The sequence below is a fragment of the Pelodiscus sinensis genome, chromosome 19 (genome assembly GCF_049634645.1).
Source record: "Pelodiscus sinensis isolate JC-2024 chromosome 19, ASM4963464v1, whole genome shotgun sequence".
NCBI classification, from domain to species: Eukaryota; Metazoa; Chordata; order Testudines; family Trionychidae; genus Pelodiscus; species Pelodiscus sinensis.
The window spans coordinates 12510275-12644177 of record NC_134729.1 but is presented as its reverse complement, the minus strand read 5'-3'; the positions used below and the strand labels follow the sequence as shown (position 1 = coordinate 12644177).

Here is a 133903-nt window from a genome sequence, read left to right as displayed (position 1 = left end):
TGCAGCATTAAAGAATGATATGGAATTACAATACAGTATAGGCTAATCACAGGGGAAACTTTGTAGGGGGTGGGGGGACCTATCGGTTTCTATTTACAGTACGTAAATATGGTGTCCCTACTTCGCGGATTTTCAGCTATCGCGGTCGGGTTTGGAACCTATCTACCGCGATAAACGAGGGTTCACTGTACACATTGCTGGAGCCTCTGTTATGATGTTTTTTCAAAGTCTCCCTGCAGCTTGCAGGCATTTCGCTCTTGCGGCTGCTCCTTTTATGGCTGCTTAAGAAGTCTCCCCATTTTTGTGGCGTTCCCCTTTTTGAAATGAAATGCTGCTCTGCTCATCTGTGATGTTTTCTTCCCTGCAAGAATGCTCAGCCCGGTTAGCGCTGGTAAGTGACTGTGGGAAACACCAGAGAGGGTCCAGAGAACAAGCACAAAAATCACAGAATTGTAGGATTGAAAGGGACCTCGAGACGGTCATCAAATCCAGTTCCCCAGGACTAAGTATTAACTAGCCAGTGTTTCTGAACCGGCGGTATGAGTACCCTTAGGGTCACCACAACTGAAAATTGGAGAAAACTGAATTTTTGTTTTAAGTTGTACTGCTTGTTATTATTTTTGTACTTTTTACACCCAAAAATTGAATCACCCTCCCAGCTACGATTAAGTCGTTTAAACAAATGCGTTGCAATGGTAGGAAAAAAATGGTGTGTCTGAAAACTGTAGGTACTGGGGTACTTATACTTTTTTTTTAAGGGGTACTATAGAAAATAAGGCTGAGAAATACTGAACTAGGCCATCCCTGACCGGTGGCAATAACCTTTTTGGACTTGAAAACTGTTTTCATGCTCCCCCCCTCCCCCCCCCCACTTAGTCCTTTCTTCTCCAGACTAGACAAACCCAATTTTGGAACCTTTCCTCGGAGGTCACATTTTCTAGACCTTCAATCAGCCAAGGCACAAATGAGCCAAGGGTTGGGGAAAAATGCCTGACAATGCAGGTTTGAACGTTTTGCTGGTGTAGATCGGTGTGTGTAACGTCTGTAGCTGATAGAGCCTCAGGTTGTCGGGTAGATGACAACTCCCTGGCTGCAAAAACTTGCTGGGAACTTGCATGAGTGATACTAACAAAAACTCTTCTGCCAGTAGGCACTGGGCCTCCGTCAGTTTGCTGGTCCATGAGAACAGATTCCTTTGGCAGATGCCGTGAGTCAGGTTGGGCTGAGTGCCGGATGAATTTGTGGGTCTGCAGGAGGCCAGACATGAGGTTCGGGTGGTCCCAAAACGGACCACTCTCAGATCATTGCCAGTGGGGCGTGGAGGAGATTGGGAGCTAAGGAGCCTGCTCAGACCTGGTGGATCTTGTGCAAACAGACCTGCTGGGGATCCAGAGATGTGCTGGCAAATCAAAGCTCCTTCAGCATCTCTATCAGCTTGCTAGGTCAAATGACAAAGGATGATTCTAAGCAAACAACACACGTATGCAGGGACAAGATTAGAAAGGCAAAGGCACAAAACAAGCTCGATCCAGCTGGAGACATAAACGGCAATAAGACGACATTCTACAAATATATTAGAAGCAAGTGGAAGACCAAGGACAGGGTAGGCCCATTGCACAGTGAAGAGGGAGAAACAATAACAGGGAACTTGGAGATGGCAAAGGCGCTTAACGACTTCTTTGTTTCGGTTTTCATCAAGAAGATGGATGGTGACAGGATGCCTAGCATAGTGAATGCTAGTGGGAATGGGGGAGGTTTCGAAGTTAAAATAAAAAAAGAACAAATTAAAAATCACTTCGAGAAGTTAGATGTCTGCAAGTCACCAGGGCCTGATGAAATCCATCCTAGAATACGCCTTTGGCGATCATCTTTGAAAAGTCGTGGAAGTCGGGAGAGATTCCAGAAGACTGGAAAAGGGCAAATCTAGTGCCCATCTATAAAAAGGGAAATAAGAACAACCCAGGAAACTACAGACCAGTCAGTCCCTGTGACAGGGAAGATAATGGAGCAAGGAATTAAGGAATCCATCTGCAAATATCTCTAAGATAATAAGGAGATAGGTAACAGCCAGAATGGATTTGTAAAGAAGAAATGATGTCAAACCAATCTGATAGATTTCTTTGAAAGGGTAACAAGTCTTGTGGATAAGGGAGAAGTGGTGGACGTGGGACGCCTAGGGTATGTCTCCACTAGCCCCCTAGTTCGAACTAGGGTGGCTAATGTAGGCATTCGAAGTTGCAAATGATGCCCGGGATTTAAATATCCCGGGCTTCATTTGCATCTTCCCGGACGCCGCCATTTTTAAATGTCCCTTAGTCCGAACTCGGTGCCTGCGGCTACACACGGCACGGAGTAGGTAGTTTGAATTGGGATCTCTAATTCAAACTATCGTTACTTCTCGTGGAGACATACCCCTAGACTTTAGTAAGGCATTTGACATGGTCTCACACACCTTCTTCTCAATAATCTAAAAAAATACAACCTAGATGGGGCTACTGGAAAGTGGGAGCAAAACTGGCTGGATAACCATTCACAGAGAGTAGTTATTAATGGTTCACAGTCATACTGGAAGGGCATAACAAGTGGGGTTCTGCAGGGGTCTGTTTTGGGACCAGTTCTGTTCAATATCTCCATCAACAATTTCAAGATTGGCATAGAGAGCACATTATTAAGTATGCAGATGATCCCAAGCTGGGAGGGGCTTCAATTGCTTTGGCGGATAAAGTCAAAATTCAAATGATCTGGATAAACTGGAGAAATGGTCTGAGGATGAACTTTAATAAGGACAAATGCAAAGTGCTCCACTTAGGAAGGAACAATCCGTGTCACACATACAGGATGGGAAGCGACTGTCTAGGAAGGAGCACAGCAGAAAGGGATCTAGGGGTCATAGCGGACTACAAGCTAAACAGGAGTCAACAGTGTGACGCTGTTGCAAAACAAGCAAACATGATTCTGGGCTGCATGAGCAGGAGTGTTGTGAGCAAGACACGAGAAGTCATTCTTCCGCTCTGCTCTGTGCTGATTAGGCCTCAATTGGAGTATTGTGTCCAGTTCTGGGCACCGCATTTCAAGAAAGATGTGGAGAAATTGGAGAGGGTCCAGAGAAGAGCAACAAAAATGATGAAAGGTCTAGAACACATGAGCTATGAGGCAAGGCTGAAGGAATTGGGCTTGTTTCATTTGGAAAAGAGAAGACTGAGAGGGGACATGAGAGCAGCTTTCAAGTACCTAACAAGGTGTTACAAGGAGGACAGAGAAGAATTGTTCTCCTTGGCCTCTGAGGATAGGACAAGAAGCAATGGGCTTAAACTGCAGCAAGGGAGGCTTAGGTTGGACATTAGGAAAAACTTCCTGTCAGGTGGTTAAACACTGGGATAAGTTGCCTAGGGAGGGTGTGGAATCTCCATCCCGGGAGATATTTAAGAGCAGGTTAGACAGACACCTGTGAGGGGTGATCTAGACTCTAGACTGTGCTTGGTCCTGCCATGAGGGCAGGGGACCGGACTCGATGACGCCTCGAGGTCCCTTCCAGTCCTAGGATTCTATCAGTGCCAGTCTGGCGGTGATGGGGCACTGTCTGTCTGTTTTCCTGCCCCCAGCTGGGCCAACAGAGTGAATCCAATGGTGCTACTGGGACACCTGTTTCCAGGCCCAGCGCCTGGGTATGAGAAGGCAAGGCAGAAGAGCCTAGTGGTTAAGACACTGGGCTGGGATGCGGAAGCTTTGGGTTTGAGTCATGGCTTTGCTGCAGATCCTTTCTGGCCTCCTGGGATCAGGTTACCCAACGCCCTGCACCCGAGGGGGAGTTGGAGCACTGAGGTCTGCCCCAAACTCTCTGACCCCCGCAGAGGAGTTAACCCTTCCCCGGACGAGTGACAGTGCGAGCAACTGGGGGCAGGGTCCGTGTCTCATTGTGTGTTTGGGCAGAGCCTGGCACGACGGGGTTCTGATCTCGGCCGGGGTCTGGGCAGCGCCTGGCACGACGGGGCCCTGATCTTGGCTGGGGACTGGGCAGTGCCCGGCACAACGGGGCCCTGATCTCGGCCGGGGTCTGGGCAGCGCCTGGCACAATGGGGCCCTGATCTCGGCTGGGGTCTGGGCAGCGCCTGGCACAATGGGGCCCTGATCTCGGCTGGGGTATGGGCAGCGCCTGGCACGACGGGGCCCTGATCTTGGCTGGGGACTGGGCAGTGCCCGGCACAACGGGGCCCTGATCTCGGCCGGGGTCTGGGCAGCGCCTGGCACAATGGGGCCCTGATCTCGGCTGGGGTATGGGCAGCGCCTGGCACAAGGGGGCCCTGATCTTGGCTGGGGACTGGGCAGCGCCTGGCACAATGGGGCCCTGATCTCGGCCGGGGTATGGGCAGCACCTGGCATAACGGGGCCCTGATCCCAGCCGGGGTATGGGCAGCACCTGGCATAACGGGGCCCTGTTTTGTGTTGGGGCCGTGAGGTGCTCCCATGTCCCCGAGCGCCATTACGCCCTTTAATCCTGCCCGCCAGGTGCTGTGCACAGCTGGGGAAGGGGGTTGATCCCAATGGACAATTCTAGGCCTCTGGATAAACCCAGGAGTCCTGTCTCCATGTCACTGTGGCCCCCTAGCTGCTCCTGCCCCCCCGCCTCCGGATCTCCAGGAACTGATCACAGTGCCCTGACCCCCAGCCACATCCCTGGCGCGCTACCGGCCTAGCCCCACAGCCCTGGCTTTCCCTGGCGGCTCGCCCCTCGGCACGGCCTGCACTGGGGGAGGGGGCGGATGTGGGAGAATAGCCGCGCTCCGTGGCTGGCAGCCCGGTGCCTCCTGTCGCCTGGGCACTCAATGCCCCATTGTCCGCAGGGCCTGGGGCCAGCATTGTGTGCGCCGGGCTCGTCTCTGCGTGGGGGGAAGGGGAGGGGGCGTTTAGCTCCTTTCTCGCCTCCTTGCCTGGCGCACAATGGAGGATTATCACGCCACGGATGGCTTGCTTTGCTGTGGAGACGGGCGAGGGAGGACAGGCCTGGGGTCAGGGTTCCTGGGTTCTGTCCCCAGCTCTGGGAGGGGAGTGGGGTCTAGTGGTTGGGGCGGGGGGCAGGATTGGAAGCCACAAATCCAGGGGTCTGTCCCTGGCTCTGGGAGGGGAGTGGGGTCTAGTAGTTAGAGTTAGGACTTGATTTATATATGACCTGTGAAGGGGAAAGGTCCAGAAATTGTAACGCCTGTGCCAGGGTCCCAGTGCAATTTCTCCAGCTGGAAAATGGGGATCGCAGTTTGTCAACACACACTTGGAAATCACATTCAGGAATCATCAGGGTGGGTTGTTTTTTTTTAGCAATTTGGGGTTTTTTCCTTTTGGCTTTGGGCCCACTTTCCTCTGCACCCACGAGGCCTTTCGGGTTGATGTGAGACCTGGGGTTCCCTCTTCAACCCCAGCTTGGCAACACCAGCCTTTAAAGGGGTCTCCAGCAAGCAAGTCAGGGTTCCTCTGTGCCCAGCCTGGGAATGGAAGGGCCTCATAGAGAAGGGCAATTGTGGAGTCCTTGGTTCTATGCCCAGCTCGGGAGGGGAGTGTGAGCTAGTGGTTAGAGCAGGGCTTTTATGCCCTTCCACTTCTGCCCCTGAATTGCTATGTGATACTTGCTCTGGTGCCTCAGTTTCCCCGCCGCTATCACGAGGATGCCAACACCCCTCCCTTTTCTGGCCTGTGTCTTCAGCCTCTGAGCCCTTTGGGCCAGGCATGGCACTCCCCCCACAGCCGGGGGCCCTGACCGGGGCTGGGGCTCTGTGCAGCACCTGGAGCAATGGGGTCCGAGCTGCGGCAGGAGCGCCGGCGCAGTCGTGTTCCGTCTGGCGTGAGATGTGCTGCCGGCAGCGGGTGTGTGGTGGCACGACCGGGAAATTTGTCCCTGGCATTGGAGCCAGTGGAAAAAATCTCTGACTAAACAGTTTTTTCCCGCGGGGATTTGCCGAGTGGAAAGCGAAATGCTCTGTGGGGACGGCTCGCTCGCCCCAAACGTCCCGCGGAAACGAGGCAGGAATCAGCTGGAGCCCGCTAGCCCCCCAGCTCCGCAGCTGGCTGGGCAGGTACCCCGAGCCAGGGCTGGCAGAGCTAGGGCTCCAGGGTGTTCCACAACCCCTGAGCCGGGGCTCCATGCCCTCCCGTGTTCTCGCCGGGTGAAGGGCTGCTTTAGGCTTTCCTCACTCGAAAACATGCCCATGGGATGCCACCCTCCTGGAAAGGGCCCGGTGACCCTGCCGGGGGCTCCCGTGCAAGCTGGAGGCTTTGGTCGAAAAGCATTTTCTATAGGCACTTTAGGATGTCATCAGTGGTTCTCTCCTAGACACCTATAGGTGTAGACACCTATAGACCAGACTAGAGGTTCCTAGAGACCCCCTATAGCCCAGACTAGAGGTGTCTACAGACCCCCTATAGAACAGACTAGAGATATCTAGAGACCCCCTATAGACCGGACTAGAGGTGTCTAGAGACCCCCTATAGACCGGACTTCCATCTATAGGTATCTACTGACTTCCTATGGAATTGGTTCTGCTCTTCCCAGGAATATCAGGGGAGCCCCTATAGAGCCGAGTCGAGAATTTGATCCCCTCTGTGTCTCAGGGCGCCTATAGAACGGGACAGGATTCCCTCCCCCCATAAACACCCCAGGTGCTGAGGTGCTGCAGATGGAGGGGCTGATCCTTCTATAGGGGATTGTGGGGAGCCTGTGGCAGGGGAGAGGGGGTGAGGTTTGAGGATACCCTGCATACCCCCCCAGGTTGGGGGAGGGGAGTTATGGGGGTAACGCCCCCCCGCTCGGGCCAGACTGGATCAGGGGAGAGTGTCTCGGTTGCCAAGTGGTCGCTGGGAGGCCGGTTGCTGCGGCAACCGGGGCCCGCGGGCTGGGCCAGATGGCTGTCATGTGGGAACAGGGAGGGGGGCCAGGCCCTGGGGGTGCGTCTCAGTCCAGCCCCCCCCCCCCGGACATATGTTTGCTGGGGAGGGCGGGGGCCTAAGCTCGTTGTGTGGCGTTAAGACGGATGGAGCTGGGGATCATCCTAATTAGGGGCTTAGCCCGGCTAAGCTGGGCCGCAGCCTGCAAGTGACACCGCCCAGACACAGCTGCCCATGCCGGGCGGGGCTGGGCAGCAGGCCCCGGTCCTGGGGGGGGGTAGCTTCCCTGCATGGCAGCCCCATGAGCCCCAGTGCAAGGGAGCCACAGATGGGCTTCCCGGGGCCTGGGGGGACTCACAGGAGTCCCAGAGTGATCCCCTAATTTCCAGCACCAAGGCAGGGGCACACTGGCCCAGAGCGGCCGAGGGCTGGGGCAGCGGGGGCTGGGGTGGGAGCGATGGGCGCAGGCTGGGAGCGGGCTGGCAATTTCCCGCCGATGGATTCGACGCCTGGCCCAGGGCCGGGGATCATGGCGAGATCAATGGACGGATCAATAGCCTGACAGTCGCCACCAGAGCAGCTGCAGGGGCTGCTCAGCAGAGCGGGGGAAGGGGGACACTGGCGGGGAGGGTGTTCGCAGCATGGGGGATGCTCTAGGGGCTTCAGCCTCTGCCATTGGTCAGCTAATTCCAGCTGGGAGCAGATGTAACCCATTGGGGAATCCTTCCCTGGCAGGCAGTGCTGGGCACTAGGGGGCACTGGGCTGCAGGGGGCAGGGTGGGCACTAGGGGGCGCTGTGCAGCAGGGGCATGGTGGGCACTAGGGGGCGCTGTGGTGCAGGGGGCATGGTGGGCACTTGGGGGTGCTGTGGTGCAGGGGGCATGGTGGGCACTAGGGGGCGCTGTGGTGCAGGGAGCAGGGTGGGCACTAGGGGGCGCTGTGGTGCAGGGGGCATGGTGGGCACTGGGGGCGCTGTGGTGCAGGGGGCAGGGTGGGCACTAGGGGGCGCTGTGGTGCAGGGGGCAGGGTGGGCACTAGGGGGCGCTGTGGTGCAGGGGGCATGGTGGGCACTGGGGGCGCTGTGGTGCAGGGGGCAGGGTGGGCACTAGGGGGCGCTGTGGTGCAGGGGGCAGGGTGGGCACTAGGGGGCGCTGTGGTGCAGGGGGCAGAGCAGGGGCTCAGCAGGGGGGTCCTGACCCCAGTGTTCGAAAGCCCTGGGCACTGCAGGCCGGTCACATGTCAGGGTGCTTTTTGGGGTGGGTGGCAGGGTGGGGGAGGTGAACCGGCCACATTCCCCTGCTCCTGACGGTTTCCTTCGGGCCCTAAGCTGGGGGTCTGGGGGCTGCACACACAGAATTCGCCCGGGGGTCACTGTGCAGCAGGGGGAGCGCTGGGCTGGCCACGGGGTCGGTGGGGCGTGTGGAAAAGCTCCTCCCCGAGCGGCCCAGCCGAGCCGGCAAAGCGGAGCTGGTGCCACCAGCTGACCTGTGCTTTGCCAGGCGAGTGCGTTTCGGTCAGAGGCGTGGGCGGGAGCGAGGCCAATCCCTGCTCGGGCACTTTGCCTGGCCCTCCGTGCAGGCAAGGCCGCTCCCGCGCACCCAGCCTCGTCTACACGGGGAAGTGAATTCAGATTGGGGGGGGGACACAACAGCTGCTTGTGGGCACCTTGTGCTGCATAACTGGCTTGCGTTAAGCTCTGGGAGTTTTGGCCAGGGTCTCTCTGCCCAAGGCTACGCTGCAAAGCTTGGCTGGCAGAGCTCTGCCGATCGGGGGGCTAGGGTGACCCTTGCCCGGCGTGGCAGTGCCAGCAAATGCTCCTAGCATAGATCCAGCCTTAACGCTTGATACTTTCACCCACAGACATGGCCCTTTCTGCAGCCAGCTCCCCTTTGGCTGCAATGTTCCCCTAATTTTTTCCCACCCAGGTGCAGAATAAATTTTGTTGTGTGCACCAAGGCATGTGTGGATGTGCACCATCAAGGCAGGCTGCCGGCTGTGGGCACTCTGCTAATCCGCTGGGTGGCACCTGACTCTGCTCTTGGGGGCTGCCCACGCGCTCAGCTTTCAGGGCACACGGGTGCCAGGGTTCTCGGTGCGCTAGGCCGCTCTGGAAAAAGACACAAAAAACGTTAGGGACAGCGGCGTCCCAACGGCGCCTGCACCCGCCTCTGGGGCACCCCCTGGCGGGAGATGTGTGCCCTCCGCGCAGGGAATTGTGGGAGTTTGGAGGTCACATTCCCACCGGTCCCTCTGCTTCATCCTATGAGGTGTTCTTTGCCGGGCCGGTTTCCAACCCCTCTGTCTCGCCGTCAGACGTGCTGCTGTGGCACAGGTCAGCACGGCTGCTCGGGGAGCAGGGACGGGACGACGGAGCCGTTGGCTGGTCCCCAATGTGGGATTCGGTGGAGAACGGAGAGAACCGAGGAGCCGAGGCGGGATGAAACGGCCTGGCCGCTGCAGACCTGCTGCTCCGAGACGGGCGGCACAGCAGTGCAGCGGCCGGGTCGGGCTGGGGTGCCGCGCCCGCTACTGAATTTTGGGGCGGTCCCATATCCATGTGCTGAGCTCGTCCTCGCTGTCGGTCGATTGGCTGCTGTCCAGCGGGGGTGCAGCGCCGGGCGGGAAGCGAGAGACGGATCGGACAACGGGCTCCTTGAAGCACATCCCCGGGTCCCGCTGCCCCCCGCCCTGCCGCTGAGGAAGGGGGATGCATCCCGGGCTCCGCCAGGGGCTTGCACCGACATTAACATCAGGCGGTTGGAAGGGCCACGACCCTTCACGTCTTTGGGGACTTTCGGACAAGCGGCGGGCAGGCCCATTCCTCACCCCCCACCTGGCCCGGCCTCATCGGGCGAGCGGCAGAGCCTGGCAGCAGCTGACCTTGCAGCAGGCCCTTGGCAGATTAAAAGTCCGTTGGCGATGGAGGCTGGCTCTGGGCCCGGGGCAGGGACTTTCCGCTCTGGCCGACAGGCTGAACGAGGCCGCTGAAGGTAGATCGATCCGACCCTGGAAGGGGATTATGCAACGAAACTGCTTCCCTGGGGAGGGCTCATCGCTTGGGGGCTTCGGAGAATCTACAACCTGTCCTGGAAAACGCTCCCTCACTCTCAGGCCGTGGGAGACAGGCCGGTGCTCATCCAGAGACAGCCCCCCAACCTGACGCAGCCTCCCCACGCCACACCTCAAACACACTTCCCCAGGAACCCCCCCGCAACAAACCTCTGTCCGCACAGCTGCACCCCCGACACCACCGCCACCCCTAACACCCCCAGCTACCACCTCACGGCACAGCCTGCAATGGGATATACGCCAACAAGTGCCAGCCATGGCCCTCTGCCGCGTACATTGGCCAAACCGGACAGGCGCCGCGCAAAGGAGAAATGGACACAAACCAGACATCACACAAACCTGTAAGGGACCATTTTCACCTGCCTGGACACACAGTCATGGATTTACAAGTTACCATCCTGCTACAAAGGAATTTCACTCCCCAATTAGGCAGAGAGTCTGCAGAACTGGAAAGTCTACAAACTTGACACTGTTACCCTGGGCATGAACAAAGCCATTAACTGGTCAGCGCATTACAGAGTCAATTTCTCCTGCCTTTAATACCCGCATTTCCACATCTAAAGCTCTGAATGGGATACATCCAGCCCACTTAATTAGCCTCAGTAACCACTGACAGGTACTTTTTCTGCTGTTCTATATGTCTCTTGGATTCTGTTATTTCCACTCCAACTCATCCGAGGAAGTGGGTCTAACCCACAAAAGCTCATGACTCTGTATATTTCTGTTAGTCGCTAGGGGTATGTCTAGACTACAGCGCTATTTCGGGATAATCCCGAAATAGCATTTTCCGCGGCTTTACCGCACGCCCGTGATTTCGAAATGCAATTGAAATAATGGCTGTGCTATTCCGACGTCTCGGTAAACCTTGTGCCACGGGGATTAAAGGATTTGTCAGAATAGTGCTCTATTTCGAAATCTGGCCCTTGTGTAGACAGCGCCAAATTTTGAAACAGACGATCTCGAAATAAGCTCGAAATAAGCTACGCAATTTGCTCCTCGTTGTTTTTAAAGTGACAGACTAGCACGGCGGCCCCTCTGAGACTTTCTAAGAGAGGGGCTTTAATCCAGCGTCCGGGAGGGATTTTACAGCCGGGGGGGGGGGGGCAGGGTTGGTAGTGGGGCTCAGCTCTGGCCTTGGAATCTGCCAGCTCCATTGCTCATTCCCTCCCATCATGGGCAGAAGAGGAATCTCTCTCACCCTCCTCTCAGCTCCGCTTTAAGACAATGGCTAGAATCCAATCTCATGCTTCCGGGCTGCAGGGATCAGGAAGGAACGTCCCTTCCCTACGGCGCAGCTGAGCCGATGGGTCCGGGCTTTCTCCCCTTCCTTCCTGTGAAGCATCAGAGCTCGGCCACATCTGCTGCTGGGATCCAGGGCAGGTGGGCTGGTGCTCTGGGGGGATGGGGGAGACTGACCCACGGATTAGGGGAGGGAAGGAATTTCCCCCTGGGTCAGATGGGCAGGGATCCTCGGAGGGGGGGGGGTCACCTTCCTCGGCAGCGTGGGGATGGTCTCAGCAAATCAATTCCCTGCCATCGTGTCTCGAGTCGCCCTGCTGTAGCCTTGGCTTGTGGCTGGTTTAGCCAAGATCCAAAGGCTCAGCACAGGGGTGTCTGGGGATGGGGGGAGGAACAGCCCAGAAGTCTGCTCACAGCTGGGTGTTGGGGCCAGGCGCCCGTGGGGGGAAACCAGGGAGCCCGTGGGCCAAGGGGGCCAGACCGAGGCTGGGCATGCAGAGGTGTCTGGCTGCCGGGCACGGTGGATCTGGCGCCCGCAGAGGAGCAGGGCGGGCGGATGCTGGAAGCCGGAGTTGGCTCAGAGTGTCAGCAGGAGGGGCTGATGGGGCAGCCTGGGCCTGGAGGCTCCTGCCATCCTCCGAGGGGGACGTGGCCAGCCTGGGGCAGGCGTGCGGCTGAGGCAGGACTGGGTGGGGCAGGGAAGGGGGCCGCTGATTCTGGGTTCGCTGGTGTCTGTCCTCTCCCCAGCCCGTCCGTCTGTCTCCTCAGCTTGTCGGTCTGTCCCTCCCTGGCCAGGTTGTCTGTCCCCACTCCCTGGTCTGTCTGTCTCTTCCTCACAGCCTATTTGTCCTCCCAGCCTGGCCATCCGTCCCCCTCAGCCTGTCTGTCTGTCCACCTCGGCCCAGCCGTCTGTCCTCCAGCCGTCAGTCCCTCCTGCCCCAGGTTTCATGGGCTGCCGACGTGGCTGCCTGGATGAGTTTTGCCAACAGAGCTTCTCTGGCTTTTCCCTGAGTGTGGGTGGGAGGGCGTCTGTCTGTCTGTCTGTCTGTCTGCTCATGGTGCCCTGCAACATCTCCGCCCCTCTCCCCTGGGCTGAACCGACCACGGTGCCAGGACACACAGCTACCCTCCGGGGTGGCAGCGAACGCCAGGGCATCCTGCCAGATCCCCGCTTGGAAAATCCCCTCCCCACGCAGCACTCGGCCCCCACACCATGCCCCCTGCCAGCGGAGTGCCCCTCCCCCACACAGTGCCCCCGCCTGAGGTGTGCCCCTCCCCCACACAGTGCCCCCGCCTGAGGTGTGCCCCTCCTCCACATAGTGCCCCCTCCCCCCACACCATACCCGCTGTCTGCGGGGTTCCCCTCCCCCACACCATGCCCCCTACCTGTGCCATGCCCCTACCCCCCACAGCACCTTTTCCCCCACACCGTGCCCCCTGCCTGCAGAGTGGTCACCCCCTTCCCCTCTTACCTCCAGCAGATAATCAGCACCATGGAGACCCAGGTGTCCAACGGCCCCACCAGTAACAGCGGCCTCCCCAACGGGCCGCCCCTGAGCGCCAACGGGGCGGCCGACGACAGCAAAACCAACCTCATCGTCAACTACCTGCCGCAGAACATGACGCAGGAGGAGTTCAAGAGCCTCTTCGGCAGCATCGGCGAGATCGAGTCCTGCAAGCTGGTCCGGGACAAGATCACAGGTACCACAGGCTGCAGGGCGGGAGGGAGGGGCCCTGGCAGGGCTGGGGGGTCAGGGCTGGGCTGGCAGGGGCTGTGGGGTGGGAGTGAAGGACACCGGCAGGGCTGGGGAGCGGGCCCTGGGCTGGTGGGGGCTGCGGGGTGGGAGTGAAGGACACCGGCAGGGCTGGGGAGGAGGCCCTGGGCTGGTGGGGGCTGCGGGGCAGGAGCAGGGGGCACCACCAGGGCTGGGGGGATAAGGGCAGGGGGCTCAGGGAAGGGACATGGGGTTCGGGGCCCTTTTAATTCAGCTGAGAGAGGCCACAAACTCAGCCCTCCCCCCCACTCTCATGCTCCCCAAGACCCACCCTCCCCAAAGGATTCCCCCCCCCACGCGCTCACATCTCTCCCCCCTCCCAGGGCAGAGTTTAGGCTACGGCTTCGTTAATTACGTGGATCCCAACGACGCTGACAAAGCCATCAACACCCTGAATGGGCTCAAACTGCAGACGAAAACCATCAAGGTGAGTGGGGGGCCGGGGGTAGAGCGGGGGGGGGGGAAGGGCTGGGAGGTTGGAGGTGGCTGGTTTCAAGGACCAGGAGGGTTGGGGGCTAGCAGAGTAACAGCCCCCCCCAGCAATGGACGGACCCATGGAGTTGGGGGAGCAAGCACCCCACATCCTGCCTCCCCCCAGCGACTTCCAGAGTGAATCCTGCCTCCTGTCCGCAGCATGGAGCTCTGGGCAGGGCCTAGTGGCTAGAGCGGGGGGCTGGGAACCAGGACTCATGGGAGGGGCAGGATGAAGCGTGATGAAGTGGCAGGGGATTGGTTGGTCCCGGAGCCTCTATCTGACCCCTCCCCCTCCCCGGCCCCCCAGGTCTCCTACGCCCGGCCCAGCTCGGCCTCCATCCGCGACGCCAACCTGTACGTGAGCGGCCTGCCCAAGAGCATGAGCCAGAAGGAGATGGAGCAGCTCTTCTCCCAGTACGGGCGCATCATCACCTCCCGCATCCTCGTCGACCAGGTCACAGGTAGGGGCTGGAGCCCGCCCCGGCTCTGGGCGGGGAGTGGGGCCTAGTGGTTAGTGGGGACTCCTGGGTTCTCGCCACGAGCCGAGGGGCCGGATCAATGGAGCGCGGCAGCTTCCGCAGCATCCAGGCCCCTCCTGCACCCCCTTGCTCGGAGCCAGGGGCCGGCGCAAGGCCTGGAGATGCCGAGCCAGGGTCAGTGTGGGATGGGGCCCTGGCTCTGATTTGGGGTGGGGGGATGATCCCCAGGCCTAGGATGCTGGGACAAATCTGGGACACTAAGGAGTGCTCAGAGCCTCCTGCCCTGCTGCATGACTCCCTGCCCCACAGCGCCCCCTACTGACCCCCACGTCCCTGCAGCAAAGGGACCCCACTAGACCCCTGTTCTGCCTCCTGCCCCACAGCGCCCCCTACTGATCCCCACGTCCCTGCAGCAAAGGGACCCCACTAGACCCCTGTTCTGCCTCCTGCCCCACAGCGCCCCCTACTGATCCCCACGTCCCTGCAGCAAAGGGACCCCACTGGGCCCCTGCCCGGCCTCCTGCCCCACAGCGCCCCCTACTGACTCCCACACCCCTGCAGCAAAGGGACCCCACTAGACCCCTGTTCTGCCTCCTGCCCCACAGCGCCCCCTACTGACTCCCACGTCCCTGCAGCAAAGGGACCCCACTGGGCACCTGCTCTGCCTCCTGCCCCACAGCGCCCCCTACTGACCCCCACGCCCCTGCAGCAAAGGGACCCCACTGGGCCCCTGCCCGGCCTCCTGCCCCACAGCGCCCCCTACTGACCCCAACACCCCTGCAGCAAAGGGACCCCACTAGGCCCTGCCTGGCCTCCTGCCCCACAGCGCCCCCTACTGACCCCCACACCCCTGCAGCAAAGGGATCCCACTGGGCCCCTGCCCAGCCTCCTGCCCCACAGCGCCCCCTACTGACTCCCACACCCCTGCAGCAAAGGGACCCCACTAGACCCCTGTTCTGCCTCCTGCCCCACAGCGCCCCCTACTGACTCCCACGCCCTTGCAGCAAAGGGACCCCACTGGGCACCTGCTCTGCCTCCTGCCCCACAGCGCCCCCTACTGACCCCACAGTGCCTCTTTGTGCCACGCCGAGGCCACCCCTGACCTGGCTGTGCTCCCTCGCAGGCGTCTCCCGAGGGGTGGGCTTCATCCGCTTTGACAAGAGGATAGAGGCGGAGGAGGCCATCAAGGGGCTGAACGGGCAGAAGCCGCTGGGCGCCAGCGAGCCCATCACCGTCAAGTTCGCCAACAACCCCAGCCAGAAGACGGGCCAGGCGCTGCTCACCCACCTGTACCAGACCACGGCGCGGCGCTACACGGGCCCGCTGCACCACCAGACCCAGCGCTTCAGGTGAGACGCCGCCGGCCCCTGGGCCCACCAGAGCGAGCCCCTTGCTTGGCCACGCCCTCTTCCGGGGAGCCCCGCCCCTTTCTGGCCATGGCCCCACCCTTCTACTGCTAGCTCCTCCTCCTTGGCCCTGGCCCTGCCCCCTTTTCCTATTAGCTCTTTGCAACCCTTTTTGCCCCACCCCTTCCTCCTTTACTATTAGCACCTTTCCCAGCCCCTCCCATTTCTCTAGTAGTCCCGCCTCCTGTGCACCTGACCCCGCCCCTTGGTCTATTCACTGTCCCTTTTTGCCATTGGCCCCGCCCAGCTGCACACACACTACTCCTGGGGGCCCAAGGAAGAGCTCCAGGTCTTGTGCTCTCCCCCGCCCGGGGCTGGGACTGGTCGGGGGACCCAGCCGGGGCGCTAAGCAGGGTCGGGCTGTGGCTAGGCTGTGGATGGGAGACCTCCCCCCCCTCCAGATGCTGGATTAGGGGCTGGGGGGCAGCCCCTCCTAGAGGAGCAATAAAACGCAGTTCTTAGTAATGTGGGTCGGGGCATCCTGTCCTGGGCTCCGCCCCAGTCTGGGCTCCTCCCTCATTGCCTGCCTCAGGCTGGACAGCCTGCCCCTCCCCAGAGGTGGCTGCATCTCAGTGCTGGGCACATCCTGGTGGGGGGGGGGGGGCGGGTGTCCTGGGATACTGGCAATTCAGAGACCTGAACCACAAGACGAGGGAGTGTAGGTCGGGGGGGGGGGGGGGGTACTGGCTGCATGGGGGGGAAGTGGCTGGGTTCCTCCCCCACCGCCGCTTGGATATGCACACGCATCAGGGTTTTGTTACTGCGGTCCCTGAAGGAGAGTCTCTGGGTCTTAGCCCCCCTTGCCCCCCACACCTTGGGACATGACCCCCTCCGGATCCGGCCTCCTCCCCAAACAGCCATCCCTGGGGGGCGGCAGCATCCCTGCCCCTTAGCACCCCAGTTTCTCCCGCTAGCTCAGGTCTGCCACGAAGCCCGCGCACCCCGTATATGTAACCCGCTTTCCAGCTTTAAAATACCCCCCAGCGGTAACCCCCACCCCCACCCCCACCCCGGACTGCAGCATGGATACAGCCCAGAGGCAGGCCCACCGCACATGTGTGACCCAGGTCACCTCTGCTGGGCAAGCCGCTTGGAGACGCCTGTTTCCACGGGGGTTGCTGGCCGGAGCATGCTCTGTGGGAAAAATGCCACGCCACACACGTGTGCATCCGGCAGAAGGTCCCTGGGCATCGTGCCTGTCCCACACGTGCAGTGTGACAGGTGTGCTGAGCTATTCCATACACGGCGACGTCACACGGCGCACACACCTGACATGCGTGCTGAGGTGCCACGTGCTCTGCTGTGTGATTCGGTGCCTCCCACGCAACCACAACACGGGCCTCCTAGATGGCTCGCCAGGCCCCTGCGTGCCAACGTCGTGGACGGCCACGGGTGGCCGCACCACGTGTGAAACACACAAACCATCGTGGCCGCAGCGTGTGCGCCACGGAACATTCCGGCCACGTGCTGCCACGTGCAACGAACCCGCCGTGTGTGAGTGTGCATTTCCACATGCCACACGCGGGTGCCTTTCCCCGTGCCTCACAGCCTGGCGCACGCGTGCGCCCTGGCACGAGGGATGCGGCCGCCGTGCAAACCCGTGCAGCACAGCCATCACACACACGTGTGCAAGGGAGCCTGTGTTGCATCCCCTGCCACAGCTACACATGCCCCCGACCTTTCCTGACCCATAACCATGTAGGGCCCCCCGCCCGATTTCCAGGGTCAGCTACTAACCAAGGCCTCTCCTCTCCTCTCCCTCTTCCTCCCACAGGCTGGACAATTTGCTAAACATGGCCTACGGCGTTAAGAGGTAAATGCGCCCCCCCCAGCCTGCCCCACCCCCCCAGTCCCAGGCCTAGGAATTAACTAGCCCCCCCATGCCCTCCCCAAGCCCAGCCTTAGAGCAGACCCTCCAACTCCCCCATCCGCCAGCATGGGAGCAGCTGGCCAGTGCTGAATGCCCCCCAAGGGAGCTCCCACGCCAGGGCCTGGGAGGGGGGTCGTGTAGGGGCGGCATCGCTCGATTATTGCCCTCCCTGGAGTCGGGGTCGGATGTTCTTCCGAGCCCCGCTGGCGTGGGGTGTCGGGGGTGGGGCTGGGTCCTAGGCCAGGCAGGGGTCCCGGTGGAGGGGGAACGCCTGGGCCCGGGGGGACGCGGAGCCTGGGGACTCGCAGCGGGAACGCGAGGGCTTTGCGGGGCCGCCAGAGCCGGGGCTGCTTCGGTTCGTCCCCAAGGGGCACAGGGGCCTTCGTGTCGGGGCCCAGCAGGGCCCGGCCACCCCAGCTGGGCCCACCTTGCTGGGCCACGGAGCCCAGAGCCAGGCCCCGGCCGTGCCAGGCACTGCCCAGGCCAGGGACGATGCAACAGACACAGGCTGGCTCCTGAGCGGCCAGGCCACTTGGGGAGCCTGGGGCGGGGGAAAGGCCAGGCAGGCCGGAGCTGCCCAGGCGGGGGCGGGGCGGTTGCCCTCCAGTGGATTTGCTGTGGGGGAGGCCAGAGCGCACTCAGATCCAGGCACCAGGCTCCCTCGAACCCCAGCCCCCCGGAGCTGAGTTTGGTGGGGGCCTGGCTAAAATGTAGGGCCCCTCTGCCCAGGCACCGGGGGGGGGGGGGGGGGCTGGCTAAGGTGGAACCCTGCTCCCTGTGCCCCGGTGGGTGGGTCCTTGTGCCCCATGTCGCACGGGTGGGTCCCTGCTCCCCATGCCTTGGCCATGTGCCCCATGTCCCACGGGTGGGTCCCTGCTCTCCATGCCTCGGCCATGTGCCCCATGTCCCACGGGTGGGTCCCTGTGCCCCATGCCCCGCAGTTGGGTCCCTGCTCCCTGTGCCCTGGTGGGTGGGTTCCCGTGCCCCGATGGGGGGGTCTCCATGCCCCGGCAGGATGTCCCTGTACCCCGGTGGGGGGTCCCCATGCCCCGGTAGGTAGGTCCCTGAGACCCAGCAGGTACATCCCCGAGACTCAGCAGGTAGATCCCCGTGCCCTGGCAGGGGGTCCCCGTGCCCCAGCAGGTTGTCCTCGTGCCCCGGCGGGGGGTCCCCGTGCCCCGGCAAGTTGTCCCCGTGCCCCGGCGGGGGGTCCACGTGCCCCAGCAGGTTGTCCCCGTGCCCCGGCGGGGGGTCCCTGTGCCCCAGCAGGTTGTCCTCGTGCCCCGGCGGGGGGTCCCCGTGCCCCGGCAAGTTGTCCTCGTGCCCCGGCGGGGGGTCCCCGTGCCCCGGCAAGTTGTCCCCGTGCCCCGGCAGGTTGTCCTCGTGCCCCGGCGGGGGGTCCCCGTGCCCCGGCAAGTTGTCCCCGTGCCCCGGTGGGGGGTCCCCGTGCCCCGGCAAGTTGTCCCCATGCCCCGGCGGGGGGTCCCCGTGCCCCGGCAAGTTGTCCCCATGCCCCGGCGGGGGGTCCCCGTGCCCCGGCAAGTTGTCCCCATGCCCCGGCGGGGGGTCCACGTGCCCCGGCAAGTTGTCCCCGTGCCCCGGCGGGGGGTCCCCGTGCCCCGGCAAGTTGTCCCCGTGCCCCGGTGGGGGGTCCCCGTGCCCCGGCAAGTTGTCCCCATGCCCCGGCGGGGGGTCCCCGTGCCCCGGCAAGTTGTCCCCATGCCCCGGCGGGGGGTCCCCGTGCCCTGGCAAGTTGTCCCCGTGCCCCGGCGGGGGGTCCCCGTGCCCCAGCAAGTTGTCCCCGTGCCCCGGCGGGGGGGTGCTGCGCTCCCGTCCAGCCCACGCCCGCCCGCCGCCCGGACGCCCGCGTTACACCCAGTGTAGTCCCCTCTCCTTGATCTCCAGGTTCTCGCCCATCACCATCGACAGCATGGCCAGCCTGGCCAGCGTCAACCTGACGGGCGCCTCCAGCGGCGGCTGGTGCATCTTCGTCTACAACCTGTCGCCCGAGGCGGACGAGAGCGTCCTGTGGCAGCTCTTCGGGCCCTTCGGCGCCGTCACCAACGTCAAGGTGATCCGCGACTTCGCCACCAACAAGTGCAAGGGCTTCGGCTTCGTCACCATGACCAACTACGAGGAGGCCGCCATGGCCATCGCCAGCCTCAACGGCTACCGGCTGGGCGACCGCATCCTGCAGGTCTCCTTCAAGACCAGCAAGCAGCACAAGGCCTGAGCACGGGGCCACGAGGGAGGAGAGAGGAGCCGCGGCAGAGGCCGGGCAGTCCCCCCCCGACACTGCCCCCCATGGAAAGAGAGACAACCCCCCCCCCCGGCCGCCAGCCCCGCGGCGGGCACCGTCTTCCCCCCGAAGCCCCCGGCCCGTGGCCGGCACCGTCCCTCCGGCCCCGTGCCAAGCGCGCCCTCGACGGCGGAAGGAAGGGAACGTCTCGCCGCCTCGGCCCAGGGCGGACAGCGAGCAGGTCCCCGCCTGCCCCCCCGCGAGGCAAACGTAAGCCTGAGCTCCGCCCCCCCGGGACTGTGCCCCACGGTGTCGCGAGAACCCCCTGGGCAGAGGAGGAATTGGGAGGGGGGAGGGGGCCCCCCCATTCGACGAATTCCAACCCCTCTCTCTGTCTGGGGGGGCCTTCCCCCCGCAGCCTGGCCCCCTGCTAGCCATTGTGGGGTTCCCCCACCTGCCCTGAGCGCCCTCCCCCCAATACTGTTCCCCCTTCTCTCCTCCGGGGACTCCTGGCAGAGCGCTCAGCTGTGATCGGCAGGCGCCCGCTGGGCTGCAGGGCAGCTGGGTGAGGGGTTATGGGGGGGAGGGGCACCAGAGGGCGGGGGTGCGGGGATGGGTTGAGTTGCTGAAAAGGGGGCCAGGCTGGGAGGAAAATGTTGCCCTGAGCCCTCCCTCCTCCCCCCGAGGCTCCTAGCCTCCTGGCGGTGGGGCTGCCTGAGAGACGATGGGGGAGTTGGGCTCTGAAACAAACCAGGACCCATCCCGGAGCAAGGGGGGAGAAGATGGGTTTGCCACTGGCTGCTGGCCAGCTGCTTCTAGCCAGGGGCACCCCGAGATCTGCTCCCCCCTTTGCCCTCAGCACAGAAGAGCCCTCGGGAGGGGCCGTGGAGCGTGTTTGCAAAGCAGACTCCTGCTTGCACCCGTGCGGGGGGCTCAGGGCAGCCGTGGGTAGAGCCCCGACCCCGGCAAGGCCTGTGGGGGTGGGGGGGAGGGGGCATTTGGGTGATTATCTTTAAGCTCCAGGCCTGTGTCTCTTCCAGTCCCGACTCAACGGCTCTGCCGCAAGGGCTGGAGAGTCCCAAGGGCCTGGCACCTGGGGCCAGTGGGGTCTTGGTGCCAAAAGCAGAGCATGAGCGTAAACCCTGTCAAATCAGCGTGAAGGCCGTGCCCACGATTTGAAGGCCACGCCCACTTGGCTGGAAGGCCACACCCCCTCAGCAGGCCGGCCACGCCCACACGGTGTTGCACTCTGTCCCCCTCTAGCGGTGGCTGGATCACGCACAGAGGTGGAAGAGGCCGTGCGGACTTGTCTGACAGCGCTGGGGGCGGGGAGTTAGCGGCCCATGTTAAGGACGCAAGGGACCAGGTGCCGGGCCCACAGCTGGCACCCCCTCCACCGGCCCGGTGTCAGCCTACCCCTGGCCTGGCTCTGAGAGCGTCCCCATGCCCTCCTTTTGCGCTCAGCGCTGTTCCCCGCATCCCCGGGGGCTGGTGTGGCTGTCGCACGCGCAGTCGCACGGGCAGTTCACACGTGTGTGTCGGCTGCTGGAAATTCGTGCCGTCCAGGAGGAGTGCCTGGGCTTTTGCCTCAACGGCTGGGCTGCCCTATTAGCATGGGCTCCGGGGCCCGAGGCCTAGGGGCTGCGTTTTGAAAGGCATTTGTGGTGCCTGGCAGGGTTTTGAGATGCTGCGTCGGTCAATGGCAGTGGGAGAGGGGTACGTAGCCTCAGTGCCTTTGAGGATCTGGGGTCAGGTGCCTTCCTGTAGGTGCCTAACCCCCTTGGACGCCCTTGGAGGCTCTGAGCCACAGCAGTCTGTGTCTCATTGCAATGGGGGCTGCTGAATTGATTTTGCAAATGGATCCCTCCTCGTTCCCTGCGCCCCTAAAGAGCCCTGATCCCCATGCAGCATAACCCCTTTCCCCACTGCACCCCACCCCTCCATGCAGTCCTCAGACTGCCTGTTGCTTTCTTTCCAAAATTGCCATGAGCAAAACGGGGGAAGGGAGGGGGAGGTGCAAAGGGATGGTTAAATAAACGGATTGAACTCATTTGAAAAGCAAGAGAAAGTCCCCCCCCGCCCCTCTCCAGCCCCTCTGTTAATTTATTTCCTATAGAACGGTTGTTTTTTTTGTTGCCAAAAAGGGGTGGGGCGAGGGGGAAAGGGGCAGGGCTTCCTCTCTCAGCTCGTGAACGAACAAATGAAATAAAATAATAATAATAAATAATAATAATAAAAAGGCTGAAAACAGAAATAATAATAAAAAACCAACAAAAAAATGGGAAAAAAATCTATTTTTATAAAAAAGGGAAAAAAACCAACCTCGCTGGGAATTTTTACTGGGATTCTTGAACTTGACACACACAAAAAGCAAATAAAAAGAAGAGAAAAATCTTTTTTGTTTTTAACAAAGAGGTTCCGTGATTGCCCGCCTCCGGGCCAAGAAGGGACTGGAAATGGTTGTTTTCTTTCATTGGGTTTCTTTTCAGAAGGAGGGGGGGGCCATGCGTACTCATGATCGTTACCGAGGATATTTTTTTATTTGACATGTGACAACTGAAAAACTCCCCCAAAAAACCAAAACAACAACAAAAATAAAACCTAGCTGAAAAAAGCAAGGACAAATTCTAGACGAGGATTTTAAAAACGCCCCAAACTAACCAGAAATTCACTTGATTTCATCCAAGGAGCACGTGCTTCCTAAGTTTACACCCAATTTCATATTTTTTAAAAAGCCCCACGATTTCTTCCTTCCCCTTGTTTGTCGGGGTGAAAACCTTTGGCGGCTTGTGAACGTTTCTTATTGATTTCTTGTGTGTATCATAGTCGTGCCTCGGGGCGCTCAGCCTGGATCAATCTCCGTGTGTGAGGCTCAGCACAAATAATAAACCAATCAATGGAAATGGCACAAAAGCATTTCTGATGAGCCAAGGTGAGGGCGCATAAAACAAAGCCCAACGCTGCACCGAAGTACACTGCAGTGACTCACTTATTGATTGGCTCAGAAATGCATTTGACTGGGTCGAGAGGAGGCTCAGTTTCAGGGGATGGGGCATCTCATGTGCTCATCCGTTCACAGGCCTTTGTAGATTCGTGAAGTGTCAGGGACCATTGGATTATCAACTCTGACCAGGCCAGAGAACCCCACCTCCGCTGTAGCCCATACCTTGTAGTTGAGCTAGAGGCGCACATTAGAAAGACAGCTCGCCGTTATGTCGTTAAAATCTCCAAGTTGCTGCAGAGCCTGTCTCCCCCCGACAGGAGACCATGCCAGGAGCTCACCCCCCTCGTTGGGCAAACGTGACGCCCCACTTTCCACTCTGCAGTTGTCTGGCTTGGAAACTGGATCTCACTTTGCCATTGGCTGACAGGTTCCAGAGCCCTGCGGCATCAGCTCTTGCTTCCCCAGGATCAGGGACCAACAGCGGCTGCCGCAGCTTCTCTTCCATCAGCAAAACGGATGTGAGCCCTCCTGTGTCCAACATTGCTCGCAGGTCCTTCCTCTGAACCTGCCCCCATCTCTTCAACAGAGGAATGCCAAAGCCTTCCTGGTGGCTGCTTGGTCTCCCACCATGCCCCTCGCTCTAGCTCCAAGGACCTCTCCCAGCTTCTCCCTCTAGAGCCACGAGGACACCATGGCTCGTTGCAAGGCCAACCATGCGGCCCGGGGTGTGAGCTCCTATGGAAACACCATACCTGGGGCCACCTCCATCATAGCTTCTGTCTCCTCCTCTTGACACGCTGGCCCCAACAAGGCCTCATCAAGAGAAGCTGAGCCCTGTGTAACCCCACCACAATGTCCATACTAGGTTACGAAACTGATCCACCCAGAGACTCAGGTCTTTGCACCAGCTCACCCTGATTGGGAGGTGATACTACATTTCAAGCCATAGGATAATCATGGGGGAGGGGAGTGTTAAGAATTTGCTGTGGCCCTGTAGCCACTCTGGTTAATTACCCCAATTCCCAGTCTTATGGGGTAGGACCAGCATCAGCTCTCCCCCGTGCTCAGAATGGTCTCTGGAACTCTACCGAATGCTGCACGAAACATTTTGGGCACAAGAATTCCCGGGGCAATCAGATTTTTGAAAAAAAAAAAATGCAAATTTCATAGAAATGTCTCCTCTTCTCCACCCATGTTCAGCTCTTGCATAGGCAAACTGAAAATTTGGGGACAAAAACTGAAGCATTTTAGGTTTTTCAGCTAAAAATAATGGGGTTTGTTTGCCAGTATTTGGCTAACAAATTTCTTGTTGCTGGTTGAATTTTGTTGTTGTTTCAGTTTTCTGCTGGAAATTTTCTAGATTTTGATCCAGATTTTTTTTTTCAGTTTTTGGTCAAAAATTTACCATGGTTAGAGAAATTTGGGCTACAGTATTTTGGATTTGGGTCATTTTTTCCTATTTGATCAGCTATTAATCAATTTTTTTCCTAAAGTTCTCAGCAATTTTCAGTCAAAGTTTTTTTTCCAGTTTTTGGCCTTTTTTAAAACATCAAATTAGGTAAAAAATTTACCATTTGTTAATCCCCTCTATCCCAATTATTTTTTTTTTACCTTTTTTCCCCCATGTTTTCATTAGCCTTTGACCATATTCCCCCCTCCCCCATTTTCAGCTATTTTAGGCCATTTTTCCTCTATTTTGGATTAGTTTTTGGCCAAAAAATGTACCAGTTTTTGATCATTTTATTTTCAGTTGTCAAGAAATATCGGCTAAAATGAATTTCCATTTTTGGTAATTTTCAGCCACCATTTTTCAGGTTTCTGCTGCCAAATAGTCACATTTTTTAGTTTTCCAACTAAAAATCTACATTTTCTAACAGGGGGAAAAGAAAAGCCTTTTCTCCCATCAGCCCTAATTTAATCACTGCCTCTGATAAGAGTCAGTTGACCTTGAAGCCGATCACTTGTGACAGAATTCTACCCTCGGTTAGTTTCTTTTATGGAGGTTTCATTTCAAGGAGTTGAAAGGGGCAGTTTCCTGGATTTCTGTTGAAAAACCACGTTCAACTCCTTGAAGTCCAGCTATTTCTGAGAAAATATCTTCCATTGCCTCATGTCTAAGCCAAAAATTATAGAGCGTAAACCTTTCAGAAGTCCTGACGGACTTTTTAAACAATCATTCTTTTGGCTCCGTAGGCGTCTTTCATTTGTAGCAGCATGGAACGGTACCACGAATGGCATGGAACTATCGTTAGGGTTGTGTTCCGTCAACTCACGTGTCTCAACTTCTTTTCTATTCCGCTTCCAAGAGCGAGCAGAAATTAAGGTTTTTTTAAATTAAATCCCAAACCTTCAAAAGGGGGAAACCCAATTGCTACTGCTTTAGCCATGGCAGAATTTGGCGAGTCACGTTACGACTCACATCTAAAACAACACATCCGCTATTTTTCGTTTCTTTTCTTTTCTTTTTTAAATTTGGTTTTCAAGTTTTGGTTTGACAAAAACGAGACCAATTCTTTCACTTTTGAAAACAAACGGGGAAAAAAACAACATAAAAAAGCAAACGTAACGATAATTAAACCTTTTAGCATTAGTTGAGTTTTAATTGTTTAAATGATTTAGAAGTTAGTTTAGGATTTCTTGATTTTTGAAGATAAATGTGTTCTGTGTTCGTAAGAATCCGTGAGAGCTTCTGTTTGCGAAAAAACATATAAAAAGGACAAAAAAAAAAAAATAACTGGCACCATTAACTTGTATCTTTTTGCAGATTTTAGCTTCTTGTAGTTTTAACTTATTGTTAACTTAAATATTTATTATTACTGCCTTGTATGAGTACATTTGTGTATATTTATGTTATCTCATCAGATTTGCAAGTTAAAAAGGAACTATTTTTTAATTTGCTGAGATGTGGTTTTACCTAATTTATTTATTAAAAAAGGGAACAGAAAAATCAAATAATAATAAATAATAATTAAGAGGAAAATGTTTAAGGGCAGAGTCTCCGACAGAGGCGAAGTGCACTGACTTTAATTATGGGGGATGATGAAAACAACAAAACAAAAAGGCGTACAGATCAATTATCTATAAAAGTGTGTCTGTGGGGGTCAATGTTACATCGATTACTTTTGTCTTGTAGGGGAAAATCGCAAGCCTGTTTCTGCTCTTCATTTTACTAGCAGGTCAAGGGAATCAAATTTCTACTTTGTCGTTTTATCTATTTATTCTTCTTCTTGTGTGTATTTCTGAGCCCTTTTGCCCCTACGCAACACAGCACTCAATCACCCCCCCAACTTTAAAAAAAAAAAAAAAAGATCGATTTGGTTTTGGTGATGGATTTCCTTTTATTTCAGTTTTTTTTCTTTTAAACGGAGCCTCCTGTAAAGCTGACGTTGTGTATGTAAAGGGCAAATGGCAGTTCTCTCTGGACCTGATTCAGCAACGGATTCAAGATGACAGAACTAAGATCAGGAGGGTCTAATTGTGTTAGGTGATGCACAGACCCCAACCGAGATCAGGGCCCTGTTGCGCCAGGCGCTGCACAGACCCCAACCGAGATCAGGGCCCCGTTGTGCCAGGCGCTGCACAGACCCCAACCAAGATCAGGGCCCCGTTGTGCCAGGTGCTGCCCAGACTCAGACGGAGATCAGGGCCCCGTTGTGCCAGGCGCTGCACAGACTCAGACTGAGATCAGGGCCCCGTTGTGCCAGGTGCTGCCCAGACTCAGACTGAGATCAGGGCCCCGTTGTGCCAGGTGCTGCCCAGACTCAGACGGAGATCAGGGCCCCGTTGTGCCAGGCGCTGCCCAGACCCCAACCAAGATCAGGGCCCCGTTGTGCCAGGTGCTGCCCAGACTCAGACTGAGATCAGGGCCCCGTTGTGCCAGGCGCTGCACAGACCCCAACCGAGATCAGGGCCCCGTTGTGCCAGGCGCTGCCCAGACTCAGACGGAGATCAGGGCCCCATTGTGCCGGGCGCTGCACAAACCCTGCTCAAGATCAGGGTTCCCATTGTGTGCCCAAACACAGGATGAGACAGTCCTTGCCCTGGCAAGCTAAATACACAAAAGCTGGGAGGGGAAACTGGGGCCCAGCGCTGGGACGTGACTTGCCCCCGATCCCACAGCAGAGGTGACTCCAGCCCTTCCCGGCCCCTGGCCACTCCGCAGCCGCATCACGTAAAGAACGTTGCTGAATCAGGGCCCGGGAAGAGCTGACTTTGTACCTCTCGGAGCTGCAGGTGAGAATGCCGGCTGGTTTGGGCTGGATCACCGAGACCGGGTTTCTTTCAAGCCTCCTCCCTCCCTCCCTCGCACGTCCCAGCTGTCCTTGGCATCGGATGCGCTGCCGGCAGCTGCGGCCGAGCTCTTAGCAGTGGAAAGGAAAATGATCTATCCATAGCTGATCAGGCCAAGCCGTCTCTCCCGATATTTCTTCTAGTAGCAATAAGCACTGTCGGGTTAGTGAAGCGAACTGGAGATCAAAGCAGGCCGGAGCTCCCGCCACGGAGACGACTCCAAATTCCTTTTCTAGTTGCTAGGACAGTTTGCTTCCAAGAAATGGGGTGGAGGAGTGTGTGTGTGGGGGGGGGGGGGGATGGTTTTTCCTACCTTCTCTCTTCCCCCCTCCACTGACCTTGTAGTGGATTTAGTGGCGGGGCGGGGGGGGGCACGAAGTGGGACTGAGGACGGTTGCTAGAGACCGTGTTATTTCCCCGCCCCTCCCTGCTCTGTAGTTTCATCTGGTTCATTTATTTGGAAGGGTTTTTAAGACAAGACAGAATCACACCAACCAGAGCGAGGGGCCGAGGGGGGGGACGACTAGAAAAAGGAAAAAGAACAAAAAACTGTGGTAAAAAAAATACAAAGCAAAAGCTGATCTCAATGCCACTTTGCATTTAAGTTTATTTATTACTGGGATTTCCGGCACAGCGACTGTAAGGAACTTTTACATGGACTTGTTGAATTATTTGTACTTTTCATGCCAGAAAATTAAAAAGTTCAGAATCTTACGTGTCTCTCTCTGTGCCGTGTGGGGGGTGGGTAACGGCCAGGCATGGGAGGGGCACAGGTACAGGTATGTGCGTTCAGGGGGGCAGGTATGGGGTGGGGGGCACTTGAACGTGGGTGCTTGGTGTTAGAGGAGCAGCTGTTCAATGCTTTCCACGCTACCGTGTTCCCAACCCCACAGGCTCAAAGTCCTGAGATTGGCCCAACAACAAACATAAGGTCCATCTGGCCCAGTGTCCTGTCTGCCGAGAGTGGCCAATGCCAGATGCCCCAGAGGGAGTCAACAGAACAGGGAATCCTCCCGTAATCTCTCCCCATTCCTAGCCTCTGACAAACAGGCTAGGGCCACCATCCCTGTCCATCCTGGCTAACAGCCACTGATGGACCTACCCCTCATGCATTTAGCTAGGTTTTTTTTTAACCCTGTTAAAGTCCTGGTCCTCGCAACATCCTCTGGCAAGGAGTTCCACAAGTTGATGGTGCGCCGCGTGAAGAAAAACGTTGTTTTAAACCTGCTGCCTATTAGTGTCATTTGATGACCCCTAGTTCTTATGTCATGGGAACTAGTAAATAACTTTTCCCACACCAGTCATGATTCTATAGACCTCTATCCTGTCCACCCTTAGGCTCCTCTTTTCTAAACAGAAAAGTCCCAGTCTTTCTAATCTCTCATCTCACGGGACCTGTTCCAAACCCCAGTCATTTTTTATGCCCTTTTCTGAGCCTTTTCCAATGCCAATCTATCTTTCTTGAGATGAGGCGACCACCTCTGTACACAGTATTCCACATGGGGGTGTGCCATGGATTTCTGTAAGGGCAATGAGACACTCTCTGTCGTGTTCTCTAGCCCTTTTTAAATGAGTCCTAACATCCTGGTTGCTTTTTTGACTGCCGCTGCACACTGAGTGGGTGTTTCCAGAGAACTCTCCACCCTGACTCCAAGAGCTCTCTCTTGAGTAGTTGTAGCTAAATTAGTCCCCATCATATTGTACGTATCGCTGGGATTATTTTTTCCAATGAGCATCCCTTTACACTGATCAACATTCAATTTCATTTGCTATTTCGTTGCCCAGTCATTTAGGACACCCTTCCCAGCCTGCTTTGGTCTTAACCATCTTGAGCAGTTTGATATCAGCTGCAAATGTGGCCGCCTCACTGATCCCCGCTTTCTCCAGCTCATTTATGACTGGGTGGAATGGGATGGGTCCCAGGAAGGGTCTGAGAACTGACCATTTATTCCTACCCGTGTGTTAAGAATGGGATTTTTAACAAGCAGGTGGAGGGACTTGGCTATTTGGGGGTCACGCTCTCCAGCTGTCCTTTCCACGGCAGGGACCAGAGGCTGGCCCGAGCCGCTGGCGGGAAGCGCAGCTAGCAGAGGCGTACTCTGCCGGAGAGCTGGCTGTCGGTGGAGCTCACAGCACTGTACATACATGCTTGGGAGAGTGAGCCTGATTTCACAGCGGGGAAACTGAGGCAGGGGAAGGTCCGTGACTTGCACCAGGTTGGACAAAGGTGGGGCTGAGCCAGGGCTCCCCAAATCCACCCCCTTGCCTCTGCCTGTTAATCCGCCGCCCACCTGTCCCTTAACCCGTCAACCTATTGGGGAAGGGGCTCTCCCTCTAAAAGGCGCGCTCTCGTGCCGCGGGTGGCCGAGCTGCTGGGGAACGGCAGGGGCAGGAGCTTGCGGAGCGACACCCCAGGGCACTAGAGCCAGGAGGGCAGTGAATGCAGGCCCCAGCCCTGGCTCGGCAGTAGGACTGCGGGCAGCAAAACAGGCATGATGGCGTTTCTGCTGGCGGGTCCCAGCTCAGCAAAGGCCCCTGTTAGTGCTGGGCAGACAGGCTGGGCCCTGTTCTTGGCACCGCAGGTGCTGTGTAGCCTCCGAGGGCCCCAGCACCGCTGCCCTCAAGGCGAAGCAGGACGGCCCCCATTACACAGTTGGGGAAACTGAGGCACGAGCAAGCGGAGGGGCAGATCCTGGACAACACATATGTACCTGACTCCTTCGGTTTCAGGGCAAGCCCCCCGGGCTAGGGGCTGCAGCTCTGGCCAGGGTTTTGCGTTAAGGCAGTGCTGAGCATCCGGGCTCTGGCCAGGCCACAGCTGGGAAAAGCCCCCTGCAAGCGCCCTGCTGGCCCCTCGCGGGCTGCACCGCGGCCTGGGGGGGTGCAAGGCTTTGGGCCAAAGGCAGGGAGCTGGGGACTGGTCAGCCCCACCCCGGCAGCACCAAGCCAAGGCCCAGAGGGTGGCTCTGCCCCCTTGCCAGGCACCGGGGAGGGGATGCAGTCGGGGCAGCTCGGCTGGGTACTGCCGGGGGCCTGCTCCCCACCCCAATCCAGGGCCTGGCCTGGCCCCTCCCCCCCACCTCAAAAGGAGGGGCAGAGCAGTTGAGGCACAACAGGCCAGCGTGGCCTCCCCTCCCCCCGCACGGCGCCAGGGCCAAGGGGGCAAAACACGCAGGAGCCACCCACTTACACCGCAGGCGGGGGGAGAGGAGGGACCCTGCCCCCAGCCGGAGGGGGGGCCCTGGGGGCTCAGCTGGGAGCAGGGGCAGGGAAGCTGCTTTGTAATGGAAATGGGCAGGAGGGAGCAGGGGACAGGCAGCAAAGGCCCCCCCAGTAGCCCCCTGCCGGCCGAGAGCTGGTGAGGGGGAGGGTCGCTCCCTTCCCAGCTCTGCGGCTGCCCCCACTCCCGCCCCACAGCCCCTGCCCGCCTGGCCCTGGGCCCCCCCACTCTGGGGGAGCCCCTCACTCCCCACCTGCAGGCCCCTGCCAGTGCCAGGCTCAGGACAGACGTGGGGCTGGAAATGGAGAGAAACGTTCCTTTATTGAGATGGAAATGGAGGCGCCCTCTCCCCACTCGCTCCCTCGGCGCCGGCCGGGGCTGGACCCGAGCGCCTCCTCCCCCGCCCCCCGGCCTGGCTCAGTCGACAGCAGGGGTGGAGGGGAGCTCCTGGGCTGGAGGGGGCCCCTTCCGGCATACAAGTTCTTGGCCGCCAGCCCCTCTGCTGGTGACAGGAGCCCCCCAGTCGCTGGGCACATGGGTGGCCCCATCTGTGTGCGGCTCTGGGAGGAGGGCGCCGGGGGGCCCTACCAGGCCCCAGGGGAATCCAGTGGAGGTGGCCTGTCGCAGCAGGGCCCAGGGCTCGGCTCACGTTCTGGCGTAGAAAAGGCAGCTGGGGTCTGGGAGATCCAAACTCTGCTGGTGGGCGCCCGTCCGGGCAGGAGGGCGCTGGGAGGTCCCGGTGCGGCAGTGGGGGGCGGGCACAGCCGTGGGCAGTGGTGAGGTCCGGCTCGGGTGGGGCAGGAGGGTCACTGGATTGGCGTCCTCGGCCGCCCCCTGGAATGGCCTGGCTGGGAAGTGGGGCCGCAGGAGAGATCCCTGAGAGAGAGCGAGCGAGCGGGTGCCGGTGAGGGGGCGCCAGGCAGGGCCCCCGAAGCACGGGAGGAGCTGGGGGGTGGGCTAGGGGCACATACCGGCTCTCCCGGCCCTCACAGCTCGTCGTGGTCGGCGGCGCTGGGGTCGCGGGGCTCCTGGCAGGCGGCCGGCGTCACCAGCTCCATGAGGTACTCGCAGCGGCTCGGCTCCGTGGTGGACGTGACCACGGTCTCTTTGCCGCACGTCAGCTTCACCTGGGGGCACGGGAAGGGCCCGTCAGCTTGGGGCACGGGAAGAGGTCCCCAGCCGCCCTGGGCCTGGCCCGACACCTCCGGAGGACAACGCGCTGGTCTGAGACCCGACCCGCAGCCCCCCCAGTGCCCTGGGCCTGCCTTCAGCCCACCGCAGCCAGCGTCAGCCAGGGATGGCTGGGGGCGGGGGGACAATACACCGGGGCCCAGGCTGAGGGCTCAAATGGGCCCTGCAGGCCTCAACACTGAAGTGGGATGCGGTGCCGGGGCAGGCCATGGGGCACAACTAAGGGAAACACAGAGCTGGGGCCAGGGGATAGAGCTAAGGAGGCCTGCATGGAGCTGGGGGGGGGGGGGGGGGCAGGGGGGCAGAACTAAGGGGACGTGGCACCAAGGGGCAGAGGCCTGCTGGGGCAAAGCTAAGAAGGCCTGCGCAGTGCCAGGGCAGGAGAACAGAGTTAAGAGGGACTTAGCACCAGGGCAGAGTTAAGGGGATGTGGCACCAGGGATAGAGCTAAGGAGACCTGCATGAGGCGGGGAGGGGGGGGGCAGAGTTAAGGGGATGTGGTGCTGGGAGGCAGAGCCAAGGAGGCCTGCACAGCGCCAGGACAGTGAAGCAGAGCTAAGGGAGATGAAGCACGAGGGCAGAGTTAAGGGGATGTGGTGCTGGGAGGCAGAGCCAAGGAGGCCTGCACAGCGCCAGGACAGGGAAGCAGAGCTAAGGGAGATGAAGCACGAGGGCAGAGTTAAGGGGATGTGGTGCTGGGAGGCAGAGCCAAGGAGGCCTGCACAGCGCCAGGACAGTGAAGCAGAGCTAAGGGAGATGAAGCACTAGGGCAGTTAAGGGGATGTGGTGCTGGGAGGCAGAGCCAAGGAGGCCTGCACAGCACCAGGACAGGGAAGCAGAGCTAAGGGAGTTGAAACACTAGGGCAGAGTTAAGGGGATGTGGTGCTGGGAGGCAGAGCCAAGGAGGCCTGCACAGCGCCAGGACAGGGAAGCAGAGCTAAGGGAGTTGAAACACTAGGGCAGAGTTAAGGGGATGTGGTGCTGGGAGGCAGAGCCAAGGAGGCCTGCACAGCGCCAGGACAGGGAAGCAGAGCTAAGGGAGTTGAAACACTAGGGCAGAGTTAAGGGGATGTGGTGCTGGGAGGCAGAGCCAAGGAGGCCTGCACAGCGCCAGGACAGGGAAGCAGAGCTAAGGGAGTTGAAACACTAGGGCAGAGTTAAGGGGATGTGGTGCTGGGAGGCAGAGCCAAGGAGGCCTGCACAGCGCCAGGACAGGGAAGCAGAGCTAAGGGAGTTGAAACACTAGGGCAGAGTTAAGGGGATGTGGTGCTGGGAGGCAGAGCCAAGGAGGCCTGCACAGCACCAGGACAGGGAAGCAGAGCTAAGGGAGATGAAGCACTAGGGCAGAGTTAAGGGGATGTGGTGCTGGGAGGCAGAGCCAAGGAGGCCTGCACAGCATCAGGACAGGGAAGCAGAGCTAAGGGAGATGAAGCACTAGGGCAGAGTTAAGGGGATGTGGTGCTAAGGAGACCTGCACAGAACAAGACTGGCAGCCAAGATGCTCAGCGCACAATGAGCCCCACGCAGGTGTCCCTGGCCAGACACCTGGATCTCAGGTGTCCTCCCAAGATGAGCTGCCCAGCTCGGACTGAGAGGCACCCTACAAGGCAGGGTCTGCCCCTGCCACCAGCGGCTGCTTCAGGGCTCCTGCCCTCGCCGGGCAAATGTGGCATCGTGATCCCCGGCCTGACACTGGCCCGCTGGGGAGCTGACTCCTGCCCCCCCTTGGCCAGGGGCGAGAGAACCTGCATCATGTGCTCCTGCATCCGCACCCCTCCCCCGTCCCCGCCCCCGCCCCCCAGCAGTGAGGTGCTCCTGTGACACCAGCCCAGGCGGGCCGGGGAGGGGCAGTGCTGGGCGTGTGCCGGGGGGCCGGCGGGATCACTCACTGTAGTGGAGCGGTTGGGGCCCTGCCAGCAGCCCGTCCCGTGCTCGTACTTCATGACGCTGAACTTGTTCTCCTCCGAGCCGGCCCACGAGCCCCACGAGCTGGAAACGAGAGAGGTCAAAGGTCAGCAGCCCACAGAAACCCCTGCCGCTCCCCTCCCTCTGCAGGGGCAATGCCAGCTGGGGGGCGGGAAGAGACACATGTCCATGGCTCATGGGGCCTCTCCTCTCCAGGTGGCTCCAATCCAGCCCCAGGACTCGCTGGACAGGGAAGGGGGCCTGGGGCGGGGGCAGCTGGCCAGGGGGCAGGGAAGGGGGCCTGGGGCGGGGGCAGCTGGCCAGGGGGCAGGGAAGGGGGCCTGGGGCGGGGGCAGCTGGCCAGGGGGCACCGCGAGCGCTGTCTTACCCCAGGTTGGTCTCGGCTCCACCGTGCTTGGGTTTCTGGGACACTCGGTTGAAGGGGCAAAGGCGGTAGATGTACCTGCCGGGGGAAGGGGGACCACAATGAGAGACTGCCCTGGGGGCACTGGCCCAGCCCCCGTCTGGGGCATGAGCCCCATGGAGCCACCGGCCCAGCTGCAGCTCCAGCAGTGGCCAGAAGCAAGAGGCCAAGCCCCACAAAGCCCTCCTGGTCCCCCCCAGCCTTCCCGCCCCACACGCTGTCCCGCTGCACCCCCTTTCCCAGCTGATTCCCCCCCACCCCCGCAGAGATGCTGTGTTGCCGTGGCAGCGTCACCTGGGCCCCGTAGCTTAGCAACCCCTCGCGTCGCGCCTGGGGGTGCTGGGATTTGTAACGATTTTGGGGGATGGGGGGGAACCGGCCTTAAAGAGACAGGGCGGCTTTGGGGAGCTGCTCTGGGCCTTTGGGGAAATCAGCTGCCAGGAACACACCTCGTTAGCAAGCGCATCCATCTGGCAGGCAAGGAAATACGGGTGGGGGTGGGGGACACAAAGCAGAGCTGCCCCCCGCCCCTCCCCATCCCACCAGTTAGGAGCAGCTGATGCGGGGCAGGGATAGTGCCAAGGGAGTGAAAGGGGAAACTGAGGCACAGAGCCAGCAGCTTTCCTTGGGACAGAGCACAGAAACCAGCCCTGATCAGCCCTCCTCCAAGAGGGACGTGGGGTCTAGGGGTTAGAGCAAGGGCGCCAGGACTCCTAGACTCTCTCCCCAGCTCAGCCATTCCCACACCATGGGACCATGGGCAGATGAGGCCTCCTTCGTGCCTCAGTTTCCCCATCTGCACAATGGAGATAACAGCCCTGCGCTGCCTCCCAAGAGCGATGCGGAGGGGGCGACAGGAATATTCCCAGTTCCTGGCCCCAGGGGCTGCTGAACAGCTGGGGGGGGGGGGGGCGCTGAGCCCCAGGAAAAGGCCTGGCTCAGCAGCTCATCTCAGCCCCCCCCCCCCCCCCCCCCCGCTTTCTGTAAAGGAGGACTGGGCTGGTGACTCCCACATGCCCCCCCTCCTCCCGGAGCAGAGCCAGGCCTCGAGCATCACCCTGCCCCCATGCACCAAGTCAGACCCATTTTGAAAGGGGGGGGGGCAGATTTTTCTGCTCCTCTCTGGGAGGTGCTGTGCCGAATGCGCCTCACCTTCCACGTCATCACCGGCCGGCTGCTGGGGAGCCCGGCCAGAGGCCCAGAGCCAGAGCGACAGGCCTGCCTGGGCCGGTTGAGGGAAAGGGGGGGATGCCAGCCTGGCTCGTGAACACAGGACCCAGTGCCAACGCCACAGGAAGGAAACTGCCGACCTACCGCTGGCTTGGGCACAGCCCTGCTGCCCCCCAGCCCAAGCCGGGCAACCCCCTGGGGGCGCCCCGCGGAGGTAGGCAGGAACCCAACGGCAGCCCAGTGCCGCCGGTAACGCAGAGGCGAAGGCGCAGTCTGGAGAGGTGCCAGGCTGAGTCGGGACTCAGAGGGCGTGGGGGCTAGTGGTTAGAACAGCGGCGTGCTGGGGCAGGAGTCCTGGCTTCCATGTCCAGCTCCGCCACTGTCACACCGGGATTCCAAGGTCACTCCCCTTGCGCATGTCTCAACGGCCAGGTCTATGCACAAGGGACCACCCGGACCCCCACCCAAAAGGGGAAACTGAGGCACCCAGCAGGGATGCGACAGGCCCCACGGGATCTGGCAGCTCGCTCCGGGCCCTTAGCTTAGCACTGTGACGCTGGGGGCCAGGGGACCCCGGCGCAGGGGCTGGGTGCGGACTGCGAGCCAAAGCTGGAATCCGGCAGCAGGCTGGCTCGGACACAGGGCGCCCTGCTCCGGAGGGGAGCTCTCCCGCGGCCGGCACCTACTCGTTGGTGGAGAGCTCGTAGCACTGGCTGTAGAGATACGCGAACTCCCCCTGGGGGCCAAAATCGAAGGAGATCTCCTTCTCCAGGTTCCTGGAAAGACAGAGGGGGGAGGTCAGGCCCTGCCTCTCAGGCACACCCCACTCCCCGAGTGAGGTTCATCCCTGGCCCCGTCTCTCTCCCTACCCCATGTGGAGGGCAGCACCTGTCGCCCAGCCTGGCACTTTTCATTCTCGCTGCCCCAGCAGATGTGGCAGCTCCCCTCTCGGGCAGGGGAAAGGCCCCTGCTCCAGTTCAGAGTGGGGAAACTGAGGCAGAGCAGCGGCAGTGCATGGGGGGGGAGGGGATATGTCGAGCCAGAGGTAGGGACAGAATCCAGCCCTCACACTCAACCCCTTGGCCCCCTCCCCTCCCCCAGAATAAAACCCAGGAGCCCTAAATCCCAGCTCCCCCTTGCTCTCACCACTAGCTCCCACTCCCCTCCCAGAGCGGAGGAGAGAACCCAGGAGTCCTGGCTCCCGGGGTTCACCTAGAGCCAACCAGGGACTCTCAGACCTCATCTCATCTGCTCCTTGCATGGGGGTGGCCCTGCCATCAGCCCCCTGGCTCCTGGCTCACGGGAGGGGGGATTTGGGGGCACAGTGGCCTGATGCCAGGCAGCCCCTGGGAGGGGCAAAGACAGGGATGAGGGGGGCACTGACCCCAGGCCTGCTTGGCTCCTGCCACACGCGCCAGCTGCCAGGGGCAGGACCCCAGGGGACTCGGGCACCTGGCGTCAGTGAGGGCGGCTGTCTGGGTTACCTCCCCGGTAGCCAAGGCTACTGCCAATTACTGGCCTCTCCAGGGCAGGCTGCTGCAGTCAGCCGGAGAAGAGGGGAGGGGCCAGATGCCTTGGCCAAACTGCTGAGCTCTTAGCTTAATTGAGTGTGAGCAGCTGAGGCCCCAGATCTGGGAGGGGAGTGGGGGCTAGTGGTTAGTGCGGGGAGGGGCTGGGAGCAAGTTCTAGCCCCACTTCTGGGATGGGGAGGGCGGTGTGTAGGGGTTAGAGCAGGGGGCTTGGCGCCTAGACTCCTGGGTTCTATACCCAGCTGTGCTCCTAAAAGAAGCCACAGCGCTCTCCTGTGCCTCAGTTTCCCCTTCTGTGGATGGCAGAGGAAAGAGCCCTGCCTGGCTCTTTGCCAGAGCTGGGGTATGAGCGGCAGGGGCCCGGGCCCAATCCCTGCCTTCCACATTCTCCCCCACAGCCCCCCTTCTGAGCAGTGCCTCTCCATTCCCAGCTCATCCTGGCCGCTGCGTTCCACTCCAGCAGTGGGGGCAGCCGCAGTGTTCTTCATCCCTGCCATGGGAGGGAGGCTCTGGGTTTGTAACCCCCCCTCGCTGCCCTTCAGAGGGGCCGGAGAACTGCCCCCAGGAGCCCCGGGGTAGGGTGGGGGAGATGTTCCCCCCCTTCCAATCTGGATTTCCAACCGGCCGCCACCAGCCTGGGCCAATGGTACCCGCGGTTCCTTTCGCTCCCCATTAACAATTCATGCTTTAGCTCCAGCCCGACGTCTGGCTCCAGCTCCCAGCCGCAGGATCACGCTGGGCCTGTCTCCGGCTCCCCTCCGGCCCTGCCCTTGCACCTGAGTGCTCTCCGGCACTCTCAGCCGCTCCCCGGGGACTGGAGCTGTTTACTCCACTAACCCATCCCTCTGGGCTTGCTAATGGCTCAGCCAAAGGCATCACGTGCAGCAGAGAAGCGGGGGGGTGGGTAATGCCCGTGGACTGGGAAGAGGGGCTCCTGCTGCTATTTTAGGGGGTCACCGTGCTCGCCTGTATCCGCAAAACCAAGGAGTCCCGCGGCACGTTCAAGGCAAACAGATGGATTTGGGCCGACGCTTTCGTGGGCACAGACCCGTCTGAGAGACATCTGACGGGGCGCGGGGGGGGGGGGGGGGGGGGGCGTTTGCCCAGGAAAGTGAATCTGCTAAATATTTGAAAGCGCTCGTCTGTCTGAAGAACTCCTCCTAAATGCCACGAGCCAGGATCGATGCGTTCGCTGTACAGCTTCCTCTGGGGCTAGCCGGGCGCAACGCACGGGGTTGGCTGTGCCAGGAACGCGGGCCGGGCCTGGGACAGGTTTGTTCCTCAGAAAAGCAAACCGACTCGCGACCGACTCTCCAAAGTCCAGCCCCCCCGGGGACAGAGCTGAGCAGATGTTGAAAGACGGAACCAGGTGTGACGTAGTGGGGGTATTGGGCTTTCTATGCCGGCTCTGGGGTAACCCCACTGGCTGCTGCCGGTACCGCAGACCAGAAGGACAGGGAGTGAGACATTATGCAAAGAGGCGCCCTCACCCTGTCTGACCAGCTACCCCCCATGGAGAGGAACAAAGGAAGGTGGAATGCCCCCCGGGCTGGGGGGCAGGGCTGGAGGAGAGTTAGTTAGTTTCTGTCTGGGAGCTGGAGGAAGCAGCCTCAGCAACAGGCTGGGGGGTTTAGAAGCCAGACCCCCACCCCATATCAAGGGGGGCTGAGGCATCCTAGGCCTGCCCTGTAACCTGGTGACACCTGCGCTGTATCCTGGAGAGGCAATAAACTCCCTCTGTTCTACCGGCTGGTGGAGTCTGTTCGTGCCATTTCGGGGTGCAGGAGGCAGGGGACCCCAACGCACCGTCACACCGGGATGAGCCAGAAGCAGAGGAGGAACCGGGGCTAGGATCGCATCTCAATGCGCCTTACAGAACGGAGCCACAACGCGGACACGAGAATAAAAGGCTACAGGAAAGCTCGGCGGCTACAGCCTGGTTCTGTGCCGACCTCGCGACTGGGCAGCGAAGACACAAAGGACACGCGATGGAATTCCCGACTGGGAGCCAAGCCGTGCCGGGGGGATCGGCTCGTGATCAAACCCGTCGCTGAGTCTTTAAGATGCCCCCGGACTCCTCGTAGTTTTAGGGGGGGTAACCGACGCTGGCTCCTTTCGACGGAGCAGAACTCAAACTCCAAGGGTGCTGAGTAACTAACTCAGAGGCCTGGTACAATAGGGGAAAGGTCTTTACAGCCCTCGCACCTCATGCAGCATCTGCCCTCGCTGTTCTAAGGGTGCTGCCAGGCCTGGTCGGGGGGGGGGCACTGTGGTTCACCATGCACACGATCGATAGAAGACAGCTTGGGAGGAGGGGGGGAGTTTGGTTTTTTTAACATCAGCGCCCACCTCGCTGTGGTCTCCTGGGATGGGTCAGGGCTGAGGGGAGAGAAGGAAAAGCCGATTTCCTGCTCCAGATAAACAGCTCTGCGGGGACACTGAGTCCCCAGGGGGTGGGCCGGTGTCTCCATCAAACACCCCACCCTCCCCAAGCCATCAAGCCTGTAGTCATAACAGCCAGCCTGGGATGCGAGACAGCAGAGATCAAGGAACACTGTCAAGACGGGATTTTCAAAAATCCCCAATCCTCATTAACAGCTTAATTGGGGAAAGCTAATTGGCTTTTGGCCCTAGCTGCGGTTCATCTCCAATCCCAGCAGCCATCCAAGGCCTGGCAGTTTTGCTTGACTCCCTTGTTTAGCCCACACCTGCGCTACCCACTAGGTCACACTCCTCCCCCAGGGCTGGGAAGAGAACCCAGGAGTCCTGCCTCTCCAGCTCACGCGTCAACCACAAAGTCCCCCCTCAACTTGGTCACATTTCGAGGCATCTTAGTCTGGATCCGGGCAGGTGGCCCCAGTCCTGGCACACTCCTCCACACTTGTCGGCCCCCCAGTCGCCCCCTTACCGGATGGAATCCTCCATTTCCTTCAGAGACTTTTCGGCTTCTTCAAACTGCTCCCGGGCTTTCTGGGCGGCTGGAAGAGAGGGCAGGGAGGTGACGCTGGGGGCCGGGGAAGGCCGGGCCGGTTTGTCTGAGCCCGGAGCGCCCCCTGCAGCCGCAGCAGGAAAGGGGACAGACGCCAAGGGCCATCCATCCTTGGCTGCCATGTCAGGTTTGTGGGGCTTGGTTGGCACCGGCGTGGGCTGCTTCCCGACACGGGCTAGACTGAACTCCGCCAGAGCGCCCGGCCCCTGCAACACACCGGGCCTCCCTCCCTAGAGTGGGGCACGCAATTCCCGAGTCCTGACTCTCAGCCCGCCTGCTCTAACCACTGTGCCCCACTGCTTCCCGGCCCATGAGCAGGGCGCAGGCCCTGGCCGTAAGGGGGTGCGGAGTCACACGACAGCTCCTGCCCTGCCCATGCGGAGAGGCTGCCTGCGCGGGGTCGGGGGCTGCAGCAGCTGCTGAGGCACAAGCGTGTCCCGCAGAGAACCCCCTTGTGCTGCGAATTCACCCCCCCGCCTGGCTTATTCCGGGTTAATTCCCTGGGCTGGGCCGGGCCGGCACCCGCCCGCAGGCCTGAGTTATCCGGAGCAAGTCGAGCACGGCCGTTCGAGGAGGGCCCGGGGCTTGGTCCCCGTGCAGCCCTTCCCCGTCACCTCGGTGATCTGGGAGGGTTACGTCTCTCCCATGGGTTCCCCAGCAGCAGATTTTACCTCAACCCCCCCTCGCCCCAGGGAGACAGCTGAGCTGCCACAGCCTTCCCTGCAGCGCTGCCCAGCGCTACGTGGACGGGCAGCACCCAGCACGAGGGGGCCGGGGCTCTCGGTCCTCCCACAGGCCTGCTAAGGGCCTGTCCCGACCGCTCGCCACGGGAGGCCAAGCCCTCGGAGGGCAGGAAGTGCCAGGGTGAGGCCGCTGGCTCCACAGAGAAGGGCGCCAGAGCTGGGGGGAGTCTCCATCGCTGGCGGATTCAGCTCAGGGAGGATGGAAGGTCCTTCGGCCACACACGAGTCTCCGGGCGCAGTGCAGGACTAATGGAGCCATTTGGCAGCCTCGGGTAGCGGTCGATGGGCTTCCCGGAGGCCACGGGCCCAGGGGAGGCAGCTGCACTTAGCCCGGGCTGCATTCCCGGGGAGATGCTGGGACACAGAACCCAGGCGCCTCTGAGGCTGCTCCGGCGGCCGGGCGCAGCTCGCTGGACTCTGCCCTGACGCGCTGCCGGCTCGGGCTGGCAGCGGGCACGGCCGCCGCGGCTCATGCCGACAGCACGTCCTCCTGCTGGGAGCCGCCCCCACCCAACCTGGGACTGTGGAGATCTGAGTTCGACTCCCAGCCCGGGCAGGTGCTCATGTACTTCTGTCATCTTAACCTCGCAAAACCAGGGCTTGCATCTCTGCACTGAATGGGGCTGAGGAGAGAGGGAACCCGGGTGCAGACAGGACGCCGGGGTAGATGGGCTGGACGAGGGAACCGAGAGGCAGCTCCGGGTAATCCCTGGCGCTGTACCTGCCTGGCGCCCACAGGCCCCCGGTATGAGCAGATGCAGCCCGGCAGAGAAAAGGCCGGAGCAGCTGCCCTGGACTTTGAGCCCTGGCTGTGAGCATGCCTGCCCCAAGGGACGGCACTTGCCCGAGCTCCGTGTGCGCACAGGCCTAGCAGTGGGGGGGTCCTGACCTGCATTCCCTGTAAACCAGGTGCTTGTGCAGCTGTCCAGGAGAGTGTCCAGTGCCGCCCAGCTGATTAGTAGTGCGCTCACCGCTAGGTTCGGGTGTCTACTGGTGGTGCACATCCACACATGCCTCAGTGCACAAAATTATTCCACACATGGATGGAAAAAATTAGAGGGAACATTGGTCCTGATCCCTGCCTAAGTGCTACCGTAAAACAAACACACAGTGCCTGGCACAGCTGGGGCCTGGTCCCTGTCTGGGGCTCCTGGACACTACCTAATCAGATTGCCGCGGCCCTGCCAGCGCTGTCCCATGACGCCAGCAGCCTCCCCCCACGCCGCTTCGCACAGACTTCACTGCAAGGAGGGGATGAGTCACCTTTTCTCCATCCCTCCCTCGCTGCAGGAAGCAGAACCAGCTGCTGGAACAGACAGGGAATAGGGCCTGGTAGGGGCCCTGCCCCGGCACGGCGGCTCTAGCCGCCCTCGAAACGGCAGCGGATTACTCCCTTGGCAGGTCGTGGCGGCGGCAATAAGGCAGGGAGCTCTCAGACTGGCGCAGGCTGCTTTGCAGGGCTAACCCCCCCTCTGAACCCCACGAGGCGAGAGCGCTGGAGGTGCTGAGCTCCGGCTGCTCCCCACAGCAGCCCCACATCAGGGTTCTTCCCCCAGAGCTCGTGAGCAGGAGGGCGAGGACCCAGAGACCCCAAGATGCGAGGCTGTCTAGGCTGGCTCCTAGTCACAGACTGGAAAACTCCATGTGGGCCTCAGCGTCGGGCCTAGTTTGTGTCCCGCAGACTGGAACCCCTGGTGGTACAGCTGTATGGAGGCCAGCAAGGGTCTGGCTGGGCTTTCTCGGCCTTTGGCTGCGAAGCCACGCACTGAAGAGATTTCTACATGGCACAGTGGGTAGATCACTAGTCTGGGGTCCAGACTCAGCTCTGACACACACCACCCCCCAGTCAGTTGCTGTGCCTCAGTTTCCCCACCTCGGTGTAGGGATAACAGCACTGCCATGGCCAGGGATAACTCCATTAAAGATTGTGTGGTGCCTGGCTGGAAGGGTGAGGGGGCCAAAGAAACAGGGTACTGCTGGGAAGCCCCGGCCCCCTGCCACAGCTTTAGCCGTCCGACTTCGACAAGGGGAGTTGGGCGCCTCCGTAGCTTTAAAAATTCGGGCCGGTCTTCGAAAGAGCAGCCTGCGACAGAGCCCTCGAGCCCGGAGGAATCGGCGAGTTCCTGGCTACGCGCTGACTCATTCCAAGACACAAACGGGATCGGCTCTCGCCTCCCACGCACGAGCAGCCTAGAGATGCTGCGCCCTGCAGCACGCGCCTGATCCCTCGCCGCGCAAATGGCTTTTGTTTACAGATCAGGTGGCAGGTTCCGCCTGCGTTAAGCCCGTAAGCCTCTCGGGGGCGAGATTTTAAAAGACCCGCGGGGGGACAAACGGAGCTCGGCGGAGCAGTGCACCAGAGGCGAGGAAGGGCCGGAGCGACCCGACGTGAAGCCCAGAGGCTACGGTGAGGGACGCCGGTAAACGCACTTTGATGTCGGCAGGTCACGAGCGACCCCCGAGCCAAGAGGCTGTGGATGGTCGCTGGGGCTCACCCGGCGGCTGCCAGGCGGGAGATGGGGAGGGGGGAAGCAGAGTCAGGCAGCCAAGAGGGGCGACCCTGGTTCAAGTGCTGGGCCTGGCTAAGGGATCGGAGGCCCCCCCGCTACCCGCTGCACACGCGGCGCCCCCAGGAGGGGCTGGGATGTCTCTGCAGTGGCAGGGGTGACTCGACGTCGAGCTATTCACCAGCACACAGGCACAGGAACCATCCCGCAGGGGGAGAATCCCCTCCCCCCACTGGGCGGTTTCTGCCCTTGGTTTACAGCCCTACCGTCAATGAGGGCCTGCGTCGCTTCATCGTAAGGGGGCAGCTTCTCCACATCCTCCTCCACCTTGTCGGACGGCTGCTTGGGCGGGGGGACCTGCAGGGCAACAGGGGCCACGGGATTGGGAAGCTGGCATGCAAGGGCGGTGCCAGGGGCGGAGAGGGGTGCAGGGAGCCATGCCGGGAACACGGGACCCTCTAGTTCGAGGCAATGGGCCAGCGGAACTCACCGCCACATGAGGGCACGGCGCGCAGCAGGGCGATATGGGGGCTGGGTGTTCAGCTGGAGGATGAGACTCTCCAGAAAAAGAATGACCAAGGGCTCGGGAAGATGAAGGGCAGGGGCTGATCTCCGACGGGTGGGAGGAGACTGTCTCTGGGGCCTAGTCACCTCCCCACTCCTTCCACGGCCGGCCCAGGCTCCCTGGAGACGGGATACCGGGCTAGATGGGCCTGCCCCAATCCAGCGAGCCCAGTGCTCTTGTGGGGTTACTTGGCTCTAGGGGCTCACTTGCCCCTGCCCTGTGGGACAGGCCCGGGGCAGACACTGCCTCCTCGTACCCCTGCTGGGAGTTCCTGCAGGCAAGGGAGGAGGAGAAAGCAGCAGCTGGGATTACCCTGAGTGACGGGGCAGGAGGGCTGGTTCGCGATGGGATCAGGGGCTGCAAGGACCTGGGTGTCCTGCCTCAGCCAGCTGGGGCCGGGCACAGCCCCACCCGATACCTTTGGCTCCTCTTCATTGCTCTCGTCGTCGTCGGCCTCGTCCTCTTCCTCCTCGTCGTAGTCGTCCTCCGGGGCCGGCTGCTCTGGGGGCAGGTCTGGCTGGGGCTCCGGGGCCTCTTCTGCTGGGGCCTCAGGCAGGGGAGCGGCGTCGGGCAGGCCCTGGAAGCACCAAGCAACCCAGGGCGGTGTCAGCGCAGCATCCGGCTGCCACGCGAGCCAAGCAGGGCCCCAGAGGGGAAGGGCCGGCCAGGGCAGGCAGTAGTGGGCCTGGGCTCTTTCTGTCCCCAGCTTGGGGTCAGTCCATAGGGCCACCACCCCTTCGTGCCTCAGTTTCCCCATTTACGACAGGCGCGGCTGACAAAGGTACGAGCCACGAGTGCAGAGTGCCGCTTTCAGTGCCGTCTCACAGCAGAGCCCCTCCAGCCTCCGACCCTGCAGCACTGAACAACAGACCAGCTACAGATGGTTCTGTTAGCCATTTGTGTAGGCCCTACGCAAACAGAGGTGCACACGTGCAGCCCAGTGGCGCTCGAAGAGGGCAGCGCCGGGTCTGGGTCAGCTCCACAGTGCTGGAGCTTCTGATTGCAGGGGGCTTCTGATTGCAGTAGGGAATGCTACCACCACTCAGCCCTTCTCCAAGCAGGGGAGCGCGGCCTAGTGGCTAAAGCACTGGGGCACAGGCGGCTTGGATTCCAGGCTGTGCTGCTGAGCATCCCTTGGAAGAGCCACTTCCCACCTCCGTGCCTCAGTTTCCCCACCCACACAATGGGCACAAGGATCCTCAGTTACTTTACGAAGCACTTTGAGCACCACTGATGAAAAGCATGAGTCACGAGCTAGGGAAACTGAGGCACCAATGGGGGATGCGACTCCCCACCAGAGGGCGCACTCACCTATCACCCCACCACGCTGCCGACTGCCAGAGGGCCTCGCATCCAGTCACTGGGGACACCGGCCACACCACATGCCCGCAAACGGCACAGCAGCGCCGTTAAAAGCTAGGGAAACTGAGGCACGGAGCCCACCCAGCTGGCCAGCAGCAGAGCCAGGAGCAAAACCCGGATCTCAGTCCATGCTCTATCCCCTGGGCCACGCTGCCAGGAGCTGGCCCTGTCATTCCAAAGAGAGATGGAGGCAGAGGCCCCCTCGGCAGAGGGCCGGCCCAGAGCACTGACCTCGGGCTTGTAGTTCTCCTTGATTGCAGTCCACACAGAATCCTGGAAGCTGGAGGCATCGGCCTGCAGGGCGTTTCCCAGAAGGGTCTGGAAGAGAAGCATTGCGGCTTGAGAGCAGCAGGGCCTGTGGGACTCTCTGCCACTGGATGTGGGGGAGCCCAAGAGGAAGGTTGAGAGACTATGCAGGGCCCGGTTCCCACCCAGGAGCCAGTCTCCAGCTGGCAGGACAGGCAGCGCCTCCCCCGCCTGCCAGAGAGGGCTAGTCCGGCCTCCTCTCCTGCAGGCATTCTCCTAGCTTCCTCTGCAGCAGCTGGGCAGAGATGGGCTAGCAAAGAGCCAGGCTGGGCTAGTGATCAAAGCCCCCCGCAGGGACTGTCTGGGATTGGCTCTGGCACTGCCTCCCTGGCCAGCTTCGGGCAAGTCGCCGGATCTCTGAGTCAGCAGGACGCCCTTGTAGCCAAGGCTAACGGCATATTGGGGCGTGTTAGGAGGAGCACTGCCAGCAGATCTAGGGAAGGGATTATTCCCCTTTATTCGGCGCTGGGGGGGCACATCTGGAGTTTTGTGTCCAGTTCCGGGCCCCCCACTACAGGACGTGGACGCATTGGAGAGGGTCCAGCGGCAGGCGACCAAAACGGCGAGGGGGCTGGAGCACATGGCCGATGAGAGGCGGAGGGAGCTGGGTCTGTTTAGTCTGCAGAAGAGCGAGGGGGGATTTGAGAGCAGCCCTCAGCTCCCAGAAGGGGGTTCCGAAGAGGCTGGAGCCCGGCTGTGCTGTGGCGGGAGGGGGCAGAACGAGGAGCAATGGGCTGAAAACTGTTTCCCGAGGAGGGTGGGGAAGCGCTGGGACGGGCTCATCCCTGGAGGTTTTTAAGGCTTGACAAAGCCCTGCCTGGGCTGACTTAGTTGAGGTGGGTCCTTCTAGGAGCAGGGGGACCCTTGAGGGCTCTTCTGACCCTCATCTTGTGCGATTCTTCTGCGCCTTGGTTTCTGCATCTCTCGAGTGGGGACAGCCAGCCGGCCTTTTCCCTGCCCCTCCCTGGGCCCCACTCACTGGGGCTCCCCACATCCGGGCTGCAGCCGGCTCAATGAAGGTCTCCCCGGGACTTGGTCTTGCAGCCCCCAGATCTCGGAGCACCCCATCAATTGCTCCCTGACCCAGCGGTTCCTACCCTCCTGCTCGAGAGCAGCCGCCCAAAGCTCCTCTTGCCACCTTGTCTGGGGAGAGCAGACTTCGAGGGTCAAGACCCCCCTGGGGAGTCGTGTGTGCGCCTGGACGGATGCATCCCGGCAAGGGGCCACACGGGCCTGGTGGCCATGGAGAGAGAGGACTTTCCGTGCCAGGCTGGGCCCCGCCCTCCCAGTAACAAGCCCCTCCAACCGGCGACCCACAGCACCTGGGGGGAGAGGGGCTGAAAAGGGGAACTCCCCGTCCCCTGCCCACACCCTCCGGGTAGAGCAGCCTCCCTGTGAGCCGTTACTGCCACCTGCTGGAGAACAGGTGGAAGGGACGCTCGTGGCCGGTTCTGGGTCCTCGGGGCTGCTGCGGACCAGGGCTTTGGCGGGCTGGGAGCCAGGAGGGTTTCACTGTGGCCACAGAAGCGGCCACGCACGGGAGCTGGGCAGAGCTCTACCTTTGTAACGGGATCTGACACCTTTTTGGGAGGCGGGGTGTCCATGGGGCTTTGGGGGGAAGGGCTTCACGCCTGGGCAAGCTACTGCATGACGGGGGTGGGAGATGTTAAGCAGTGGCTGCTTCCCACCCCAGAGGTGGCTGCATTTAAGTATGAGAGAAAGCGACTGTTTGGATCTGAAATGATCCGAGCATGGGACAGAATCCGGGCTCCTGGGCTCTAGCCCCTGCTTTGGGAGGGGAGCAGAGTCTAGTGGTTAGAGCAGACAACGGGAGTCAGGACTCCTGGGCTCTAGCCCCAGCTCTGGGAGTGTGCAATGTCACGCCACCGACGCGGCAAACTTGGACGAGGCCCTTCCCTGCCGGCGACCGGAGGACGACCCAGCTGGAGGGCTGATGCGAGACGTGCTAGGGACTGTCTGACGTGACACGGCGCAGTGCACATCGCTGGGCGCGCCTTCCCTGCCCTACCTGGGCTTCCGTTTCCGAGAGGGTCCCGTCTCCGTCCACGTCCAGCTCCACGTGGGTTTGGAGCTCGGCTACTGACACCCTGCAGCCAGGAGATTGGGAGAGGTGGGGGGGAGACCAGGCAGGACGCGTGAGCCGAGGCCGCAGTGCAGAGGCCGGTGCGGGACAGACGAGGGGCCTATCCCCCGGCCCCTCTGCCAGTCCCGTTTGTTTGTGGGGAGTCCTGTTCCCCCCTCCCCGGTAGCAGGCACCTCACTGACCGGCACAGAGGGGTCACCTCTGACCTGGGCCCTGGCCCGGCTGGCTCCCCCAAGCATTCCAAGCACTTGAAGCCGTAATTCAGCACTGGCCCGTGGCTCCATCTGCAACCAGCCGCTGGCTGACCTGAGCCTCCCTGGGCATCGTCCGAGCTTTCTCGGGGCAGGAGGGATCCTTCCCCGGGGCTGGTTACGCCAGTACCACAGGGTCCCTGTGCTGGCCCAGAGGGAGATTAGCAGGAGAGTGCTGGGGAGACTCGGGGTGGCAGCAGGAATCAATAGCAAAGGTAACAGGCATCTGCAGAGGTGCCCCCAGGGCTCAGCCTCCCCCACCCGTGTGGGGCGAAGGTGGGGACCAGGCCGGTCCCCACTGAGGACACTGCTGGGCCCCACGACCTCCCTGGAGTTTGGGGCAGAAATCAAGGGGCTCCGGGCTACGCAGCGGGGAGCACACGGTGCTGGGGGCCAGTCCTGGCTGGCCAGGGGTCACATGGGGGTTCAGCACACACAGGCAGGGGGTGCTGCTGTGACTCCCCTTTGGCTTCTGGGTAGTGCTCCCCGTTTGATGCCCGCGTGCAGAAGGAATTCTGTTATGTGCACCCATAGGGGCTGGATGTGCGACATGTCACCTTCGTGTTGGTGCACTGCATTCAGTCTGCACACGGACGGTTGGGGAGGATGAGGGGTTTGGAGTGTGGGAGGGGACTCGGGGGGGGCGGCTCTGGGGTGGGGATGAGGGGTTTAGGGAGCGGGAGGTGGCTCCAGACTGGGGCCAAAGAGGTTGGAGTACAGGAGCGGGTCAGGGCAGGTGGCTGGCGGGGGGGTCTGGGCATGGGTCTGCCGGTTTTACAGTCAGGCGCAGGAGGGGGCTCAGGGTGTAGGGCACCTACCTGAGGCAGCTCCCTTTGGGGGGTGGGGTGGGGGGAAGAGAGAACCGGTGGATCTGTGCGGCCAATACTGTCCGCGTACAGCCAATGGGCGCAATTCCCGGCCAATGAGAGTGGTGGGGGCGGAGCCTCCAGGCACTCTCAGTAACGCTGCTCCAGCCAGGCGCGGGGGCAAGAAACGGCAGCGCACGGAGCCGCCGCCCACCAGGAAGCGCCGGCCCAAACCCAGTGGCTCTAGGGGCTGCAGCCCAGAGCCCTGCATTACAGGCCCCCTCACTGGCCCTGGCTGCAGCCCCTAATGCCCCTCAATCTGGCCCTGCCACTGGGCCAGAGGAGCAAACCTCTCCTCTGGCTATAGCCGCCAGGCGCAGCTTCGAGGGAACCCCCCCCCACGACTCACAGGCCGTCCCCGTCGTCATCCAGCTCCTGGAAGGCTTCTCTGGCTCGGGCCTGCTCCCGCGCCGCCTGCTCGGCCGCCCTCTGTTCTGTGTGGGGCCAGGCACAGACTCCGGTTAGAGCACCGCCCCCAGGTCCCCCTCCCTCCCCAGGCAGGGCAGCGTGCTGCCAGGCACTGCACGGGGCACCGGGGAGCCTGTGATTTGGATCTGCCCCCCGAAGCCCCAGCCAGGGGGATCCCGGGGCCAGTTTTACAGTCAGTGCCTGACGCAGGAGGCAGGAGTCCCCGCGGGAGGGAGGGAACGAAGTGACGGCCCTGGACATGCGGGGGCCTGCACGTACTGACCCTGCTCCCGCCAGAGAACCCCGGTTCCCTGAGCTAACTGGTCTGCTGCGCTCCCCCGGCAAGGGGAGCCCAACTCCCACTGCTGCTCTGCCCACTGGGCAACGCTGCCCTTTTCACACGCCTCTAGTCCCTCCGAGCCAGCCAGGCGCCCTCCCCCTCCCCAGTGTCCTGCAGAGCAGCACCCCCTCCCCTTCCCCAGCACTGCCCCTCACCCTCCCAGTTCTTCTGGTGAATCTCTTTGGCTTCCTTCTCCGGCTTCTCTGCTGCCTCCTTTGTGGATCTCAGCGTCTCCACCTGCTGCTCCAGAGACTTCTTCCCCTCCTGCAGCTCTGCCAGCGTCCTCTGCGCAAGGGCCAGGAGTAAGGGAGCAGGCCGGACCCAGCGGGGGGGGGGGGAGTTAGGAAGCAGGCTGGACCCAGCATGGTTGCGGGGGGGGGGTCAGGCCAGACACGGCATGGGCGGGGGGGGGGGGGGGGGGGCCAGACATAGCCCCTAAGGAGTCTCTGAGCAGCAGCACCTGCCCAGTTGGCTGCAGCTTCCCCCTCCCCCCGGATTTACTCTCTCTGGGGACTGAGGTGGGGGGAGGGAGAGGAGTCGATACAGCGACTGGCACAAGGTCACCCAGGAGCTCTGTGGCAGAGCCAGGAACTGAACCCGGGGCCCTGATCCCCACCCCCTCCCCAGACCACAGCCTAGACCACGCTCTCCTTGGGGGGCTGGGAGCGAACCCAGGGGGACGTCCAGACCACATGGCTCCGTCGTCGGAGCCACGTAAAATAGTTTACTCGGCACAGGCAAAGCAGAGGGGATTTAAATAATCCCCGCTTCACTGAAATAAAGATGGCCGCCGCGCTGTGCTGATGATCGGCTGGTCCGGCGCAGCACGGGGGCCTAGACGCGGCGCGGTCGACAAGGGAAGCCTTCGTCGACCGCTCCGGTATGAACAAAAGGATTCCCTTGTCGACCGCGCCGCGTCTAGGCCCCCGCGCTGCGCCGGACCAGCCGATCGTCAGCACGGCGCGGCGGCCATCTTTATTTCAATGAAGCGGGGATTTAAATAATCCTTTGCCGATGCCGAGTAAGCTATTTTCCATGGCTCCGCCGATGGAGCCACGTAGCCTAGACGTATCCCAGTAGTCCACGGAGCCCAGATGCGCCCGCCGGAGCCGGCTCCCTCCTTGGCAGCGGGGCCCCGGGTGCTCTGCACACCCACAACCCAGATGGGAGCCTCCCAGCTCCCCGGTCTCCCCACCTGCTTGTCTTCCCTGCCCTTGCTCGCTTCTTCAATCAGGCGTTGTTTGAGCTGGAAGCCTTCCCTGGCCACCTCTGCCATCTGCGCCAGCGCCTCCCGCTCCTTCCGGCCCATCTCCCTGCACGGGGTGGGGGAGGGAGAGGCGCCCGGATCAGCCTCGGCAGCGGCAGCCTGGCTCTAAGGGTCCTAGAGGGAGGGCCCCCCCCCAGCTCTGGCAGACTCAAACTGAAAGGGGCGCAGCCCCCGGAGAGGGGCAGAGAGCGGCCCCATGTGATCACGGGCGGAGCTGGCAGGTGGGACGCTCCAGGCTGGTGCAGGGAAGGGTCCTGTCAGGGGCCAGGGTTTTAAGCCTCCCTCAGGAGCGGACGGGGTGAAGAGCCAAGTTCTCACCTCAGAGCTGGGCCTGCTCCCTCACCCTGGGCCATGAAGCAGGAGCCACCCCCAGAGCCACCCAGCAGGGCCCCACTGCCCCAGGGCTGCTTTGCTGAGATGTGGGGTGCCAGCAGGGGAGGGGACATTTCTGCTGCATGCTGGGTAACGGACTGAGCCCTCCCAGGACAAGGCACTAAACAGAGGGGGCAATGCAACTGGAGACAGAGCCCCAGAGAGGAAAGGCCCCATCGCCCCCCTCCCCTCCAAGGGCAGATCAGAGCCGGGCCTCATGTTCCACTCCCTGCCCCCCCGAGCCAGTCCCATCCCCATAGCCGGGGCCGCCCTTACTTGCAGGTGTTCTCGCATACGAAGCCGCTGTTGTACTCGTCCGTGGCGTCGCAGCAATCTGAAAGGGAGAGAAGAGGGGCCGTCACGGCCCAGCCCTGCGCGCTCAGGCGCTCTCAAGCAGAGCGCCCCCGGCCCCGCGCGGGGAGGCCCGGCTTACCGCAGACGCCGTCGTTGACGCGGGAAGAGGGGATGTACTGCGGGCGGTAGCCGGCATTGGTGCAGTGGAAGCGGCCGTTGGGGCAAGCCGAGGTCCCTGAGACACGCAACAGAAAACAGATCTGCCGTGGGCAACTGCCCGGGTGCACGGCAAGAGAGCTCCACGGGCTCTGCAAGGCCGGGCTTCGCTGCCAGCGCAGCCCGCATCCCGACTACGCGCACACACCACCCGCCGCTGCCCCTGCCAGCCCAACCGCTCTGCGGCCCCGCTGCAGGGGGTGAAGGCCTCCCACGACTGCCTCCCCGAGCCAAAGGGCAGATTCTCCCCCGGTTCTCTGGGAAAGATCCCGCCCCAAGCAGCCCAACCACGGGGAGCGCCTAGCACAACCTCCGAGTGCAAAGGTAGCGAGGACACAGCAAGGTCGATGCAAGAGCACTGACGGCCAGAAGGAATCAGCTGGCTTGTTGTTCTGACCAGCACGGGCCGGAGACCAGCCCCAGGATTTCAGCCAGAGCCAGGCATTTTGGGCTCTGTGAGCCACCGGCAAGGGACCAAGGTGCCACCAGCGGGGCGATGGCAAGGCATGGACTAGATGAGAACTGCAGCTTGACAGGGGCGAATGACACCCCCTCCCTCCCTGCTTCATGCCTCTCATCAGGATCCCGCCCCACAGCTGCCTCACACCCTCTCCCGCCCTGCTCCCTGCCATTTCAAGTAGGACCTGCCTCGACAGATATGGCCCCATGCCAACGCAGCAGCTCGCGGGGGCCGGCTGCTTCCATCCCAGCAGGGGGCGCTCTGGCCCATCACCCACCTGGCTCGTCGGAGCCATCCTGACAGTCGCAGTAATCGTCATTCACCCAGTCGAAGGCGATGGTCGAGGACCCGTCCAGGCAGGTGAACGGCTTCGATTCCTCATAGAAGTGATGGTCTGGGAAGGGCAGAACCAGAGATGTTACAGGGCAGGGAGGGGGAGTCCATGGGGATTTCTGGGCTCCCTCCAGACTAGGTTGGGGAACCCAGGGGCCCGGCCTGAGCAGCGCCCCGCAGCATGGTGTGGCAGGGCTGGGCTGGGCAGCCCCTCACCCACGTTATACCTACTGCTCCACCCCGGCCGGGCCTGCTGCACCCGTGGAATCCCAGTTAACTGTTTAGCCGGTTGGGTTTTTACATCCCTACTCCAGACACCCACCCAATGAGCCTGGAGGAAGAACCACCACTAGGCCAGTGTCTCAGGTCACTACGAACCAGGGTTGCTTCCTGGTTCCAGGCCCATGGCTCTAAGTACCAGGCCAATCTACCACCCATCAGCCCTGCCATCTCCACCCAAGCCTCAATTTTAACGACCAGCTTTCACTTCTCTCTGGAAACACAGGGAAGGCAACTGGCCTGCTGTCATCCCCCAGGCCCTAAAATGACTCTCAAACAGAACTGTGCAGCTGGGACTCCTGGATCTAGTCCCAGTTCTGGGAGGGGTGTGGGGCCTAGAGATTAAAGGTGGTGGTGGTAATTCAGGACTCCTGGACTCTAGTGCTGGCTGTGACCCTGATTTCCCAGCGTAATGGGGGTACGTCCCACTCCCACTCCGTACCTCCGTTTCCCCATCTGGTTAAAAATCTCTTCCTGCCTTGCAGGGGGATTAGGGAGCCTGGAAAGTCCTCAAAGGTCGAGAGCCTCCAGGCGATGGTGGAGGTGCATGGAGCTATTGCAATGCAGAACTAGGAGACACTCAGCTCCCAGTGAGCTGACCTAGGGGATTTCCCTTTAAGGAGCTACGCCCCCAAGCATGTTTCAAAGGGCCAGCCACCCAATTCAGTATCAGACTCTGTGGCGGATCCTGGTAACGTACTGGTCAAAGAGACGCCCCGGGGTCGCTTGACCTCCACGGCGGAGGCCAGGGCGCTCAGTACCGGCAGCAGCAGCAGCAGCATGACCCACAGGCAAGCACAGCAGATCCTAGGGGCAGGGAAGAAAAGGGTGCCAGCGTGACTAGATGTTTCCTCTGCATGGGAGTGGAGGGAAAAGGGGGCTCCGATCCTACATAAGCCCCTCTAGGAGCATCCTTCTGGCCAGCCCCATACCTGCAGCGCCTGTGCCGCCCTCTCCAGCGCCTTCCCCGCTAAGGGGCACAGTCTGCAAAGGGGTTGCTATGGAAGCCCCACCTCTGCTGAGGTCCCTATAGAGCCAGCCCCTCCCTCCCCGCACTGAGACCCCAACAGACCCAGCCCCTCCCTCTCACCCATGGAGGCACCTCGAGAACTCCACCCCCACCAGGGCCCTGTAAATGCAGCCCCTACACAACCCCTCCCCCACCGAGGCCCCTATAGGTGCGGCCCCTCCCCCACCGAGGCCCCTATAGGTGCAGTCCAGCCCCTCCCCCACCGAGGCCCCTATAGGTGCGGTCCCTCCCCCACCGAGGCCCCTATAGGTGCAGTCCAGCCCCTCCCCCACCGAGGCCCCTATAGGTGCAGCCCCTCCCCCCGGAGCCCCTATAGACCTCATCCCTCCCCGCTGAGGCCCCCTATACAGCCAGCCCCCCTTTCTCACCCACGAGGCCCCTATAGAAACGAGCGCTCCCCCCCCCGGCCCCTATAGACCCAGCCCCGGTACCCAAGGAAGGGGCGGAATCCCCGTGGAGCAGGGTCCAGGGTCCACGCCAGAGCAACCGGAAGTCAGCGGCGACTCACATCCGCTTGGGCGCCCACAAAGGAGGAAGGCGGGAGGAAGACAAAGGAAACGTCGATTCCAGGCGGCCATTTCGGGGGTGGCGTGGCTCGTTCCGGCTCAATGGGGCCGGCGGCCATCTTGGAGGTGGCGGAAGTAGCTGACCCCGCTCGCTAACTATGACGAGGCCCCAATGCGCCGCGCTTCCGGTGTCCACCTTGAGTGTGGCGGAAGTTGCCCTGCCAGTGATAGAAAAGGGGCCCAGGCCCCCCCAACAGTGTGGCACTGGGAAGCGGGACCAGAGGGCGTCTCCGCATCGTCGTCATTGGATGGGAGGGAGCTGGCGCAGCCCCGGGACCGAGCTCCCAATCGGAAAGACAGGGGCGACCTTCCTCCCATCATGCCCCGCCAGACGCTCCCCCAGGCGGCCAATGGGGAGCTTTGTATCAGAGCTGGTTGCCATGGAGAGCGGGGCGGGGCGGGGCGGGGCCGGGGGCGAGGCGGCTGCGGGCCAGGTGCGGGGCGGGGAAGCGTCCACGGGGTGCGGCTGGGCTGTTACCCCGCGTCCCCCCGGCCCCCCCGCGCTAGGGACCCCTCCCCCCGGACCCCCCTCTAGGGACCCCCCCGCGCTAGGGACCCCTCCCCCCGACCCCCCCCGCTCTAGGGCCCCCCTTCCGGCCCCCCCTCTAGGGACCCCCCGCCCTAGGGACCCTCCCCCCAGCCCCCCCCTCTCTAGGGCCCCCCTTCCGGGCCCCCCCCTCTACGGACCCCCCCGCGCTAGGGACCCCTCCCTCCCGGCCCCCCCCTCTCCGCCCCCCCCCGCGCTAGGGACCCCTCCCTCTCCGCCCCCCCCGCGCTAGGGACCCCTCCCCCCGGACCCCCCCGCTCTAGGCCCCCCCCTTCCGGGCCCCCCCTCTAGGGACCCCCCCGCGCTAGGGACCCCTCCCTCCCGGCCCCCCCTCTCCTCCCCCCCCCGTGCTAGGGACCCCTCCCCCCGCCCCCCCCCAGGGACCCCCCACGCTAGGGACCCCCCCACGCTCTAGGGACCCCCCCGCGCTAGGGACCCTCCCCCCGGCCCCCCCCTGCTCAAGGAGCCCTCCTGCTCTAGGTGCACCCCCCAGGGTGCCCCCCCCCACTCTAGGATTCCCACTCCCCCATCTGCTCCTGGGTGATCCTCTTTCTGATGCAGGGTGCCCCCTCCGCTCCAACGTGCACCCCCCCCTCCGGAGTGCCCCCCTCCCTGCCCAGAGTGCCCCCATTTGCTCCAGGGTGCCCCCATCCACTCTAAGGTGTCCCCCTCCCTGCCCAGGTTGCTCCTCTGACAGCCCGAGCTTGCCTCTGTGCCTTGCCTCTCTGCTCTCCGGTTCCTCCCTAGAGCCAGGGGGCTGCTGTCGCCATGCCTGCAACCCTGGGCCCTGCTGGGGTGAAGCCCCCAGTCCACGAGCAGATCTCAGAGATGCAGAATAAGATACAGCTCCTAGGTATGTAGCTGTTCCTCAGCAACGTGGGAGGTGGAGGGGGCCTTTGTCTTGGGCGCAGGCCAGAAAAGGCTGCGGGGTGTCAGCATTCAGAAAGGGGGGAGGGCCCCACATGTGGATCTCCATCTGCACTGGTGCTTCCGTCTCAGCTCAAGCTGCCTGCAGTGCGCTGTTAAGCCAGGTCATAGCGTGGGGTGCAGAGAGTTAAATTCTTCCCTCTGGCAACAGCTTTTGACACAGCAAAATCCAATCCCAGGGGATGTTGAGAAATAATAGTCCCTAGGTCACGTAGTGCTTCTCATCCTTCAAGCACAAATCCATTTAAAGGTGGTCAGTACCATTTTACAGAAGGGGAAACTGAGGCACAGCAGGGCCGAGGCTTCCGTGGGGTTGCCCAGCTGCAGAGTGAGGAAGAGAACCCTGGTCTCTGAGGTCCCAGTCCAGTGCTCCATCCTCTAGGAGTAGATAGAGGTGACAAATTGAGCAGAGGTGCTTTGCTCACGGCATCTATAGACACTGGAACTCCCTGCCGCTGGATGGCAAACAGCAGGATTAGAAGAGGGACTGGTTGTGGATAAGAAGATTCAGAGCTAGAACAGTTCGTGCTAACAAAGAGCATCGGAAGGGATAGAGCCCAGCTGGACTCAAGCTCTTAGAGACCAGAGAAGATCATAGAATCCCAGGGCTGGAAGAGACCTCAGGAGTCATCGAGTCCAGCCCCCTGCCCAAAGCAGGACCAATCCCAGCTAAATCATCACAGATCTCGGGGTGGGCTGGGGGATGTTATTCCTCATCTGCTGTTGAGGAGGGTTTCCTGAACTTTCCTCTGAAGCTGTTTGCTCTCAGAGCCTGTGTGATGAGCTGTGTGGACCTTGTATTTCCCATGCGTGTCCCCCAGGCCTCAGAGCTCATGGCCCAAAGGAGGAATTCAGAGGAGCCCTCCTATGGGCTGGCTTTTCTCCAGCTCAGCTGCCGGTCATCTGGCTGCTAAGCGCCCCCTAGGGGCTGTGGCTTTTGCTGGCCCAGAGGGGAGAGCATGTCCCCCGGGGCGTCCCATCTGAGTCCTGGCCATGCCAGCGAGAGCCAAGGAGCTGGCCAGCAGTGTCCCCGCTGCCTGTCTTAGCACCTCCCCGCTGCGGGGCTGTTTTGCACCCTTGGCAGAGGGCGACCGGAAGGCTTTCTACGAGAGCTCCCAGTGGACCATCAAGAAGAACAAGGAGTCCATCTTGTGGCTGCGGCAGGAGAACAAGAAGCTGCACAAGAAGCTGGCAGCCTTCGTGGCGGTGAGCAGCCCCTGGGAGGGGGACAGCAGGGAGCACCACACCACCCTGCGTGGCCTCGCTCCCTTCAGGGGGCATGTCAGATGCTCCTGAGCCGGAGAGCAGCAGCTGCAGCCTCCCCGCTCCCCCGAGATGGTTCAGCTCTTGATCGGGCCCAGTGTTGAGGGGTTTATGTGGCGGGGCGGGCGGGAGTCTTACTAGCATGTGGCAGGGTGTATTGGGGTGCGCAGGTGCGGGAGACACCAGGTGGTGTGGGGGGGAGGTGTATGTGGGTGTGAGGATGAGTGAGGGGTATAGGAGGATGCAGGGAAGTGTGTGGGGTGTGCAGGTGAGGGTGTACCAGGCACTGTAAGTTAGTAGGTGTATTACAGCTGGGCCTAGGAGCCCCAGCCATGGCCCAGCGACCCAAAGTGCCAGGTGCTGTACATTATTTCTTAGGTGTATTACGGTAGCACCCAGGTGCCCCAGCCATGCACAACCACAGAACAAAGAGACCATCAACCAGGAGCTGATGGGGATCTGGGGGGTGGGGGGAACAGGCAGGCAGCTGGGGAGGCACAAGAGAAACAGGAGACCACATTGGTCAGCGGGATGGAGCATGTGTCTGAGCGGCCGGGGCAGGCGTATCCAGGAGCCGGGACGTCTGCTGCACAGATCGACGTGAAGTGTCACCTGGTCGGGGTGGCGCTGCCTGAGGTGACAGCAGCCCTCTCGTGTTCTGCAGGGCGATGAGCAGATCATACAGGAGGTGTTCCGGGACCGGGCTGCCGAGAAGGCTTCCCTGAAAAATAAAAGTGGAGAGGTACGCCGGGGGGGCTTTGTGCTGTGCATGTGCCAGCCAAGCCGTTTGTGGCTACGGACGTGCAGTCTCCAGGCCCGCCTTTCTAGAGGGGGGGGGGGGAAACATCAGGGCATAAACAGTGGGGCGCAAGGGCTGCAGATTGGGACTGAGGGGCACAGGGAGAGCTGCATGTGGGGAGCCCAGAGCTGGGGTGCCAGGGGCTGTGGGTTGGGAATGAGGGGAGCCCAGGGCTGAGATGACCGTGGTCTGTAGGTTGGGCTAGAGGGCAGGTGACTAGGCAGTAGTGTCTGAAAAAGCCATGGGGTTCGGGGGAGGGGGATGAGCCCAGCTCTTCTGGTCCCCAGGGAAGGGCAGATTCAAGCTGTGGGCGCAGTGTGGGTGGGAGATTTCAGTGGGGTCCCAGCCCGAGCCATCGAGCCGAGCGGCTGCCCAGGAAAACCCCTGGCCTGTACGATTGGCCCTGTCCCTCCTCTCCCCTCCCGAGGGCGCCATCGAGTTCATCAACCACCGGCTCTGCGAGAAGATCAACCGGCTGAACGACCTGAAGCACCAGGTGGAGGTGAGGAAGCGGCGGCTGGAGGAGCTGCAGCTCCAGTACGACTCCAAGCTGCAGGAGGCCCGGGGTTTCCAGGAGGTAGAAGAAGGTGACACAGAGGCAGCCAAGGTGAGAGGGGCGTTTGGGGAGCAGGTGGGGAGGCTCAGGCTGACCCCTGCACACCGGGCAGCGCTCACACTCCACACCCAGCGCTTTAGCCAATGGGGCAGGTTCATGTCTGTGCTGCATGCTGGTCGTGGTTTATTAGGTGTATTACGGTAGTGCCCTGGAGCTCAGCTGTGGCTCAGGAGCCCATTGTGCCAGGCACTGTGCACTAATAGTAGGTGTATTACGGTATCTCTGGCCCAGCTAATGCTCAAGAGGAGCAAGGTGGGCAGGGAGTTTGGGACGCCAGCTGTAGCCCCATCGGGAGGGGCGGGTCGCTAACCGTTGGCAGTTTTGTTGGCTGAGCAGCTGGTGCCCTCGGGCTCTGCCCATCCTGCTGCTTGCTGACCTCTCCTGGTCCTTGCCTCGCCCCCCCCCCCATGTCTCTAGTGTGATGCTGGGGAGGCCACGAAGGCTGCTGGAGTCTGATCGCTGAGCCTGGCCGCCATGGCAGACTCACCCCCCTGCTGACACGGGCCTGTCCCAGTTCCTCCTGTGCTTCCCAAGCAGGGTCAGAATCATGGGGAAACCGAGGCACGGAGCAGGGACGTAGCTGAGCCCAGGCTAGAACCCTGGTCTCCGGAATGCCAAGCCAGAGCCTCCTTCCCATGAGCCTCTGGGAGAGGTAATGGAAGCCAACCCCTCTCCTCTCCCCAAGGCAAACAGACAGGCGTCATCTGCCGCTGAGCAGCCCTGGGCCCAGGCAGCAGGCAGGGCACTTCTGAAGGGGTGTTCCTACCCCTCTGGCCCTGCCCCACATTGCCAGGTGTCTGGGGAGCAGCTCTGGCCCCTCCCAAAGGCACAGCTTCTGCCAAGCACACGGGATGCCTGTTCCCAAAGCAGGGGGAATTCTGGGATCAAACAGACCCTGGCGAGGGGCGTGAGGGCGCGACAGGAGGGTGCTGGGCTCCGGGATGGCACAAGGCTAGGCCGGAACCCCTTCAGCGCTGGCTCCTGCCTGTCGGCCGGGCAGGTGCTGTTTGCAGCACAGTCGGTCCCGGATAGCCCGATCGGGGGCTCAGTTCAGCTCACAGCGGGCTCCTGGGAACAGCCACCTGAGGGGACTCCCCACATCCTGATGAGCGGGTGGGTGATTCGGTGCCGTCCCTCTCCCGCCCAGGCCCTGCGCAGGCTGGAGAACCAGCTGGAGAAGGCCCGGCTGAAGGTGGAGGAGGCAGAGCACATCACCAGCCTGTACCGCCAGCTCAAAGCTCACATGCAGGTGGGGGCGCCATGGGGGGGGGGGGCTGTACAGAGAAATCCCCCTTCCTCCTACTCCCCAGAGCTTCTGGGGGTCGGGCCCCTCCTCCCCGTCACCTCCCCGGAGGGAGGGGCTGCTGGCCGAGGTCTCCCCGGGAACCTGCCAGGCTGGGAGGCGGGTGCTCTGATCTGGGCACATCCCTGCCCTCAGGGGCTGATGCTGCTGCCCCCCAGGAGCAGAGCTGGACGGCCCAGCCCCAGCTGGATGCGATGGAAGCTGAGACCCTGCGGCTGCGCCATGAGCTCCGTGGTCTGCACGCGATGAACGCGGAGGCACAGGCCACGCGGGACGCCGCCAAGGTATGGGCGGGGGCGGGGCACCAGGGTACGGGCGGGTGGCAGGAGGGTGCAGGCGAGATGCTGCCAGGGCATGGGGAGGCTGCCGGTGCAGGGGTGGGGGAAATGCAGGCTCAGTTCAGCACCCAGTGGGACAGGGGCCTGCAGGGCAGACTCCTGGGGCATCAGCGTGGATATCCCTCCCCCCACATCAGTGCGGGCCAATGGGTCGTTCTAGCCCCCACCTCCCGGCTCAGCCTCGGGGGGGGCCCTCATGCCTGCTTAGCCCTGGGGGGGCCCGCTCCGTCCCGGCTCAGCCCCAGGGGGCTCATAGTCTTGTACCCCTCGACCTTTCTTGCCTCAGTGCCCGGAGGCCCGTGCCAGCTGCAGAGCTGCCCTGTGCTGGTGAGCAGCAGCATTGGCTGCTCTGTTCCCCCCGGCTCGTCCCTTGGGGGCTAAGCCAGCGCTGATGCCCCCCAGGAACAGCTGCAGCTGCGAGAGGACAGTCTCTACCGGGAGCGGTACACACGGGATGTGAAGCTGATGGAGCTGAAGAAGCAGGCGGAGGAGAGGAGGGCGCAGAACGAGCGGGTGGAGAGACGGGTAAGGCCGGAGGGGCAGGGGCTTGGCCCCCACCCTGGGCAGCCCCTCTCCCCTCCCCGCGTTGGGGGAGAGTCCAGGCTCCCAGCTCCCCCGCTAAGGCTGATGCGGTGCCTCTGGCAGTCCCCACCCTTGGGGCGCGTCTGTCCCTTCCCCCACCCCCGTCTGCCCAGCTGTGGGTGGTGGCGGATGGGGGGGAAAACTCTGCCTTGGGCCAGGGCCACCCAGAGCGGTTTCCGTGGGACCCATTCCAGCCTGTCCTGCTAATGCCACAATCTGGGCTTGGCCGGTGGGGGCGGCAGGGGCTGGTCAGCGCGCCCTGTCCCTGAGTGGCTGCCCCTCCTGGTCGGCGTGCATTGCCCCCTCGTGGCCGGTGAGGGATTGGGGGCGTGGGATTGGGGGCGTGGTCGGTGTGCATTGCCCCTTCGTGGCTGGTGAGGGATTGAGGGCGTGGGATTGGGGGCGTGGTCGGTGTGCATTGCCCTCTCGTGGCCGGTGAGGGATTGGGGGCGTGGGATTGGGGGCGTGGTCGGTGTGCATTGCCCCCTCGTGGCCGGTGAGGGATTGGGGGCGTGGGATTGGGGGCGTGGTCGGTGTGCATTGCCCCCTCGTGGCCGGTGAGGGATTGGGGATGTGGGATTGGGGGCGTGGTCGGCACGCCCTGTCCCCGCGTGGCCAGTGGAGGATTGGGGGCTCCCTGCGTGGCCAGTGGGGGAGCAGTTGGTGTGCCCTGTCCCCTCATGGTCAGTGGGGGGTGGGGGAGCGGTCGGTACGCCCTGTCCCTGCATGGCCGGTGGGGGGTGCGTGGTCGGCACGCCCTGTCCCCCCGTGGCCGGTGGGGGGTAGGGGAGTGGTCGGTGTGCCCTGTCCCCTCATGGTCAGTGGGGGGTGGGGGAGCGGTCGGTACGCCCTGTCCCTGCATGGCTGGTGGGGGGTGCGTGGTCGGCACGCCCTGTCCCCCCGTGGCTGGTGGGGGGTAGGGGAGTGGTCGGTGTGCCCTGGCCCCCCGTGGGGGGTAGGGGAGCGGTCGGCGTGCCCTGGCCCCCTGTGGCCGGTGGGGGGTAGGGGAGCGGTCGGCGTGCCCTGGCCCCCCGTGGCCGGTGGGGGGTAGGGGAGCGGTCGGCGTGCCCTGGCCCCCCGTGGCCGGTGGGGGGTAGGGGAGCGGTCGGCGTGCCCTGGCCCCCCGTGGCCGGTGGGGGTAGGGGACGCACTGCCCCCCCAGCTCATTTCCCAGGGTCCGGCCCAGCTGCTCTGATCCCTGGCGCTGGCGGAGGGGCCGCGGGGGGGTCTGAGTGCCGCGTGTGCCCCCAGGCCCTGCGGGACCGCCTGCCGCTGCAGACGGAGGAGCTGCTGAGCGCAGGCCAGCGCAGCAAGGGCTCCAGCCTCCGCGCCAGGCAGCTGCTGGGCTCCGTGGCGGTGGAGGAGACTTTTGACAGGATCAAAGTGGCCACTGGGGTCACCAGCTCCAGGGTGAGAGGCTGAACAGAGCTCTGCCCCCAGCGCCACCCCAGGGTCCCTGCCCAGTGACATACCCCTGGGCTCTAACCACTAGGTACGCTCCCCTCCTGGGGAGTCCTGGCTCCCAGCGCATCTCCCCCACCAACCTCCCCTGGCAGCTGGCACAGGCCTCGGTCCCAGGCCCTGTCTCGGGCCCTCGACCCCATGGCTCGCTCGTGGCCCCGGGCCCTTGTCACTGCCACGTGGCAGCCAGACGACCTGCCCATCCCCGACCGCTGCCAGCCACACGCTAGCGCCCCCTAGCAGTGGGCAGGGGCGCCCTCCTCGGGTTTGACCGTGGGCCTGGTGCCAGCATGGCCCCTCCCCCAAGCTGCCCCTCCTTGGGGAGGAGGGGAGTGGCACCTGCCGAGGCCCTCGGGGAGCAGGTCGGTGCCAGCGGGGCGCTCTCCTTCACGCCCGCCCCATGCCGCTCACCCGGAGCCGCTGCCATGGTGACAGGCTGGCTCACGGCCAGCGACCTCCGTTATCGGCTTCCCTGGGAACCAGAGCGGGAACAGCCGCAGGCGCCGGCCCCGCCCGGGACAGCGAGCCATGGGGCGGCCGGGGGGGCCCTGCCAACGGGGCACCTGAGCTGCCCTTGTCCTGCCCCACACACTGATCTCTGCAGGGGTGTGGGACACTGGTAGGACAGCCAGGCTGTGCCCTCCCCACCCTGCTGGAGGAAAGAACCCAGAAGTCCTGGCTCCCACTTCCCCCACCTGCAATAACCACTAGCCCCCACTCCCCGCCCAGAGATGGGGGTAGGAGTCCTGCCTCCCCCGCTCCCCAGAGGGGCCGTTTTGGCAGAGGGGGGCAGAAGGGGCCTGGTACGGCCCCGGGGGCTCCAACACCCCCTCCCCGGCAGGACGTGGTGAGCCGGTTCCTGTCTCAAGGAGAGACCAGCCGACAGCTGGAGCAGCTGACCAGGCAGAACGAGGAGGCGCTGGTGCAGCTGCGGGCGGAGGAGGAGGCGCTGCAGGCTGAGCTGCAGGGCCTCCTCTACTCGGGGGACGCCCAGGTGACAGGGTGAGTGCCAGCCCCCCTCCCACTGGTGTGTAAAGGCAGGAGCCCCCCCACCCCACCCCTCAGTACATGGGGGGCTCAGGTTAGAATCGGGGGTGCTGGGAGCCAGGAGTGCTGGGTTCAGTTCTCAGGTCTGAGGAGAGTTAGAGCAGGCGGGTTCTGTCCCTGGCTCTGGGCAGGGAGTGGGGGTTAGTGATTAGAGCAGGCAGGTTCTGTCCCTGGCTCTGTGGGGCATGGGGGCTAGTGGTTAGAGCAGGCGGGTTCTGTCCCTGGCTCTGGGCAGGGAGTGGGGGTTAGTGATTAGAGCAGGCAGGTTCTGTCCCTGGCTCTGTGGGGCATGGGGGCTAGTGGTTAGAGCAGGCGGGTTCTGTCCCTGGCTCTGCGCAGGGAGTGGGGGCTAGTGGTTAGAGCAGGCGGGTTCTGTCCCTGGCTCTGTGGGGCATAGGGGCTAGTGGTTAAAGCAGGCAGGTTCTGTCCCTGGCTCTGCGCAGGGAGTGGGGGCTAGTGGTTAGAGCAGGCGGGTTCTGTCCCTGGCTCCGCGCAGGGAGTGGGGGCTAGTGGTTAGAGCAGGCGGGTTCTGTCCCTGGCTCTGTGGGGTGTGGGGGCTAGTGGTTAGAGCAGGTGGGTTCTGTCCCTGGCTCTGCGCAGGGAGTGGGGGCTAGTGGTTAGAGCAGGCGGGTTCTGTCCCTGGCTCTGCGCAGGGAGTGAGGGCTAGGGGTTAGAGCAGGCGGGTTCTGTCCCTGGCTCTGTGCAGGGAGTGGGGGCTAGGGGTTAGAGCAGGCGGGTTCTGTCCCTGGCTCTGCGCAGGGAGTGGGGGCTAGTGGTTAGAGCAGGCGGGTTCTGTCCCTGGCTCTGTGTGGGGCGTGGGGGCTAGTGGTTAGAGCAGGCGGGTTCTGTCCCTGGCTCTGTGTGGGGCGTGGGGGCTAGTGGTTAGAGCAGGCGGGTTCTGTCCCTGCCTCTGTGTGGGGCGTGGGGGCTAGGGGTGAGAGTGGGGGACTGGGGGCAAAAACTTCCCCTGCACTGGCAGGATCTGAGGGTAGGAGCTCTCTGGCCCTGCCCCAGGGCTGGCAGGGCCCACAGCCCCGGTGCCCACGCTGCCCACTCCCCAGGGCCCAGCGCCTGCTGGAGGAGCTGCGCGCTCACCTGCGCCAGGAGGAGACGCGGCGCGACGCGGCCAAGGGGCAGCTGGACAAGGTGACGCGGGTGCTGCTGGGGGCGAAGGCGGCCGTGGAGCACCTGGCCCAGAAGGTGCAGCACATCTGGCTGGTGAGTGATCAGGCAGGCAGCCCCTTGGCCGGCACAGCGCCCCCTGTAGGCTGCCAGGGGGAGCAGTTTGTGCCCTGCACTGCCCTGTGCTGCCAGCCGGGGGGCCCTTGGCCACGCCCTGGGCTGAACACGGGAAGGGGCCGCGCCTGGGTCCTGTCTGGTCTCGGGCTAGCCCCTGCCTGTGCTCGTGCCTCAGTTTCCCTGCACCTATCTCCCCCAGGACAGCGGGCGCTTTGCCGGGGCGCCGCCGGACGAGGCCGCCAGCGACTACGTGCTGGAGCTGCTGGCGCAGACGGAGGAGAAGCTGCTGAAGGTGCTGGCTGGGCTGGCCGACCACGACCACCAGGAGCTGCTGCAGAGAATGGCCGAGGAGGAGGTGGGCTTGGGCCGGGGCTCCCCTTCTCCCGCCACGCCGGCCCCCAGGCGCTAACCCTGCCCTCTCTTCCAGTTCCATGCCAACCTGGAGGGGCGCTTGCCCAGCGCCAACGTCCGGGTGAGGCTGCCCGTGGCCCAGAAGCAGGACATGTACTATGGTGAGGGGGGAGCCCGCTGGGCACTGGGTTCCTGTGGCCTGGGGAGGCAGGGAGGGTGGGGGAAGCAAGGGGTGTACCAGTGGGTGCTGGGGAGGGGGGAGGGAAGCAAGGGGTGCGCGTGGGGGGCTGGGAGGAGTGGGGGTGTCCCGGGGGAGGCGGGGGCAGGTGTGGGCGGAGGGTGAGGCCTGCTGGCCCCGTGCCCACCCCCAGCCGTGCCCCATCTGTCCCCAGACGAGGACGCCAGCGGGGACGACGATGGCGACGTGGTGACGCGAGCCGCCCTCAAGCGCCAGTCCCAGCAGATCATCGAGGCCAAGACCAAGCGCCGCAACCGCCCCAGGAAGAAGGAGGGGAAGCTGTAGCCAGCCCGGCAGGGGGAGCCCCCAGCCTCGGGGCTCAGCCCCCCTGGTGGGGTGGGGTCACTGCTAGGGAATTAAAGGCACAGCTGGCTCCCGCCCAGGGCCCTTGACTGTGAGCCCCCTGCATGTTGTGCCCCCTAGGGCTGGCGGCTGGCCACCCCAGTTCCTGCCAACCCGCCCCAGCCCCACCGTGGGTCAGGGTCCCTGGGGCAGCAGCGCCAGCCCCATGGAGCGCCTGCCCCCAGGATGAAGGTCAGGGCTGCTCGCAGCCTTGCCAGGGCCCCTGAGCTAGCTGGGGAGGGTGGGGCCTGCCCCATGGTGCACCCTTCAGGCTGGGGCCTCCCTGCAGCTGGGCCCCTCCCCTCCGCCGCCCTAGGGAGAAAAGCAGCCCCCTGCCCCCTCTGGTCCACATGTTCTGACCCCCTCTCCTCGTGCCCCCTCCCACAGGCAGTGGGTGAACTGTGCCCAGCCCTGGCCGGGCCTTCGCATGCTCCCGGCTGCCTCTGAGTGCCTGCTCCGGCCCCTCCCTGGGACCCCCAAGCATCTCCCCTCCCTGCCCTGAGGGGCGCCCCCCATCGCCCCCATGTGCTTGTGTGATTCAATAAAGCCGCTCTGGCTGTGCAGCCCTGGCTCCGTGCAGTGCGCCGGGCATCCCCTCCCCCTCCGCAACGGGACCAGCAAGTGCCCCCTGGGGCCAGCTCCGCCAGGGAGCGAGGGGATCTCTCACCCCCCCCCCCCCCCCGCAGCCTAGCACTGCCTGGGAGAGCGACGGGGATCTCTCCCCTCCCCCCCCACAGCATAGCGCCCCCCTAGCACTGCCTGGGAGAGTGACGGGGATCTCTCCCCTCCCCCCCCCCCGCAGCCTAGCACCCCCTAGCACTGCCTGGGAGAGTGACGGGGATCTCTCCCCTCCCCCCCCCACAGCATAGCGCCCCCCCTAGCACTGCCTGGGAGAGTGACGGGGATCTCTCACCCCCCCCCCCCGCAGCCTAGCACCCCCTAGCACTGCCTGGGAGAGTGACGGGGATCTCTCCCCCCCCCAGCATAGCGCCCCCTAGCACTGCCTGGGAGAGTGACGGGGATCTCTCCCCCCCCCCCCCCCCCAGCATAGCGCCCCCTAGCACTGCCTGGGAGAGCGACGGGGATCTCTCCCCTCCCCCCCCACAGCATAGCGCCCCCTAGCACTGCCTGGGAGAGCGACGGGGATCTCTCCCCTCCCCCCCCACAGCATAGCCCCCCTAGCACTGCCTGGGAGAGTGATGGGGATCTCTCCCAGCCCCCCCCACAGCATAGCCCCCCTAGCACTGCCTGGGAGAGTGACGGGGATCTCTCCCCCCCCCCCCCGGCAGCATAGCGCCCCCTAGCACTGCCTGGGAGAGCGCCCCCTGCTGGGCCTGCTAGCCAGCATGGCACCCCCTGGTGCTGCTGGCTGTGGAAACCGTACTCCGAGGGCCGCTCGCCGTTGGGGGGGCCCAGTGGCCGATTTCTTCCCCTGGAGGCTCTGCTCCACCCCTGACCCTCTAACCCTCCCCCTCCATCCCACCCGCAGTGCTGTGGGGGCCGAGCGTCCAACCCCTCCCAAGCCTCTTTGCCCCCGCACACCTCAGTCTCCCCCATCAGAAAGGGGGCTTGGACCTGTCCCTCTCTGAGCAGCGGCGGCTCTGTGGAGCTGGACGAGTGCCCCTGGCAAGACACTACCCCCAGTGCCCCACTGCCGGGGCAGAAAGGGGCCCCAGCAAGGTGTGCCCCCTCCCAGGAAGAGGAAGCCAGGTTTCCCCAAGGGGTGTTGGAATGGGACATCCCCCTCCAGCCCGCTGTGCCCCCATGTTGCCCCAGGGACCCCCAACGGTGGCAGTGGAGCATGGGGGTGGTCCTCCAGGGCATTGCCCCTGCTCGACCCCAGCCTGTGTTCCCCGGCAACTCTTCTGCCCCTGCCCGGCTGGCCCAAGCTGTGACCCCCAGGCGGCATCTTCTCCCGGGGCACCGAGCACCAGAAACTCCATCCAGCCTCTGCCGCGCTGCGGCCCCCCAGCGTCAGCTGCATCCGCGCAACCCTGGATCCCTCCCACCCCTCAGCCCTGCCCCTCAGCGCCCCTGGTACCCCTCAGCCCTGCCCCACGGCTCCTGCCCCACAGCGTCCCTGGTGCCCCTCAGCCCTGCCCCACGGCTCCTGCCCCTGGTGCCCCTCAGCCCTGCCCCACGGCTCCTGCCCCACAGCGCCCCTGGTGCCCCTCAGCCCTGCCCCACAGCTCCTGCCCACAGCCCCGCTGGTGCCCCTCAGCCCTGCCCCACGGCTCCTGCCCCACAGCGCCCCTGGTGCCCCTCAGCCCTGCCCCACGGCTCCTGCCCCACAGCGCCCCTGGTGCCCCTCAGCCCTGCCCCACGGCTCCTGCCCCACAGCGCCCCTGGTGCCCCACAGTCTCTCCGCTAGGCTGCCCGGCTCCTGCTCAGAGCCCCCAACCACACCCCGTCCTGATTCCCGCTGGGTCTCGGGGCCGGGACTCCTGCGTTGCAACCCCCCCTTCCTCCCCGCCAGTGGCCCGGCCCTTCCCCGCCCGGGGCTGCAGCCGCCGAGACCTTCCCGGCGCCGCCGAGTCAAGGGCGGACGCGGCGATCCAGCGCCGGCGCCGGAGCGTCCATGGTACCGGGGGGGGGGGGGGTGAACCCAGGGACATCGGACCGGGGGCCGATCCCGCGACTGGGCTGCGGGCGGGGGCGCTGAGTGCGGGGGGGGGGGGGATGGGTGCCAGAGGGAGGGGCGCTGAGTGTCGGGGGGAGCTGGTTGGCCGGGGGCAGGGAGGCTGGGTGGCCGGGGGGGGGATGGGTGCCAGAGGGAGGGGCGCTGAGTGTCGGGGGGAGCTGGTTGGCCGGGGGGAGGGAGGCTGGGTGGCCGGGGGGGGGGGGATGGGTGCCAGAGGGAGGGGCGCTGAGTGTCGGGGGGAGCTGGTTGGCCGGGGGCAGGGAGGCTGGGTGGCCGGGGGGGGGGATGGGTGCCAGAGGGAGGGGCGCTGAGTGTCGGGGGGAGCTGGTTGGCCGGGGGCAGGGAGGCTGGGTGGCCGGGGGGGGGGGATGGGTGCCAGAGGGAGGGGCGCTGAGTGTCGGGGGGAGCTGGTTGGCCGGGGGCAGGGAGGCTGGGTGGCCGGGGGGGGGGGATGGGTGCCAGAGGGAGGGGCGCTGAGTGTCGGGGGGACCTGGTTGGCCGGGGGGAGGGAGGCTGGGTGGCCGGGGGGGGGGGATGGGTGCCAGAGGGAGGGGCGCTGAGTGTCGGGGGGAGCTGGTTGGCCGGGGGGAGGGAGGCTGGGTGGCCGGGGGGGGGGATGGGTGCCAGAGGGAGGGGCGCTGAGTGTCGGGGGGCGGCTGAGTGACGGGGGAGGGGCGCTGGGGTGCGAAGCGAGGGGGGGGACACTTCTCCCACTCCCAGGTGGGAACCCGCCGCCCTATGGGGATCGGGGCGCCGGGCGCCAGCCCCACATCCTTGAGCGCGGGGGGGGGGCGACTTGCGACCCCTGGGGAGGGCAGCGCCCCTCCTCCCGCCTCCGACTGTGGTGGGGGGCAGGGCGGGGGAAAGCGTAGAGAGCAGAACCGCCCGCAGCGCTGCGGGGGAGGGGGGGGGCGCTGACCTGGCTGGACCGGTTGGGCGGCTCTGGCTCCCTGAGCCGCGGGTAGAAAGGGGAGTGGGGGGCGTCCAGGGCAGCCAAGTCCCCCCCCATCCCGCCCCCGTGCGTTGTGCAATGGGGACCCCTGGTTCTAGTCTATTCCAAATCCATTCCGTGCCTCAGTTTCCCCATCTGTCCTGTAGATTCACACCCCGAACCTCTTCCCCCGCTTCTGGGCGCAGGTGGAGTGAGGCGCCGCCCGCAGGCAGGGGCGGTACTGCACCACCATCCACCCCAACTGCCGGAGCCCTAGACGCAGGATGGCTGCACACAGGGTGGGGTGAGGGGCCCCCACTAACCCTCATCACTCTGGGGACACCTACAGAAGTTGCATTTGCACCTCCCAAGTGTCAGGGCCCTGGCTCCTGTGAGAGGTGGTATTATACATGGGGGGAAACTGAGGCACCAAAAGGCAAAGAGATTCACCCAGGGTCACATATTGCATCTGTGGCAGAGCCAGAGAGAGGACCTGAGTCCTGACTCCCAGCCCCCCATGCTGCTCTAACCCCTAGACCTCACTGTCCTCCTAGCTCTAGGGACAGAAACAGTGTTCCCTCTAAGACGCCCAGCCCCAAGGATCTGGAGAGTGGAAGGGCTGGGGGGGCAGGGAGCAAGATGGGGTGTGCAGGGCTGCAGCTGGGGAGCTGTTCTCCCCCAGCCCAGGTGCTGCTGTGGGGAGGAGAGAATCCCCTCTCCCAGCCACAGGCTCACGGCAGCCTGCACCCCAAACCTCACATCACTTGTCCCACCCCAGAGCCTGCACCCTTGGTGGGAGCCCTCACCCCCTCCTGCACCAGACCATAAACCCCTCATGTGTGGCCAACCCCAGAGCCTGCACCCCTAGCCTGAGCCCTCACCCCCTTTCAGCCCAGCCCTCTAGCCGAGCCCTGAGCCACCTCCCACAGCCCGAACCCCTCGGCCCCGCCCGTACCACCCAGCACCCCCATGTTGGTGCACATAACAATGTTCATTCTACAAATGGCTGTAAAAAATGAGAAGGAACACTGATGAAAATCGAGGAGTCCTGGTTCCCAGTTCCCTCTGCTCTAACCATTAGACTCCACTGCCGCTCCCCAGCTGCACCCCCTCTGTGTGTGGTGAGTGCTGGCTAGGTCAGGTCTGTTCTCCCCTTAGGAGTCCCTCCAGGAGTGGGGTGAAGAGGTGGAAGATGGGGCCGTCTACAGTGTCACTCTGCAACGGGTGAGGGCGGAGCCAGCAGCCAACGGCGGACCCTGCCTGCTGGTACGGGGGGGGGGGGCAGCACCAGCTACAGGGGGGTGGCAGGGAGCCCAGCAGGGGGTGCTGGGTCATTCGTTTTCACTGGGAGCTGCAATTCTTCACAGCCGGACTTAAGCTGCTGCGCAGTGTTGTTACAAACAGCCGCTGTGCTCCACCCCAGAGGTGGCTGCATTTCTGTTCCAGGCCAGGGGTTCCTGTAGCATCAGCCTCCATGCTCCACCCCAGAGGAGCATGTAATGATTCCTTCTAGGCTTCTGTCTCGTTCTCTCTGTACCCGGCGCCCCGGCTATCTGTCTGTCCTTCCTTCCCTCCCTCACACCCTCTGTTCTCTTTCTCACGCTCCATCTGTCCGTCCGCCCCGCTCTCTGCCCATTCAATCTCTCACCGCCCCCCGCTGCTCCCCCTCCCCTCCAGGCTGCAGCAGACGTCCCCTGCCCCTTCGTGCAGTACCGCACCTGCAAGCTGCGCCGCCTGCGCGCTGGGACCCTGCCCCAGCTGGTGAGGGGCCTGGTCTCTGCCAGCGCGGAGGGCGACCCTGGCTACGTCCCCAGCTTCCTGGCCACCTACCACGCATTCACCACCCCCGGCCAGGTGCTGGAGCTGCTGCTGCCTCTGGGACCCGACAGGTGAGTCCCAAGAGGGGGGGTGCTGCTTGTATTCCCCCCCCAACTGATGAGCCCCGGGGTAACCACTGAGATTCCCCCACTTGGAAGGTGCGCCCTGGGGACATGGATATGGGAGCCCCCCCCCGGCCCTGGACAAGTGAAACTGGGGATCCCCCACCCCAGTCCCTGGGCAGGCTGGGAGGCGAGAGCCCTGCAGGCCTGGCTGTGGTGGGGCTCTTGTCCACCCAACCCAGTGGGCTATTCTGGATTCGTGTGGGGGGTCTCAGACCAGCTCCGGGAGTTACAGGGACCTCCCCAGCCCTAGAGGGAAGAGCCTCAGAGCTTGATCTGCCCCCTTTGCCAGGACTGATCCCCCCCTTCCCTCCAGGGCCGTGCTGCAGGTGCTGGAGCTCTGGCTGCATGAGCACCCTGAAGATTTCCGGGACCCCCCCCAGCACCCCAGCCTGCGCCGGCTCCATGGCTACTTGAGCCAGGCAGCCCCAGGCTCAGAGGGGTGTGTGCGGGCCAAAGGGCTACTGCAGAGCTTCCAGGAGAAGCCAGGAGGGGAACAGGTGGAGCCTGAGGGTAAGAGCCCCCCCCCCCCCACTACCACCACTTCTGCCTGTTGCCCGGCTATAAGCCCCGCTTCTGCCTGTCCCCCAGCTACAACTCCTGCCTCCCCTGTCTGCTGGTTACAATCCCCTGCCTCCGCCTGTCCCCCGCCTCCGCCTGTTCCCCAGCTACAAGCCCCGCTTCTGCCTGTCCCCCAATGACAACCCCCCAGCACCTGTCCCCCTCCCGGCTCCTTCCACCAACACCTGTTCCCCTGGCTACAGCCCCTCTTCCGCCTGTCCTGATCCTGCCTCTGCCCACCTTTTGGCCAGACTCCCTCAGCTCATGTCCCCCTCACAGGCCCCTGTGCTGTCTCCCCTGCAGGCTGTGACTCCCCTGGGGCTGGTCTGCTGGCGTTGGGGGTTGAGGGGGGGCCAGAGGGCTGTGGGGAGCCCCCCGAGCTCCTGTCATTCAGTGCGGAGGAGGTGGCCGAACAGCTCACACTAATGGATGTAGTAAGTGGGGCCTGCGGGGCAGGACTCCTACGTTCTCTCCCCAGCTGTGGGAAGGGAGTGGGGTCTAGTGGTTAGAGGAGGGTGCAGGGGCTGGGAGCCAAGACTCCTGGGTTCCCAGCTCTGGGATGGGAGTGGGGTCTAGTGGTTAGAGGAGGGGGCAGGGGCTGGGAGCCAAGACTCCTGGGTTCCCAGCTGTGGGAAGGGAGTGGGGTCTAGTGGTTAGAGGAGGGTGCAGGGGCTGGGAGCCAAGACTCCTGGGTTCCCAGCTGTGGGAAGGGAGTTGGGTCTAGTGGTTAGAGGAGGGTGCAGGGGCTGGGAGCCAAGACTCCTGGGTTCCCAGCTCTGGGATGGGAGTGGGGTCTAGTGGTTAGAGCAGGGGGGCTAGGAGCCAGGACTCCTGCACTCTGTGCACAGCTCTGGGAGGGGAGTGGGCGCTAGTGGTTAGAGCGAGGGGGGGGGTTGGGGGCCAGGACTCCTGGGTTTTGTTCCTTCGCTGTGCCCGGGCACGAGGCACAGCCCCCCTCCCCTGCTCCCTCTCTGCCCCAGGAGCTGTTTGTCCGGGTGCAGCCGTTCCACTGCCTGGGCTGTGTGTGGTCGCAGCGGGACCGCAAGGGGGGCGAGGGGGCCGCCCCCAGCGTCCGCGCCACCGTGGCCCAGTTCAACGCCGTCGCCGGCTGCGTCAGCGCCTCTGTGCTGGGGGACGTGCAGCTCCGTGCGCCGCAGAGAGCCCGGCTGCTGGAGAAGTGGGTCGCCATCGCCCAGGTGGGGGCAGGGCACCGCGGAGGGGGTGGGAGGCCGTGGGGCATGTCTCTAGGTAAGGAAGGGGGAGGTTGGGGCTGGGAGAGGGAGTCCAGTATTTTCTGGACTTGTGTAGCAGAGGTGTGGGGGGTTGGGGATGCCTCCAGCAGGGCTGGGGGGGCAGCTGAACGCCACTGACTCCCCTTCTCCCCCCAGCACTGTTTCTTTCTGCGGAACTTCTCCTCCCTGCGAGCCGTGCTCTCCGCCCTGCAGTCCAGCCCCGTGCACCGGCTCAAGAGGACCTGGGCCGCCCTCAGCCGGTGAGTGCTGAGGGTTGTGGGGGAGGGTGCTGTTACAGCGGGCGGGGGCCATCCAGCGCTGGGGAGCGGCAGCTCTCAGACCCTGGCCCCGTGTGGCTTGGCAGGAGCACGGGGTGGTACGTTGGGTGCCAGGGTGAGGATGGTGTCAGGAGGGGGCAGGGGGCCTGAGGATTGGGGGAGGGGCTTGCGGGTGCATCTGTGGAAAGAATCCTGCCTCGGTTTCCCCCAGGGAAACCATGGGCACCTTCCGGAAGCTCTCGCAGATCTTCTCGGACGACAAGAACCACCTGAGCTGCCGGGAAATCCTGCTGCAGGTACCTGGTGCCGGGGCCGTGCCGTGGGGTGCTGGGGCTCAAGGCGTGGGGCAGAGGGCTCAGTGGGGGAGGGGGGCCCCGTGGGGTGCTGTGCCCAGGCAGGGGGATTTTGCTCCATGGACCGGAGGCGCCTGCTGGTTATTTCTGCTGAGCCCTGCCGGTCCCGTCTCTGCACAGGCAGATGCTGCCCAGGGCGTTCCCGACCGAGCCACCAGCCCCCGCGCCCCCCGCAAAGTGACTCCAAAACCGACTGCCCCGGAGAAGCCCGTGGTGAGCGATGGGGCCTCTGTCTGGGGACTGGGGCCCTGACGTGGGAGTGAGCAGGAGCAGCAGGGCTGGGAGGGCAGGGGGGCCCAGGGCTGGGAGGGCAGGGCCTGTGGGTCAGGACTGAGGGGACCGGCAGAGCTCGGGGGGCAAGTGGGGATGGGGTAGCAGGGGGGAGAGGGGCGGGGCTGTCCCAAGCTGTGTGGGTGACCTGGACCCTACCTCCTCCAGCCGCCCCCCCCGGGCACTGTCCCGTACCTCGGCACCTTCTTGACAGATCTGGTCATGCTGGATACGGCACTCCCGGATCTCCTGGAGGTGAGTAGCGGGGGCTCCCGGGCTCAGCCCGGCCCTGTACCCCCCCTAGGGCCTGCCCCTTCCCAGGCTACCCCCAAATGGAAACACAGGGCACCCCACCCCCGCTCACATTCTCTCTCCCATTCCACCCAGGGGGGGCTCATCAACTTTGACAAGAGACGGAAGGTGAGTGGGGGCAGGGGCTGGCAGGGAGAGCAGCGGGAGGGGGTGGGGGGGCTGGCAGGGAGAGCAGCGGGAGGGGGTGGGGGGCTGGCAGGGAGAGCAGCGGGAGGGGGTGGGGGGGCTGGCAGGGAGAGCAGCGGGAGGGGGTGGGGGGGGCTGGCAGGGAGAGCAGCGGGAGGGGGTGGGGGGCTGGCAGGGAGAGCAGAGGGAGGGGGTGGGGGGGCTGGCAGGGAGAGCAGCGGGAGGGGGTGGGGGGGCTGGCAGGGAGAGCAGAGGGAGGGGGTGGGGTCCAGTGGACTTGGGGGGGGAGGAGCACTAGGAATCACGACTCCAGGGGTCTTTGATCTATTGGTGGAAGTATTGGAGAGTTGGGGGATGGGAGCTGGGGGGGGCGGTGGACAGGAGGCAGGTGGTGACAATGAGGACTGGGGGCACACGGGACCGACGGGAGGGGGGAGGAGGTTGTGGGAATGGGAGGCTGGGGGAGGAGGGGAGGCTGGGGGAGGATGGGGATAGGGGGCTCGTGAGATGTTGGATGGGAGCTGGGGGGATGGGAGGCTGGGGGGCAATGGGGAACAGGAGGGGGTGGGGGGCTGGGCAGATGGCGGGGACGGGCTGGGAGCTGGGGAGCAGGAGCCCCGAACCCCGTCTCACCCCGTGCCCGGGCCTAGGAGGCAGAGATCCTGCTGCGGATCCAGCGGCTGCAGGCGTCCTGCGGGGGCTACGCCCTGCGCCCCAACCCCCCTGTCCTGGCCGCCTTCCAGCGCCAGGGCCGGCTCTCGGAGGAGCAGAGGTACCGAGGTGGGGGTGGGGGCCACGGGTCACAGGGGGGAGGCAAACGAGGGTGTCAAAGAGCAGGGAGTTCCAGGCCAGGGAGAGGCCTGAGGGGACAGTGGGGGCAGGGAAGAGGCCTGACGGGATTATGGGGAAGGGGCAGTGGGGGGAAGTCTGAGGAGGGAGGCCTGAGGGGGGCAGTGGGGGAGGGGTAGAGTGGGGAATCCCTGGGGAGCTGCCCCCTCCATGGTGCAAGGACAGGAGAGCAGCAGAAGCCGGGGGGCAGGACAGCTGTGGCCCTGACACCCCCCCCCCCATGCCCCTCTCCAGCTACCGGATCTCACGGCTCATCGAGCCCCCGGCCGACTCCTGCCCCAGCTCGCCCCGTGTGAGACGCAGCCTCAGCAAACGCTTCAGCTCGTGAGTCCCTGCCGGGCCGGCCGGGAACCGTCAGCACCGTGCTCCTGCCCGACGGGCGTCTCCGGGGTGCCCTGGGCCTCGCGCCGCTCGCAGGCCTGGGCTCTCCAGGCGGAGTCTGTGAGCAGCTTCCCCCCACTGAGCAACAGTAGCTACGGGCACCAGGAGCGCTGCCCAGTGAGCTTGAGAGTGGTTACTCCTCTGGGTGTGGCCAGCCTGCCTCAGTTTCCCTTGGGGGCTCTCTCTGGCTTCCTACATCCCCCACTCAGAGGGGGTTGATCCTGCTCCGCTCCCGGGGTGCCGAGGGGCGTTTCTTGGCAGGCTTTGCCTCCCTTTTCTTGTCAGTCTCGTGGCTGGCTAGGCAGTGTCTATGGGGAAACTGAGGCACCCCTCATAGTCATAAAACTACTAGCAAAATCCCCACACTCATGTGGGCGAGGGGCTAGAGGTGCAGGGATTTGGGGGGGTTGTGGTGGGCAGAACTGGCGTCTGGAGAGGGATGGAGAATTGGGGGGGCAGCTTCTCCCCCCCCCCAGTCCCTCTCAGCCCTTTCTTGCCCATTCACCCTCGCTGTATCCCCCCAGGCTCCTGCTGGGGGCCGAGGCCCTGCCCCCCCGGCTGCCCTCCCCGAAAAGCGGCATCTCTCCCTCCGGCATCGGCAGCAGCTGCGAGGCTGATGAGGGGCCCAGTGCCCCTGGCTTGCTGGAGCTGATGGGGCCCCTCTGCAAGGTACTGAGGGGTGGGGGCCAGCCAGGGTGGATCAGACTCGGCTGCAGTGGGGGGGGGAGGAGGGGGGTTCGGCCGTCCTGCCTCAGTGCAAAGGCTGGTACCTACTGGGCTCCAGTGATGGGGGGGGAGGGGGACTGGGAGCCAGGACAGCCGGGTTCTACCCCAGCTCTGTGGGGGGGGGGAGTGGGGACTAGTGGTTACAGCGGGGGGGGGGTGTTACAGCTCTTTCACCAGCTCCTATTTCCCCCCTCCCCCCTCCTGCACAGAGCCTGCTGGAGTTGCCGCTGAGCGCCTGCCCCCCTGAGGAGCCGCCCTCCCCCCTCGCCCGCCGCCCCTGCTCGCCCCTCTACAACCAGCAGGGGGCGGACTCGTGCATCGTGCGGGTCAGCCTGGAGAACGCCCAGGGCAGCCTCTACAAGAGCATCCTGGTGAGGGCGCCCTGCGAGGCCCCTGCCCCTGGACGGCGGGGGGGGGGGGGGGGGCTGCCTCTGACCTGCCCTGCTGCCCTGTGTCCCCACCCTGCATGCTCTGCCCCGCCCCCCCTAATCCTGCGCCCCCTCCCGCCCAGCTGACCAGCCAGGACAAGACCGCAGCTGTGGTGCTGCGAGCCCTGCAGAAACACAGCCTGGAGGGGACCCCGCCCGGAGACTTCCAGCTCCTGCAGCTGCTGGGGGGTGGCAGAGGTGAGGGGGGCGCAGCTGGGAGCACGGGGGGATGAGGCGGCGGGGGAGGGGAGTTATCGGGGCAGGGCAGGGGTGTTGCTAGCCTCGAGGGCCGTAAGGGGGAGCGCATGGGGAGGGGTGAGACGACGGGGGAGGGGAGGTGTCAGAGGGGTTGGGGGCGAAGGCGGGTGGAGGGGGCGGGGCCGGCACTGTTGTGAGCAGGTGAGGGGGCTCTGGCACGGTTGCGCCCCCCCCTTACGCTCTCCCCTGACCCTCCAGAACTGCTGATCCCCGATGGAGCGAACGCCTTCTATGCCATGAATCCAGCCGCCAACTTCGACTTCGTGCTCCGCCGCAAGGGACCTCAAGCCCCCTCGAGCCCCCGCCCCCCCCGGCTCAGCCCTTCCCACAGAGCCCCGCCTCCCCTCCCTCAGAGCCCCCCGGCCTTCCCCCGCCCGGCCACCTCCCCACTCCCTTCAGCCCCCGGGCCCCTTCTCCCCTCTCCTGCAGCATCCCCCTGCACTCCTGAGCTGCCCCTCCCCCAGTGTTCCCAGTCCCCCGCTTTCCCCCCCTCCTAGCACCTCTGGCAGCCTCTCACCCTGATCTCCCCCCTCCCCCTCTCTCCCCTCCTGCTTCGTTTCCCCTGCCTGGGCCACCAGTGCCTTGACCCAGAAGGGGACTCCTGGGATCAAGGCTGCCCCCCCGCCAGTCTCTGGATTTGTCCCCCCTCCTGCCCCCCCCCTTGCTCTGCAGCCAGGAGCGCGAGCCTGTTGCGGGGAGCTGCTAGGATTGGCTGGGCTCGGTTTCCCCGGCTGTCCTGCTCCTGGGGGAGGGGGGTGCCTGGGGAACAGGCAGTTCCGGGGGGGGGGGTGGATTGAACCAGTGCTCCTGGGAGGGGCCCCCACTAAGGGGGGGTCTGTGCTGGGGGTTCTCCCTCTCAGCGGGGGGGGGGGGGCTCTGAATCCTGGATGCTCTGCCCCCCGCGGGGCTTTTCTTCCAATAAACCCCCCACCCCAGCAAGCCGGGTCTGGTCTGTTCCCTGGGCAAATCTGGGGCAGGCCCAGTCGGGGGTGGAGGGATTTTCCCAGCACCCCCCACTCCATTTTTGGCAACTGGTTCGTCCCCTTCAGAGACCACCAGGTGGCAGCAGCTGCTCTGGCCCTAGCTGGGGGGGGGGGGCTGGCCCCAAATGGGGCTCTTGGCTGGTGCATTTTCAGCCCCGCCCACTGGTTGCTGTGACAACGCTGGGGGGGGCTCAATGTGTGTGTGGAGGGGCTGCCAAGCTCCCCCAGGTGGGGGCAGGGAGGGGCTGGGAGGGTCTCACCCCCCCCCAGCTCTGCATGTTGGTGTCAGGAGTCACAGGCCCTTTGCCACCCCAATCCCCCACTATTGGGTCCAGAATCAGGCCCCCAGCCAGCCCCCCCAAGTCAGGGCCCCATCAGGATCCCGTCTTGGGGTGGGGGGCTGGAGGAGGGGCGGCTCCTGGAGCCCCATGTCCCCCTTGCTGTGTCTGACTCTGGGGGCTGCTTGCCCAGGGCCATGAGGGCAGCGAGGTGCCCACCCCAGGGCCCCTGGGGGGAAGGAGCACTCAGGGCGGGGGGGGGGGGAGCCTGAGCCCTGGAGGGGTCCCCAGGGTCTGCCGAGGTCCCCTCATAGCCCTGCCCCCGCTGCACAGAGGGAGGCGCTGGCTGGGGAACCTGCCTCTCCCCCACAGACACTTGGGGAGGCAAACTCTGGCTCCCCCACCCCGTGGGTTAGACCCAAACGTCTCACTGAACTTGCCCCAGCCCCCCTCGCGATGGCTCACGACCCACTCACAGGAACCCCACATGGCAGCCAGACGGGCAGGCTCTGGATGTGTGGGCATGGGTAGGACAGACAGACAGTGGCACAGGGGGAGGGAGGGAGGGAGAGATGAACAGTGGCACGCGGGGGGAGGGAGAGATGGACAGTGGCACGGGGGGGCAGGGACAGACGGACAGTGGCACAGGGAGGCAGGGAGAGATGGACAGTGGCACGGGGGGGAGGGAGAGATGGACAGTGGCACAGGGGGGGGCAGGGAGAGATGGACAGTGGCACGGGGGGGAGGGAGAGATGGACAGTGGCACGGGGGGGCAGGGACAGACGGACAGTGGCACGGGGGGGCAGGGAGAGATGGACAGTGGCACAGGGAGGCAGGGACAGATGGACAGTGGCACGGGGGGCGAGGGAGAGATGGACAGTGGCACAGGGGGGGCAGGGAGAGATGGACAGTGGCACGGGGGGGAGGGAGAGATGGACAGTGGCACGGGGGGGCAGGGACAGACGGACAGTGGCACGGGGGGGCAGGGAGAGATGGACAGTGGCACAGGGAGGCAGGGACAGACGGACAGTGGCATGGGGGGGGAGGGACAGACGCACGGGGCATGGTGGTGGCTGTGGGGAGGGGTGATAGATCAGGTGTGGGGGGAGGGTTCTGTAGCTGGCTGGTGCAGGCCATGCCCTGGACTCTCCCAGCTCAGCATCTCAGGCCCGTGGTACCTCCCTTCTTCCCTGGCCCAACCTGCCCCCGTGTGCCACGCCCGAGCCATCTCCCACCAGAGCAGGGCCCTTAGCCTCCTGCCCGCAGCCTCGGCGGGGCCCCACTGTGGTACCCAGGGAAACTGAGGCACGTGTGAGCATCATGAAAATATTACGGGAAAATCCCACAGCCCCAGAGGCAGCTCCGTTAGCTGCTGAGGAAGGATTTTAATATGCGCCCCACAGCTGCAGCGGCCGGGATAGGGCCCCCATCGGGTTGGGTGCTGCGCAGCCCCCGACTGGGATCAGGCCCCGCCTTGAGGGGGGCGCGGCATGGACCCACTGAGAGACAGGCCCTGCCCCAGCGCTGACCATGCCCAGAAACACTCTCCCCAATGGACAGCTGGGGAAACCGAGGTGCGAGGCCTCAGCGTGTCAGACCCTGCACAACGGGCTCCTTTGAACTTTAAATACCCCCCTTCATAATTCATTGCACTGCCGGGGGAAGGGGATCAGCCCAGGAGACCAGGGCCCCCCTGCATCCCTGGCTTTCCCAGGGGGATGCTCAAAACACCACTAGCTTCCGGCCCTCCAAGCCTGGCAGTTGCCTAGCAACCAACCAGCCTTATTCCCACCTCTGCGGTTAAGGGGGCACCCCTGCCACCCCCCCCCGCCCCCAGTCTCGGTGATCCCAGCTCCCAGCAACCCCAGTGGGATGGGACATCAGCCCCCCATCCCTCCCCATTCTGTCTTGCTGCCCCAGCTTGGAAAGGGTTAATGGGCAGGAATGGGGCTGGACCCCTAGGTGTGGGGTGATTATTCGGCCTGGGGGTGGGTGGGAGATACGCAGCTGGGAGAGAGGAAAGCAGCCTGGGAATGGCTGATGCACGCCCCCCCCCCCCAAGCATTGCCTGCACCCCCTGCGAGCACAGGATGTCCACAGCCCCTGTCTCTCCACCCACAGCCCCCCCCCCAGCCTCTCCTGGCCCCTCTGTGACCCAAAGACAGAACCTAACCCCAGGCTGGACAAAGCCCCCAGGGGCGGATGTTCCAACCCTGTCCTGCAAGCAGCTCATGTGTGCACAAGCACGTATGTGTGTGCACAAGTGTGTGTGTGCACGCACAAGCGTGTGTGTGTGTGTGTGTGTGTGTATCGACAGGGAAGGCCCTGTATTAGGGGGAGGAGCTGCCTGCGGGGCTGTACGTGTGTTTGTAGGGGTGCAGGGGTGTACATGTACCCGCGGGCCTGTGGCTGCAGGAGCATGTGAGCCACCTGGCGATGCCTGTGTCTGTGGTGGGGGTGGGGGTGGCTGGGGGGGTGGAGCGGGATGCTCAGCTACGCGCCCCCCCACGGTCGTGCTATTCCGCTGTTTCAAAGAGGCCTGGGGCTTGGTGTAAACAGCCGGGTCTTGCCCGGCGCCACTGCAGCGCCTTATCTCTGGCCAACACACCGTGTTTGTTTCAGCCTGTTCCTCCCTGGATTCTCGCTGTGACTGATCCCACCTGCGTCACGGGGGGCTGGGGCCTGGGGCCTGGCTTTGATTGAGCACGGGACACTTTGTTTTTCACCGTAAAACACGGGACGGGGAGCAGGGGGGGGGGTTCGTTAAAGCTACAAACAGCAGCTTGAGCTGGGGCCGGTTCCCAGCTGTGCCACACATTCCCTGATGACAACACTCTGTGCCTCAGTTTCCCCACCAGTGCAATGGGGAAAACGATCCCACTTTTGTCTGGCTTTGAGAGTTTGGGGCCAGGCCTGTCTCGCGCTGTGTCTGTGCAGCGCCTGGCACAGCGGGGCCCTGATCTCGGTTGGGGTCTGGGCAGCACCTGGGGTCTGGGTCCTGATCACAGCTCTGGCCCTAGCTGGGGGGAGGGCTGGCCCCGGGCACAGCGGGGCCCTGATCTCTGCTGAGGTCTGGGCAGTGCCTGGCACATGGTGGTGCCGAGTTTGGGCAGGGTCTGTGCAGCGCCCGGCCCGGCAGGGCCCTGGCCCCAGTTGGCATTTCTAGGGCTCCTGCAATGCACAAAAGCAGCACGGCCAATGCGCTAGCGCCACACGCCCTGCTTTATCTGCTGCCCAGTCTCAACGTTCCCTGGAGGGTTTGATTATCTTTCTGTGGCGGGGAAGGGAGCTACCCGCCTTCCAGCCACTGGGCTGGGGGTGCACGCGGGGGAGTCTGTGCCCCGTGAAGACTCTTTCCAGCAACGACTGTCTGGGGCTGTTTGGCCCATGCAGCCCAGCTGCCCTCGTGCGCAGCAGGGTGAGAGCCGGCTGCTGTCCGCTCGATGCCCCTGCACCCCCTCCAGCTGCCCTGCCGTGGGGTGCGGAGCCACGGCCTTGTCTGCTCCTGCGGCTTGGTGAGCAACTCTCCGGCTGCCTCAAAGAGCCAGTGAATTCTGGATTCCACTCCCTCCTGGGTCCCACCGTGCAGTGACCAGAACCTCCCCCCTGGGTCTCATGATGCAGTGACCAGAACCTCCCCCCTGGGTCCCATGATGCAGTGACCAGAACCTCCCCCCTGGGTCCCATGGTGCAGTGACCTGGAACTGCCCCCTGGATCCCACAGTGCAGTGACCAGAAATCTCCCCCCTGGGTCCCATTATGCAGTGACCAGAACCTCCCCCCTGGGTCCCATGGTGCAGTGACCTGGAACCTCCCCCTGGATCCCACAGTGCAGTGACCAGAAATCTCTCCCCCAGGTCCCACGGTGCAGTGACCTGGAATCTCCCCCCTGGGTCCCATGATGCAGTGACGTGGAACCTCCCCCTGGGTCCCATGGTGCAGTGACCAGAAATCTCTCCCCCAGGTCCCACGGTGCAGTGACCTGGAATCTTCCCCTGGATCCCACAGCGCAGTGACCTGGAACCGCCCCCTGGATCCTACAGCGCAGTGACCTTGAATCTCCCCCTGGATCCCACAGCGCAGTGACCTGGAATCTCCCCCTGGATCCCACAGCGCAGTGACCTGGAACCTTCCCCTGAATCCCACAGCGCAGTGACCTGGAACCTCCCCCTGGATCCCACAGCTCAGTGACCTGGAACCTCCCCCTGGATCCCACAGCTCAGTGACCTGGAACCTCCCCCTGGATCCCACAGCGCAGTGACCTGGAATCTCTCCCTGGATCCCACAGCGCAGTGACCTGGAACCTCCCCCTGGATCCCACAGCTCAGTGACCTGGAACCTCCCCCTGGATCCCACAGCGCAGTGACCTGGAACCGCCCCCTGGATCCCACAGCACAGTGACCTGGAACCTTCCCCTGAATCCCACAGCGCAGTGACCTGGAACCTCCCCCTGGATCCCACAGCTCAGTGACCTGGAACCTCCCCCTGGATCCCACAGCGCAGTGACCTGGAACCTCCCCCTGAATCCCACAGCGCAGTGACCTGGAATCTCTCCCTGGATCCCACAGCGCAGTGACCTGGAACCTCCCCCTGGATCCCACAGCGCAGTGACCTGGAACCTCCCCCTGGATCCCACAGCGCAGTGACCTGGAACCTCCCCCTGGATCCCACAGCGCAGTGACCTGGAATCTCCCCCTGGATCCCACAGCGCAGTGACCTGGAACCTCCCCCTGGATCCCACAGCTCAGTGACCTGGAACCTCCCCCTGGATCCCACAGCGCAGTGACCTGGAACCTCCCCCTGGATCCCACAGCGCAGTGACCTGGAACCTCCCCCTGGATCCCACAGCTCAGTGACCTGGAACCTCCCCCTGGATCCCACAGCGCAGTGACCTGGAACCTCCCCCTGGATCCCACAGCGCAGTGACCTGGAACCTCCCCCTGGATCCCACAGCGCAGTGACCTGGAATCTCTCCCTGGATCCCACAGCGCAGTGACCTGGAACCTTCCCCTGAATCCCACAGCTCAGTGACCTGGAACCTTCCCCTGAATCCCACAGCTCAGTGACCTGGAATCTCCCCCTGGATCCCACAGCTCAGTGACCTGGAATCTCCCCCTGGATCCCACAGCGCAGTGACCTGGAACCTTCCCCTGAATCCCACAGCTCAGTGACCTGGAATCTCCCCCTGGATCCCACAGCGCAGTGACCTGGAATCTCTCCCTGGATCCCACAGCGCAGTGACCTGGAACCTTCCCCTGAATCCCACAGCTCAGTGACCTGGAACCTTCCCCTGAATCCCACAGCACAGTGACCTGGAACCTTCCCCTGAATCCCACAGCTCAGTGACCTGGAATCTCCCCCTGGATCCCACAGCTCAGTGACCTGGAATCTCCCCCTGGATCCCACAGCGCAGTGACCTGGAACCTTCCCCTGAATCCCACAGCTCAGTGACCTGGAATCTCCCCCTGGATCCCACAGCGCAGTGACCTGGAATCTCTCCCTGGATCCCACAGCGCAGTGACCTGGAACCGCCCCCTGGATCCCACAGCGCAGTGACCTGGAACCGCCCCCTGGATCCTACAGCGCAGTGACCTGGAACCGCCCCCTGGATCCTACAGCGCAGTGACCTGGAACCGCCCCCTGGATCCCACAGCGCAGTGACCTGGAACCTCCCCCTGGATCCTACAGCGCAGTGACCAGAAATCTCTCCCCCAGGTCCCACGGTGCAGTGACCTGGAACCGCCCCCTGGATCCCATGGTGCAGTGACCAGAACCTCCCCGTAGACACCATGGCACAGTGACCCAGAACCTCCCCCATTGTATCCATGGGGCAGTGATCATTCCTCCCGCAGGTCTCATGGGGCAGTGATCTGCTCCTGAGGGTGGGGAGGGGCACTGGTGGAGACGTGGGGGCGTCTCTGCTGCCCTGGCTCCTCTCCAACTCCCTGCCCTGTTCCTCAGCCTCTCCAAGCAGCAGCCCCAGCCCAGCCCTTATCTGTCCCCTCCCAGCCCGCCCGCCCTGCGGCGCATAGCCCGGGCCGGCAGCCACAGCCTGCCTGCAGAGCAGCCCAGGGGCCAGGCAGCCCTGCCAGGGCAGCTTCACCGCTCTCAGCAGCCTTCCCCCAACCATGGGACCTCATCAGAGCCACCTCGCTGCCCTCTGCACCCTGCTGGCCTGGACCAGCTGCACCGCGCAGGAGGGAGCCGGCCCCACCGATGGCTTCGACACTCAAGGTACCAGCGCCGGCCTGGGGGCTGTGAGGGGCCAGCGGGCCCAGGGCCAGGCAGGGGCATGGGCAAGAGAGTGTTTCATAACAGGAAACCGATTTCCTGCCTCTGCCGTTAGAGCGCGACAGCTGGGTGTGTGTGTGTGTGTGTGTGTGTACGTACCCCTGTGTGTACATGTGTGTGTATATGTGTGTATGTGGATGAGTGTATACGTGTGTGTGTACGTGTGTGTGCGTGCATGTGTGTACGGGTGTGTGTATACATGTGTACAGGTGTGTGCATGTGTACGGGTGTGTGTGCACACACACACGTAGGCATGTGTGCATGTCCAAAGGCACATGCACATGCACGAATCTGCATGCATGTGCACGAGTGTAGGAGTGTGCTTGTGCTTGCGGGCCTGTGCGCTGAGGGGGTGTGTGTGGGCACCAGGCTCTAGTGAAGGTGGCTGTGAACCATGCTCGGATGTCTTAGTCCAGCATGTGTGTCTGTCTGAGCGACCCCCAGACGCTTGGAGGCCTCTGTCCGGCTCTCCTGCCTCAGACTCAGCTAGCCAAAGCTAGAGCCCTAACAACAGCATGGCTGACCTCTGAATCGATCTATCTATCTATCTATCTATCTATCTATCTATCTATCTATCTATCTATCTATCTATCTATCTATCTATCTATCTATCTATCAATTGATCATACTCATCCCTCCACTGAAATGCCTACATGCCCAGCCCCCACCTACCAGCCATTTGAGCAGCTCCATCAGGACCCGCCACACAAGTTCCCTCCCCAGAGGTGGTCCTTGGGCCAAAACGTCTGCCCCCCCTCCGGGTTATCGCATATTGAACTGAGTTAGGGGCGTTCCAGTTGGCAGGGTCTGATGAAATGCATCCTAGGTTGCTTAAGGAGGTAGCTGCAACAGCCTGGGAACCATGCGCAAGTCTCTTCGAGGCCCATGGGGAAGGTCCCAGGGGACTGGCGAGAGGAGACCTTAGAGCCGGTCTTTACGAAGAGAAGCAAAGAGGACCCAGGGAATTAGGGAGCAGCCAGCCGGGTTTCTATACCTGGAGGCTGTCTACATTGGCAAAAACATGCTGCCTGTCTACACTGACGGGGAGTTCTTGTGCAAGAACACTGATGTTCTAATGTGTGAAATCAGGACTTCTTGTGCAAGAACTGATGCTCCCGCTCAGGAATAAGCCCTCTTGTACAACTGTTCTTGCACAAGAGGCCAGTGTGGACAGGCAACATGAATTTCTTGCCATCGGAGCTTTCTTGCGCAAGAGAGCGTCTACACTGGCACGGATGATTTTGTGCAAAAGCACATGCCGGTGTAGACACGCTCTTGCGCAAATACTTTAACGCAAAAACTCTTGCGTTAAAAGTATTTGCACAAAATCTTGCCAATGGAGACGTAGCTGGAAAGACACTGGAACAAATGATTAAACCATGTGCAAGCCTTGGAGTGGGGGTGGGGGCACCTTTTTCGGGTTGGGGGCCACTGACCCACAAAAAAATCAGTTGGGGGCTGCACACAAGTGAGAAACAAAAAAACCCCTCATGGAGGTGGCCCCCGAACTGAGAAGCAGAAAGACACCCCCCCACACATTCCCGTCCCACACCAGAGCTTGGGGCGGGGGGGGCCGGTAGTAGATTTTGTGTACCCCTCCTAGGTTCTGGGGTGGAGCCAAAAAAGAGGGGTTCAGGATGGGGGAGGGGGCTGCCAGTTGGGAGGCCTGGGCAGGAGGGGTTCAGGAGTGGGTTGGTGGTGCGGGGTTTGGGCAATGCTGGAGTGGGGTCCCCAATGCTGGGGGTGGGGAGCCCCAAGCCTCAGGGGCCAGATCCAGCCCCGCGGCGTTAGGTTCCACACCCCTGCCCTAGAGGATAATAGAAGGAAGAGCTATTACGGATTTTTCAAGAACAGCTCGGCTACGTCTACACTGGCATGATTTTCCGAAAATGCTTTTAACGGAAAAGTTTTCCGTTAAAAGCATCTTCGGAAAAGCACGTCTAGATTGGCAGGATGCTTTTCCGCAAAAGCACTTTTGGCGGAAAAGCGTCCGTGGCCAAGCTAGATGCGGTTTTCCGCAAAAAAGCCCCGATGGCCATTTTCGCGATTGGGGCTTTTTTGCGGAAAACAGTCCTGTGCTGTCTACACTGGCCCTTTTGTGCAAAAGTCTTTCGGAAAAAGACTTTTGCCCGAACAGGAGCAGCATAGTATTTCTGGAAAAGCACTGACAATCTTACATGAGATCGTCAGTGCTTTTCCGGAAATTCAAGCGGCCAGTGTAGACAGCTGGCAAGTTTTTCCACAAAAGCAGATGATTTTGTGGAAAAACTTGCCAGTCTAGACACAGCCCTCATGTCAAACCAGCCGGATTTCTTTAACTGGCCCAGTGATCTGGGAGCGTTTTAGACAGCAAGTGTCTTGATTTTAGTCAAACCTTTGACACAATCCCATGGGCAAGCTAAGGAAATGAGTCTGAGACGTAGCCGCTGTTTGGGGAGTGCACCATGGGCTGAAAAACGGCTCAGGGAGTAGTTACCAGGGGCTCGCTTGGAGGGGGTATCCAGTGGGGTCCTGCAGGGGTCAGTCCGAGGCCTGGAACTGGCCCATATTTAGATTAGCCCCTGGAGTGGAGAGAATGGTTAGATGATTTGCAGCCGATACAACACTGGGAGGGGTTGCAAGCACTTTGGATAAGAATTCGTACCGTCCCGGAGAATTTGGCGGGTTGGCCTGAAATCAACCAGATGCCATTCAGTCAAGACAGGGGACAAGCCAATGCATGGCTGTAAAATGGGGACACCCACCCACTAAGAGGTCTGACTGTGGGGGGGGAGTAAGGGGGGCTACAATGGGTCATAAACGGAGCCAGCGCCCGTTAGGGAAGATGTGGATAAACTGGAGGGAGGCCAGAGGAACAGGAACGAAGGTTTAGCAAACCAGGCCTGTGAAAAAAGGTTACAACTGGGCCCGGTTAGTCTGAGAAAAGACAATTGGGAGGGGAGCTATGAACAATCGTCCAGTATTCTAGGGGCTGTTACAAAGAAAATGGGGCTCAGATGATCTCCATATCTCCGGAGGGAGGGAGAAGACGTAAAGAGTGAGACCGCACTGGGTCAGACCAAAGGTCCATCTAGCCCAGTGTCCTGTCTGCCGACAGTGCCAATGCCAGATGCCCCAGAGGGCGGGAACAGAACAGGGCATCATTGCCTGATCCCTCTCCTGGCATCCATTTCCAGAAAAATGGAGGCTAGGGACACAACCTTCATGAATCTATCTAGCTCTTTTTTGAACCCTGTTAAAGTCCTGGTCTTCACCATCCTCTAGCAAGGAGTTCCATAGGTTAGGTTAGATACTTCATACCATCCTCTGGCAAGGAGTTCCATAGGTTAGGTTAGATACTTCATACCATCCTCTGGCAAGGAGTTCCACAGGTTTAAGTTAGATGCTTCACACCATCCTCTGGCAAGGCATTCCATAGGTTAGGTTAGATACTTCACACTATCCTCTGGCAAGGAGTTCCACAGGTTAGTTAGATACTTCATACCATCCTCTGGCAAGGCATTCCATAGGTTAGGTTAGATACTTCACACTATCCTCTGGCAAGGAGTTCCACAGGTTAGGTTAGATACTTCATACCATCCTCTGGCAAGGCATTCCATAGGTTAGGTTAGATACTTCACACTATCCTCTGGCAAGGAGTTCCACAGGTTAGGTTAGATACTTCATACCATCCTCTGGCAAGGAGTTCCACAGGTTTAAGTTAGATGCTTCACACCATCCTCTAGCAAGGAGTTCCACAGGTTAGGTTAGATGTTTCACACTATCCTCTGGCAAGGAGTTCCACAGGTTAGGTTAGCTATTAGGCAAGACCCTTGCATTTGAAGGGAAGCTAAGCTCTAGAAGGCACTTGTGGGATCCCTGTCACTGGAGGTTTTCAAGCACACGTTGGACAAACCTCGGTCAGGGTTGGTGGAGGTTTGCGTGGTCTCAGCTCAGCGCAGGGGCTGGACCTGATGGCCTCTTGTGTCCCTTCCAGCTCTACATTTCGATGTTTCTCTGATAGTTTATGTCTCTACCAGACAGTTTGTTAGAACCAGGTCTGCTCTCGTATAGGAACGAGCCGCTGTTTGTGCCTCTGTAGCAAAGATTAAGTTGGGTTTTGCTTCTAAACCGGGGCTTTCTAAAGTAGCTCTTTATCTATCAAACTACCTGTCCCCATACATCCCCATCTGTCTATCCCTACCTCCCCCCGCCCTCTCCCCCTCTCCTTTCCTAAATTCTGTAAAGGGAACATAGCCTATAAGGCAAGAATACAGAACAGTGAATGAGCGGTTATTTCTCGACTCCTCCGTGCTGCAGATAGGGAGTTCTTTACAGAAAGTAGGTTTACGTGAACTGCTAGAGGCTCAGCAGAATTCTGGGTCTCCCCATGGCTGGATCGCCGTGAAATGCTTGGGATGGGCACTGGTCTGAGAAACGAAGGGTTGAAATAATATTTATTACAGAGGCCAGCTTAGAGTAGGGCCCGGTGCGCCAGCTGCTGTGCAGACACAATCTACCAATGCATCAGGGAGCTGTATGATAGTTTCTACACACAACCACACACCAGAACACATACACCCATTGCTAGGCCCCCCATGCACACCTGCCTTCCCACACGTGCATGGCTATACACACCCCCCCACTTCTGCAGACAGCACTACACATGCTTCCCTACGCACACAAACATAGACACACGTGAATACACATGGACACACACACAGGCACACAAATACACCCAGACTAGCCCCCGGGAGCTCTCCTTCCCGAGTCGCTTGAGTGCTGGAGCTGAGGTCTGACCAGGCGTCTCATGGGCAGGGCTGGCCATCTCTAGAGGCTGCCCCTTACTCTCAGCACCAGATGGGGACTTACTGGGGCTTGTTCTCGTGCCCAGCTGAGGGGGCCTGTTTTGAAGCCACCCCGCTGGGCAATTCAAGGCTTGCTCTTGTAGCCCTTAGCTGGTTGGGGGCGTGGTACCGGAGGTTTTTAACCCTTGGAACTCCCTGCAACAGGACTTTCCAGGAGTGCAGGAGGCTATTAACCCTCAGAAACCACTGCACCAGAACATTACAGGGGGTACAGGAGGCTGTTAACCCTCAGAATCCCTGCAGCAGGACGTCATAGAAGTGCAGGAGGCTGTTAACCCTTGGAACCCCCTGCAGCAGGATGTTACGGGGGTACAGGAGGCTGTTAACCCTCGGAATGCCTGCAGCAGGACATCATGGGGGTGCAGGAGGCTGTTAACCCTTGGTACTCCCTGCAGCAGGACATTACTGCAGTGCAGGGTTTGGTGACGGGCAGAGGTGTTCTCAGCTGGCAGGCTTTGGGGCGCAGGGGGTTCTTAGGGTTAACAGCCTATTGTAACTCCCCCCCCCCCCGTAAATGGCCTGGGAGTGAGGAGCCCCAGCTTGCTGTGGACTCAGCCGGGTGGGGCTATGGCTCCATGTGGACAGCGGGCGGCTAACTGGGCCCTCCCTCTGCCCCCAGCGGCCCTGCTCTTGGCTGAGGAACCCCTGAACCCCAAATGCTTCACACGCTCCTTGGAGGACCTGACCTGCTTCTGGGAGAGCAGCAGCCCCCCAAGCTCCGTGGAATACGGCTTCTCCTACGTCGTGGAGTGAGTCCCCCCCCCCCCCGGGGCCCTTCTGTGGGGAGCTGAGTTGGGGAGGGGCGAGTCTTGTGCCTCCTCTTCTTCTCCCACGCCTGCCCCCCCTCTGCACCCTCGGGCTGGGCCCCCCACATCTACTCCATGCCCCGCCCCCCTCCTTAGTGTGAGCCCCGCCCCCATGCCTCCATGTCTGCACCCTCAGGTTGGGCCCCCCTGCTGGTCCCAGCCCCCCAACATGGGCCCCGCCAAGCGTGTCCCCCATGCTGGCCCCAGCTCTGCGCCCCTGGCCAGAGGGTGTGGAAGGCCCCAGGCTCTGCTGCCGCGGCTGCTCACCCCCCACCCCGCCTCCCCTGCCTCCCCCAGGGAGGACCCCCCGCAGCTCTGCAACCTGAGCGTGGCCCGGACGCCGTGGAACAGCACCCGCTTCAGCTGCCTCTTCCCCCCGAAGGACACCCCGTCCTTCACGAACCTGCACGTCAGCGCCTACGCCGGCAACCGCAGCAACGTCCTCCACGCCCGCACCATCATGGTCAACCAAGTGGGTAGGTGGGAGAGCCGGGCCCCGGAATCGGCGCCCCCTGGAGGGGAAAGGCCCCATGCCCCAGCCCCCCTGCCCTGGCCCAGATCACAGCCAGCGCCCCCTAGAGGGGACAGGCCACATACCCCCCAACCCAGCCAGCCCCCTGCCCCACGGCTGTATGGGAGCCAGCACCCCCTAGAAGTGTCCCATTCCCTGTCCCCCAACCCAGCCAGCCCCCTGCCCCACGGCTAGATGGGAGCCAGCACCCCCTAGAAGTGTCCCATTCCCTGTCCCCTGACCCAGCCAGCCCCCTGCCCCACGGCTGGATGGAAGCCAGCACCCCCTAGAAGTGTCCCATTCCCTGTCCCCCAACCCAGCCAGCCCCCTGCCCCACGGCTGGATGGGAGCCAGCACCCCCTAGAAGTGTCCCATTCCCTGTCCCCCGACCCAGCCAGCCCCCTGCAGGGCAGGGCCAGCCCACAACATTTTGGCCCCTGAAGTGGGGAGCTCAAATGACACCCCCAGGCTCCCTTTTCTCCTGCCTGCTATGTCTCCTGTGCCCTCCTTCCTCCAGCACAGCACCCCCCCCCCCCCGTGCATCTAGGGCAGAGAGAATCCATCTGCCCCAGCAGCAGACACAAGTTTCTACCCCCTGGGTCCTAGTACCCCCCCCCCCCCCGAGTCTGGTACCGAAGGCGGCCGTAAGGCCAGCCCCGCAGGAGGGAGCCGCCCCCCCCGAGGTGAAGGGCCCCGTACCGCATTCCCGCATCCCAGGGCGGGATGGGAGCTGGCAATCCCCTAGAAGCGAAAGGCCCTGAGCCCCCTCCCCTGCCCTGGGGCAGAGCCCCGCTCAGGTCTCCGCCTGCCCCTGCAGTTCTCCTGGACCCGCCCTCCAACCTGACGGCGCGCCCGACGGAGACGCCGGGGCAGCTGGCCGTGCGCTGGCGCCCGCCCGGCCTGCGCTACCTGGAGAGCAGCCTGCGCTACGAGGTGGCCTTCGCCCCCGAGGGCGCCGAGCGCCAGACGGTGGGTGACCCCCCCACGCCCCGCCCCCCCACGCCGCCCCGCCTGCGGCTGCCCTGCCCCCTCACTCCGCCCTCCCGCCCCTGCAGGTCGACATCCCCGAGGGGCGCACCGAGTGCCTCATCCTCAGCCTGAGGGCCTGGACCCGCTACGCCCTGGCCGTGCGCGTCAAGCCCGACGGCGTCAGCTACAGTGGCTACTGGAGCGCCTGGTCCGCGCCCGTCACCGTGGTGACACCCCATGGTGAGCCCCCCTCCCTCCCCATGCCTGCAGCAGGGGCCCTTGAATAGCATAGTGGGGGGATGGGGGAGGACAGACCATTGGGGGTGGAGGTTGGAAGAGGGTGAAGGGGCTGGGGGCTGGTGGGAGTTAGGGGGATGGGGTGGAGGGGCTGGGGGCTGGTGGGAGTTGGGGGGATGGGGTAGAGGGCTGGGGGCTGGTGGGAGTTAGGGGGATGGGGTGGAGGGGCCGGGGACTGGTGGGAGTTGGGGGGATGGGGTGGAGGGGCCGGGGGCTGGTGGGAGTTGGGGGGATGGGGTGGAGGGACCAGGGGCTGGTGGGAGTTGGGGGGATGGGGTGGAGGGGCAGGGGGCTGGTGAGAGTTGGGGGGATGGGGTGAAGGGGCGGGGGGCTGGTGGGAGTTGGGGGGATGGGGTGGAGGGGCCGGGGACTGGTGGGAGTTGGGGGGATGGGGTGGAGGGACCAGGGGCTGGTGGGAGTTGGGGGGATGGGGTGGAGGGGCAGGGGGCTGGTGGGAGTTAGGGGGATGGGGTGGAGGGACCAGGGGCTGGTGGGAGTTGGGGGGATGGGGTGGAGGGGCCGGGGGCTGGTGAGAGTTGGGGGGATGGGGTGGAGGGGCAGGGGGCTGGTGGGAGTTGGGGGGATGGGGTGGAGGGGCCGGGGACTGGTGGGAGTTAGGGGGATGGGGTGGAGGGGCCGGGGGCTGGTGAGAGTTAGGGGGATGGGGTGGAGGGGCCGGGGACTGGTGGGAGTTAGGGGGATGGGGTGGAGGGGCCGGGGGCTGGTGGGAGTTGGGAGGATGGGGTAGAGGGCTGGGGGCTGGTGGAAGTTAGGGGGATGGGGTGGAGGGGCCGGGGGCTGGTGGGAGTTGGGGGGATGGGGTGGAGGGACCAGGGGCTGGTGGGAGTTGGGGGGATGGGGTGGAGGGGCAGGGGGCTGGTGAGAGTTGGGGGGATGGGGTGGAGGGACCAGGGGCTGGTGGGAGTTAGGGGGATGGGGTGAAGGGGCGGGGGGCTGGTGGGAGTTGGGGGGATGGGGTGGAGGGACCAGGGGCTGGTGGGAGTTAGGGGGATGGGGTGAAGGGGCGGGGGGCTGGTGGGAGTTGGGGGGATGGGGTGGAGGGGCCGGGGACTGGTGGGAGTTGGGGGGATGGGGTGGAGGGACCAGGGGCTGGTGGGAGTTGGGGGGATGGGGTGGAGGGGCAGGGGGCTGGTGGGAGTTAGGGGGATGGGGTGGAGGGGCCGGGGGCTGGTGAGAGTTGGGGGGATGGGGTGGAGGGGCAGGGGGCTGGTGGGAGTTGGGGGGATGGGGTGGAGGGGCCGGGGACTGGTGGGAGTTAGGGGGATGGGGTGGAGGGGCCGGGGGCTGGTGAGAGTTGGGGGGATGGGGTGAAGGGCCGGGGGGCTGGTGGGAGTTGGGGGGATGGGGTGGAGGGGCCGGGGGGCTGGTGGGAGTTGGGGGGGTGGAGGGGCAGGGGCTGGTGGGAGTTGGGGGGATGGGGTGGAGGGGCCGGGGGGCTGGTGGGAGTTAGGGGGATGGGGTGGAGGGCCGGGGGGCTGGTGGGAGTTGGGGGGATGGGGTGGAGGGGCCGGGGGGCTGGTGGGAGTTGGGGGGGTGGAGGGGCAGGGGCTGGTGGGGGACAGTGGGGAGGGTTGGGGGTGGAGGGGCCAATTCTGTGCCCTTCTCTGATCCCACGGGAGGCCACGGGTGCCAGCCCTGGGGTCACGGGTGCCTGTAGCCTGGGCCAAGCGGGGTAACCCTGCCGCCCCACCTGACAGATCTGGACCCCTTGATCCTGTCGCTGTCTCTCATTCTGGTGCTGATCCTGGTGCTCCTGGCCCTCTTTGCCCTGCTCACCCACCGCAGGTACTGCCCGCTGCGCCGTGCCCACCAGAACAGCCCACTCCTGCCCCGGGCCCTGCCAGGCCAAGGGTCCAAAGCGCTGAGGGGGGTGGATCCCACCACACTCACCCACCCACCCAGGTGTGGTGCCCTGGGGGACTGAGGGGTGTGGGCATGTATACGTGTGTAGGGGCCCCCATCTACACTTGTGTGTGGTGTGTGCACGGAGGTGTGCACCCAGGCGCATGCACACGCACACGCACACGTGCCTCGCACAGACCCTCGCACGTGTGGGGGGGCTGTGCACGTGTGGGCCATACACGCCCAGAGGTGTGTGTGCTGGCGTGCGTGCATGTACTCGTGCGTGGCAGTGTGCACAGGTGTGTTACCTCGCGTGTCCCTATGCTTGGGGGGTGCGTGTGTGTGAAACATATGGGCGCTGCCCTCGCAGCATGGCCCTGGGGGGTGGCCCATGAGCGTTTGCAGGGGAGGGTGCCCCTGCATTTCGGGGGGGGGGTCAGGCTATGACTTGGCTTCTGTTCATCCTGCCCCCCCCCCCATGCTCCTAGGTTTTTGAAGAAGAAGATGTGGCCCGTGATCCCCAGCCCTGAGCCCAAGTTCGAGGGGCTTTTCACCCTCTACAAAGGAAACTTCCAGGTACCAGCTCCTGCCCTGGTCAGGGGCCCCAGGGGGGCTACCTGGCCTGTGGGTGGAGGCGGGCACCACACTGCTCCAGGGATGTCTGTGCCGGGGGAATGGGGGGGCTGATGCTGGGCGAGGGAACCAGGGTGATTATCTGGGGGGGGGGGGATGCTTAGAGATGGGGGAGCCATCAAAGAGCGGCCAAGACGGGGAGGATTTCATGCTACCTAATGTTAGGCATTAGCGTAGGCCCTACACAAATCCTTGGTTTAAAACAAGGGGCTGGCAGGCTCCGCCCCGGAGGAGGTGGTGGGCGGGACGGGCAGCGCCTGGGGCTGGCCAGGCTCAGTAGGTCCCTCCCCCCAGCCTCTGGGGTGACCAGGGCTCTGTGGCCGTTGCAGCTGTGGCTGGGGCAGAGAAACGCCTACCTGTGGTGGAGCAGGAACCCCGGCTACATGGAGGAACAGCCCAGCCTGCTGGAGGTGCTGTCTGAGGACTCCAAGGGGGAGGGGCCGGTGCCGCCCCTGCCCCCCAAAGCCCAGGACTCGGTCCCGGCTGCCCCTCCGGAGCTGCCCCCGGACGACTACCTGGTGCTGGATGAACAGCTGATGCCCTGCAGCCAGGGCGAGGACTTGCGGCTCCCGCCAGAGGCCCTGAGCGGGGCGGACTCTGCTGCCCTCCCTACCAGGGGGCAAGAGCTGGGCCTCCCGGGGGCCGAAGCGGAGCCCGTCGTGGAGGAGCGGGTCTCGTCCTCCTCCAGCTTCGAGTACACCCTCTTCGACCCCAGCTCGGAGCTGCTGGCGCCCTGCGAGCGCCGGCCCCCACCCCCGCTCAAATACAGCTACCTCCTGGTATCCGACTCGGGGATCTCCGCCGACTATGCCCCTCTGGCCGCCGGCACCGACCAGCCCAACCTCTACACCAACCTGTGCCAGGAGGGGCGCCAGGCCCAGCTCCTCCCAGCCGGCTACGTGGCGTGCTCATAGTGCCGGCAGGCGGGGAGAACAGAGATCGGGCCCCCGGCCTGCTGGGTGGGCAGGAAACTTTCCTGCCGGAAGGCAGCAAACAAGGTGCCAGCAGGCCACAGAGGGGGCAGCAGCAGGATGGAGCCGTGCGCCTGTCCTGGCAGGAGGAAGCAGGGCCCTGTGCCTGGAGATACGACCCCAGCTCCTCCGTGCCCGGTGTTTGCACGGCTGGGGTGGAGCACGGGGGGTGGAGCGGAACTGCCCGGCTCGGGGTCAGACGTGGCTCTGGGCAGAAGCTGGATTTGCCCAAGGCCGATGCCAGCTGTGACAGGGGGGAGCAGGGACTGGTGGCCCACCTACCAGCAGGGGGTGCTACCTCCAAGATGCCCCCCTCCCTGCATCACCACCAGAGCGAGCTCGGATTCAAGACGTGGGAGCTGGGGGGAAGCTACAGCCCCCGTGTCACCAAGGGGACACCCCACGGCAGCTGCAAGGGATGCTGGGAGTCCTGTGGTCTGTGAAGGGCTTTGTGCACGTCCGCAGCCGGGGAGCGAAAGCGCCGTCACGCCTGGGCACATCAGTGCTGCGCCCACGTCGGGGCTGGGAGAGAAGGGCGAGGCGGCAGGGTGGGGGAGATGTCAGGACTGCTGGGTTCTACCCCAGGGGTCTGTGAGTAGGGACTAGTGGTTAGAGCGGGGGGGAAGGGCGGGGAGCCAGGACTCCTGGGTTCTATTCCCTACTCTTGACCGTGAGCAAATCCCACCTGCCCAACGTCTCTTTCTGTGCCTGAGTTTCCCCACATGGAAAACAGCTGACAATACGAATCAATGGAGGACATCACTTGCTGTAAGTATTTAGCCACACGGAGCTGCCCCTGCTCTGGGGACGCTCTTATCATTAACCCTTTAAGAGATACTACCAGTGCCAGATGGACTGACTTGCCCTGGCCGCACATAACGCTGCCACTGCAGCCCCCTTGGGGTGCATCTGGCCAACACTGAACACCATGGGAGCAAGGACCACCTCCTACCTGCCCAGTAGCGGTGGGGCCCGCCCTCCCTAGCCCCCGAGCTCCCATCTTTGTATAGTTAAAAGGGAAAGTGTGGGGCTGGCTGGGAAGGAGGCCAACAGGGGGTCAAGAATCCCCGAGAAGAGGGGGACTACCCCACAGCGCCCTGCCAGGGGTGCAGGCCCAGCTCGGAGCCCCTAGCAGCTGAGTGAGCGATAGATCTTTGCCTTTTAATAAAGAGGCTGTTTTTTCCCACTTGGTGTCGATCTGGGTTTGTACAGCACTTGGCACAGCGTGGGGCTGGAGCACCCAGGCGCTACCCTAATACACCTAACTAATGTACAGCACCCCGGGCACTGCTGTAGTAGATAAGCCATGTTTTCCCAAGGGGCCCAGCAGGACAAAGGGTAAGGTCAGAGGGCCTGGCTGCCTGTCCCACACACTGGGGTGTTGCACGTGCGAGGTCTTAATGCAAGGAAATGTGGCAATGGGGACACTGCTGAGTGTAGCACAAGCGGGTGGCAGAAACCAGGGGGCCAGAGCAGAATCGGGGTAGTAGCTCTGCCTGGGGCCAGTCCCTGCCCCCCAGCATGAGGACCCCCACCCACTCTCCAACCAGGCAGACCCCTTTGGCTCTGTCCCCACCAGATAGTGATTATCTCCACAGCCACCGGCCCCTGGGTGTTATCAGGCTGGGGCAGGCAGGAGGACCTCAGCCAAGAGCCATGCAGGGCCTGGCACCAATCCAGCATCGGCAGGGGGAGCGGCTCAGGACCGGAGAGCCAGAGGAGGCAGCTAAAGGCTGCTGCAGCTCAGGTGGGAGGGCACCAGCATGTGGTCAGCTGGGCCTGATTCATGGCTCCATTGTCCTCCTGACAGCCCCCCAGCTCGGGGCCAGCTGCAAGAGCTGCCTCTGGAGGCGGGGCGGGGTCCAGGGAGTTAGAACAGGGGAAGGAGAGGCTGGGAGCCTGGTTCCATTTATGGCTCTGGATGGAGAGTGGGGTCTAATGGTCGGAGCAGAGGAAGTGATTGTCACGAGATCAGACAGAAACCCAGTCTCCTCCACTCCTAGCCATGGGAACAGATGGGCTCCCCCTCAGAGCTGGGTGCAGCTAACTGGTCAGGTTCCCCCCACTTCCTTGGAGAGCCAAAACCTGGGAAAATAAGTTTGATTCAGGGCACAGGCTGTGTATTTTTTGTTTGCGCAGCCCCCAGGGTGACGAGGGGGGGGAGGGGGGCCATCTCAGCTGTTCCGTGATCTGACCGGTAACAAACAAATTTGTATTGTTGAAAATTCCTCCGTGTCTGTTTACTGCGGGTGGGACATTAAAGTAGGCCCAGGAGGGGCTGTGCAAAGACAGATTTTCCCCTAAATCACCCAAGGTTCAATCAACAACAGGGCTGAAAAATCCATGCTGGGGAAACAAGAAGTCAGCTCTCCAGTGAATGCTGGGGGCCAGGCACCCAGGAGTCATTTCTCAGCCCCAGCAGCTCTGTCCAGGTCTGAAGCTGCCCCAGAATCCTCCGCACACTCACAGGAGACGGGGGATACTGTCATCTCTCCATCGAGGCCAAATCCCACCCTCCACTCTCGGTCCGGAGCACCAGGCTGGGACAGATGCGCCTTGAATGTCCTGTCACCCGCCCAGTCCTCCTGGCCCAAGGCTGCCGCAGGGTCCGGACACAGCCAGCACCTGGCTGGGAAGTAGCGCTGGAGAATGCTGAGATGCTCCTCAGCCTCTGTTTCCCCGGAGACCCGCATGGAGGCGATGAGCTGGCAGCTGGGGGCAGATCCTTGGGGGTCCATGCCCAGGCGCCCCGTGAAGTATGAAGCTGTGTCCACCAGCAGGGCTGAGAGCCGGGCGACCGCCTGAGGGCCAGGGCAACCGGCGAGGTACTGCTCCAGCCCGTCCAGCAGGATGAGGGCAGGGGGCCCAGGCAGGCTCTGGTGCAGAGAGGCCAACACCCGCAGGAGCTCCGGCAGCGAAGGCGGGTAGAGGAACTGGACATGCTATGGTGGAAGAGGAGGGGGCTAATGGAAGAGGGATTGGGTCTGTCCCAGCCCAGGATCCCCTCCCTCCACACCAATTTGCCCTCTAATCTTTTCCATCCATGTGTGAAATAAATTGTTTAGGTGCACCACCCGCAGAAACAAAAAACCTAACGGGGGGGCTAACCAGCTGGGTGGCGTTTAAATCTCCCCAGCAGCCACACAAGCACCCAGTTCAGAGGGAACGCTGTTCCCGCACAGTCTAGCCTGCTTCAGCCCAGGATCCCCCATCACCAGGCCAACCACAGCCCAGGCCTCCTGCCTCCCCACTGGCCTCTCCCTTCCCCCACCCAGCAACCCATCCCAAACATCCAGCCAGGCCCAGCCCGTCTCATGTCAGCACCACCTCCACACAGCCCCTCCCTGGCTGACTCTTCCTACTCCTCAAGCTCCTCCCCTCCCGTGAAGCCCCGCCCCTTAGGCTCCTCCCCTCCCGTGAAGCCCCGCCCCTTAGGCTCCCACTCTGAATTGCTTTGCTCCATCCTATCAGGTGCTGCTGCCTTCAGCTCCCCCCATTCAGCCTCCCCAGGAGATAAATCCGGGCCCCGCCCCAGGCTTTGCCCCCTTGTGATCTTGGCCCCGCCCCCGGCTCTTGGCCCCGCCCCTCCCAGGCCCTTGGTTCCGTCCCGCCCATCTTAGCCACGCCCCTCAGGCGCCTCTCGTTGGCTCCGCCCCCCGCTCTTGGCTCCGCCCCCTAGCGCTTGGCTCCGCCCCCACCTGCAGGCCGCTCTCCGCGCGCCGGGCCCCCGGCAGACGCTGCAGCGCGCGGGGCGCCAGGAAGAGCGCGCGGGGCCCGGCCAGCGCCGCCCGGAAGAGCAGCGCCGAGCGACCCGAGCGGGCCGGGCCCAGCACCAGGGCCGGGGCCGGGGCCAGGCCGCGCGGAGCCGCGCCGAGCGCCCGCTCGAGCGCCACCGACATCGCCCCGCCCTCGCCTCTGTCCGAGCCAATCCGCAAGGACGCCCCGCCCCGCGCCCGGGTGACAGCCAATGGGCGCATCAGGTACAGCCGCGCCCCTGGCAACTTCCAGCCAATCCGGAATAAGGCCCGCCCACTCAGGGTCCTAGCCAATCCTGGAGCGGCTTCCCCTGGCTCCTCTTTTTCTTACCTTCCAGCCCGTGCGGGAGGAAGGCCCGCCCACTCCCTGAACTAGCCACTCAATTGAGGCGGCCATCTTGGGCCGCGCCCTCCCCGGAGCCAATCGGCGCTCCTCCCTAAGAGCCCCGCCCCCTCCCTAGGGAACGCAGCCCGGGAGCCGCGCCCATCAGCCCACGCCTCACCAATCCGGGAGCGGCGCGCGACGGACCCCGCCCCCTCCGTTCTAGTTCGGAACGCGGGCTCTGCGCCTTCGCATCTCCCCACGTGCCGGGGTCACAGCCCCGCCCCTCCCCTCCCGAATAGGGCCCGCCCCGCCCCCTGCTCTGAGAATTCCCCCCCCCCACCGGGGATAGGACCCAGGAGTCCGGGCCCCGCCCCCCCACCGGGGATAGGACCCAGGGGTGCGCCCCCCCATCTGGCCCCGCTATAGGACCCAGGAGTCCGGTCCCCGCCTCCAGCCCTGCCCTGTGCACGGGAGCCAGCTGACGTGCACTGATGGGGGAGTGGAGAGGGGCATCCATGCAAAGCCTGGCTGCACATCGGTGGCCCCTGCATCCCCAGCTCCCCCCGCCCCACAGTTCAGTCAGTGCCCCTGGATCCTGACCTGCAGCCCCTGCTATCCCAGAGATGCCCCTGGATCCCCGACCCTGAGCTGCCCCGCTCCCCAGAGCTCTACTGACGCCCCTGGATCTTGACCCACGCCCCCTGCTCTCCCAGCGGCTCCCCCCATGCTGGGTCAATGCTCCGCACACCCGGATCATCAGCTCTTCTGTGGTCCCAGCCCTGGCCCCTACCCCTTCCACCTCTGCCAACCCCCTTAATCTCAGCCTGTCCCCCTGTTATCCCACTCTCCTCCCTCCACAGCTCCAGCCACAGACCTCCTCAGTGCTGACCCATAGCCTCCTAGGAAAGGCGTCAGAAAAACATAGTTCACTGTGACATGGAGTCCCTGGGGGATCGCTGGCTATGGGCCCCAAAGGCAATCGAAGGCCATGGGGGACTTGGAGGGGGATTAATTCAAACATTTAGCAGTCACTAAACGGTGGCGTTTTGAGCCGGCTGGTGTTTCCATCTGTCCCTGGCTCTGTGGGGCATCTGCAAGCCTCTCGCCATCTGTCGCCTGCTAGGGAGGAAGGGAGAGGGGCCAGCTCTGGGGGGGTAGGGAGGAGGGCCAGGCTGGCAGGAGTTAATTTGCAGTAGAATTGGGGAGGGGAGGAAAATCTAGGGCAACCCCAGAGAGTGGACACTGGCTGTGATGCCTAAAGAGCCCCCTGGTGTCCTAGCGTTACCACCTGGGGCTACATGAGAGCAGGTGCAGCCCAGCCTGGGGTGAAATATAAAGGAAGCTCGTCCCATGTCCATAGCTGGGGGGCAGAGTGGGATCTCTGAGCAGCAAGGGGTCAAAAGGAAGCCACCCTGAATCCTGGGGTGGATCCCATGCCCCCTTCCCTCCCTCCCCACAGATTTTAAGGGGGGATCCAATTAATGAGATTAGGCTGCGATCACAGCTCAGGGCATCTCAGTTGTTAATTACCAGCTAAGGCACAGAGTGCCTGTGCGTGTGTGTCCATGTGTCAGGAGGATCAGGAGTCAGTGTGATTTCCCAGGCCAGATGCTGGAGAGCAGAGTGAAGTGGCTCTGACCGTAGACTGGGGGTCCCTGATCTCCCCTCCCCACACATGCTCAGATGCCCAGCCTGGGGACTGTTGGGTATAAAATACTACACACCCCTACCCGCAGAGTAATGGATTCAGGACGCAACCCACCTCACATGGACACAGACATGCACCTAGATGGGGTACATAAAGAGTCTGCCATGGGAATATGCCTCACTGAGCATGGGGGGCTACCAAGGGGGCTTTGGTACCCCAACACCCCCCCCAACCTGCCCCAACTTGGACTGCTCTAGAGGCAGCATGAGCCTTTCGCTCTAGGGCAGGGGTTCCCAACCTGGGGTAGGCATACCCCCAGGGGGTACGAGAAGCTTGTCAAGGGGGTATGGGGAATATTTGGTAAATAACTAGGTTATCCTATTTGAAATATTCCAATAGTAGTCGTGTTAGTGAAAAACGTTGTGGATTCTAGAGTCTAGAATTTATTTCCTTTCATATTTCCTAAAAGCCAAGGGGATATGGGGACCGAAAAAGGTTGGGAACCCCTGCTCTAGGGGGACACCAGATCTGACCCCATCCCATGGACTGGTGGGCACAGGGGCTTGCCCTCTGGTTTCCCTAGCCAGCTTTGCTGGAGCTCTGTCACGTTCGGAGGGGAGGGCTTTTAACTCTCATCTCTCCCTGTCTCTGCTGTGAATGTCTGGGAATCCATTGTTAATGGACAGCCAGGGCCTACTGCATCAGCACCCGAACTGGGGGTGTGTGTGGCGTGTGCGTGAGTTGGAATGGGAGAGCTGGAGAGCTGTTTTCGGGGCAGAGAAGTGGGAAATAAAGTACTATAGTTGGGCTGATTAGGGGCAGGAGAGTGGGGGTACAGTGCATTGGGCAGGGGATGGGGTGCAGCTGTACCAGGGTCCCCTGCTTTGGCACATTTCTGGTTGGTGCCTGGCTCCGGGAAGGGCCTCTGGCTGCAGATGGCCGGTGCTGCTGGCACGGGGCTGGCAGGGAGGCTGGGATGGGCAGGCGGCTGGCAGCTGGGTCCTGGCCAGTCTTAGGTGAGCAGGTCGTGAGTGGGGTGCAGCATGGAGCCAGCTCCCTGTACTGACTCGGGGAGTGAATCATCCCAGCACTGGAGCCCCCCTCCCCCTGCTCTTAGCTCCCCCAGCAGCCCCCCCCCCCCCCGAAGGATGCTGGCTGTTCATCTGGTCAAGTGCCATTTTCCAGGCCTCTGTCAGAGCTGCCAATCACCTCCCCTCTCTCTCTCTCTCTCTCTCACACACACACACTCCCTAGCAACTGCGTTGCCTAGCGCCTGCTGCTTTGGTTGCCGGGCAACGCTGAGAACTTTCAGGGTTCCAGTGGGTGGAGAATTTTTAAGGGGGAGGCCAGAAATAGCCCCCCCCCCCCGATGATGTCTCCCCAGACTCGATCCCACCTGCAACCTTTAGTGACGGGGCAGAGGTGGGGCGGTGGATGAGTAGCATCTTCAGTACCTATCGGAGGGGGAGGGACTGGGGTGTTCATTGCCCATCCTCCACCCTGATCTGTGTGTCCCTGGGTTGCTAATGTATCCACCGTTGGTGTTTCTGGGCACTGAGTTTGCCAGGGTGTGCTGGGCCCCATCACAACCTCCCTGCCACACACATACTGTGCACGGCCTGGGGGTGACAAAGGCGGAGTGGGAGCTGGGAGGAGACGGTGCGTGTCCTGGGACCATTGTGGTCAGCTCCTTGCACCTCCTGCATGTCACAGGCCAGAGATCTTCCCCCAGCAATCCCTGCGTGGGCCCATCACCTCTGTGTGATGTGAGAGGGGGCTGTCCTGGAGCAAGGGGTGGCTCTCGAATGGGATGATGCTGGAGCTGGGGGTTTTAGAGCAGTGAGTTCTGGCGTCAGTGGTTTTAGAGATGGGTTACGTTTGGGGTGGTGGGAAGGGTGTGCATGAGGTTTGGGGTTCTGGCACGGGGGGCTCCAGAACATGGCGGTTTTAGAGTTGGGTAGGTCTCGGAGTGGGTTCTAGAATGGGGAACTTCCCAGTGCAGGGGACTGGGCTGGTGTGACGGTGGAGCTGTGAGATCGGGGTTTTCAGTGGAGGGTGATTCTGGAGAAGGAGGTTCTGGAATGGCGGGGCTCTGGAGTAGGCATGCTCTAGAGCTGGGGGTGATGGACTGCGGGGGGCGCTGGAGCCTTTTCCAAGCCTGCTCTGTAGGCTGAACGGTTCCGCTGGGGGACGGGCCAGGACCCTGCTGGAGTAGAGCTCCCAAAAGCGCCAGCTCTGCCCTTTGCGCAAAGATTCAGGCAGGCTCCCTGCCTGCCTCCACTCCACTGCAGAAGCCCAGAGACCGGATCCTACCCTCAACCCCCATGGCACTTCCAGATCTGGGGCTTTGACCCTCTTCCCGGGCCAGGAGGAGCCAGCTGCTCTCCTGGAGGCCCCTCCCAGCAGGCTCCGAATCCCCATGTGCTGGTGGGGTTGTCAGACCCACTCGGAGCAGAGATGGGGGATGACACATGGTCCTCGGAAGGGACGTATCTAACCAGCCCCCCCACCTGCCAGCAGAGAACCGAGAACGGTTCCCTTCCCTGCCCTTATTTACCTACAACCGACGGGCTCTGGGATCCGTTTGCATCAGGTCAGGAGTCAAGTCCCAGCCTCTGACAGCCACCCCCAGACCGGGAGCTCTGGCCACTCATCCTCCCTGGCCACTGACCTGGGCGTCAGAACAGATTATTGTAGCCATCCTGGGTTTGTGGCTCCGGCCAAGCCTGTGGTTTGCCTAGACTGGTAGATGCCTGGACCCCTGGCAGACTGAACCTCTGAGCTCACCTAATCTGACCTTTGGAGACCACAGGCCTGCGAGAACTCCTGTTTGAACCAGGACAGAGCTTTCAACAAGCTTGGGAAGGTGAGCTGGTCCAACCCCTTATTCTCCTGACGGTTAAAAATGTGCAGCGTGTGTCTAGTGTGAATTTTTCTCGCTCTGGGATGCATTAGAGCAGTGTTTCTCAGCCAGTGGTACAAGTTCCCTTAGGGGGACTCAAGAGAAGTCAACACAACTGAAATGTGGAGAAAACTAATTTTTTGTTTTATGTTTCACAGCGTTTTATTATTGTGGTACTTTTTACACCCAAAAATGTCATCACCGGCCCGGCGACGATTACGTTGTTTAAACAAATGTGTTACAATGGTAGAAAAAATGTTGTGTGTCTGAAAACTGTAGGTACTAGGGGTACTTAATTTTTTTTTAAAAGGGGTACTTTATTAAAAAAAGGTTGAGAAACACTGCATTAGACCTTCCCCTGCTGGACTGAAGAGCCCATTGTGTTCCTTCCAGGACCTCACAGAGTGGCATTAAGCTGCCCTTTAAGCTTCTCCTTGTGACGCTAAATCGATGGGTTCCTGGACTCACTCACTCTAAAGTCTGTTTCCTAATCCTTGAATCATTCTCATGGCTCTTCATGGAACCCTCTCTGATTTATCAACGTGTGTCTTTGCTGGACACAGGACTCCCGCAGCAGTAGCACCAATGTCAAATACAGAGGGAATAAAATCTCTCCGTGTCGGCATGAGATTCTTTACAGGTGCTTGAAATGTTTGATGCTGGGCTTTTACACCGAGGTCCTGAAATTCTTATCTAGGTGCCTGAAGAAAATCAGTTGATGTTTTGGAAGGTGTGGTGATAAGGCCAGTGGGAAATTCTCCCTTAAAATGGCTTTTTATTGGACAATTGGGGGGTTTTGAGAAAATTGCCTCTTTTTTTTTTTGGTGGAAAATATTTGAGATCTTCCCAAATGTTTGGTTGGGCCTTAAAAAACCAAAAATCTGAAAACTGACCCCAAAACGAGAAAATCCCCAACCCAAGGCATGGCTGATGGAAAACCAAAAATAATGGTGGTCGGGAGAGAGGGGGGAGACACAAAATAAAAAAATTTTCTACAGAAAATGTCAAGTGAGGCTATTATACATGGGGGGAGGGGAGGTTTGAAAATGTCCACAAAACACCTCCCCCATTTTCCAGTGCTGAGTTCCCTCAGTACCCTTTCATAGAGCCCTGAGCAACTACAAAATTTATATCTGCAGCCGAACTGCGATCCCAAATATGGCCCGTGGATGTCTCCAGCTTTGCAAGGCTCTGCCCATTTGGAAGGAAGGAAGGAAGGAGGAGAGGGATGGCGGAAGGGGGGGAGAGAGGGAAGGAGAGAGAGGGAGGAAGGAAGGAAGGGAAGAAGGAAGGAAGGAGGGAAGGAAGAGACGGAGGGAAGAAGGAAGGACGGGAAGGAGGGAGGGAAGGGTGAAGGGTGGGAGAGAGGGAGGGAAGGGAAGGAGGAAAGGAAGAAGGGAGGGAGGAAAGAAGGGGGAAGGAGGAAGGAGGAAGGGAGGGAAGAAGGGGGACAGAGGGTCTCTGCAGAATGCCTAGCCCCAAGAGGAATTGTAGGCCTCATGGCCGTGTCTGGCCAAGCTTCCACATAGGCAGCCCTTGTCCCAGGTGTCTCCAGCCCCACAAGCCCCCATGGGGATGCTGAGCTCCCACACTTCCTGTGGAATGAAATCATTTGAGCGGCCAGTGGCTCTGGCCTGGGGGCCCAGTCCCTGCTGGGTCTGTGGTCTCCCAACTCAGCAGCCAGGGCTGACGTCCACCCCCTGGGCGAGCCCTGGGCACCACCGAAGGAGACGGCGTGTGGCCCAGCGGCCAGGACGTTTGCTTAGGAGTCAGGACTCCTGGGGAGCTGGGAGACCCGGGAGCTGCAGCGTCCCTGCTGCAATTTGTGGCGCGCTAGCTTGCGGGTCACGCCCCTGGCTCTGTCTGCGTGGGGGTGGGCAGCGTGTTCTCCTGCCAGTTCTCCTACCCCAGCGGCGCTTAGGCTGGGCCTTGCCCCAGGGCCCCCCCTCTTGCCCAGAGATCAGTGTCACCCTGCGCTGCTCCCCATGGGTGTTTCTGGATTTCTGGGCCCCACCCTTTAGAGAGGCGGCCGACACAGCGGGCAAGTCCAGCTGCTCCTCGTGGCCGAAAACTGGCCCCTGCATTTGCAGGCCGATGGCTGGCGGGTGGGAATTCATCTTTTTGCAACCCTTGCTCCAGGCAAACCCTGGGATTCGTTATCATCACTCTTCGGTTCAGAGCGTGTGTGTATGTGTGTGATAAGCATTAGCTTCAGATCCCCAGCAGGTGCCACCAATCTGTGTCCCCCTCTCCCGAGGGTACCTCTGGGGTTGAATCCCTACAACAGGAGCTGCTGGCCATAGGGTGGCAGGTTTGGGGCGGAGGTAGCGAGGCATCACCTTGCTAATCTCATGCTGATCGTGGCTGGGGGAAGGAGAATTTCACCCTGACTGTTTTCCCCCCCAGAGCTAGAGATGCGGAGATGCGCCTGCTTCTGGCCTGGCCGGCAGGGGGTGTTTTAACAAGGGGGGGCTTAGTGCAGCAAGTGCAGGAGAATTCTGTGAGCAGCTGGGAGTGCAGCGTGGGGGCTATGAACTGGCGCTGGATGAGATATCGGAGCTAACGGCCCCTCGTCTTCTCGTGGATTGGGGGGAGGGGCAGGCGGATGAGTGGGGTGCTAGGAGCCAGTTCCTGCAGACTCCCATTGTGCTCCTGAGGGGTCACGGCACCCACTAGGTGCTGGGCATTTGGGGGGCCAATGTCTCTGCCTCCAGTGATGGTGCAGGACGGGCGCTGCAGAGAACGTGCCTCAGAGCCGAGGGCTTATGGACTCCTGACACCCCGCGTCCTCAGCTATGTGTGTGGCTGTATTGTTCCGTTGGACTCGACGGGTCAGGACCCCCAGCTGCCTTCCCAGGGAAACAGCTTGGATGGACAGAACATCCGGGACACCCCAGACCGGAGCAGGCCCCTGGAGCCCTGGCTCCAACTGGGCCTAGCACCCGCTGCTGCGGAGGAAGATGCAAGAATCCCATTGGTGACAGTTTCCTCTGATCCTCCAATATCTGGGGCTCAGCTCGTGGCCCAATGTCCATCCCTTCTGACCCCCACTTACTCTTACCCTGATGCCGGCTTCTTGCTCCCCATGGAAAAGTCTGATCCCATGTGGCCGTCTTCCTCCATCTTGTGGTGAGGAGTTCCACAGACCAGGGCTGGGACTGGAGTAATGCAAGACCCGGGCCTGCACAGGGCCTCTCTGGCGCTATCTATGGGAGGCACCTTTCTGTTTTCCTTCAGGGGTAAGGCCAAGCCCCCAGCTGGGATGGGCAGCGGGCGAGCCTCGGTTGATGCCGGAAGGAGGGAGGGAGGCTCGAGATGAGCAGCGCTCCCCTCGGCTACGCGTATTCTCAAGCAATAACAACGCAATCCGTATTATCTACCCAAGAATACCCGTCGCCGAAGAGAGCTCGTGAGCCAGCCGCCCGGGGTCCAGGGATTCCTCTTGGAGACGCCTCCAGCCTGCGGCGAAAGCGGGAGAGAAAGCAGCGGCTGAAAGAGCAACAGAGTTAGCCACGAGGGGGTGGAGCAGGGCAGCTTTGGGCATCAGGCTGGCAGCCTGGCCCCGATTCTGTGACCGGCCCTCTGGGCTCTTACCCCACGTGGCCCGGCATGTCCGTGTTGTGCTGCTGGGTTCCATGCAGCGCTACCAAAGCACCTCAGCTGGGGAGCTGGCCCCATTACTCCAGCAGAGTGACACCCATTTACACTAGCTGGTCCCATTGACTCCAGCGGAGTGACACCCATTTACACTAGCTGGTCCCATTGACTCCAGCAGAGTGACACCCATTTACACTAGCTGGTCCCATTGACTCCAGCAGAGTGACACCCATTTACACTAGCTGGCCCCATTACTCCAGCAGAGTGACACCCATTTACACTAGCTGGCCCCATTACTCCAGCGGCGTGACACCCATTTACACTAGCTGGTCCCATTGACTCCAGCGGCGTGACACCCATTTACACTAGCTGGTCCCATTGACTCCAGCGGCGTGACACCCATTTACACTAGCTGGTCCCATTGACTCCAGCGGCGTGACACCCATTTACACTAGCTGGTCCCATTGACTCCAGCGGCGTGACACCCATTTACACTAGCTGGTCCCATTGACTCCAGCGGAGTGACACCCATTTACACTAGCTGGTCCCATTGACTCCAGCGGAGTGACACCCATTTACACCAGCTGGTCCCATTGACTCCAGCGGAGTGACACCCATTTACACCAGCTGGTCCCATTGACTCCAGCGGAGTGACACCCATTTACACCAGCTGATCCCATTGACTGGAATCTGGGTGCTTTGACTCCAATTTTGTGCCCTGGACTAGATCCCAAGAGGCCTGGTGTGCCAGATGCCACACTCGCTGGTATCTAGACAGACACGGCCCCTTGCAAAACACCCTGTTAACTTGGGTGGGTGTCGGGGGACTCACGGGGCTGCCCTAAGGCAAGGCTGGGTCCAGGAACATGATCTCGGGAAACGGCTAAAAGGCTTTTAGCTTGGGCCCAGCTGGGATTGCTCCTGGGCTCTTGCAGTAACGATTCCATTAGTCATTAGGAAAGGCCTCCTGGAGCCTGGGCCCATTTGGGCCTTGGGCAATTCTTGTCCATGTCAAATGCCTGGAGTCACTTTGCAGAGGCCACCCTGGACTTGCAGCCCAGCCTCCCTGCTGGGCCCTGACACCCTAGCCCTGCTCTTTCCAGCTGCTCGAATACACTCCATCCCCTCCCACCCCGCCCTCTCCAACCACTAACTCCCACTCCCGCCAAGAACCCAGCCTCTGGCCTATCAGGGAGTGTCTCCGGGTTCCTGGATAAATGCTTCGTTCTGGCACTCAGCGCTCTGGGCACCGTGCTGTGGGGGTGCTTTGGGGGGGGATTGCTAGTGGCTGCAAAGCAGCTCTTCGCACCAGCACTGGCGGCAGGGTGTGACTGGTTACAGAGCTGGAAGGGTGAGACAGTTATTTCCCCAGGCCCCCCGAATTCCACTCTTCCTTGTGTCCCCCTATTGCACCCAGGGACTCTTCTTCTACCAGGGCTGGGCAGGGAGCGGGGTTTGTTTGCCCTGCAAATGCCCTGTGCTTTGGAATTGTTATTAGCTATTTTAGAGTCACCGCTAGAGACCCTGGTTGGGATCAGGGCCCCATTCCCCCTGGCACTGCCCAGACCCCGACCGCGATCAGGGCCCCATTGTGCCAGGCACTGCCCAGACTCCCAAGTGAGATCAGGGCCTCACTGGGCTGGGCACTGCAGAGATGCCAAGCGAGATCAGGGCCCCTCGCAGCAGGGGCTGCACAGACTGGAGATGGGGGCCTCCGATGCGCCGGGTGCTGCCCTGCCATGTAGCAAGTGCCAGGCCCCTCCCACGAGAGCTGGCATTGTAAACAGACAATGGAAGGAGCATGCTCCCCGGTTTACAAATGGGGAAACTGAGGCACAGGATCTCTCTCGAACCAATTGCCTCTGGGGCTGCTGTTTTCCATGGGGCCTGGCACCCAATTGACTGTCAAAGCCCAGCCCAGCCCACTTGGCATCCATTCAGCTCAGGGATCCTCCCCGCGGCTCTGACCAGAGTCCCTCTGACCCGCCCCCAACCCCGGTTTGGCTGCGAGGGGCGAGCTGTGAGCTCAGCCGTGTCTCCCGCACGCCAGCTCCCAGGCCCTGCCCAGCCCGGCTTGGCCTGTTCTCAGCCCCCAACGGAGACGGCCCAGCTCACCCTGGCCAGGAGAGCTCGGTGGGGGGCGGCTCTGGGCTCTTTCTCCAGCGAGCCCCTTCGCTCTGCGGCCCCCTGCTCCACCCATCGCCCTCTCTCCCCGGCCGCCCCGCCGGCCGCGTTCAGCACCAAGGCCAGCTCCATTGTCCCAGCCTCTGCGGCTCCGCTGGCTGTCAGCCATGACAGGGCCAGTCTGTCTGTCCGTCTGCCCCCCCCCCCAGGAGGGGAACACGGGGGGGGGGAGGGGGGTCGAGGGGAGACCTGCCCAGACCCTTAGACCCCCCCCCTGGGATTTTTAAAGGCGAGTCCAGGCCGGGGAGGGGGGTTTCTAGGGGCGGATAAACAAGTGGGTGCCGGTAACTTTCCGGGCGAGCCGACCCCGCGGCCCAGCCGGGGCCCGCGCCTGGGGCCGGTCACACGCTCTTGCCTGGACAGGCCCTTCCCCTCCCAAGCACTGACGCATTTCGGGGCCAATGGCTCGGGTGTCAGGCGAACCCAGCGCAGCCTTTTGGCTGCGGGGGGGAGCGGGGAGGGGGCTGAGATAGGAATAACGGGGGGGGGGCAAAGAGGGGGCTGGCACGTTTTTGCTTACTTGAAAAGCCCCCCCCTCCAACGAGGGAGAAACCCCCCTCCCCCCCCGAGACTGGCTGTGAAACGGGGGTGGGGGGGGGGCAGGGAAAGGTACAGGGAAAGAAAACAGCCTGCCCATGACAGAGCGCCCACCTCCCCCGGGCTCCGTCGGCACTGGTTGGGCCCGGCCGGGAAAGAGCCTCCGTCGCCGGGGCTGGAGGGCGTAGGCACCGGAGTCACTCCGGTTCCACACTCTGGAGCAGCAGGGGGGGGGGGGGGAGCGGCCCAAGGGACTGGGAAAGGGGGAGGAAGGGAAATAGCCCCGGGCAAGGAGGGGGCAGAACGGGAAGGTGGGGGGAGAAACAACCAGCGGGATTTTCTCAGCGTGTTGCCCCACCTTGCTCAACTGACACACACACACACTGACACACTGAGCCACACACACACTGACACACTGAGCCACACACAAACACACACACTGACACACTGAGCCACACACACACTGACACACACACACTGATACACTGAGCCACACACACACTGACACACTGAGCCACACACAAACACACACACTGATACACTGAGCCACACACACACTGACACACACACACTGATACACTGAGCCACACACACACTGACACACACACACTGATACACTGAGCCACACACACACACTGACACACACTGACACACTGAGCCACACACACACTGACACACACACACTGATACACTGAGCCACACACACACACTGACACACACACACTGACACACACACACTGACACACTGAGCCACACACACACACTGACACACACTGACACACTGAGCCACACACACACTGACACACACACACTGATACACACTGACACACACACTGACACACTGAGCCACACACACTGACACACTGAGCCACACACACTGACACACACACTGACACACTGAGCCACACACACACTGACACACACACTGACACACTGAGCCACACACACTGACACACTGAGCCACACACACACTGACACACACTGACACACTGAGCCACACACACTGACACACTGAGCCACACACACACTGACACACACTGACACACACTTTCTCACACTCAGACTCACACTCACTCCCAGCCCTCCCCCCCTCCCAGCAGACCCGCAAACGGAGCCAGTCCTGGACATGCGGAGCAATAGCAAAAGGGACCAAGGCGGTGGGGGGGGGGGGGGAGCGAACCCGGATCCCTGGACTCACCCCTCTGTTGTCTGGCGGCTCCTGGGGGGGGGGGGCTCAACGGCTCGCCTCGTGTCTCGATCCGTCCCCAGCCCCGGCTCCGTCTGGATCTCTGCTCTCGGCGGGGCGGGGGGAATCCCGGGCTTTCTTGTGGAATTCCAGCCGGATGTGTCTTTAAAATCACGCCTCCCGCCGCCCCCTCTCCCCCCCGCACCCCTTCCCCCCCGCCAGAAAAACAGCCTCTTTCCCCCGCGCCCACCCCCGCGCCACCTAGTAAACACGCCTGGGAAGAGAACAGAGGCGAGCCAGGGGCTGGGTCTGCCCCCCCCCCCCCCGCCGTCACTGCAGCCAGCCGCCCTCCCCCCCCCCAGGAACGGCGGGGTCAGGCGATGGGGGCCCCGCCTGGGGGGAGAGACCCGTCTGGCGACCGCAGGACCCGCAGCAGCCCGGCGGGTGCCACGCCCTGCGCCCCTGCCCGCCGGGGGGGCGGGGTGCCCGCTGCCTGCCCGGGGCGGGGAGGGGCAAAGCCCCGGCGTGGGGTGGGGCCTGCCCGCGGGTGACAGTCACGCGAGTGGGGTGGGTCTGAGCGCGGGGGAGGGGATCGTGGTTGTAAAGAAGGCGACGCCCCGGTATCGAGAGGGAGGGGGAGCGGGAACTCGGGGGGAGGGCAGCTGGGGAGGGCCCCGCCCCCTTGGGAAACCGCCCCCCTCTCCCCCGTGTGGGTGCGGGGCCCCTGCGTGGCTGGAGCAGGGGGAAAGGGGAGGCGGGGGCTGCGGGGCAGCGGGGGAGGGGGAGGGAAGGGGGGAGCAGGCAGAGACCGACCCGGCTCTGGCTCCGATGCCCTTAGTCACCGCTCGGGGCACCGCCTCTGGCTGGACGCTGCAGGCACCTTGGGCTCCCGGCTGGATCCAGCCTCCCAGGGGGGGTAGCCCCGTGCCTAGCCGGGAGCCTGCCCCGCCCGCCTGGGTTTGCCCTGGTGCCCCCCCCCCCCCCCGCATGACCCTGGGACTTGGTACCACCCTGGAATGGCCCTGGTGCTTGCTCCCCCCCCCCCCAGCATGGCCCTGGGACTTGGTACCACCCTGGAATGGCCCTGGTGCTTGCTCCCCCCCCCCAGCATGGCCCTGGGACTTGGTACCACCCTGGAATGGCCCTGGTGCCTGGCACTGGCTCAGCCCCCCCCCCCCATGGCTGCTGTCAAGGAGCAGGAGCCCTGCAGGGGTGTGGATCACTCAGCAGGAGGGGGGCCTGGAGCAGCCCTTGGGCCCTCATTGAAAGCCCCCACCCCTCTGCACACCTCCAGGCCTAGGACAGTGGAGCAGGGGCTAGGGGGGGACAGGGAGGGGAGGAGGCAGCTGAAATATGCTGAGCAGAGAGTGACTGATGCAGGCCTGTGACCCCCCCACATGCTCACTCACACACACACACACACCCTCGCCCCCAATAACCCAGGCCCCCTGGCAGCCTGATCCCTGCCCCATGAAGCCCCAGAGCCAGCTGACCCCCACCCTCCCACTTCACTGACACCGCAGCCTCCTCAGCCCCCGAAATACTGGTGCCAGTCTCCTCAGGGAAGCCCCCTCCTCCCCACTAGCGCCCTGGTCTGCCCCAGCCACCTGCCCCAGCTCGCAAGGGACACAGTTGCTGGGAGGGAGGGACTTCCCTCCCCCCACTGTGAGGGACTCGGGCTCTCTTCAGACTCAGGCAGCATCCCTGTGTCAGTTACCCCACTTCCCCCGATCCACAGGGTGGGCAAGGCTCACGTTTCCAGCCAGAGCTGGGATCCTGCCTGGGGGAGCTAGAGTGCCCTGGGGATGGTCAGAGCCAGGCCTCCAGGCCCTCAGCTCCAGGACTTGCTGTGAGCAGTGTCTACAGAGCCTGGAAGCCCCTTGTGTAGCATCTAATGGGGCCAGGCCGGGAATGACAGTGGGGGGGGGGGGGGGGCGTCTTGCCCTGTGGGGAAAGCAAAGGTGCGGAGGGGGGGACTCAGGAGAGCGGGGTTCTGTTCCCAGCTCCATCTGTTCCCAGCCGGCTGGGTGGCCCACTCTCTGCCTCAGTTTCCTCTCCCACCCTTTGTCTATATAGACTAGGAGCTCTTAGGACCAGTTCTCACCATGTGTCTACAGCGCAGAGCCCAGCATGACAGGGCCTGATCTTGGTCAGGGTCTGGGTGGTGCTTGGCATGACGGGGCCTGATCTTGGTCGGGGTCTGGGTGGTGCTTGGCATGACGGGGCCTGATCTTGGTCGGAGTCTGGGCTAGGGATGTGTAGTCGATTAACTGATAAGCAAAAGCTTACAGGTTAATGCTCACGACACGTGTTCCCCCTCCCCCTACGCCCCTCCCGTTGCCTGTCAATGTTTGAGCAGGCTGGCCAGCAGCCTGGATCAGTCCCAGCTCGTGCAAGGTCTAGGACCTACCCCTACTGCGGCTCTGCATTTCGAGTGTATTAGGAGCCAGGTGGGCAGGCAGCCCGGCTCAATTCCAGCTCGCACCAGGTCCGGGAGCTCAGACCCCCCCCCACACCTGGACAGAGGCTGCTGCCACCCTGCGCTGCTGCCTCTGTATCAGCAGCAGCAGCACAGGGCCTCAGGCAGCCAGTCTGTGAGCGGAGCTGGTTTTTAAACGGGCTCCCGTCACAGACCAGCTCCCGCCTGGCCCCCGCACTGCCGCCTCTGATACAGATGCAGCAGTGTGGGGTGGTGGGGGATCCTCAGGAATGAGGCCGGAGTGCACCAGCTGCCGGCCCTGCCCCCGGGGACTATCGAATAGTCGACCAACCAATAAGAATTCATGCGGTTACTCGACTGTTCAATTAACCGAGATTTAACATCCCTCGTCTGGGCTGCGCCTGGGGCCCCGGTAATCAGCGGTACCATAATTTACCTAAAAGCTGGTAGTGGAAAACAACACACGGGGCACCTCCCCGTAGCAGAGCCCAGCTAAACAGGCACGTGCCCCTGTGGCGGTTGTGTGCCATTCGGACTGAGCACAAGGCTCTGGCCGATGTTCAGCCCAGGCAGACAAACCAGGGTTTCTCCATGCGCTGACGGACAGGCCGAGCCATGAGTGATGTTTCTATAGCAACAAAGGCCTCCCCGGGCAGGCTAGCTGATGGCAGAATCGATGGAAAGACACTGGCGCTAGCAAAAGAATCAATAGGCCAGCCCCTCCTGGCCTGGCTTTGTCAGGGGCCTGGGCTGAAGGTGGCAAGGCTGGTGCCACCATAGCTCTTGTGGCAGCTGCCAGGCCCCTCCCGGCCCCCGGCTGGGCTGCAGCCCCAGGCACCCGGCTCCTGGGTGGCAGAACTGGGTGCGAGCGACACGGCCGGAGTCAGTCCAGAGCCTGAGAGGAGCAGCTCAAATATCTCCCAGAGCAGCTGGGGAGTCCATTGCACCAGCCCCCTCAGTTCTAACCACTACATCCCACTCCCCCGCCCGCGTTGGGAATAAAACAGCCACATCCTGTCTCCCGACCCAGCCCTGCTTTAACCACTAGGTCCCACTTCCCTCCCAGAGCTGGGCATAAAACTGCCAAGTCCTGGCTCCCATCCCGTTCCGGCTTTAACCACTAGACTAGCCCATCATCTGCTCTACCCTGGCCTTTACGGCCAGTCTTACGCTACGCTCACACCCAGCGCAGGCATTCGGGTCCCCTCTCCGGCTAGCCGGGGGGCCGGCCCCTGCTTTCCATTCCTGATGGGACCGGGTCCTACTTCGGGGTGAGGAGGGGTCTCGGTATGGCCCCACTCCGGCTCCTGGCCAAGTGACCCCTTCGCAGGGCGGACCAGCCGCAAGCCCCCTGGCGCCGGCGGTGAGACGTCCCCACAGCACTCTGGAGCGTGACCCACAGGCCGGGGAGCCGGAGGGAGTTTCAAATGGCTCTGAGGTTCATCCTGGGTCTGGGATGGGGGGATGCCCAGCAGGAGGACAAGTCTAGCGGTGGCTACTAGCCGGGAGGGCAGGGAGGGAGTCCCAAACCTGTCAGAAGCTGAGAATGGGCGACAGGAGAGGGATCACGTGAGGATTCCCTGGTCTGTTCACTCCCCCCGGGGCAGCTGGCACTGGCCACTGTGGGCAGACAGGCCCCTGGCCCGGATGGGCCTCTGGGCTGACTCGGTGTGGTTGCTCTTATGTCCCATCCCAGGGCCTCTGCTCCGCCCATATAGCCTGTGCGCACACACTCAGCCCCTGCCCGCGCTATCCCCCAAACCCCCTGCAGTGCCCAGCTCCAGTCTGGCCCAGCCAGCGCTGCCTGGCGCCGGCCTGGCAGGCTCAGGACTCTGTGGAAGGGCAGGGCCTCCCCCTCGCATGGGCCACGGTAGCAGGATGGCCGTTAGGATCAAGAGATAGGATGAGCTCTGGTGTGTGGGGGAGGGTGGGGGGGTGCTGAGCTAAGCAAGCTGCCCACCTGGGCACGCCCCGAGAAAACGCAGCAGCCCCCCGGATGTGGCTACTGGCACCTAGAGACGTTGGCTTGGGGGGCGGGGGTCAAGTTCTCTCTGGGCTCTGTGGGAGGGGTCCTTAAATCCCAGCCAAATCCCCCCCCAATCATGGAGGGGAAACTGAGGCAGGTCGCACCGCCACAAGGCACAGGGGAGACGATGGTGCCCTGTCTACAGGCCCATCAAGCCCGTCAGTGGTAGCTGCAAGGTCCCTGCCCCACCCCAAGCGGCGAGGGAGAAGTCCACCTACCCCCATGCCCTGCTGCACAACACAGCTCCTGACACCCCCCCGAGGAGTGTGGGGGGGGGGGCGTTCTCTTGCTACAGTGAAGCCTTCAGCTGCTCCTGGAATATGCCTCCCCCAGGCCAGGATGGTGTTTCCATGGCAACGGAGAATAAACCACTACCTGGGCGGAAGAGGGATTTGCCACCCGGGGCAGGGCAGGCACAGGCCTCTGGGCCTTTCCCCTCTGGGAACTGGCTGGCTTGGGGCAGAGGGGGGAATGGGTCCCCCTAGGGCATGGGGGGCTTCACCCTGGGCCTGAGAGGGTCATTGGGGGAGATGCTGAGCCCCGCCCCCGGCCTGAGCAAAGCCATGGGGTGACATGTCCTGATCTCTCACATCAGGTGGGTGTGATGCTGCATCTTGGCCAGCTAGCCGGGACGGGGGAAGGAGGAGGGAGTGGAGATTGGGGGGGCCCAGGGCTGGGCTGGCAGGGGCTGCGGGGTGGGAGTGGGGGGCACCGGCAGGGCTGGGGGGGCCTAGGGCTGGGTTGGCAGGAGCTGCGGGGTGGGAGTGGGGGGCACCGGCAGGGCTGGGGGGGCCTAGGGCTGGGTTGGCAGGAGCTGCGGGGTGGGAGTGGGGGGCACCGGCAGGGCTGGGGGGGCCTAGGGCTGGGTTGGCAGGAGCTGCGGGGTGGGAGTGGGGGGCACCGGCAGGGCTGGGGGGGCCTAGGGCTAGGTTGGCAGGAGCTGCGGGGTGGGAGTGGGGGGCACCGGCAGGGCTGGGGGGGCCTAGGGCTAGGTTGGCAGGAGCTGCGGGGTGGGAGTGGGGGGCACCGGCAGGGCTGGGGGGGCCTAGGGCTAGGTTGGCAGGAGCTGCAGGGTGGGAGTGGGGGGCACCTGCAGGGCTGGGGGGGCCTAGGGCTAGGTTGGTAGGAACTGCGGGGTGAGAGTGGGGGGCACTGGCAGGGCTGGGGGGGCCTAGGGCTGGGTTGGCAGGAGCTGTGGGGTGGGAGTGGGGGGCACCGGCAGGGCTGGGGGGGGCCTAGGGCTGGGTTAGCAGGAGCTGCGGGGTGGGAGTGGGGGGCACCGGCAGGGTTGGGGGGGGCCTAGGGCTGGGTTAGCAGGAGCTGCGGGGTGGGAGTGGGGGGCACCGGCAGGGCTGGGGGGGGGGGCCTAGGGCTGGGTTGGCAGGAGCTGCAGGGTGGGAGTGGGGGGCACCGGCAGGGCTGGGGGGGCCTAGGGCTGGGTTGGCAGGAGCTGCAGGGTGGGAGTGGGGGGCACCGGCAGGGCTGGGGGGGCCTAGGGCTAGGTTGGCAGGAGCTGCAGGGTGGGAGTGGGGGGCACCGGCAGGGCTGGGGGGGCCTAGGGCTAGGTTGGTAGGAACTGCGGGGTGAGAGTGGAGGGCACCGGCAGGGCTGGGGGGGCCTAGGGCTGGGTTGGCAGGAGCTGTGGGGTGGGAGTGGGGGGCACCGGCAGGGTTGGGGGGGGCCTAGGGCTGGGTTAGCAGGAGCTGCGGGGTGGGAGTGGGGGGCACCGGCAGGGCTGGTGGGGCCTAGGGCTGGGTTGGCAGGAGCTGCGGGGTGGGAGTGGGGGGCACCGGCAGGGCTGGGGGGGCCTAGGGCTGGGTTGGCAGGAGCTGTGGGGTGAGAGTGGGGGGCATCGGCAGGGTTGGGGGGGGCCTAGGGCTAGGTTGGCAGGAGCTGCGGGGTGGGAGTGGGGGGTACTGGCAGGGCTGGGGGGGCCTAGGGCTGGGTTAGCAGGGGCTGCAGATCAGCAGTGGGGGGCACTGAGAGGGCTGAGGAGGGCCGGCAGAGCTACCTCTACGCCCCCCAATTTACAGGCTCTCCCTCTTTCTGGGCATTGGGGGGTGGCGCTGGGACTCCGGGGGCCGCGGATGGACAATTCTCCAGCCGCCAGTGTCTGTTACAAACAAGATTTTTATTAAATCCTCTTGGAAATACATCACATTTAGCCTGACCCCCCCTTCCCCTCCCCTACCCCAGCCACCCCCCCGCACTTGTTCCCCATATCCCAGCAGGGGGGTTCTCCTCAGCAGAGCCCCCCAGCCCTGGCTGGACGACCCAACGGGGAAGAGTGTGTCCAGGATGGTGCCTGCTGGAGGTCGGAGCATCAATTCACCAGCCATGCACTCCCTCCCCCTCCCTCCTGCTCCGGGGAGCCCCCCCCCAACCCCCATAGCTCCAGGGAGCCCCCGCACACCCAGCAAGAGGAACGAGTCTGGCTCTAGGTGAGACGGTGAAACCCGGAGGGGCTGAGTCCTGCCCAGCCGCTTGCAGGGGTGTGAACGGCCCGGTTCCGAGTCCGCACCCATCACTTAAACGCCGACGTCGTTAACGAGTCCAGCCCTGGGGGAGGGGGGCAGGGATCAGCCACCAGCCATGGCTCCGTTGGTGCCACAAGTGCGGGGCACATAGTCCTTCCCCCCTGGCAGGGAGGAGCCGAGTCCGGGAGCTCCCAAGCCCAGCCGGTGTGGGAAATTCCTGTGGGAGGGGCTTATTTTGTGGGTGGAGCTTGGATGAGCCCCTCCCTCTCCCCATCTGAGCCCTGTGGTTGGACAGCAATAATCTGTGATTGATGGATGGGTGGGAATTCTCCTGCTGTCTGGGGCTGAGCTGCCCCCCAAGGGCTCAGGGTTTCCCCCTCCCCCACTTCTCTGGGCAATGATTCAGCTTTAGAGGGGGCAACCTGGGACCCCCAGGGAGAAGGGTCTGGCGAGAGGGGTGGCCCAGGCCTGGGCAGCCAGGAGGAACGGGCTCTAGAGCCAAAAGCAGCCTCCTCGCTTGCCCCCCAGGCCCTCGTGCACCCCAAAGCTTCCCATTCACCCCACCCCCTACCTCACTCCCTCATGCCCCACCAAACCTTCTGCTCCATCCAGGCCCAGCAGCTCCCAGCATTTGCTGAAAACATCCCCCTCCCCACCCCCCTGGCCCCCTCTAACCTTCATCCCCCTCTGCTCCCCATCCCCCTCTGTACCCCATTGTTCCCAGCCCCTCTCTGCCTCATCCCCCACTGCTCCCCCCCCCCAGCACTGCACCCTTGTCAGTTTTCTGTCCCCAGCCCTCCCCCCTCCTTGGGCCCTGCTGGCTGATCTCTGGTTCCAGGGGGGCTTGATTGCCAACCTCCCCTCCCCCTCCAGTTGCTCCACTCACCTACATAGAGAGGAGGCAGCCCCAGCTGGGGGGGCGCTTTCGGGCTCTCAGTGGGGGGCCCTAATTCTGTTCTTATCACCCCAACTTCAGGATGGGCAGGGGCAAAATGCCTGCTTATTTCTCTAGTAGCAGGATTGGGCCCATCTCAGGAGCAGAGGGGAGGGGGGGGACAGCAAGAAAGCCAGGCCATACAGAAGAGGTTTTATCCCCTCTATCCCGTGCCACACTTGTGAGGGCATCATCACGATCCCTGGACCAACCAGGGAGGAGCTGGTTAAAGGGATGTTGCTGGTTGGGGATGATATGCACAGGGGTGGGCTGGGCCTGGGGGGGGCAACCTCCCCCCTCCCCTCCCCCAGGGGCAGCGCCTCCGTCAGACCTCGCTGGTGACGGAGCGGGAGGGGATGAGCACGTCCGGGGTGGTGGGGAAGAGACACAGCTGGGGGTCAGGCGATCGCTGGGAGCACAGCTCTGTGATCCTGGAGGGGAGAGAAAGATGGGGGGCAGCACTTTAAACAGGGCCTCAATGCTCTTGGGGAAGTTGGGGGCCCCCCGCTTTGACCCACAACCCTTAGTTCCAGAGAACAGCCCTTTTCTGCTACAGCTGTGAGAGCAGTGCTGCTGGCGGGCAACGTTAGTAGGTTGTTGTCCCCTCAGTCTGCTTCGGGAAGCACTAGTAGGTTGTTATCCCCTCAGTCTGCTTCAGGCACCGCTAGTAGGTTAGTATCCCTTCAGTCTGGTTCGGGCAGCACTAGTAGGTTGTTATCCCTTCAGTCTGGTTCGGGCAGCACTAGTAGGTTGTTATCCCTTCAGTCTGGTTCGGGCAGCACTTGTAGGTTGTTATCCCTTCAGTCTGGTTCAGGCAGCACTAGTAGGTTGTTATCCCTTCAGTCTGGTTCGGGCAGCACTAGTAGGTTGTTATCCCTTCAGTCTGGTTCGAGCAGCACTAGTAGGTTGTTATCCCTTCAGTCTGGTTCGAGCAGCACTAGTAGGTTGTTATCCCTTCAGTCTGGTTCGGGCAGCACTAGTAGGTTGTTATCCCTTCAGTCTGGTTTGGGCAGCACTAGTAGGTTGTTATCCCTTCAGTCTGGTTCGAGCAGCACTAGTAGGTTGTTATCCCTTCAGTCTGGTTCGAGCAGCACTAGTAGGTTGTTATCCCTTCAGTCTGGTTCGGGCAGCACTAGTAGGATGTTATCCCTTCAGTCTGGTTTGGGCAGCACTAGTAGGTTGTTATCCCTTCAGTCTGGTTCGGGCAGCACTAGTAGGTTGTTATCCCTTCAGTCTGGTTCGGGCAGCACTAGTAGGTTGTTATCCCTTCAGTCTGGTTTGGGCAGCACTAGTAGGTTGTTATCCCTTCAGTCTGGTTCGAGCAGCACTAGTAGGTTGTTATCCCTTCAGTCTGGTTCGGGCAGCACTGGTAGTGTGTTCCACTGCCAAATCCCCCCATTTTGCTCCCTCCCAATTTCTCTCCTTTAGCCCCCAAACTCCTGCTTCACCTCCCCGCCATCTCCATTTTGTCCCAAAATTCATTTCCCCTCCCAAAAACCATTCCCATAATCCACCCTCCCCGTTCACCCCTCGCCTGCCCCACACCCCATTCCCTGGCACGGGGCTGCACCTGCCTGGGGGTGGGGGAGGGGCGCTCCCTTGGCAGGTCTCCAGCAGGGCGTGGAGGGTAGCACTTACTCGTAGGGCCGAGCCGCCCCGGCGTGGCCCCCGGCGCGGAGGGAGCGAGCGAGCTGCCGCTCCAGGCCTCGGGTGAGCAGTGTGGAGAAATCCTGCTCTTCTGGGGGCTCCCTGACCCGCTAGGGCCCCCCCCCCCGGGAGAGCAGCAGCAGGCGGGGAGCAGGGGGAGATGGGGGAGAGAGAAATGACAGAGAGATGGAGACAACGTTAGGCCTTTACTCCTAGCTCGCCGGGAGGGGGTTGGGGGGTCACACCTGGGGGACAGGGGGGAGGGGTCACTGGGGCTCAGACCTAAGGGTCTGATGGGGAGCGGTCAGAGTGGGACTGGGGTGGGGTGAGGAAGGGGGGTGGGGCTCATGGGGTGGGGGTGGGGGCAGCCTGAGATGAGAAAGGGGGGCAGCAGGTGTGGGGAGAGAAGGACGTAGGACTAGGGCTCTATGCCCCCTCCCCACTCACCCAGTGCCACACCCCCATGAGGGAGACACCCCCAGCCTAGAGCCAGCTGCTGCGGTGATGAGCCCAGACACCTGGTGAAACTCCCCCCGACTGCCCTACCCCCCACGTGGCCGACGCCCGGCAGCCTGGAGGCGGGGGGGGGGGTGTTGAGGTGTCATAGGAGGCGGGGGGAGGGGAGGTGACGTTTCTAGCCCCACACCCGGGAGGCCAGGGCTGCCCCTCAACCTCCCTGTTCTGATCCCACCCTGAGGAGCATGGCTCCCCTCCCCCATGCCTGTCCCCCCTCCCCAGATCTCCCACTGCTCCCCACCAACTTAGGGTGCAAGGTGGGGGAGGGGATTGCAGGGGCAGGGACTAGCCGTGCCACTCCCCCCCCCCCGGCTGCCCCTCAATCCCAACCCGCAGCCCCCTGCTCTCCCCACCCTACTCCCCCTTCTGCAGCCCTCACCCCGGCTCCCCGCAGCCCCCTGAACTCTCCCGGGGCTCGCGGATGGTGACCCTGTGGCTGAGCACAGAGACCTGGGCCCCAGAGGAGGGAGCGGGGTGGGGGCTGGACTGGCTCGTGGCTCCCCAGAGCTGGGCGCATCGCCGGGTGGCGCGCAGCGGGCAGCCTGCCCCTCACCTGGGCTACGCTGAACTTTTCCAGGGGGCTCTCGACGCAGGGCAGCCCCACGCCGGGGACGCTGGCCAGGCTCTCGGGCGGCGCCGGCTTCTGGGCCACCGGCGCCTTGCTCTGGAAGTTGTTGACCACGCAGGTGACCTGGGATGGGGGCAGAGTGAGGGAGGGTCCGGCCCTCTGAGAACCCCCCCGCCCCCCGCTCCTTGCAGCACCGCGCCCCCAGCCCCTGGGTGGGTGTGGGCATGGTTCGGTTCAGGGGCTGGGGTGGGAGGCAAGGGGGTGCTGTGTGGCAGGGCCTGGGGGAGGTGGGGGAGGTGCGAGGACCGTGGGGCAGGAGTGGGGGGGTTGAGGGAGCAGGGGAGGTGCAAGGGCCATGGGGTAGGGACTGGGGGGTCCAGGGGGCGGGGGTGGGGCGGGAGCTGGGGGCTCAGCGGGGCGGGGGGGCTCACCAGGAAGGTGGCGATGGCGGCCCCGGTCAGGAAACCAGCCAGCACGTCGGCCCAGTGGTTCCGGTGCTCGGCCACCCGCACCACCCCCACCAGGGCAGCCGGGCCGGCCAGCGCCAGGCAGAGCGAGGGCTTGGCCAGCCGGGAGCCCCGCACCTGCAGCACCAGCGTCACGTACATCTGGGGGGAGAGACGGTGTGAGGGGGCCCCCGGAGCCGCCAGGAGCCCCCTCAGCCCCCCACCCCCTGCTTGAGACTCCTGCCCCTCCCCTTCTGTGGGCTGCCCTGCAACCGCCCTACAGCTCCCCATCCCCTCTGCCTCCTCTCCCCCTGCCCCATAGCCCCCATCCCCTGCTCTTCCCCTCCCCCTGCCCCATAGCCCCCATCCTCTGCTCTTCCCCTCCCCCTGCCCCATAGCCCCCATCCCCTCTGCCTCCTCTCCCCCTGCCCCATAGCCCCCATCCCCTGCTCTTCCCCTCCCCTGCCCCATAGCCCCCATCCTCTGCTCTTCCCCTCCCCCTGCCCCATAGCCCCCATCCTCTGCTCTTCCCCTCCCCCTGCCCCATAGCCCCCATCCTCTGCTCTTCCCCTCCCCCTGCCCCATAGCCCCCATCCTCTGCTCTTCCCCTCCCCCTGCCCCATAGCCCCCATCCCCTGCTCTTCCCCTCCCCTGCCCCATAGCCCCCATCCTCTGCTCTTCCCCTCCCCCTGCCCCATAGCCCCCATCCCCTGCTCTTCCCCTCCCCCGCCCCATAGCCCCCATCCCCTGCTCTTCCCCTCCCCCGCCCCATAGCCCCCATCCCCTGCTCTTCCCCTCCCCCTGCCCCATAGCCCCCATCCTCTGCTCTTCCCCTCCCCCTGCCCCATAGCCCCCATCCTCTGCTCTTCCCCTCCCCCGCCCCATAGCCTCCATCCTCTGCTCTTCCCCTCCCCCTGCCCCATAGCCCCCATCCTCTCCTCTTCCCTTCCCTTGGCCCCATAGCCCCCATCCTCTGCTCTTCCCCTCCCTCTGCCCCATAGCCCCCATCCTCTCCTCTCCTCTTCCCTTCCCTTGGCCCCATAGCCCCCATCCTCTCCTCTTCCCCTCCCCCACCCCATAGCCCCCATCCTCTCCTCTTCCCCTCCCCCGCCCCATAGCCCCCATCCTCTGCTCTTCCCCTCCCCTGCCCCATAACCCCCATCTTCTCCTCTTCCCTTCCCTTGGCCCCATAGCCCTCATCCCCTCCGCCCCCTCCTTGTCCCATAGCCCTCGCATCCCCTCCACCTGCCCTCCCCCTCCAGTCCATGTGCTGTCACCTCTCCCTGCCCCCGACCCCACTGCCATCCTGCCCCACCTCCCTACCCTCATCCCACTGCCTCCTCCAGCCTCCCTGCCCCCCCCCCCCGTGGCCCCGGGCGGCCCATACGGCGGTATAGACCACGGCGTAGGCGCTGAGCGCGGCGTCCTTGGAGGGGAAGGCTTTGCGGGCTGCGGCGACCAGGGCGGGGTTCCCGGCGCAGGCTGCCCGGTCGGTGATGTACTGGGGGCCAGGCAGATGGCACCCCAGTGCCGTGTAGTTGGGGCGGCACACGGACAGGAAGTGGGGGGTCTGGTTGCCCGTGACGACCTGCCCAGCGTTGGCGAAGATGGTGGTGGTGAATAGGCCGAAGGAATAAACACCTGCGGGGGGGGGGGAGGGTAATTAGTGCAGCGACGGGGGAGGGGGAAGGTCGAGAGTGAGGGGCCCCTGCAGCGCTTGGGGGGGGGGGAGGCTAGCAGGTCGGGAACAGTGATCCCTCTAATTTTTTCCATCCATGTGCCGAATACATTTTGTTCTGTTTGAGGCATGTGCGGATGTGCACCAGCAGTCGAAACACAGGCTGCCGGCTGCGGGGGCTCTGCTAAGCAGTTGGGCAGCACCTGCATCTCTCTTGGGGGGGCTGCCCAAGCATTCAGCTTCCAGGGAGCACCAGTCAGGAGTGAGGGGCACTGGCAGGGCTGGGGGAACCCAGGGCTGGGCTGGCAGGGGCTGCGGGGTGGGAGTGGGGGGGCACCGGCAGAGCTGGGGGTGGGCCAGGCTGGCAGGGCTGCAGGGCGGGAGTGGGGGGGCACCAGCAGAGCTGGGGGTGGGCCAGGCTGGCAGGGCTGCAGGGCGGGAGTGGGGGGCACCAGCAGAGCTGGGGGTGGGCCGGGCTGGCAGGGCTGTGGGGCGGGAGTGGGGGCACCGGCAGAGCTGGGGGTGGGCCAGGCTGACAGGGCTGTGGGGCGGGAGTGGGGGCACCGGCAGAGCTGGGGGTGGGCCGGGCTGGCAGGGCTGTGGGGCGGGAGTGGGGGACACCGGCAGAGCTGGGGGTGGGCCGGGCTGACAGGGCTGTGGGGCGGGAGTGGGGGACACCGGCAGAGCTGGGGGTGGGCCGGGCTGGCAGGGCTGCAGGGCAGGAGTGGGGGACACCGGCAGAGCTGGGGGTGGGCCAGGCTGACAGGGCTGTGGGGCGGGAGTGGGGGACACCGGCAGAGCTGGGGGTGGGCCGGGCTGGCAGGGCTGCAGGGCAGGAGTGGGGGACACCGGCAGAGCTGGGGGTGGGCAGGGCTGCAGGGCGGGAGTGGGGGGCACCAGCAGAGCTGGGGGTGGGCCAGGCTGACAGGGCTGTGGGGCGGGAGTGGGGGCACCGGCAGAGCTGGGGGTGGGCAGGGCTGCAGGGCGGGAGTGGGGGGCACCGGCAGAGCTGGGGGTGGGCCGGGCTGACAGGGCTGTGGGGCGGGAGTGGGGGCACCGGCAGGGCTGGGGGAACCCAGGGCCGCCCCCCCCCCCTCTCACCCAGGAAGCGAACAGTGCGTCTGAGCAGTGGGATGAAGTAGCAGCACTCCCCAGAGACGATGGTTTTCTCCTCTCGGCCCCGCGGCCGGCAGAAAAACGCAGACAGTTCCCCGACCAGGATCTGGGGAGGGCGGAATCCCCGTCAGCGGCTCCATCGATGCCCCCCCCCCCGTAGGCACAATCCCCACCTGGGCCCCATCTGCAGGGCTGCCCCCCCCCATCCCTTCGGCAGCAGGAGGGGGCTGGGAGCCCGTCAGGGCAGCCTCAGGTCTGCTCTGCCTTGTGTTCTGCTCCACTTTGGGCCTCTGCAGGGGCGGGGAGCGAGCCCGGCCCAGTGTGCTACAGCCAGGTCCCCCCGCCGCCCGCCAGGGCCTTCTGCCAGCCTCGGGACCTGGGACTGGGCACTGCCACCTGAGAGCCAGGCCCAGGATGCAGGATCCAGACCCCTAGCACTGCCCATCAGTCGCCCTCCTCCTCCCAATACCCTGCCCTGCAGCCAGTGGGCACCCGCAGGGCTCCAGCCAGGATCCCAACACTGGCCCCTCTGTTCCAGGTCCTGGGGGACCCTGCAGGGGAATGAGGCAGCCTCATCTGTGCAGGGGGCAAGTTGGGGGGCCTTGACCCCCTTTTCCTGCCCCTTCACTCCTGGCCCTCCCTGGATCTGCCCTCCCCTCCCACGGCAGAGCAGACAGTGCAGCCACTAGGGGCAGGGGATTAGCCAACTGGAGCAGACAGAGCGTGGGAGGAGGCAGAGGGGGGGTTGGCTTGGACCTCCCAGCTTGTAAAGGGGGGGAGGGATGGGGCAGAGGTGTCACCCCCAGACCCTGCCCCCATTCCCCCGGAGGGGCGTGAAGAGGGGAAGGGCAGGGATGGAGGGGAGAGGGAGCGGGGGACAGAGGGCAGAGAGAGAGAGAGAGAGAGAGTGGGAAATTGGGGATGAGAAAGGGGGCTCCAGAAGAGCTGGGGGGAAGGCCAAGGCTGGACTAGGAGGGGGGGCTGCTGCCTGCTCCCCTTGCACAGATGAGCTACCCGACTCCCCTACTGGGCTCCCCACCTTCCCTGGGACCCCACCCCGTTTCCACTCCCACAGCCCCCTGAACCCCAGGCCTCCCCCAGCGGCCCTCCGATGCTCCTTCTAGAATGGGGTCTGCAGATACCAGTGGCTCCCTTGGCCGCTGGCCCCCCATTGGGCACTTGGGGGGACTGGTGGGTGGGTGCCTTGATGGGGGGCACTTTGCCCCAAAGCCCAAGAGATTGGTATGGGTCTGGAGGGTCAAAGGGCAAAGGTTAGACCCAAGCGTGACCCTGGGGTGGTGGTGGAGGTAGAGACACTCTCAGAGGCAGAAGCAGCTCCCCATTCCGCAATCCAAGCCCCCCCCCCCACCCCGGGCACCCCTCCCACCTCCCCTTGCCAGCCCCTGCCCCTCACCATGACCGTGGGCACGGCAGTGACCAGGGAGTACACCAGGACGGGCGGGGCGCGGCTGGTGTCCTCGGGCCCCGGGTAGGGCTTGGCGTACGCGCTGTCGTAGCAGAAGAAGCCCTGGATGTGGACGGGGAAGGTGTCGGTGTATTCGAAGTGATACGCCAGCAGCACGGTGCCCGCCATGATCACCAGCTGGAAATAGAACATGGCAGCTCAGCACCCGGCCCGAGCCCGGCCCGGACTGAGCACCTGGCGGGGACGAGAGAGGCTGCAGGAGTGTGGGGCTGGGGTGGGGGGGAGCACAAGTCATTGGTTCCGCCCTCCCCCGGCTCCGTGCAAGCTCCCTCGTGCACGCCTGTTCACGCTCGGCTGCCTGTTGTAGCTCCTCATCACATCACAGACGAGGGCAAACTGGGGCAGACGGCTGCCGCCCCCCCCACATCGCCCCTGCCTCCCCATAGGGCTCCCCCCCTTCCTCCTCAACCGGAGCGCAGACTTGGGCCTCAGCCTGCCGGTTCCAGTACCTAAATAAATCCAACCCCCACCCTTTCAAGGCTGTAGGACCCCTCCCCCAGCACAGAGCTGCAGCCAGCTCTGGGGAGGGGCACAGGGGCTGTTTAGGACAGGAAGCAAGTGATGCGGGATCCTGTAAACAAGAGGGGGGGGGGCTGGGGATTTGCCTCTGACACTCCGGGCACAGGGGGCTGGCAAAACGGACCAGCCCAGGGTTTTATGAGGGGACAAATGGTAACGTTCACTCTGGGCTTTTGGTTTCTGAGCTAGATGGCGTGGGAGGGGTCCCCCTTCTCACTCGTCTTTTAACACAGGACCCTTCTCCATGGCTAAACTCCTGCGTCTAACCTCTGGAGGGTTCATGGCTGGAAAGGCCAGTGCTGGTGCATGGGGGGGGCGGGTGGGCAAGGCACTGCTGCAGGGAAGCTCGCAGCTCTGCTGTCCCCCTCGCCTGGGGACTGCCTGGGACAAAGTAGGAATTTTCCATAATGTTTTGTCTGACTACGGTGTGTGCCTCAGTTTCCCCTCTGTGTTAACTGGGCGGGGGAGGGGGAGGAGAAGGTGGTGTTATTTACTCTTTGCAGGGCTGACTGACTGGGCCCCATGCCCATGGGGGGTCCCAGAAGACAGTCCCCATGCCACTGGCCCGGACCTTTGGTAATTAAAGACAGTGGCTGATCAGCCCCTCCGCCAGCCGTGTGTGACCAGCTGGAAGGGACCAGGTCCCCCCAGCGCCATGCGAGAGCACTGGGCCCACGGACCTGTGACACTGTCACAGGGAAGCTCGCAAGGCCAGGTCCCTGTTTTCTGATCCACTGGTTAATTTGGGGTTCTACTGAGTGGGGAACAGAAGTCTTGCTCCCACCTCCCTCTTCTCTAACCACTAGATCCTACTCCCTTCCCACAGCCAGGGAGGGAACCCAGGTGTCCTGGCGCCCAGCCCCAACAGCTCAGGCCTTACCTCCACGAACACAAAGCAGGGGATGATGGAAACACTTCTCTTCAGGTCCTGCTTCGCACCAGCCATGATGCCCACCCCAGGGCGCGGGAGAGAGGGGGTCCCTCCGTGGGGAGGGGGCACCTGGCAGAGGAGACCCAAAGGGAGAGGGGTCAGTACATCCCCACAAAACCCCCTTCCCATGCATGATGTGACTGGAGACCCCAGGTTCCTCCCCCGAACAGTATTTTGCATGGTGCAAACTGCCCCCCACTCCTCTCATTCATCTTGCTGCACCCCACAGCTCACCCCACATCTGATGCCCCCCACATCGTCCTAATCTGGCTGCCATCCTGCCCCTGGCCCTCCCATCCCTGCTCCTTTGGGGCGTCTTCTCCAGCCATGTCGGGACAATGCGAATCGGGACAAGTCGAGATTTTGGAATGTTGGTGGAATGGAAATTCCGGGAAAATGCCAGATTATTGGGCGCAGCCTGATGCTTTATTCTTTATTTCAATACGTTTGAAGTGTTCAAACAGAAGACCTGAGCTAGCAAAGATCTCGGCATCGGATGGGAAAGGGAGAGGAATATGAAACAGCAAAACCAAAATTTGTTGCGATGAATAAGAAATCGTACAACAGAATCCAGACAGAGAAAACAGAATCTCACATAAAAGTGCAATCGATTATTTTTCTCCATTTAGAGTCTATTACACTTGTCTAGAACTACAGTCTACCGAGAGAAAATGAACGGACATATAAAAGTGTAATTACTACATTTTCTCTATTTCTTTAATATAATCCAATAGAAAAGTGTAATCAATTCTATTTCTATTTTTAGAGTCTATTACACTTTTATGGATGTACAATCTAAATAGAGGAAACACACTGGAATATAAAAGTGTAATCGATTTGTTTTCTATATTTGGGTTCTGTTACACTTTTATATTAGAGTATATTTCCTCTATTTAGATCACAGCTCTATCAAATATAAAACAATCTGAAGTTTATATAATAGAAAAATTAAAGATAATCGACTAAATTGTCTACTATTAAAGTGTAATGGACTATAAAATGTAGATGTATAAATGAGGTGACATAGTATGAAGGCTTAAGAGAATAAATCATTCACAGCAGAACTGGTTCCATTTTGATCAGTTTCCATCTTTTTCTGTCAATAAGGAGGTGGAAATCCTTTCTATTTCCACAAAATGGCTTTTCTGACAGGAAACGCTTCTGCTGAATTGCTCGGGGCCACGGGCCAGATGGGCGGCACCTCTGCGGGTGACATACCAACGTAGGGGGGCTATCAAATGGCACGATCCTGACTACCTGTGCAAAATATGGGGGAACCTATCTGTGTGAGAGGCAACAGATTCCAGCCACGTGCATCGTACGAGAGGGGACAGGACCCAGACGTACTCGTGCGAGAAGGGACAGGTTCTGGATATGCTTATGTAAGAAGGGGCACATGCCATTCAGTTTTGGTCACTCTCTGGGGTTTTGTGCCACCAGAATATCCCTGCAGGACGCACTCACACACCTGTGAAATGGGGCACGGTGAGAACATGACAAGATTCAGAGGTGGCTAAGTTGAGGTCAAAGCCTTTCTCCCACCCCAGGGGGAGATCGGCGCTGACCCTGTGATTTTTAGGTACGTTGGCCAATGTTTCCTCTAATCTTTTCCATCCACATGTGGATTTTTTCCATCCATGTGTGGAATAATTTTTGTGCACTGAGGCATGTGCAGGTGTGCACCACCAGTAAAAACCAAACCTAGCTGTGGGTGCTCTTCTAGTCAGCTGGACAGCACGTGAATCCCTTCTGAGTGGCTGCACTAGCACCCAGCTTACAGGGAACACTGACTCTGGCCTACAGACACGCTGAAGGGTTTATTTTTAAATAGGAATGGGTCTATTTTACGTATCCCTCCACCAGCAAGAGTAAAGGTACCAAAAGTCAAAGGCAGGAAGTAGTCCTCGTGGAGGTGGACAGATGGGCACCGCCTGGGTGAACAGAATGAATTGAGAGGTGCTGATTGGCTGGGAGGTTGGAAGTAGTTCCGGTGGCGGATGAAGCAGCAGCATGACCTCTGCAATCTACCCCCAGCTCACATACCCAAGAAGGCAACGGCCATTGCCGAGTGACCCATTTCCCTTCCCCGGCACCAGCCTGGCAATGCCGGGCCCCAGCCTTCTGCACCCAGTGAGCACAAAGCATTAGCAGGGACCTGCTCTAGGGAACCTGTCCTGCTACCGACCTGCTGTGTGACCTCACATCCCCGTGTGCCTCAGTTTCCCCTCCCACTCTGTGTCTATTTAAACTGTCATCCCCTTGGGGCAGGGAACAGAGTTCAGCGCCAGCACAAGGGGACCCTGATCTTGGGTAGGGTCCTAGCCCCTACCATAAATACAGCCAACAATCGGAATTCATCTCAGCCTGTTGGCTCTCTCCCCTGTGGGGGTGGGGCATGGGGAAGGGGTGTTGCTCCAATCCAGCCCTCTCTCCCTACATTTACATTGAATTGACATTCTGATTCTCCCAATTCTCTGCCAGATAGCCAGGACTCTTCTGCCCTGCCGGAAGGGATGTGCCAGCGGGTACCGGGGCCAGCACCCGCCCCACCAGGGATCCCCTTTATTTCACACCCCAGGGTGACTGCCCCGGCTGCAGGCTGGGATCCGGAGATGGATCCACACATGCGTTTCCCAGCCCGGGAGGCGTGGGGTAATTCCACCCTGGCCCTTGCTACTGATCCAGCCCCACTCTCCTGTGCCCAGCCTTGGGGCAGGTCTTCAGCTGGCATCACACGGGGTAGCCGCCAAAGCCCCCCCTTTCCTGGGCAGAGTCAGACTCTGATCCACTCCCAGCCCGTACAGCTCTCACAGGGCCATGGCACATGCCTGAGCTAGGACAACACAGATCCAGCCCTGGCTCGCTAGCAACAGGCCCCCGTGCTCTGCTGTTACCCTCCATGCCGGGCAGTCAGGGCTCACGCCGCAGTTACCAGCCATTCATTGCCACTGTGGCCGGACTGTCTGGGTGGCTGTAAATCTGCCTATCCCAGCACCCCCTTTTATACAGCCCAGCCCCCGCTCCTGCCAGCCACCCCCTCTACTCACCCGTCTACCCCACAAACACCCCCTCTAGCCATCTGTTCCTAAAGACCCCTTTTATACAGCCCAGCTCCTCCTCCTCCTGCCACCCATCTACACCCCGTCTACTCACCTGTCCACCCCCACAAACACCCCCTCTAGCCATCCAGCCATCCCCAAACACCCCATTTATACACCCCACCCCTTCTCCCTCTGTCATTCCCCATACACCCCTTTGTTTATCCTCCCCAAACACCCCTTTTATACACCCCAGCCCCTCCTCCATCATTCCCCGTACACCCCCTCTGCCTATCCACCCACCCCAAACACCCCTTTTATACACCCCACCTCTGCCTCCCTCTCTGCACCCTCTTCTGTCCATCCCCATATGCCCCTTCTGTACAGCCCCACCCCTCCTCTCTTCTATCCCTCCATCCCACAGACACCTGCCTGTCTATCCAGCCAGCCAGACTACACCCCCTTTTATCCATCTATCCCCCCACCTATCCATCCCCAAACACCCCCTTTACACAGCCCTCCCCTCCCCCTCTGTCATTCTCCCCCCCGTCTATCCAGCCACCCCCACGCACCCCTTTATACAGCCCTCCCCTCCCCCTCTGTCTTCCCAACCATCTCCCTCTCTATCCATCCACCCCCACGCACCCCTTTATACAGCCCCCTCCCCTTCCGTCTACCCAGCCAGACCCCCCCTCGGCTGCCGGTCCCGCACCCCCGTATCCCCCCCCCCCCGCCTCTCGATGGCCCCGGCTCCTGGTTGGGGGCTGCCGAGCCCCGGCCCCTCTCACCGCCCCTCGCTAGGCAGCGGCCATCGCGGCCCCCCCAGCCAGGCCCCCGCGGCTCCTCGCCGGCCGGTCACTGCTCCGCCGCCCGCCGGCCCGGCTCCATCGCGCCGCTCGCCCGGCTCCGCTCCGCAGCAGCGGCGTCTCCAGCGCGAGGGGGCGGCGCAGGGAGGGGGCGGGAGCGGGGGGCTGATCAGCTGGTACCCCCGGCGGGGCGGGGGGAGAGGGGCTGCCCCGTCCTCGGGCAGGGGGGTCGCCCCGTTGCTTTTTGTTTTGCTCGCCGGGAGTTGGGGGGGCTGCCCCCCCAACGCTCAGGGGGTTTGAAAAAAAGGGGGGGGGGTCGCAGGAGCTAAAGTAGCCCCCATAGGGGCGTTTATCCCCTTAGGATTTTGCCCCAGGTGGCTGGGGGGGGAGGGGAGCAAGGTGTCCTGATTCCCAGTCAGCCCCCACTCCCCTCCCAGAACCAGGCGCCCCTCCCCCCAGTTCTGCTGCTCCAACCACTAGCACCCACTCCCCTCCCAGAACCAGGTGCCCCTCCCCCCAGCCCTGCTGCTCCAACCATTAGCCCCCACTCCCCTCCCAGAACCAGGTGCCCCTCCCCCCAGCCCTGCTGCTCCAACCATTAGCCCCCACTCCCCTCCCAGAACCAGGCGCCCCTCCCCCCAGTTCTGCTGCTCCAACCACTAGCACCCACTCCCCTCCCAGAACCAGGCGCCCCTCCCCCCAGCTCTGCTGCTCCAACCATTAGCCCCCACTCCCCTCCCAGAACCAGGTGCCCCTCCCCCCAGCTCTGCTGCTCCAACCATTAGCCCCCACTCCCCTCCCAGAACCAGGTGCCCCTCCCCCTAGCCCTGCTGCTCCAACCATTAGCCCCCACTCCCCTCCCAGAACCAGGTGCCCCTCCCCCCAGCCCTGCTGCTCCAACCACTAGCCCCCACTCCCCTCCCAGAACCAGGTGCCCCTCCCCCCAGCCCTGCTGCTCCAACCATTAGCCCCGACTCCCCTCCCAGAACCAGGTGCCCTTCTCCCCAGCCCTGCTGCTCCAGCGACTAGCCCCCACTGGCCTCCCCGAGCTGGGCTTACAGCGGGATGGCGGTAGAGCCAGGACACCTGGGTTCTGTTCCCAGCTCTGGCGGAGGAGTGGTAGCTAGTGGTCAGAGCAGGGGAAGGTGTGAGCTCCAGGAGGCCTGTCCCCAGCTCTGGGAAGAGAGTGGACTTGGGGCGGGGGCTGGGAGCCAGGACCCTGGGTTCTGTTCCCAGCTCTCCTTAGTGAGTAGCACCCCCCTTCGCAGAGGAAAGTTATTGCTGCAGGGGGGCTGGATCCGCTGGCGGGGGAGAGGCCCTGGGTGCCTGTGACCCATCTCTCTGGCTAGGGGGAGGGGCAGTGGTGCCCCATGCAGGCCGGGCTCTGCCTGAGCTGAGGGGGGGGGGTGTGGCTGGGGATCCATTTGCCAGCCCCCTGCGGACCCCACCCCACTGCTCTGTCTGGGCCTGAGGCTGCAAATGGAGGGTTGCAAGCTGAGGCCCAGCACAGGCGGCGTCTTCGGTGCTGCCTCTTGGCGGGGGGTGGACTGTCTGCGGGGATGGGCAAACTCTCCCGTCCACGCAGGACGCGGCCCCGGCCTGGTCTCTCTCGACTGGCGCTATTGCACGGGAACGGGCCGGGCCATTTCTCCAGCCCGACGTGCCCAGCAGCAGTGCACGTGGAACGACCACGGTGTTGCGTGGGTCTCACTACAACGTGGCGGGCTTGGGAGGAGTCCAGAGGCTGGCTCTCCGGCGGGGGGGGGGGGGGGCGCAGCTGTGGGGGTTAGGGGAAGGGAGCTTCACCCCATTCAAAGCAAGCCCTGGGCCAGATTTTTTTAGGGGGGGAGGAGGGGGAAGGAAGCACTCCCTGCAGGAGTTGCCCCCCCCCCGGTCACTCCCATTGGCCAGAAATCATGGCCAATGGGAGTGACCGGGGGGCGGTGCCTGCAAGGAGCATTTCCCTGAAGTGTGCAGAGTTGAGCAGACACAGCTGCACCCCCTGTCCCCTCCCAGCCAGACCCTATACCCCCACCCCACTCCTGCACCCCCTCCTAGGCACCCCAGCCCACCCAGATCCTGCACCCCACCCGCTCCACTGCTGCATTCTTGCTTCCAGAGCCCCACCCCTTTCCTGCAGACCCTGCACCCTTCCCTCCCACCCTGACCCCACTCCTGCACCGTCCCTCCCACCCCCAGTCAGCTGCTGCACTCTCTCTCCCATCCTGACCTACATGCTCACCCTCAGCTGGCTTCTGCACCCTCCCTCCCAGACCAACCCCCTCACCCTGCTCCTGCACCCTTCCCTCCCACCCTGACCCCACCCCCTCACCCACAGCCCATTCCTACACCATCCCTCCTGCCCAGACCCCACCCTCCCATCCCCAGTCAGCTGCTGCACCCTCCCTGCCACCCAGACCCCACACCCTTACCCCCCCCCAGCCTGCTCCTGCACCCTCCCCCTCTCAAATCCTGACTGATTTTTTTCTGTGGATTTGTGACCCTGGATCCTAAAAAGCCTCATCCCCCCCCCCGATACAATGACAAGGGAGGTGACCAACCCCAGGGGCTGGGGGGAGTGTTGTTGAGATGTCACCAGGCACTGTCCGGCAGGGAGCCACAGTGCAACAACACACCTGCAGGAGGCCACCCCAGGAGACCTGTTCCACCTGCCCGGGAGTCTCAGGGCAGGTTTACTCAACGCCGCACAGCGGCCACGGTGCTTTTCCTGTAGTGACCATTCGCCTGCGACTTCTAGACCCAACCCGGCGTAAGTTAGTAGAGCAGAAAATGCCGCAGCGAAGCAGCAATAACATCGCAACTATCGAAAATCTATCAAGGAGCCCGGGATCGCGTCGGGGGGAGAGTCCGGTCAATAACTCCTGGGGGACGATGGGTCGGGCAGGCCCCGGGAAGGAAACTGAGGACGGGGGAAAGGAGAGATCGCCAGCAAATAAGCAGGGCTCAGCCACGAGGACTGCAAGGCAACATCTGTCTG

The 133903-nt window shown here is 62.8% G+C and overlaps 7 protein-coding genes across 16 annotated transcripts in view; 4 read left to right on the top strand and 3 right to left on the bottom strand.

The window, feature by feature from the left end:
* The window catches only part of ELAVL3 (ELAV like RNA binding protein 3), a 35215-nt gene extending 14120 nt beyond the window's left edge, over nt 1-21095 (top strand). The window contains exons 2-7 of one of the 4 annotated variants that reach the window (XM_075902344.1): nt 12663-12882; nt 13280-13383; nt 13738-13891; nt 15033-15258; nt 17090-17128; nt 19070-21095. In XM_075902344.1, the coding sequence (XP_075758459.1) occupies nt 12663-12882; nt 13280-13383; nt 13738-13891; nt 15033-15258; nt 17090-17128; nt 19070-19418 (1092 nt within the window). In that variant the 3' untranslated portion in view covers nt 19419-21095. Of the gene's footprint in view, nt 1-12659; nt 12883-13279; nt 13384-13737; nt 13892-15032; nt 15259-17089; nt 17129-19069 lie in introns of all 4 variants that reach the window. The other 3 variants (XM_075902345.1, XM_075902343.1, XM_075902346.1) reach the window with 3 other exon arrangements.
* Nucleotides 21096-30180: 9085 nt separating this feature from the next.
* Nucleotides 30181-53375, bottom strand: PRKCSH (PRKCSH beta subunit of glucosidase II). Of its 2 annotated transcripts, none has more exons than XM_075902341.1 (18): nt 53221-53375; nt 52460-52566; nt 51425-51541; nt 50611-50706; nt 50454-50511; nt 49734-49851; nt 48694-48823; nt 48140-48224; nt 46599-46677; nt 44495-44581; nt 43320-43478; nt 42603-42693; nt 39006-39075; nt 35255-35344; nt 33363-33437; nt 32959-33058; nt 30850-31005; nt 30181-30754 (listed from the first exon to the last, which is right to left on the bottom strand). In XM_075902341.1, exons 2-17 carry the CDS (start codon nt 52539-52541, stop codon nt 30865-30867), a joined length of 1578 nt encoding a protein of 525 aa, XP_075758456.1. In that variant the 5' UTR covers nt 52542-52566; nt 53221-53375; the 3' UTR covers nt 30181-30754; nt 30850-30864. The 2 variants fall into 2 exon arrangements, with proteins under 2 accessions (XP_075758456.1, XP_075758457.1); XM_075902342.1 differs by lacking the exon at nt 53221-53375 and adding an exon at nt 52692-52841.
* A 391-nt stretch (nt 53376-53766) lies between these two features.
* Nucleotides 53767-64971, top strand: ODAD3 (outer dynein arm docking complex subunit 3). Of its 2 annotated transcripts, none has more exons than XM_075902340.1 (14): nt 53767-53789; nt 54584-54755; nt 55914-56035; nt 56757-56834; nt 57319-57498; nt 58655-58756; nt 58969-59094; nt 59551-59673; nt 60982-61140; nt 62033-62193; nt 63300-63456; nt 63677-63832; nt 63905-63989; nt 64221-64971. In XM_075902340.1, exons 2-14 carry the CDS (start codon nt 54671-54673, stop codon nt 64349-64351), a joined length of 1665 nt encoding a protein of 554 aa, XP_075758455.1. In that variant the 5' UTR covers nt 53767-53789; nt 54584-54670; the 3' UTR covers nt 64352-64971. The 2 variants fall into 2 exon arrangements, 1 of the variants encoding a protein (XP_075758455.1); XR_012896654.1 differs by lacking the exon at nt 53767-53789 and having other exon boundaries at nt 54396-54755; nt 64221-64542; nt 64594-64971.
* A 699-nt stretch (nt 64972-65670) lies between these two features.
* Nucleotides 65671-76619, top strand: RGL3 (ral guanine nucleotide dissociation stimulator like 3). Of its 3 annotated transcripts, none has more exons than XM_075902338.1 (17): nt 65677-66989; nt 69139-69204; nt 69658-69869; nt 70237-70433; nt 70785-70915; nt 71462-71677; nt 71870-71973; nt 72203-72287; nt 72465-72557; nt 72783-72869; nt 73002-73034; nt 73703-73824; nt 74136-74225; nt 74807-74951; nt 75218-75379; nt 75520-75634; nt 75893-76616. In XM_075902338.1, exons 1-17 carry the CDS (start codon nt 66987-66989, stop codon nt 76189-76191), a joined length of 2160 nt encoding a protein of 719 aa, XP_075758453.1. In that variant the 5' UTR covers nt 65677-66986; the 3' UTR covers nt 76192-76616. The 3 variants fall into 3 exon arrangements, with proteins under 3 accessions (XP_075758454.1, XP_075758453.1, XP_075758452.1); XM_075902337.1 differs by having other exon boundaries at nt 65678-66989; nt 69139-69246; nt 75893-76615; XM_075902339.1 differs by lacking the exon at nt 70785-70915 and having other exon boundaries at nt 65671-66989; nt 69139-69246; nt 72228-72287; nt 75893-76619.
* A 5996-nt stretch (nt 76620-82615) lies between these two features.
* EPOR (erythropoietin receptor) lies at nt 82616-95329 on the top strand. Its single transcript, XM_075902333.1, has 8 exons — nt 82616-83189; nt 88713-88842; nt 89197-89375; nt 90228-90379; nt 90466-90619; nt 92395-92482; nt 93028-93115; nt 93502-95329. Exons 1-8 carry the CDS (start codon nt 83084-83086, stop codon nt 94084-94086), a joined length of 1482 nt encoding a protein of 493 aa, XP_075758448.1. The 5' UTR covers nt 82616-83083; the 3' UTR covers nt 94087-95329.
* A 1005-nt stretch (nt 95330-96334) lies between these two features.
* Nucleotides 96335-98099, bottom strand: SWSAP1 (SWIM-type zinc finger 7 associated protein 1). The gene is made up of 2 exons (XM_075902334.1): nt 97842-98099; nt 96335-97085 (listed from the first exon to the last, which is right to left on the bottom strand). Exons 1-2 carry the CDS (start codon nt 98040-98042, stop codon nt 96546-96548), a joined length of 741 nt encoding a protein of 246 aa, XP_075758449.1. The 5' UTR covers nt 98043-98099; the 3' UTR covers nt 96335-96545.
* An 18843-nt stretch (nt 98100-116942) lies between these two features.
* On the bottom strand, nt 116943-131427 carry LOC106732135 (phospholipid phosphatase-related protein type 2). Of its 3 annotated transcripts, XM_075902331.1 has the most exons (10): nt 130888-131426; nt 127011-127130; nt 125540-125728; nt 124111-124231; nt 122719-122972; nt 121317-121493; nt 120871-121008; nt 119793-119911; nt 118486-118585; nt 116943-117302 (listed from the first exon to the last, which is right to left on the bottom strand). In XM_075902331.1, exons 2-10 carry the CDS (start codon nt 127074-127076, stop codon nt 117288-117290), a joined length of 1179 nt encoding a protein of 392 aa, XP_075758446.1. In that variant the 5' UTR covers nt 127077-127130; nt 130888-131426; the 3' UTR covers nt 116943-117287. The 3 variants fall into 3 exon arrangements, 2 of the variants coding, with proteins under 2 accessions (XP_075758446.1, XP_075758447.1); XR_012896653.1 differs by lacking the exon at nt 119793-119911 and having other exon boundaries at nt 130888-131427; XM_075902332.1 differs by lacking the exons at nt 116943-117302; nt 119793-119911 and having other exon boundaries at nt 117985-118585; nt 130888-131427.
* Between the last annotated feature and the right edge of the window lie 2476 nt (nt 131428-133903).

Coding starts and splice junctions, on each gene's coding strand:
- PRKCSH (XM_075902341.1), bottom strand. CDS start 52,541: ATGCTGCTGCTGCTGCTGCCGGTACTGAGCGCCCTGGCCTCCGCCGTG. Junction 51,542..52,459: donor CCGGGGCGTCTCTTTGACCA/GTACGTTACCAG, acceptor TGCCCTTCCCAG/ACCATCACTTCTATGAGGAA. Junction 44,582..46,598: donor TCTCGGAAACGGAAGCCCAG/GTAGGGCAGGGA, acceptor CTTCTCTTCCAG/ACCCTTCTGGGAAACGCCCT.
- ODAD3 (XM_075902340.1), top strand. CDS start 54,671: ATGCCTGCAACCCTGGGCCCTGCTGGGGTGAAGCCCCCAGTCCACGAG. Junction 63,457..63,676: donor AGGTGCAGCACATCTGGCTG/GTGAGTGATCAG, acceptor TATCTCCCCCAG/GACAGCGGGCGCTTTGCCGG. Junction 63,990..64,220: donor GAAGCAGGACATGTACTATG/GTGAGGGGGGAG, acceptor ATCTGTCCCCAG/ACGAGGACGCCAGCGGGGAC.
- RGL3 (XM_075902337.1), top strand. Junction 72,558..72,782: donor CTGCCCCGGAGAAGCCCGTG/GTGAGCGATGGG, acceptor TACCTCCTCCAG/CCGCCCCCCCCGGGCACTGT. Junction 72,870..73,001: donor CACTCCCGGATCTCCTGGAG/GTGAGTAGCGGG, acceptor CATTCCACCCAG/GGGGGGCTCATCAACTTTGA.
- EPOR (XM_075902333.1), top strand. CDS start 83,084: ATGGGACCTCATCAGAGCCACCTCGCTGCCCTCTGCACCCTGCTGGCC. Junction 83,190..88,712: donor CGATGGCTTCGACACTCAAG/GTACCAGCGCCG, acceptor CTCTGCCCCCAG/CGGCCCTGCTCTTGGCTGAG. Junction 93,116..93,501: donor TCTACAAAGGAAACTTCCAG/GTACCAGCTCCT, acceptor TGGCCGTTGCAG/CTGTGGCTGGGGCAGAGAAA.
- SWSAP1 (XM_075902334.1), bottom strand. CDS start 98,042: ATGTCGGTGGCGCTCGAGCGGGCGCTCGGCGCGGCTCCGCGCGGCCTG. Junction 97,086..97,841: donor GCGCGGAGAGCGGCCTGCAG/GTGGGGGCGGAG, acceptor CTTCCACCATAG/CATGTCCAGTTCCTCTACCC.
- LOC106732135 (XM_075902331.1), bottom strand. CDS start 127,076: ATGGCTGGTGCGAAGCAGGACCTGAAGAGAAGTGTTTCCATCATCCCC. Junction 125,729..127,010: donor CCTGCTTTGTGTTCGTGGAG/GTAAGGCCTGAG, acceptor TTCTATTTCCAG/CTGGTGATCATGGCGGGCAC. Junction 121,494..122,718: donor ACGCCGTGGTCTATACCGCC/GTATGGGCCGCC, acceptor CTCTCCCCCCAG/ATGTACGTGACGCTGGTGCT.